Here is a 113570-nt window from a genome sequence, read left to right on the forward strand (position 1 = left end):
AACTCACCACCTAACTCTCACTCACCCTATCACTCTAACTCAACCCTCACTCTCACTCACCCTATCACTCTCACTCACCCCCTCACTCTAACTCACCCCTCACTCTAACTCACCCCTCACTCTAACTCACCCCCTCACTCTCACTCACCCCCTCACTCTTAATCACCCCCACACTCACTCACCCCCACACTCTAACTCACCCCCTCACTCTAACTCACCCCCTCACTCTCACTCACCCCCTCACTCTAACTCACCCCCTCACTCTCACTCACCCCCACACTCTAACTCACCCCCTCACTCTAACTCACCCCCACACTCTAACTCACCCCCTCACTCTAACTCACCCCCTCACTCTAACTCACCCCCCACTCTAACTCACCCCCTCACTCTAACTCACCCCCTCACTCTCACTCACCCCCTCACTCTAACTCACCCCCTCACTCTCACTCACCCCCTCACTCTAACTCACCCCCTCACTCTCACTCACCCCCTCACTCTAACTCACCCCCTCACTCTAACTCACCCCCTCACTCTAACTCACCCCCTCACTCTCACTCACCCCCTCACTCTCACTCACCCCCTCACTCTTACTCACCCCCTCACTCTCACTCACCCCCACACTCTAACTCACCCCCTCACTCTAACTCACCCCTCACTCTAACTCACCCCCTCACTCTAACTCACCCCTCACTCTAACTCACCCCCACACTCTAACTCACCCCTCACTCTAACTCACCCCTCACTCTAACTCACCCCCACACTCTAACTCACCCCCTCACTCTAACTCACCCCTCACTCTAACTCACCCCCACACTCTAACTCACCCCCACACTCTAACTCACCCCCACACTCTAACTCACCCCCACACTCTCACTCACCCCCTCACTCTAACTCACCCCCACACTCTCACTCACCCCCTCACTCTAACTCACCCCCCACACTCTAACTCACCCCTCACTCTAACTCACCCCCACACTCTAACTCACCCCTCACTCTAACTCACCCCCACACTCTAACTCACCCCCTCACTCTCACTCACCCCTCACTCTAACTCACCCCACACTCTCACTCACCCCCTCACTCTAACGCACCCCCTCACTCTAACTCACCCCTCACTCTAACTCACCCCCACACTCTAACTCACCCCCTCACTCTCACTCAACCCCTCACTCTAACTCACCCCCACACTCTAACTCACCCCCTCACTCTTACTCACCCCCTCACTCTAACTCACCCCCTCACTCTAACTCACCCCCACACTCTCACTCACCCCCTCTAACTCACCCCCTCACTCTAACTCACCCCCTCACTCTAACTCACCCCCTCACTCTAACTCACCCCCACACTCTAACTCACCCCCTCACTCACTCTTACTCACCCCTCACTCTCACTCACCCTATCACTCTCACTCACCCTCTCACTCTAACTCACCCCCACACTCTAACTCACCCCCACACTCTAACTCACCCCCACACTCTAACTCACCCCCTCACTCTAACTCACCCCTCACTCTAACTCACCCCCACACTCTAACTCACCCCTCACTCTAACTCACCCCCACACTCTAACTCACCCCTCACTCTAACTCACCCCCACACTCTAACTCACCCCCTCACTCTCACTCACCCTATCACTCTCACTCACCCCCTCACTCTAACTCACCCCTCACTCTTACTCACCCCCACACTCTAACTCACCCCTCACTCTAACTCACCCACACACTCTAACTCACCCCCTCACTCTAACTCACCCCCTCACTCTAACTTACCCCCACACTCTAACTCACCCCTCACTCTAACTCACCCCCACACTCTAACTCACCCCTCACTCTAAACTCACCCCCTCACTCTAACCACCACCCCCTCATCATAGACTCACCCGGCCACTCACTCTAACTCACCCCCTCACTTAACTCACCGGCCCCTCACTCTAACTCATCCCCTCACTCTAAATCTCCCCCTCACTCAAACTCACCCCCACCCTCGAACTCACCCCCACACTATTACTCACCCCCACACTCTCACTCACCCCCTCACTCTAACTCACCCCACACTCTCACTCACCCCCTCACTCTAACGCACCCCTCACTCTAACTCACCCCTCACTCTAACTCACCCCCTCACTCTAACTCACCCCCTCACTCTCACTCACCCCCTCACTCTAACTCACCCCCACACTCTAACTCACCCCCTCACTCTAACTCACCCCCTCACTCTAACTCACCCCCTCACTCTCACTCACCCCCTCACTCTAACTCACCCCCACACTCTAACTCACCCCCTCACTCTTACTCACCCCCTCACTCTAACTCACCACCTCACTCTCAGTCACCCCCACACTCTAACTCACCCCTCACTCTCACCCACCCTCACTCTCACTCACCCCCTCACTGTAACTCACCCCCTCACTCTAACTCACCCCCTCACTCTAACTCACCCCTCACTCTAACTTACCCCACACTCTAACTCACCCCTCACTCTAACTCACCCCCAACACTCTAACTCGCCCCTCACTCGAACTCACCCCTCACTCTAACTCACCCCCACACTCTAACTCACCCCTCACTCTAACTCACCCCCTCACTCTAACTCAATCCCTCACTCTAATTCACCCCCTCACTCTAACTCACCCCCTCACTCTAACTCACCCCCACACTCACTCACCCCCTCGCTCTCACTCACCCCCTCACTCTTACTCAACCCCTCACTCTCACTCACCCCCACACTCTCACTCACCCCTCACTCTAACTCACCCCCACACTCTGAACTCATCCCTCACTCTAACTCACCCCCACACTCTAACTCACCCTCACTCTAACTCACCCCCTCACTCTAACTCACCCCCTCACTCTCACTCACCCCCTCACTCTAACTCACCCCCTCACTCTCACTCACCCCCTTACTCTCACTCACTCCCCACACTCTAACTCACCCCCTCACTCTTACTCACCCCCTCACTCTCACTCACCCCCTCACTCTCACTCACCCCCTCACTCTAACTCACCCCCTCACTCTAACTCACCCCCTCACTCTAACTCACCCCCTCACTCTCACTCACCCCCACACTCTAACTCACCCCTCACTCTAAATCACCCCCACACTCTAACTCACCCCCTCACTCTCACTCACCCCCTCACTCTCACTCACCCCCTCACTCTAACTCACCCCCACACTCTCACTCACCCCCTTTAACTCACCCCCACACTCTAACTCACCCCCTCACCTCTAACTCACCCCTCACTCTCACTCACCCCCTCACTCTAACTCACCCCCTCACTCTAACTCACCCCCTTACTCTAACTCACCCCACACTCTAACTCACCCCCTCACTCTAACTCACCCCCTCACTCTAACTCACCCCCACACTCTAACTCACTCCTCACTCTAACGCACCCCCTCACTCTAACTCACCCCCACACTCTAACTCACCCTCTCACTCACCCCACACTCTAACTCACCCCCACACTCTCACTCACCCCCTCACTCTAAATCACCCCCTCACTCTAACTCACCCCCACACACTAACTCACCCCTCACTCTTACTCTCCCCCTCACTCTCACTCACCCCCTCTAACTCACCCCCACACTCTAACTCACCCCCACACAATCCTCACTCACCCCCTCACTCTAACTCACCCCCTCACTCTAACTCTCCCCCTCACTCTCACTCACCCCCCTCTAACTCACCACCTCACTCTAACTCACCCTCACTCTAACTGACCCCAATACACTCTAACTCACCCCCTCACTCTAACTCACCCCCTCACTCTAACTCACCCCCACACTCTCACTCACCCCCTTTAACTCACCCCCACACTCTACTCACCCCCTCACTCTAACTCACCCCTCACTCTCACTCACCCCCTCACTCTAAACTCACCCCCTCACTCTAACTCACCCCCTTACTCTAACTCACCCCCACACTCTAACTCACTCCCTCACTCTAACTCACCCCCTCACTCTAACTCACCCCCACACTCTAACTTACCCTCTCACTCACCCCACACTCTAACTCACCCCCACACTCTCACTCACCCCTCACTCTCACTCACCCCACACTCTAACTCACCCCCACACTCTCACTCACCCCACACTCTAACTCACCCCCTCACTCTCACTCACCCCACACTCTAACTCACCCCTCACTCTCACTCCCCTCACTCTACTCACCCCCTCACTCTAACTCAACCCCACACTCTAACTCACCCCCTCACTCTGACTCTCCCCTCACTCCTCACTCACCCCCTCTAACTCACCCCCTCACTCTCACTCACCCCACACTCTAACTCACCCCCACACAATCTCACTCACCCCCTCACTCTAACTCACCCCCTCACTCTAACTCTCCCCTCACCTCCACTCTACTCCCCCTCTAAACTCACCCCCTCACTCTAACTCACCCCCTCACTCTAACTCACCCCCTCACTCTAACTCACCCCCTCACTCTAACTCACCCCCTCACTCTAACTCACCCCCTCACACTCACTCACCCCCTCACTCTAACTCACCCCCACACTCTACTCACCCCCTCACTCTAACTCACCCCCACACTCTCACTCACCCCCACACTCTAACTCACCCCCTCACTCTAACTCACCCCTCACTCTCACTCACCCCCACACTCTAACTCACCCCCTCACTCTAACTCACCCCTCACTCTAACTCCACCCCCTCACTCTAACCTCACCCTCACTCTAACTCACCCCCTCACTCTAACTCACCCCCTCACTCTAACTCACCCCCACACTCTAACTCACCCCCACACTCTAACTCACCCCACACTCTAACTCACCCCCTCACTCTAACTCACCCCTCACTCTAACTCACCCCCTCACTCTAACTCACCCCCTCACTCTAACTCACCCCCTCACTCTCACTCACCCCCTCACTCTAACTCACCCCCACACTCTAACTCACCCCCTCACTCTAACTCACCCCCACACTCTCACTCACCCCCACACTCTAACTCACCCCCTCACTCTAACTCACCCCTCACTCTAACTCACCCCCTCACTCTAACTCACCCCCTCACTCTAACTCACCCCCACACTCTAACTCACCCCCACACTCTAACTCACCCCACACTCTAACTCACCCCCTCACTCTAACTCACCCCCTCACTCTAACTCACCCCCTCACTCTAACTCACCCCCTCACTCTAACTCACCCCCTCACTCTAACTCTCCCCTCACTCTCACTCACCCCCTCTAACTCCCCCCTCACCTCTAACTCACCCCCTCACTCTAACTCACCCCACACTCTCACTCACCCCCTCACTCTAACTCACCCCCTCACTCTAACTCACCCCCTCACTCTAACTCACCCCCTCACTCTCACTCACCCCTCACTCTAACTCACCCCCTCACTCTTACTCACCCCCTCACTCACCCCTCACTCTAACTTCACCCCCTCACTCTAACTCACCCCCACACTCTAACTCACCTTCTCACTCTAACTCTCCCCCTCACTCTCACTCACCCCCTCTAACTCCCCCCCACACTCTAACTCACCCCCTCACTCTCACTCACCCCCTCTAACTCACCCCCTCACTCTAACTCACCCCCTTACTCTACCTCACCCCCTCACTCTAACTCACCCCCCTCACTCTAACTCACCCCCTCACTCTAACTCACCCCTCACTCTAACTCACCCCTCACTCTAACTCACCCCCTCACTCTAACTCACCCCCTCACTCTCACTCACCCCCTCACTCTAACTCACCCCCTCACTCTAACTCACCCCCTCACTCTAACTCACCCCCTCACTCTCACTAACCCCCTCACTCTAACTCACCCCCACACTCTCACTCACCCCCACACTCTCACTCACCCCCTCACTCTAACTCACTCTAACTCACCCCTAACTCTAACTCACCCCCTTACTCTACCTCACCCCCTCACTCTAACTCACCCCCTCACTCTAACTCACCCCCTCACTCTAACTCACCCCTCACTCTAACTCACCCCTCACTCTAACTCACCCCCTTACTCTACCTCACTCCCTCACTCTAACTCACCCCCTCACTCTAACTCACCCCCACACTCTAACTCACCCCCTCACTCTAACTCACCCCCACACTCTAACTCACCCCCTCACTCTAACTCACCCCCTCACTCTAACTCACCCCCTCACTCTAACTCACCCCCTCACTCTAACTCACCCCCTCACTCTAACTCACCCCCTCACTCTAACTCACCCCCACACTCTAACTCACCCCCTCACTCTAACTCACCCCCTCACTCTAACTCACCCCCTCACTCTAACTCACCCCCACACTCTAACTCACCCCCACACTCTCACTCACTCACCCCCTCACTATCTCTCTCACTCACCCGAAATCACCCACAACTCACCCCCTCATCTGCACAGAATGGGATGTAGGCTGGCGTTATAATCTTAGGGTTACGGCTTGGGTTCGGGATTAACCCCGGAGGAACAGGTGGTACTGCTATGATGAGGGCTGTTGGCATGGCCATTGTTCGAGTTAGGGCTATCGCTACGGTTAGTGCGAGAAATGTGGCTAAGGTGAGTCTGAGGTTAGCTCCCGGGGTGGGTTAGAAATCGGGGTGTAGGCTCGGATTATGGCTAGGATTATGCTGAACTAGGGTTAGGATGAATAAGGTTAGGGCTATCGTTATGGATACGGCTCGAATTAGAGGTAGGATTAGGTTGGGGCTATGGTTAGGGCTAGGGTTATGTATAGGATTAGGTGAACAAGGTTGAGATTGGTCGAGCTAGTATTAGGAATATGGGTTGGACCACGGCTAGGCATTTATTTCGTGGCACCAAAGCGACCTTTTACGACTACGTAAACGATTCCACGAAATCGTTTAGTAACTTAAAATGTCAAACACAACCCACAAACAAAACCACAACCATATCCAGACAACGCGCGGATCTCTCCCCATGCACTCCCGTCTCGTCTTGAGACCCCGGGTGTCTGACGCGGCTGCGTGGAGAGAAAGAGAGGCGGGGGGGGGGTGAAAGGAGAGAGTGAGGGAGCAGAGGGGGGGGGAGAGGGAGACGGGAACAGGAGAGAGGGGAAAGGAGAGTGGCAATGAGAATGAGGGACGGGGGAGCAGGAGGGAGAGATAGAGAGGGAAGAGAGGGGGGGGAAGGAGTGAGGAAGAGCGAGAGAGAGCGGGTGAAGGAAGGGTGGGGGATAAAAAAGGGGTGGGGTGGTGTTGGGGGGTTGACGCGGGGTTTAAATTGGAACCAGGATCGCGTGCGGATCAAATCCCACAATCTCTGGCCCGGGTCGGCGACCTCACCACAGGCAGTGTGTTCAGGCAAAGCGCTGTTAGCGAGCGCCTATTAAGGCGAGCACGCCAACACGTGTCGGGTTTGTAGCCGCCATGGCCGCCTTTGTTCCCGCAGGGCTGACGTTCATGGCCACAATCGCTGCCATTTTCCTCACCGCACGTGGCACCCATTTTATGCTGAGGTGACCGAAGGGGCCGTCCATAAATGACGTCACGCACCTAGGGGGGGGGTTAAGAAATGTGACGTCACATCAAAATGCGCAACTTTAAATAAATATAGACAACACGTTCTACTTAATGAAATAGACTTTTTTAATAAATGTTTTCTCCTACAACATCAGAGTGCAGCGCCACATTAAATACGCACTACAATGACAATAGTTTAAAGCGATTTGAAGCATGTTTTATATATTTTGGGGGGGGGGGGCAGAGCTTTGTGACGTCATATTTGAGGTGGGGGGTCTGACTTTTTGTGACTCCGTGTGACGAGGGGGAGGGGTCAAAAATCGTCCAAAATCGCGTGACGTCATTTATGGACGGCCCCTAAGGGAGCTAAAATGCGGGCTCGTGATAGCGGTTGCTGTTTTTGGTCGCGTGTTGTGGACAAGAATCGAACTTGGGGAACCTAGCTAGAGATACGCACTCCTGTGTGGAGGCACTCATTTGAATTTAGAATCTCCATTCGGGTTAATCCCGGGACCGGTTCAGGCACGGTTTTCCAGCCGTGCCAGGGAATCGAACTCGGATGACCGGCTTCGTAGCGCACACCTATGCGGGACACGCCTGTGATCCGGTGCTTTGTAAACGGAGGGTTGGGTGGATCAGGCGGAAGTGTGTCAAACTCCCAACCGCTCTCCGCTGTGCGGTGTCCGTGAGATGACAACACAGCTTGTGGGTTCGTGAACTCGTTTTTTTTATATATCCGAGAGGCTCTTCTTGAGTGTCATGGACCTCGCACGCGTCGAAGCGTTTTCTCCAGGTGCTCTGTTCTCCTCCCAGACACTCGTTAATGGAATTGGCCAAACATCCCAATGTAACAAAGACCCCTCCTTGTAAAAGTAGGCTTGAGACTCAGTCAACCTCTCCTGGGGTACTACTAAATAGCAGTATTTTCCTTTATATACAGATTTTTGTAAAAAGTAATTGGCCAAACGTGCCAATGTTACAGGATCCTCCTGCATGAGAGGAGTCCGTGAGACTCGGTGAGACTTTGCTCCCGACCGCTGGGCCGGGAGGAGCCGAGGAAAGAGTGCGGGGGTTCGGGGGGCGGAGTGGATGGTGACTGAAGGAGTGAACGTCGACGTTGCTGAAGTTGGCAAGGGGGATTACTGAGGGAGGTGGAGGGGTGTGGGGAGATTAGAGAGGGAGAGGGCTGTATGACGGAGGAGGAGGAGGAGGAGACGAGGGGGGTGGGCGAGGTGAGGCTTTGAAGAGCCCCCCCCCCCTCCTAATTGTGATGTTAAATGGCCTAGAGCCGCCCAAGCGCTCTTAACAAAGGGCCCGCAACACATGACAACATCCAACATGACCTGGAACACTCTGACCCTCCCAGCGCATTACAGCTCAGCGCAGCCACGCACCAACGCAGGCCCCGTTACAGTGGGGATCTTTCTTTCAACGCGATTGTGCTCGTATGGACGTCGTAAATCAGTGCTTCTTAACCTTTATTGCAGCCTTTGGCTCTCAATCGTAAAAAAAAAGTATATAATGTTAATAAATATAGAGGGTTTGATGAAACAAAGTAGTTGTACTTACGTGCCCGAGCTTAATTTGTGTTTCGATTATTTACTTTCAGAGAGGGCACCTCGCACTTTCAGGGGGGTGCGTGCACCCCAGGTTGAGAAGAGTCACATTTCACGCGCACGTGCTTGGATGCGTTTCAACCGGATCCTGTGGACATCGTTATCATCAACATTCTAACCATCCTTGAACCATCGTCTGCATAATGATCATCGTCTCCTCCACGATCCCTTACTCCTAAACAATCCTCTTTGTCGTAATTATAATTTTCATTCTCATTCTCTTTTACATCGTCAGCAGCATGATCATCCGAATTATCTTTAAAATTCCTCGCCCTGACCCTGCTTGCGGACAGTCGCTATTCGCCCTTAAACGTGTTTCCATTTGCAATGGCCATTGTTACGGCGTGAAACCTGGCACGGACCACACAGCTTTAGTCACCCCAGGGTGTGATGGGTTCGAGCCTGAGGCTCCATGGCCATTAAACAAGGCTCCCGGTAGGTACCATACTCCTCCTCCGTCTCCTCTTCCTTATCATCATCATCAGCAGCATACTTTTCACTTAAAACTTTCGTGACTGCAGGAATTCACAATTCTTGCTTCTTTCGGTAAATTCACGTAGATAGAATATATATAAATATATATATATCCGCTTGATGAAGACCGCTTGTGTTGCGATCGTTACGTCGTGGGTTTTTTGCTTTTATTTTCAATTAATTGTAATTTAATTTATATTTTTTTTGTATCTTCTACCTACGTGACTTTACCGAAAGAACCAAGAGTATACCTCCGTATTCGGGGACCGAGACCTGGAACCTGGGGCCAGATGGGGGCGAGGGCAGGGGTCCGGGGCATCTCGCCGCCGCTAAATGAACATGTGTTTCGCGTCTCACAGGAAACCATCCCGGGCCGCGATGCTGATGACCGAGAAGTGAGACGGGGCCCCGAGGGCTGCGAGGTGATTTGTTGGGGTGGGTGGGTGGGGGCGGAGGGGGGGAGAGTAATGGGGTCTGGGGGGGGGGACTGGAGTCTTAACATTGCCTCTGAGAGTATAACCAAAACAAATATCTGTTGATTTTTTTTTGGTCCAAGTTACATTACGATTGGGCTATCGGTGTTATGTCATGTTAGCGGACGCAGCCGTGCCCTTTTGGAGCGAACTCTCGCAGCGAGCAGTGCACCATCTAGTGCCGGACTACGATCCCGTGACGTGACCTCGTAGCCATTGCTTCTAAAGTCGCAATCTCAACGTGCCCTGCGAACCCACACGAGGGGCGCCCTCCAAACAGCGGTCGTTGCGTTTAAATCGAAGTTATTTTTTTTTCTAACTCTCAGAGGTGGAATTCACCCAAAGGGAAGTGACAAATCACATGCCATATCACCCGAGGAATTTGAAATATCGCAAACATAATTCCTCTCCGTACCGCAAATCGGATCGGTCAGATGGCCCGATGACTATATCACTAATGTACAGTAATTTGTAGGAGGCGGAGGAGACAAAAGATGATGATGACGATGGAGTCATCACTAGCCCCGACCACTTTGTTTATGACCCTTGGGCTACACTCAGTTTAAAACTTTAAAACAGTCTGTCTCAACAGCTTTCCCCCTCTGTTTTCCTCCTGATGACGATCGCTTGTGTTGTGATCGAAACGTCGTAGTTTTCTTGTTGTTATTTTTTTTGTTATTTTCTTTCAACCTATCTACGTGACTTTACCGAGAGACCCAAAGAATTATGAATTCCTGCAGTCACGAAAGCTTTAAGTCAAGATGATGGAGTCATCTTGATCCTGGCAGCGTGAGTAATTCCGTAACCCCCACATGTCCACCCGTCACCGACCTCAATAGGTGATCTCGCTCACAGCACGTTGGCCTCTCCGCGTATTCCCTACACGTGTCAGCACCCCCCCCCCTCTCTTCCCCCCCCACCGCTCGCCCCGAACCCCCAACCAACTATTGCGCGATTCCCCTGCGACCCGAGCCCATTACGCACGCACGCGGCACAGCCTCCCCCCCCACCTCCCACTGCCTGGGTTGGCACCCGAGGTAGGGAGCGGTGGTGGGGGTGAGGGGGTAAGGTGGGGGGTGGAAAGGGGGAATAGTGGTGGTGGGGGGGGGGGGTGATGGTGGGGGGGAGCTAGATACCCCGTTGCTTTACGGCCTGGCAACCGTCTCTGCGCTGTGATCCCGTTTCGGTCAATCTGGGATCACTGCGGGTGGGGGGGAGGGGATGGGGTTTGGGTGAGGGGGTAGAGGTGAGGAGGCGAGGGGAGGTGGGAATGGTGTGGGGGCGGGGGGCACGTGTTGTGAATTCTAATAGAGAGAAAATGAAATATGGTGGTGACCCAGGAACGCGCTGTGGTGAGTGTAGATTCGGGTGAATCTGCGTGTGTGGTTTTGATCACGGTGAGTGTGGAATGGGTGATCATGGTGAGTGTGGAATGGGTGATCATGGTGAGTGTGATTTGGGTCAAGGTTTGTGGTGAGTTGAATGGGTAAGCATCAATGAGTGATGATGATGTGTGGGAATGAGTAACTGTGGGGGGTGAATGGTCTTTTTTTCAGTTTATTTATTTTGGTATAGCCCTGTGAGCCATTCGGCTCTTGAATCGGGTGCAACCACAACAAACAAACAAAATTAAAATACGAAGAAGAAAACATCTTAAAGTGACTATGTGACTGTGCAAATAGAAAATCCATGAAAAAAACAGCAAAATATTCCTGAAAAAAGCACCGTACACCAACGTTGTTTGTGTGCAAACAACAACAACCACAAGAAAACTTAGATTAAGGCCGTCAGTCTAACTCCGTACTACAACAAAACAAACATGTCCAAACCAAAAAAACTTTTCGAAATCACCAAAAAATAAATCCATAATTGAATGAATGGGCAGATTCACCTGGTCAGTCACTGTCAGATCCCTCCGTCTTCAATCCTCTGCCCCAGTTCCTCCCTTGCAGTTGAGCTATACAAGACACAGATCCCCCGTATAGCCTTAACAGACTTTTGGGGAAAGTGCTATTAGGGAGCACACGAAGGGGTGGGTAGCCAGCACCACGTCCCGCAGCATTTGCCTCCCTCGTGGCGATATTTACACACCCTGCACCAGGTACTCATTTGAGGCTGAGTCGACCTAGGGGAGGTCCATGACGGATTCAGAAAATCGTCACAGGTGTTGGCCGCGAGCGGAAATCGAACTCGGCTCCCCGGGTTCGTAGCGAGTGCAGCTTACTAACCGCTACACCACCGCTCCCCACAAAGACAAAGGTCCCCCGTATAGCCTTAACAAACTGTTCGGGCAAGTGCTGTTATGGAGCACCTATGAAGGCCGGCACGGAACATGAGGGGTTGGGTGGCCAGCACCACGCCCGGCCGCCTTTATCTCCCCAGTGGCGATATTTTTTACACACCGCACCAGGTACTCATTTGAGGCTGAGTCGACCTTGAGGAGGCACTGGGACTGGTTCAGATAATCGTCACTTGTGTTGGCACGCGCGCGCACCACTTTCCATAGCCGCTTGGCAGGAGACGCCGGCGGGCAGACACGCGATCCCTGTGCCCCGTTCTTCACTTGTGCGTGTTTTTCTTGTTCGCTTATTCGGGATAAGCTCTTATTTGTTTTTCTGTTCAAATCGAGCGGAGATCAATCACGTTACGTGCTCGGGCCGAGTGGGATAAGGAAGGAGAGAAGAGAAGACATTTGCAGTAGGCGCGGGGGGGAGGGTATGATTGCTTTGCTGTGTGTAATCCCAATTGAGTTCATTAAATAAAGTGTTGAAGAGTTTATGCATTTAACAATATACCTGCACGGACACGACCCGCACCCGAGGCTCCACCTGCCCAACTCATTACCCCCCCCCTCCCTCCACCCCCTCCCACCCCCCAACAGTGGTTTGACCCCCCCTCTACCTGCCCCCCCCACCCCCCAAGAGTGGTTTGCCCCCCTCCACCTGCCCCCCACCCCCCAACAGTGGTTTGACCCCCGTCTACCCCTCCCCCCACCCCCCGTTGGTGTTGACAATCAAAAGTCGTCAGGCCCGGTGTGCCCGTGCGATAAGGAATGGAAGCGACGCTGCGAGACGCGGTTCTGTCGCTTTGTTTTTGGTTAGGATGCAGCAATACACGAGAAGGTAAATAACACAAGTTGATCATGCTCTATTCGTATGGACACACACATCTGCAAAAAAAAACACTCTGTACAAATAGCGAAGCATTGCCACGCATCACAGCAATGCGTGGGTAAATCAAAGGTAGCGTCGAATCTCGTTCTTCTCGCGTCCTGTCATCAGGACGCCACTGGATCTTGGGAATCCACTGGGGCTATGCACTTTTTAATCTAGATCTAAAATTCGTTTTGTTAGAACAGTTTTTTTTGTTTCGATTTAAATTTCGATTTAAAGCTTTCGTGACTGCAGGGATTCATCTTCTTGGTGCTTTCGGTAAAGTCACGTAGAATGGTGATAAAACAATAATAATAAAAATAAAAAATAAAAATTCTCACGACGTTTCGGAGGCAACACAAGCTTCCGTCTTCAGGTGGGACAGTCACAGCAAGATCGCTGATCAAGCTTCTCCACGAGTCGACAGATCAAGAGATGCGTTGCACCACCTGTGTTGCTCACCACAATCCCATGTGTCAGCCGCACACAGCCGACCAGATTTTGCTCGGTCAGGGAGGGCTCTCGACTGTACACGACAGCTGCCCCCCTACGACAGCCCTTTGCATCAGGCTTGAGAGTCGGCGGCTTCCAGGAGAGGCCCTCGTGGCTATAGAGCACGTGGCCCGCTGCCAGCAGACGCACAACCACGACACTGGCACCCGTCATCCGCTGGGCCACTTCAGCACTCCTGGGTTTTTTTGGCCGATGGCTCGCTGCTTCAAATTAAATGCACAAAACATTTTTTGAATTTTGTCCACTGGCCAATCTGGAGGCTGAAGCAGCAGCAGCACTCTTTGCTTTGTGCCAAAGCGGCGAAGCTGCCAAAGTTATTTGCCACGAGGACGCGACCTGCGAACGGCGTCTCCGCCCCGCGCGCGAGCTGCCCTCTGTGCTGACCTCTTTCCGGCATGAGCTGCGGGAGTTCCATTTGCCGAGATGTACTCGCGGGCACGCTGCTTCATTCCTCCGGCTCTCCGTCTGACGCCTCCCACGTTTTTAGCGTTGTTCAACGGCGACCGGTAGGTTAAGCGGTAACCGTTTTCAGTCGTGAACCGGTGACCTTTTCCGGTGGAATTTCGGTCACGATTGCACTGATTGGAACGCGCAAAAACGTATAAACCGCACGGCGGCCCTGAGTGTGGCGGGTTGTGCATCGTTGTGAGATGCAGATCGTATGAACGACGCTGTGGTATATGAACCTTATGGAAGTACCCCCGGGTACAATAGTACCCGGCTCTCGCATAATGTCCGTGATGCAGTCATGTTTAGTCTGTTGATGGTCGGCGATGCGGCAATCGACTCATCTCGACGAGCTGTACTCACGATGCACTAACTATGGTGCATACGCGAGCGTTCAGGGTTTCAGCGCAATCGTCCTCGCTGCGTTTCGACATCGCGGAGTGTGGCACTGATTTAGGATTGATTCGTACCCCAGTCGCTGAGTTAAGTTACACCCCTGGGAAGAAAAAAAAAGTGTCCCAGAAATAAAATATTTAATTGCCCGCCCAGTTTGTATTATTTGGTAACCCCTAGGTGCCGCCATAAGGATCATATATATAATTAAACCTTGGATTAATTATTATAAGCGCAGCGATCTCTATCTCGTCATTGAGAACAATGCACACATCTTCTTTCGTACGGCTGCTGATGTAGACGTAGAGCAACAACTTCAATGTCACGTTCAGGTGGTCAAGCCAGACAGCCGCGTGTGGAGTAGCGGAGTGTATCGCTGTGACGTCTCATTCGTATTTGCGGATCGGGCATTGCGTCGTTCTACCGTGTTATGGTCTGTTTTAGATGACCACAGTCGCACACTGGAGAGTTTTTAATCGTCTATTTGTGCATCAGGTGTGTCCGCATTTGCCATGATTCGTGCGGATGTGATTTAGGGTGGACCGTGAGCTTTCGTGGAAGATCAAACCCAGGGATCTTCTGTTGGGTCTTTCACACACACACGCACGCATGATCTACATACGCTGACACTTAATGACCAACCCTTCCCAAGGTTTTCACGCATAGTCGTCGTTCAATTCATTATTCAAGGCCAAGAAACAACGGTTAGCCAGAGACTGGACACGCGCACTTGCGAGCCCTCGTGACTTGGCATTCGAAGCCCGCTCTCGACCCCGATAACATTTTGCCACACTGGATATATTTGATGTAATTGCTTGAATACTGTAGACCGAAGCTTTGCGCAGGAGATAAAAAATAATACATTTCAAAATCCCAAGCCTCATGACTGACTCATAAAAAAAATACTTTCTCTCGATCACACGCACTTTTGATTTGGCCATTGCCCGAAACGTCGCCTATTTTATTATTATTATTATATCATATAATGGGGGAGGATTTCCCCCTTTTTACCGAAGAGTGTGTTGATAGAATTTTTCGTTCACTTTTATTTTGGTACGACTTTGCGAACTGTCATGCTCATCACAAGCTAAACTGTACCGATGTCCTCCGGCAGTATCGCTCGTGTCGGCTCGCAGTGATAATTACTCTCCTTGAACGATTTAGCAGTGTTTTGGAAAACTGTTTATCACGTGTATACAACGGAGACACAGGATGCCACTCTTTGTATACGTCTCAACTTTCCTGTGTTTGGCAGAAGTGTGACCACAGAGAAGTGTGATGCCCCCCCCCCCCCATATCTCCCCACCCTCCACCCCGCCCCTCCACCCCGCCACCCCCAGCCCTGCTACAATGCCGAGACCAGCGCTGCCGACCGAATCCAGGCGTCCTTAGTAAACACCGATCACACGCAACGCGACCCCCAAGCCCCATTCCAAAGGAGCCCTGCAAGAACTCTACAGGCGGCAGCCCAGCTATGTCGCTATGTCGGGTGGGTGACCTCTACCTGTAGCGAGACGGCTTCTCATTCCCACCTCCAGCTCATCCAGTGAGGAAGGGGCATGGGCAGAGTTTAACTTCTATATTGGGGGGGGGGGCAGGTTTTGGCTTTGTCCCTCACATTAGGAATCGCGGGTGCATATAATTATTTGTTTAATCTTAATTGTAAACTACTGAAAATAAATTAATAAAGGTGTCCAGTTTGGGGGGGGGGGGGCTGCTTTCCGTGCCCCCCCCCCCCGCAAACTCCGCCCATGGCCAGGGGCATCAACCCCCTCTTGTCCCCTTACGCCCAGGAGCTTCATGAAATCCTTTATTCACTGCTCTTTTATTTTATGTCCCTGGCAGTGAAGGACTTGGACAAAAAAATAAGGCGCCTTACAAACTTTGATTATTTCTGCTTTGTTGGAACACGTGTCTCCACCTTCCCTTTGCAAATACTATATATTTGTGTTTCTCGGTGGTTTATTTTCCAAGTTAAAGGAAAACATTTGGATGGGTCATCCATCTCTACTAACTTTTGTATTTTCATACGTGCCATAACACCATTGGCCCGTGGTCAATCACAGCAGACAGCAGCTCGATGCAGTCTTTCAATGTTTTTGCTGAATCAATTGTGTGCTTTCTTTTCATTAAACAATGATAAGAGTGGTAGTAGCGGCCTCCAGTGGCTGCAACGGAAGCCTTGTCCCATTGCAACTCGTGAAAGGATCGATACTTACACCCGTATTATATGGTCCCGTGAGTTTGAGAAGCGATATTCATCGACGCATGATTCTATCACGGCCAGGATCACACGCAAATTATGATGGCGGAGCAGCGGGGTTGTGATTCCTTAACAACACTCGCTCCGGTGTATCCTCACCACCCTTGTAAACCTCACCCCTGTCTCACCACCCCCTGTCTCACCACCACCACCACCACCTTCAGCCGTCACATCCCAGTGAGCGCCATGCACACCTCGCCGCCGCTCTGTGATCCGTCCCTCTCACCTCCACCGCCACACGCGCTCTCCCTCCCTCTCTGCCTCCCTGCCTCCCTGCTCTGCCTTAATAAACTTAACAGATGTTGTATTTGAAACAAAAGGAAAGTTAAACAAACGCGAGTCTTAAATCTCTGGCATCGAGTTCCCGGCGTCTTTAATTTAGCGTGAGCCGCCACCGTGAGTGCGGGAGCATGTGCGTTTGTGCGTGTCTGTGTGGATTATCCCCTGTGCGCATGTGTGTGCGTGTGGATTCACGTGTGTGTGTGTGTGCGTGCGTGTGGATTCACGTGTGTGTGTGTGCGTGCTTGGGGAGCGGTGGCGTAGCGCGCTGCGCTACGGTTCCCCAGGCACGCACACACACACACACACGTGACGATTGTCTGAACCGGTCCTGGGCCTCCCCGAGGTCGACTCAGTCTCAAATAAGTACTTGGTACGGTGTATAAAGATCGCCACTAGGGAGACAAAGGTGGCCGGGCGTGGTCCTGGCCAACCACCCCCTCGTGTGCCGAACCGGACCTTATAGGTGCTCGCTAACAGCACTTGCTCCTATAGTCTATTAAGGATATACGGGTTTTTTTTGTTTTTGTGTGAGGAGCGGTGGCGCGGTGGTTAACGTGCTGCGCTACGAACCGCCTGCCCGGGTTCAATTCTCACAACCGATAACAGTGGCGAGTACATGGTGTGGTGTGTAAACATAGCCACTGGAGAGACAAAGGCGGCAGACGCAGGTAAAGCTTCGTGGCCACGAGTCAGACCCATTGCCTGTTTGCCTTGGGGTCCGACCAAGATCTCCTGTGTCCCCTACACATTTAACAAATTCCCTTGCCGTGGGCGTCAAACGGTTCCATACCCCGGCTTTCCATGAGAGGGTGATACGGTAATTGTGGGCTCCACCTGTTGCATCTGCATGGGATTGAGTTTTTCCCCCTCCCACGTGTAGATTTTCTCCACTTATTCCGCTTTCCTCCCAGATGTAGACACCCATTAATTGGCCGATAACACCTGAATATACAGAGGACCTCAGAGCTTGGGGGTGAACGTGGCGCCAGCTGGCTGCCTTTCTCGCTTGTCTGTGGTTCCTCCTCGCACCTCTGGGTAGTTCTCTCTCTTATTATTATTATTAATACTACTACTACATATGGAACAGCTATAACGAGAGGCTGATCGATGCCCGGGTGAGGTCCAGGGATGGTTCCCAATTGATCAACCGTAATTATGTATGCTGATGATCGGATAAATACTGCTCACTTTGAGAAGGCGTTAGAGAGTCTGCTGCTGAACCTGGATCTTAATAATAAATGTGGGACCCTTTTATCATCCTCGCCAAAGCAAAGCACCTGCCTGGGTACTTTGTGTGAGCAATCACTGCACACCCTCAATTCTCTCCATGGGTAAGGGGCCATCCATTTAGTAGGTACGCAAAAAGCTGTCAAAACGTGACCCCCCCCCCTCCCTGTACGCACGCGGACTTTTCACACCCCCCCCCACCTGCGTATGTTCGCTTGACGCACCCCCCCCCCCGAATCCTATAGAACGGCCGATATTTAATCCACGCAGAAACGATCAAGGATTAATAATATTATTAACGTGTTTAAGCAAACAGATGGTCCACCGCCGGCTGCATTAAAATAATTAAGTTGGGTACCTTGGCCACTTATTTTGCTGAGCTGCGTGATAGCTCGCAGTCAGGGGCACGGTGGCACACAAAGAGTGACACCTCTCCCACAGTCCCACCTCTCCCGGTAGTACTTGTCTGACAGCTGAAGACACTGAACTGTGGCTCATTTGAAGGTCAATGTAGACAAATTATTATCGAGGCTTCACCCCGCCCCCCCCCCCCGTTTCCTATGCGTACATTGTCAGTAGACCCCCCATACGCAAGCGTACGCATTTGGTTGACCCCCCCCCCTCCCCCCTCCATGCGTACGTACTAAATGGATGGCCCCTAAGAGGGTGGTTGTAGAAAGCGTGGAAGAATGGTTACACGCGGGCAGAACGCTCATGGGCAGCCCTGGTTTGGCAGCGGAGGTCTCACTCAGAATGAATTGAGCAACATTAACTTTTCATCTGCTAAATAACTGTGTGCAAGTTGCCTGGCCTGTCACCCCACACAAAGCCCGGGTTCTTCGTGACCACAGTCATGTCCTCTCTTCTCCACGCTTGGGAAACATTTATGTATTTGTAGGAACACTTGCTGGCGCAGCAAGGGTTGCAGAGGAGATGTCGCTGATGCGGCACATGAGAATGTGGAGGAGCTGATTGGACTTTCCGATGAGTGGTACCAGCGGTGTCAAGATCGGCTTCTGTGGAGGAGGCTCGTGAAGGACGCTGCTGCTACTGTGCAGACGAAAGCAGCTGCTCGGCGAAAACCAAGGAGGGTGCAAGTGCAACAGCTCACAACAACGGCTCGAGTGCCGGGCGGCTACAGCACCGCGATCTGGCACAGTGGGGGAGCACAGGTGGTGCACCTGCCAGTCATCTCAGTCGTTTAACCAAGAACACCTGGGCATGTTTCGTCACCTCCTGCCAGCGGCGAACCCCTTTGACACTTGTCTGGAAAAGAATCCGTGGCGATACCACCGCCACTTAGTGGCGAATAGCGGTCGTTGTTTGTGTTGGTGGAGGTGGTTGGACGTGTATATCTTTCTGCACGTTGTGTGGGTGTAGGCATCTGTGTGTGTGTATGTGTTGCAGGTGCGCGTGCCAGCCCGGGTTTCTGGGAAGGTTTGGGCTGGGTGCAGAGCACTGGCATAGTGGCTGCATGAGCCCACAGTCATAAACCTCCCCCAATTCCCATCAGCATCTGAATGAGTGAGATAAGATTCCTGCCACAAATGCTGACAATTATAAGATTCTCACCCGCAACTATCAATAACAGCTCCAAAGATGGTGTGTGGGTTCATTAGTCATGGAAATGTTTGTTGGTCGTTACAGCGAGGGAAAAACGTATTTGATCCCCTGCTGATTTTGTACGTGTGCCCACTGACAAATAAATAATCAGTCTATAATTTTAATGGTAGGTTTATTTGAACAGTGAGAGACAGAATAACAACAACAAAATCCAGAAAAAACGCATGTCAAAAATGTTATAAATTGATTTGCATTTTAATGAGGGAAATAAGTATTTGACCCCTCTGCAAAACATGACTTAGTACTTGGTGGCAAAACCCTTGTTGGCAATCACAGAGGTCAGACGTCTCTTGTAGTTGGCCACCAGGTTTGCACACATCTCAGGAGGGATTTTGTCCCACTCCTCTTTGCAGATCTTCTCCAAGTCATTAAGGTTTCGAGGCTGACGTTTGGCAACTCGAACCTTCAGCTCCCTCCACAGATTTTCTATGGGATTAAGGTCTGGAGACTGGCTAGGCCACTCCAGGACCTTAATGTGCTTCTTCTTGAGCCACTCCTTTGTTGCCTTGGCCTTGTGTTTTGGGTCATTGTCATGCTGGAATACCCATCCACGACCCATTTTCAGTGCCCTGGCTGAGGGAAGGAGGTTCTCACCCAAGATTTGACGGTACATGGCCCCGTCCAACGTCCCTTTGATGCGGTGAAGCTGTCCTGTCCCCTTAGCAGAAAAACACCCCCAAAGCATAATGTTTCCACCTCCACGTTTGACGGTGGGATGGTGTTCTTGGGGTCATAGGCAGCATTCCTCCTCCTCCAAACACGGCGAGTTGAGTTGATGCCAAAGAGCTCCATTTTGATCTCATCTGACCACAACACTTTCACCCAATTGTCCTCTGAATCATTCAGATGTTCAATGGCAAACTTCAGGCGGGCATGTATATATGCTTTCTTGAGCAGGGGGGCCTTGCGGGCGCTGCAGGATTTCAGTCCTTCACGATGTAGTGTGTTACCAATTGTTTTCTTGGTGACTATGGTACCAGCTGCCTTGAGATCATTGACAAGATCCTCCCGTATAGTTCTGGGCTGATTCCTCACCGTTCTCATGACCATTGCAACTCCACGAGGTGAGATCTTGCATGGAGCCCCAGGCCGAGGGAGATTGACAGTTTTTTGTGTTTCTTCCATTTGCGAATAATCGCACCAACTATTGTCACCTTTTCACCAAGCTGCTTGGTAATGGTCTTGCAGCCCACTCCAGCCTTGTGTAGGTCTACAATCTTGTCCCTGACATCCTTGGAGAGCTCTTTGGTCTTGGCCATGGTGGAGAGTTTGGAATCTGATTGATTGATTGCTTCTGTGGCCAGGTGCCTTTCATACAGGTAGCAAGCTGAGATTAGGAGCCCTCCCTTTAAGAGTGTGCTCCTAATCTCAGATTGTTACCTGTATAAAAGACACCTGGGAGCCAGACATCTTTCTGATTGAGAGGGGGTCAGATACTTATTTCCCTCATTAAAATGCAAATCAATTTATAACATTTTTGACATGCGTTTTTCTGGATTTTCTTGTTGTTATTCTGTCTCTCACTGTTCAAATAAACCTACCATTAAAATTATAGACTGATCATTTCTTTGTCAGTGGGCAAACGTACAAAATCAGCAGGGGATCAAATACTTTTTTCCCTCACTGTACAAGTGTAGTGGGTTCACGGAACACGGAGACGGTAGAGTAGAGGCAGCACTATTTATTTAACGTAACAAGGGTTACACTGGAAGGGGTAACGGCCCCTTCACCCGTATACACGCTGGGACACCCTGTAGGCTATCTAGCCTAACTCCTGTGCTCCCAGTTCCTCCAGCTACAGGCGCTAGAGGAGGCTATCTGATCTGGCCCTGGTCAAGCACAGATCACGGCACCCCACCAACCAGACCGGCCCTTAAAAGGGCTCCGGCTCTGAGGCTCTGGGGCCGCACCACTGGCTCACCCTGCCGGCCCTCAAAAGGACAGCGGTCAGGGAAGTCCCAGGGTCTATCTAGCCGGCCTTCCTTCTTCACTGGTTTTTCATTCTTGGCCCCAACACACTTCCCCGAGCTCTCTGGCTCCCCGCCTTTTATACCCATACACCACTGATACCGGGACTATAGCGGACGTGGTTTTAGCCACCAAGTTGTGGCTGTGTGTTACCTTTCCACACTGTGTTTCCTTCCCACAACACCCCTACACAAGTTTATAGACTGTACAAAAATCAAACAGCCTCCTGCCGTTATTGCTGAGCTAATCTGGTTCATGCCTTCAAAGTGCTCGTGTCCACGTATCAGCATCGTGACCGACTTGGACACCGACTTAGATGACTCTATCCCATGGGCCAATTGAGCCAATGTCTGGCATAGGAGGCGATATAAACAAGTGTCCCTCTGGATATTAATCTTCAATGCGGGCAGGGCTAATTACCACCATCACAATTCCTCGTCTCCTGTTGACGCGGACGCGAGTCCACACCAGACCGGAACTCACGGCCCTCCACACCTCGCCGTCTCCTCTCGGGGGGTCGGGTCCCCTCGCTGGGACCCCAGAGTAGTCCTGCGAGCAAATGGAACTCTCAAAAAGGAGTGAAATAACGTTTTCCACTCTTGTGCGAGGATGTTTGAGGGCTTCAAAAAACGATAAACTATCGTTTATTTGACCAGGTAAGGCCCAATGAGCTAGATAGCTTAACGAAGTGGCTTATCATGTGGGAATGTATAGCAGCCAAACACTCTAAACCAGTGATTTTTTACCTTGGGTGCACGCACCCACTGTGGGTGCGATATGCCCTTTCTGGGGGTGCGAGACATGGCCAATTGTTTTAGAAGGTAAACGATCGAACACACAAATTAAGCACGGGTACTACTTTGTTTCATCAAACGTATTTATAAACATTATGAATGTTTATCGATTGAGAACCAAAGGGATGCAAGGCTGCAGTCAAGGTTAAGAACCACTGCTCTAAACGCACGGTTTTACATGTAGAGGGAAAAACCGGAGAACCCGGAGAAAAGTCCACGCTACCACGGGGAGAACATGTAAACTCCAAATATACAGGCATCGTCAAGGTCGGGATCGAACCCACGACTTTCTGTATACCAGGCGAGATAGTTAAAATCTCGCCACCGATTAACTCGCAACGTCATCGGCAGCAGCAGCGGCAGCGGCGGTGGCAATAACATCAGTGATGTAATGATTTGGTGGCAGCATTATAATGTCGTCATCATCATCATAAGTAGCATCGGGCATTATCAACAGCAGTTGCAGCAATACCAACAGTGACATCATCGGTGTGATTAGCATCATCTGCGGTTCACCGTAATCACCGCCATCATCGGCGCGCACACGCGCACACATCTGGGCGAGAGAATGCGATGTGAGTGTGGGGTGGTGGTGGTGGAGAGAGAATGTGGAGGTGTGGGGGAGGAAGGTGGACGGTGGGGGGGGGGGGGGTGAGGAATGAGTAGGGGATGTGGAAGGAGAGGAGTCAGATCTCGGAGACCACACGAAATGAGCGATTCGACGATTAAACCACGGGACATGGCGAGCATTTTCCAGCAACCCCTGCACCCCCTAAACAGTATTTGCATTTTAACACGTAGGCTTTCGCGACCAATATTATTCATAATAAAGGTTTTTTTTGGGTTAGATCGTGATCTAACCCAAAACAACTTTATTGAGTAGTTATATTCTCAGCGAATTACTATTCAGCGTGGAAACAATTGTTAAGTTTGGAGAATGGTGGCCGGTTAGCTATTGTCCCCGAGATTACAGAATAAACCTGGCCCATCCACCATCATCAATTATTATCAATCATGCCCGTGGTCACCAAACGAAGTATCACTTGGTCAACCTAGACCACTGGGTGTTGGGAAGGTCGAAGAGAGTTGCTGCTCCGTGTAGCAGGGGCTGTAAAGAGGTGAGGAGGTGAGCAGGTGGATGGGGTGCGTGGATTGTTCGGGCTGACGTGACGGTCCCTCGCTAACACGTGGTCGCAGGAGCGAGCGGCGTAATAAGTGCTCGCAAAACATACATGCACTATCCCTCGCCTCCGCGTGCGCTCGCATTCCTGCTGCTCGTGTTCTCGTACGCAACGGGGGTGGGGGGGGGGACACCAAAGGGGCAATCGAGCAAGACACGTTAGGGGGTCTTCTTGAAAACAAATTCGGACATAAAAAAATCGTCAAAAATGTATCTCAGCTGTTTAAATCTAATCTGCGAACAAGGTCGGCTGGTCACGAGATGACAGTACAGCAATGGATTCTTGAATCTGTCTGTGCGGAGCTTTGAGTGTTAAACCCTTTGCATGGGGAGGATTCTCCGGGTGCTATGTTTTCACAACAAAAATTTATATGGTTGGATATTCCAGGCCATCGTTTCTAACCAAAACCCACGCTAGCGGCATAGATATTCGAGTGGTGTGTTCAGGCGGTGCAACTGCACCAAACCTCATGGACCGGGTCAGGCCTGGCTGGTACACGCACAGCAGGGCCCATACAATGCCACGGTGTGCCATTGAGCGCTTCCAGGGCCCAAATCACGGATGTCGTCATCGTTACTAACAATGAGGCAATGTTGCGATATAAAAGTGATGAATCCCTGAAATCAGTCCTGTGGTATAAATTCCACATTTCTGATAATGGTGCTCAGTATTCTCGTATGAAAACCAGGTTGGCTTCTCAGAAAGTGGTAGCCTGCTCCCTTTTACCAGTCACTGAGGAATGCATGTTTACAATATTACCACTAAATGATAATCGTACTTATAATGGCTGTATTTAAGAAGAAAAGCCTTCCTGAGTCTCAATACTATATTTGTTGGCCAAGTCCATTATTAATGCGCCGTCGTGGGGCTTTGTCCATGGAGCAAACTTATGAATTAGTAGAAAACCCACCACGCATAGGAGGGGATTGACTCTCAACATCACGAGCTTCTGGCCACTTCACGGCGCCAAGCCTCTCAACACGTGACAGGCCCTGGAGATGGTCACCCATGCAAGTGCTTAACTAAGCCCAACTCTGCTGAGCTTTCTGAGATCCCACGAGGCAGTGCGCATTCAAGGTTATTTGGTCGTAGTCCTCAACGCGCCAAGGCCACTCGTGTTCCAACGCGACTCCTTCACTCAAACGTTCTCCCGGTTGCGTCAAATTCTTTTGCTTCCCCCCCCTCCCCCACTCCTTCTGCCCCCGCCACCCTAAACCCCTTCTCTCTTCTCGAGCAGAAAAAAATTCCCACTCTCACTTGAAAAATAATCCCAAATTGCGGCCACGTGCACTGAGGGTGCAACGACTTTGGGCGCCCTGGGGTGACCCTAGATTCCACATCAAGAAAATGAATAAAACGAATTTTATCGAGCAATTATCACAAAATCGAGTCATTCTCATAAGTTCGAAAATGTTTTTTTAATCAATGTCACCGATTATGGTGGCGTATTCCTGTGATCCAGCGCTTTGCAGACAAGGGAAGGGTGGATCTCATATGCTACGTGAGGGTGGATCTCGCCACTACATGGGTCATTTTCAGAAGTGACCTCGCCACAAATGATAGCCCAATGAAGTGGTTTATCATGTGGAGATGCATCGCAGCCAAATACTCTAAACGCACGTAACAAACTGTTGGGGGGGGGGGGGAGAAACCCGGAGGACTCGAATACAAATCCACGCGACAACGGGAAGAGAGAACATGCAAACTCCAAATATACAGGCATTGTCAGGGTCGAGATCGAACCCACGACCTCCTTCCTGTATACAAGACGAGGAAGTTAACATCTCATAGCCACCGCTGCGCTCCTATGACTGTCACGGAGCTTTGAATTTGGGCCCAAATTAATTGCGAACCGAATTAAAGACCATTGTCGTGGCCTTTACTCGCTGTACAAACATCACGTCCATATCCACTTCCCTTGACACGCGCCGCCGTGTGGAGGAGACCTCATTCGCCCTCCGAGTTAATTTGTTCCATAGCCCCCCCCCCCCCCGTGTTTCCTGTATTTAGGCAGGTGGGAAACCATCGCGATTCGCCATCTCTTATTTCTCAATTACAAGTCCTTATCTGCCCTCTCTGACCCAATTACAGCAACAACCGCCTTTACTTGACCACTTTTGGGGTCCCATTTAGGCGATCATCATTGCCGGATCATCAAGCGTGGGTAATGATCGCGTGTTGTGCTGGGTGAGGGGAGCGGTGGCGCTACCGTTGACGCACCGCGCCCTGAAACCGCCGGGCTTCCGAGTTCAATTCCCGGCCACGGCTCACGTCGTCACTGTCGAGTGCCATCTGCGGCGGTCGTGGGCTCCGCCGTTTCCACCAACCCACACCCGTGACCGACACGATGTGGGTAGGCCTTCATACAGAGGAAGGTGTATTGACAAAGGCAGTAATTATGATGATGATTATTATTAAACGGGTGGTATCGCTATGTTTTTCCTCTGAAATTAGTTGAGAATCGACCCGTGACATCAAGACCAACTTGCTCAAGCATCCACGAACTCGTATGAGATTTTTGAAAGGAAAAAAAAACAAATCTGGGATCTCGTGAGACACCTGGACGATGCAGGGTCAACTGCAGACCGCTGGCGAACGCTACCGTAGAGTTTTGCTGCCAAGGTTCTGAACAAAAGCCTCATCAAAGGTCCCACCGCCGCTCCGCGTGGCTATGTTCTGCCAAGACACTAACTGTGGCGGCTCCACTCATCAATCACCAACCGCTTCGCCACGGCGATCGCTTCCTGTTGCTGCTGGGCGCCCCTTACGTATGTTGAACTTTTTGCGCACCGTACGTAGCCAATCGTGCTAATCACACGTGGGACGTTAAAGATGACCCCCCCCCCCCCCCTCCACACACACGCACACGCAGCTCAAGGGCCGCGGGCCACACAATGGTGCACATCGCGCGAACAACTTCATCGCTCTACTGGGCCAGCAGTCGTGCGACTAACAGCTTCGCACTCCTTCTCGAAGCTACAGCATCCCCACGTGGCTCACCGACTTCAACCCGGACGTGTACTGTGATTGCTTACCGTACACGAGAAGAAGAAGTTGAGAATACTGTGATGTTTTGAGTTTGGGATTTGGTAATTGCGGTGCTCAGCGTCTTCCCCGTCGCATCACAACGCGCGAGCTACTCGGTTTTCTCCGGATACTCCAATTTCCTCCCACATCTGGCCCATTCACTCATTAGGGAGGCTTTTCTTGGATAAACACGGGGGAATTGTTTTTGTTATAACGGTCAACTTCATACCGGAGCAGGTGCGCTGGTAGTGATGCCACGAATACATTGTAACTGACGTGTGCCCACGTGTGCGTGCGTACCTGCGTGCTGTGTACGTGGGGGAGCGGTGCGCAGTGGTTAGCGCGGCTGCGACACAAACCCCGGCCACCCGGGTTCGATTCCCGTGCCCAGGGCCACCAACACCGAACCGGGTCCCGGGCCTCCCCTAGGTCGACGCTAGCCTCGAATGAGTGCCCGGTGCGGTGTGTAGTGAACGTCGCCACTGCGGAGACAAAGGCGGTCGGGCGTGGTGCTGGCCACCCACCCCCTCGTGTGCCGTGCAGGTCTTCATAGGTGCTCGCTAACAGCACTTGCCCCAACAGTGTGTTAAGGCTATAGGGAGGTCTTTGTATTTGTGTACGTGTGGTGAGCCGTGTGGTGTAGTGGTTAGCGCAACTGCGCTACGACCCACCGAGAAGTTTGATTTCCCAGCCTCGACAAACGTCAGATTCCTATGTATCGAGTTTGGGTGTCACCTCGGTCAACTCGGCCTTAAATGAGCACTGTCGCCAGTGCGGTGTGAGAACATCAGCACGGGGGAGAAGGGAAATGTATCCGGGTGTTGAGTGGGTCACTCCACCCGCTCGGGAGTTGGTTTTTTACCTTAAAAGGTGCTCACTCAGAGCAGTCTTTAATCGGCTATACGGGGAACCTTTGTCTGTATGTGCGCGCGTGCATGAGTCTGTGTGTGTTTTTGCAGCGGGGAGCGGCAGCGTAGCGGTTAGCGCATCACGCTACGAACCCAGCGTACCGACATCAGTGACAAATATTTGAACCCCCTAGGTCGACTCGGCCTAAAATGGGTACCTGGTGCGCTGCCTAAACATCAGCATTGGGGAGACAAAGGCGGGCGGGCATAGCGCTAGCCACCCTCGTGTGCCGTGCCGTAACAGCACTTGCCTCTACAGTGAGTTAAAGGCTACGTGAGGCGCCTTTGTCTTTGTATGTGCGCGTATGTGCGTGCGACCCATCCGACATTGTATGAATTCTTTCCCCCGTGAACACCTCATACCTGTGCGGGCCACAGCTGTCTCCTCTGGGCTCACTCAGCCTCAAATCAGTACCTTGTGTGTTGTCCCACTCGCTTCACATTTCCATTCCCGGCGCGGTGGTTGAAAGAATTTGGAGACGGGTGAACCTTCTGGCCTCCGTCCATGCAGCCGTGTAACGCGTGGGCAACTCGTATCCTCTTCCAAGACGTCACGCCATCGTGGAAGAGTAGGCCAAAAATATATATATACCTGGTACTGTAGGTGAGTTCTCGAGAGCTCCCTGCATTGGAGGCCCTTCCGTCAGCACTGGCGTGAGAACGAAATTGCGGGGCTGCGCCTTTACCCACCACATCATTGTCATAGTTTATTCTGAGTCAACCTAGTCGAGGCCCACGCCAGTTACATGAGCATAACGTGAATGATGCCGAGAGTTCACCACAAGGAGACCTTGGACGACGTCTTCCCTGGTTCAACATCATCCACCCAGCTCCCATATACCCCTCCCCCAACTACCCCCTCCACCCCCCATCAATTAGCAATTAACAAATCGATTCTTACGCTCACGACACACGCATCGGCTTGCGTGTGAGAACCGATATTTGTCAAGGGATCTGTGCAAACATCTCGCTCGCGATTCGCCTCGTGTGGCAGTGACTTTCCTGTTGGTGGCAGCGACACGTCCAGGAGCCGCATGCCAATGCCAGGGTCTGCTGGCCACGACGATCGGGCTTCAGGGGGGATAGTCCGTTTGACTAAACTAACTAAACGAAACTTTTTTTTTATTTTACCAGGTAAATCCCACTGAGCTATTATCTCTTTTTCAGAAGCGACCTGGCCACAAATGTTTAGCGGCCAAGTAATCTCAACACACGTTTCTAAATGTGGAGGTAAAAAACCGGAGGACCCGAAGAAAAATCCACGCGACCACGGGGAGATAGACACGCAAACTCCAAATATACAGCAGGCGTCAGGGTCGGGATCGAACCCACAACCTCCTGCACACCAGGCGAGGGAGATAACATCTGCCCGACGCGGCGCCACTGAACAAAGCGAAAAACAACAACAACAATTGAGACAGCAGAACGAGAGAGACGTAGAAAAAACCGAAACACGTTTAAATAATGGAATCGCGAGTGTAAATCGTGACACTGTTTGGCGTCGCAGTGGTAACGATTTATGACTGCGGCTGTAATTATAATTACCGCAGCAATAACTCCACCACACGGGCACCTGCTGCACAGTGTGCTTTACAGATCCTCCCCCCCCTTCGCCCTGACGTCATTCGCAAGAGTAGGCCATTGTCCCCGCGTCGGGGTTCCAAATTCGCCCAATTCGAAAATTGCACCACGAATGACTCAATTGGGATTACAGACACACACACACAGCGGCAATCATCGCGCTCTGCTGGCAGCGGACTAATGGCCCAGGTCAAGCTTGCACATGAAACTCGTCCTTGGTCGCTTAAGCTCTCACCGGGCACGACTCCCGGCACGGGCGCATTTAGGCGTGGGGGTTTGTGTGTTCTCCCCCGCCATCCGTGTTCTCTGTGGGGTTCTCTCGGTTTGTTTTCCCTAGATACAAAAAAAATCCGTACAATGTCAAAGTCAACTTTGCAACATATTTTGTGTTTGCCACAAATGACTCACGTTGCAACCTTCACGCCTTACTGGCAGGCTAACAACCCCTTGCCGAGCCAGGTCTATAATCACCACCTTGTGCCGCGCAGGGACAGCTGCCAAGAGGGCGATCTGCGCTCTGAGCCGTTTCGTTCCGTGATGGAGCGCAGTTTATACCAAGTGCACGTTCATTCATTCAGTCATTCGCTCACGCTTCGTCTCCCCGTTAGCCCGCGTCCTGGCTGCACGAACTTTAACGCCGTCGCAGTGAGTCCGCCGCCGTCCTTTTAAAACGACATTCAATCCCAGTTTCCATGGGACAGCCAACTTGAGCCAAGTCGAGTTGCCGGTCGAGTCAACTCGAACTGCCATGGGTTTTATTCCAGAACTCGAGATCGAGGGCAACGCGGGTCGACACGAATGTGACAACCTGGAGTTCATCTTCAAGGCGTGTGGCTCGTGTGTCACGTAGGGGCGTCGCGGTCGCGAGATGTTGCCTACCTCACCTGGTATACAGGAGGTCGTGGGTTCCATCGCGATCCTGACGCCTGTATATTTGGAGTTTGCATGCTCTCCCCGTGGTCGCGTGGATTTCTCTCCGAGGCTTTCCCTCCACATTTAGAAGCGTGCGTTTAGACTATTTGGCTGCTATACATTTCCACGCGATAAGCCACTTCGTTGAGCTATAATTTGTCGCGAGGTCGCTTCTGACAAAAGAGCTATATAGCTCAGTGGGCCTTACCTGGTAAAATAAAGAATTGTAACAGTAAATATTTTAAGGGCATGTCGACTACATGAGAGCAGCCTGTGACGCCAAGACAGTCTCGCGAGATGCAAGAAAGTCATCGTTAGCTCATGGAACCCCAGAGTAGAATTCAGGCGCCTCTCTGTGAGCCGGCAGTGACTGAATGTGACCAGCAGAGGTGGCAGAGGCTGCGTTGCTCATGAGACGTTGCTGACTAATACTGGTAGGAACCTCCTGGTTACACCAGCCCACAGGGGATTATTGTGTCCGTCCGTCGTGCATCCAAAAATGGGAGGGGTGGGGCTGGGTGTAGAGGGGAGGGTGGGGAGGGGCTGGGTGGGGAGGGAGGGGCTGGGTGGGGAGGGGAGGGTGGGGAGGGGCTGGGTGGGGAGCGTTGAGCTGGGTGGGGGGTGGGAGGGGTGGGGCTGGGTGGGGGGGGGCTAGTCACCCTGTGGTGCCCTTATAAAACTCAACGTTTAACCTTCTCACGCCGGCTTGTGCCCGCCCTCACAGTCGGGCATATTTTCAGAATACACCACGTGCCGCCGATGACCCTGGCCATTGACCGAGCAACCCAACGTTCCTACCAGCTCCCTCCGCAGGAATGTGTTATTGATCGCGAAAGCCGACGTGTTAAACTGACTTATATTGTAGTTTACAGTTCCATGCTGTGGCGTCGCCCCCATTCGTTAACTAATGATGTGATTCATGTATTCAGTAAAGCCTCGCTGATCCTAATGGCTCTTTGTCAGCATGGTCCTGCATCGGGGTGTCTGGACAATGCTTTTTCTTTTTAAAGATTGTTTTTAAGATGGGAGGAGATCGGAGTACATGGAGAAATCCCAACCCACGTTAAGCCGGGGTTATCGATCTAAAGATTGGTAACAGATGTAATTAAGAGCCCAATATCTGTACTGTCATCTTCGGGTTTTCTCGCTGGCCATTTGGATTGTGACTTTCACATGCGTCTATCTGTGTGATCTACCAACCCTTTGTCTCCCACACAGGCGGGAATCACCTGGCCCTGACGTAAATACAGACACATAGAGAAACTGACATAGAGAGACGAACGGAAACACATTGAGAACAAAGGACACGTGCGTACATACATATTTACGCGCAGATACAGAGACGCAGAGATATGGAGACACACATAGGCCAACAAACAGACACAGAGAACCCCGGTAACGTCTCTGTCAGTGATTCTTCTGAACCTGGAGGGCACGCAACTCCTGGGGGTGCGACATGCCAGATTTCTTTTAAAGGTAAATAATCGAAACACAAATTAAGCACGGGCACGTCAGTACAACTACTTCGTTTCATCAAACCCTCTGTGTATTTATTAAGATTGTAATTTGTTTTACAATTGAGAAGCAAATGGGTGCAAGGCTGAAGTAAAGGTTAAGAACCACTGGTCTAGATAAAAGCTGTAGGGGCAAGTTCTTTTAGCGAGCACACAAGGCAAATATAAATATCCCCCGTCTAGCCATCAACCAAACTGTTTGGGAAAGTGTTGTTTGGAAGCGCAGGAGGGGTTGGGTGGCGAGCACCACTCCTGGCCGTATTTGTCTTCCAAGTGGCAATGTTTATACACCGTGCCGGGTACTCGTCTGAGGCTGAGTCGACCTAGGTGAGGCCCAGGGACCGGTTGAGATAATCGTCGCTGGTGTTGGCCGTGAGTCGGAATCGAACTCAGGTCGCCGGGTTCGTAGCGCGGCGCGCTAACCGCTACACCACCGCTCCCCGCAGAGGCACACTCGCCCACGGAGAAACGCAGAGGGACACGCAGAAAGGGACACACGGGCACACAGAGACACGCAGAGGGACACGCAGAGGGACACTCGCCCACGGAGAAACGCAAAGGGACACGCAGAGGGACACACAGAAAGGGACACACACGCACACAGAGACACGCAGAGGGACACGCAGAAAGGGACACACGCGCGCAAAGAGACACGCAGAGGGACACGCAGAGGGACACACAGAAAGGGACACACACGCACACAGAGACACGCAGAGGGACACAGAAGGATGCCACACACGCACACAGAGACACGCAGAGGGACACGCAGAGGGACACTCGCCCACGGAGAAACGCAGAGGGACACGCAGAGGGACACACAGAAAGGGATACACACGCACACAAAGATACACAGAAGGACACGCAGAGGGACACAGAAGGATGCCACACAGACGGGTACGCGCGGAAAGTGAATGCAGGGGTCCCACAGACAACGTGGCCGTTACGATGGCGTGGACGTGCACGCGGCCTTGTAGGGTGAAAGCACGCGGGCGCCGGTCTCGGGCCTCGTAATCACTGAGACTGAGAGGTGACACAGCTGGAATGCGCCAGGTTCACCCCTGGTTACAGGGAAGTTTTCCTTCCCGAAGTAAGTCATCGCGTTTTGACTCATAGATGGAGGTGGAGGGGAGGGGGCTTTATTTGGCACTGGACGTTTTACCTAAAAGGCTGAGTGAAAGTGTGTGCTGGACCCCGAGTTCCATCTCTTGTACTCGAGGCACCGTGCAGGACTTCTGACTCAGTGAGGATCGCCAGGGATGGAGGTGGGCGGGAGGGATGAAAGGACAGAGGGAAGGATGAAGGGAAGGAGCGAGGGGGAGAATGAAGGATGGGAATAGGAATGGATGGACAGGGGAGAGGAAGGGGTTCCCGTGGCAGAGTGTGTAGCGCAGTAGGATCCCGTAGTCACGTCGTGGTTTTACTGCTGTGACTTTGTCGTGCGCTTAGGGGCCGTCCATAAATGACGTCACGCACCTAGGGGGTGGGGGGTCAGACGATGTGTGACGAGGGGGGGGGGGTTTGATAAATGTGACGTCACATCAAAATGCGCAACTTTGAATAAATATAGACAACACGTTCTACTTAATGAAATAGACTTTTTTAGTAAATGTTTTCTCCTACAACATCAGAGTGCAGCGCCACATTAAATACGCACTACAGTGACAATAGTTTAAAGCGATTTGAAGTATGTTTTATATTTTTTGGGGGGAAGCAGAGCTTTGTGACGTCATATTTGAGGGGGGGGGTCTGACTTGTTGTGACGCCGTGTGACGAGGGGGGTGGGGGTCAAAAATCGTCAAAAATCGCGTGACGTAATTTATGGACGGCCTCTTAGCTTCCGACCTGAGTTCGATTCCCGACCACGATTAACATCAGTGGGGAATGTCTGAACCACTCCCGGGCCTCCCTTAGGTGGACTCAACCATAACTGATTGCCTGTGGGTCCGGCTTGGAAAACGTCGGCGCTGGGGAGACAAAGGCGATCGGGCGCTGTTCTGGCCGCACCGTCCCCGTCGGTCGCCGATCCGTCATCTAAAAGTGCTCGCTGACGGCACTTGCCCCAACAGCCATAATGTCTATACGGGGGAACTTTGTCTTTATCATGCGGGTTGTGTGTGAACACGTATAGCGTAAATCGACGTGATGCAGTTGATTTTGCTGTTGGTGACGTGTTGGGTGGATGATGATGGTGGAAGAGAATGTGGGATGGTGCTGATGGTGGACGATGCTGATGGTGATAGTGGATGATGATGGTGGAAGAGGATGGCGATGATGGTGGATAATTCTGATGGTTGACGATGACAATGGTGGATGACGATGGTGATGGTGGTTGTGGATGTTGGTGATGTTGATGGTGGTGTGTATGTGTGTAATTCAGTCTGTTTTGGGGCGGGTGGTGGTTGAGTTAAGGTGACAGCACGTGCAGGGGAGGAGTGGGAGTGCCCCTCGCCTCTCCCAATAAACGAGGATTCGCTGAATGTGTCGAGACAGAGGGAACTCATAACATGGAGGCTTTTCAAACCCATGCTGCGCCCAATACAGAATCAGAATATGTATACTGGAGAAATCCGATGAGCTTTAAAGCTTTTTGTTCACATATATCTAGTCGGGGCGGATTCGAACGTTCAATAAACCTCCCCCCCTCGCACCCCCATCCTGTCATTTGCTGACCTCTATTAAAGTGACCTCCGAAGTAGTTCTGTAATGTCTTCTTCCAGGGCCGCGGGTGCACACTGCATGCTGCGAGTTCCGAGTATACGACTGCTCGCATTTGGACGGAACGCCGATGGAACAATTGGAATATAATTAGAAGAAAACATAAAACTGTCTGAAATCCAAACTGCGGCTCTCAGATACTCGTGACCCCGAGGGTTGGATGAGGCCAGCAACCGAATCATTCCGAATGCGCCATATCTCGCCAGATGTCGGAAACTCAGCGAGGTTTGAGCATGTTCAGCGCTTGCGTTGGAGACGTTGCGGGATTACCGGGTGCTGTACGTTTGGGCTGGCTGTGTGTGGTGTGGCAATGCGATTTTTAATCTTATCTGTGAGGAGATTTGAGCGTCATATGTAGGGGGGGGGGGGGTGAGGTTGTTCTACAATGAAGCCAAACACTCGTCTATAGACTTGGCGAAAGACCACAGTGCAATCTTGAGACTGTTTCCTTGGTTAACGGGCAATACGATCATCAGTTATGTTGTCGATTTCGCGAATGCAGGGCTTGGTAAATTGAGAGAGAGTTGGATACAACTATTCACCCCTCCTTGCGATTCGCGCCCCGCTCTCCCCGTGTTCCTGTGTCTGCCCATTCGACCTGTTCGCTCTTGTCCCCGTGTCTCTCGTCCCTCTGTGTCCCAATGTCCTCATGCCCCCGTGTCCCAATGTCGTCATGTCCCCGTGTTCCAGTGTCGTCATGTCCCCGTGTTCCAGTGTCGTCATATTTCCTCGTCTCACTGTTCGCGTGTTCCCGTGTCGCACCATTCCATCAGCGCCCCGGCTCCCTCTCGCCGCGTCCTGGCCCACTGACTCGTGGTCATTGTCCCTCCTCCACCACCACCACCACCCGCTAACCCCCCGCGCCCATGGCCCCCGCCCCCGCTGTGTGTGGGAACAGCGTGCATTTGTGTTCGAGGTCGCGCCACCCCTCCTCATCACAGCCCCTCCCCCGGACCTTTCGAGACTCTCAGCACTTTTGCGGACTCTCGCAATTTAAACTCGCGGGCATCATCCCTTCCACTCACCACCGAACACTACTCCCCCCTCTCGCCATAGGAATGTGGAATAAGTCCACCGTCTTCCGAGGGCCGCGAACGAGCACTCCCAGAGCAAAGTCGCCTCGTGAACCTCTTCCCAGATGAATTCCAACTGCGCCATCGGCATCGTGCCAATGAGAGGAAGGCATGCCCATTGAGGACTCTCGCAGCGAGCAGTGCACCTCGATGTGACGGGAGATGAAGGTCCCTTCGGTAACCTCTCATGCACACCGTCTCACGCGCCGTGCGGTAAATAGAGTCGCGTCTTGCGCGACGACAGTCAAACCGAAACATGTTCACTCGCCAAAGATAGAATTTAGCAAAAAAAAATTGGCAAAGAAACTTGACGGGGGGTCTGATGTTGTTGTAATTGCGGATATTGGTAACCGGGCTGAGGTCATCCACTCGCTACACTTGACAACCCGGTTTAAGTACGGGCGGCTAAAACCCCCGATTCAACAAACCCAACAAACCCATGCCAGTAGGGGACTTCAGCGTCTCTGACATTGGCCATTATTAATCCGCTGAGAGACACTCGGACCCCGTCGTCAACTCTCTCTAAACTTTAGAACACCGGTTTAACCACGGACGGATGGAACCAGGATTCGAACCCAGGTAACCCTCGGTGATGTCCGACTGTGGCTGCCTCGGTGTTTCTCGCACTGCCACCGTGGTAATCCCAGTCGAGTCATCCCCAAACGTTGACTCGCAAGGGTAGAGGCAGGCGCAGGTTGCCTTTTAAACGCCACGGCTCCTGCCTTTTGAGACGCGCAGAGAATTCGAAACCGGTCCAGAGGACCTCTTGCGGTGACAGAAGTTACCGAGGCGTGTGTCGATTTGTGTGCGTGTGTGTGTGTGACCCGGCCACAGGTATTGACGCTGCTATTTGGTGCCGAGTAAGAATTACATTCCCTTCTGATGCAAGTTGTTCACGGATCGGTTCACGTGATGCCTTCAGCCACCACATGCTACATTCATGAACGTAATTTTTTTTAAAAGTCCCGCTTCTTGAACAAGTCTTACGTAACATTTGCGCCCTTTGAATTAAACGAATTGTCACGATTGCGATTGTAGTCTAGGAATAGTCTTGATGAAGAATGTGTGCGTACGTTGGACTTCTTTCGCACCGTACGTAGCCGACCGTGGTAATCGGAGTTGCTCCAACAACATCGTCCGGAAAATATTGGGTCCAGAAGGCTCATGGTTTTTATCTGGCGGAAGCAACATTTGATTAATTGTGTGTGTGTGTGTGGAGAGAAACTGTAGTCGATTTGATTGTTGCGGGGGCGAGCGACGTTGCCTCTGGCCTCATTCTCACTACCGCGCCCGTGTCCCCCAGTCGGAGTTTGTGATGAATTGGTTTACAATCCCCACCCTCTCTCGCTCCGACTCTCTCCCCTCGGCCTGTTCGAACATGCGTTGTTTCGCACGCTGCGGTGTTAGCTGAATGTACTTTGTTTTGCGACTCGCAAATGGCAGTGAGGCGATGGTTTTGCGGCCGAGGTGTTGGTTTTATTCGTTGTCACGGAGCTATTCTTGCTCCTCAGGTCGGGCCACGTCCTCTGAAAATCGAATTCGCATTTTTGTTATTTTGCGCGCGCATACATTTAGTCTATCGCTCAACCTCGTGCTACCCGAATGACGATGCCGGTGCAAGTACTGTGTAATGATCGGTGCTGACGCTGGTGCAGTAGGTGACCGTGTATGGCAACGATTCCCCGCACGATCGCCACGTGACGGAGCGGTCAGCAGACACGAGTCGCCCTCTCCCCTCGTCGGCAGTCGGATTAGAGCGATGCTGCTCGTCAGAGGCGGCTTAATGCAATCCCCTTAATTGTCCCCGCCAACCACGCGAGCAGTTTGACTGCACCCGCGATTATTTCCCAACATTTGCCAAGCAAACCCCCTCCTCCACCCCCTCCTCCACCCCATCCTTCTCCTCCCCCTCCTCCACCCCCCCTCCTCCCCCTCCTCACCCCCCCTCCTCCCCCTCCTCCCCCCCTCCTCCCCCTCCTCCACCCCCTCATCCTCCTCTTCCCCCTCCTCCCCCCTCCTCCACCCCCTCCCCCTCCTCCTCCCCCTCCTCCCCCCTCCTCCTCCCCCTCCTCCACCCCCTCCCCCTCCTCCTCCCCCTCCTCCCCCTCCTCCTCCTCCCCCTCCTCCCCCTTCTCTCCTCCTCACCCTCCTCCCCCTCCTCCTCCCCCTCCTCCTCCCCCTCCTCCCCCTCCTCCTCCTCACCCTCCTCCCCCTCCTCCCCCTCCTCCTCCTCCCCCTCCTCCTCCTCCCCCTCCTCCTCCTCCCCCTCCTCCTCCTCACCCTCCTCTCCCTCCTCCCCCTCCTCCTCCTCCCCCTCCTCCTCCCCCTCCTCCTCCTCCCCCCTCCCCCTCCTCCTCCTCACCCTTCTTCCACCGCCCCCGGACTGCCCTTGCCCTCCGAGCGGGGCGCCTCTCTCGGACAGGGGCTTCCGTAGCGGATGGCGGGGGTCCCACAGCGATTAATAGACCTGGACCCCCAACTCCAACCGTGACCTCTCGCTCTTTAATTCTCGACATCAAACGGAGGAGGTGCGGGTTGGTGGGTGGGTGGCTGTCTCACGGTAATTGCTGCTAACGAGAGCGGGAGAGTGGCGGGGGGTGAAAGGGAGTGAGAGAGCACGCGAGATTTGGGCAGCCAAGCGGGAGAAAGAGTACGAAAGAGTGGTCGTGGCGGAAAGGAGGGGAGAAAGACAGATCAAGTGTCGTAGATAATCGGAGAGTAGGAGTCGGTTAGTCGCAGAGCCGTAGGCGAGTGTGAGAAAGTGTGCGAGAGGGAGTGTGAGGGAGTTTCAGGCGTGGTGCTCGGATGGGCTAACACAAGATCACTGAACGTAATGGCTTCTTAAGCCTCAATTACATGACGTGGTTGGGCACGCAACGTTCACGCGCCGCTAAGTTCGCTCGGTTGAACTCCACGTGTCGGTACGGATTAACCCGAGAAACGTGGCACCGTTGTAGCCAACGGTGAATAAGATGATGCTTGTCGTGATCAGTGCCAGGACTGAACGATTAATCGATTTAAAATGGAAATCGCTATTTGAAACAATGCGATTAGCAAATGGAAAAGGCTGAGATTTTTTGCGACTTGAAAAGTCCTGTTACTTTCTTATTGGAATAGTTTTTTTTAATTATAACTTTATTTATTTAACTTAACAATTGTTCTATGTTTGATTGTTCTATTTCAATTAAAACATTTTAATTAATAAATGTTGGAAGCAATTCATATCTTTTAAGTTCTCATCCTTGCATTAGAATTTATAGAGCAGTTCATATTTGATGATATCATGTGGTCATGCTCCATCGCATGTTTTAAATCCAATACACAGCGAATATTAAAGTCGAAGATCGACTTAAGAAAATGTAATCGCAAATCAAATCGCAATCGCAATATCTGTCAGAAAAATCGCAATTGGATATTTTTGTTCCCCAAACCGTTCAGCCCTAATCAGTACAAAGCAGCAGATTCCGGACTCGTCGTTCGCAACGCAGAGTTTGAGCCGTTGTCCCCCGCGGCGAGCGGAAGGTTTCTAAGCGCGATCGAGAGCCTCTCCCTGCCGTGAGCTGAATCACCTCCAGCGAACAAATCGGCCAAGCGTCCCGCAGCAGGACCCATCCTGACAAAACAGCCTCGAGACTCCGCGATTCTGTCGTAGGGCACACAGAGAGCGAGCGAGCGAGCGAAAGCTCCAGTCGACAAACTCCCAAAATAACAAACCGCGTCACATCGCACTCCTCGGATTAAGAGCGGTTTTTTTATGCGCAACAATAACAACAACATGTATATTGTGCTACTTTATTGTCACGGGGTATGTCGGTGACTGTGAGAGGACGGAGAGAGACTGAGTCGGACATAGGCAGGAGACGCGGAGAGAGACAGAGAGCGAGAGGAGGCGTTGGAGTCAGGGAGTAGGGTGAGAAGATGAGGAGGCGCGTGGACGTCTCGTTGTGTCTGTGTTTGTTGAACTTCTTTCGCACCGTACGAAGCCGACCGTGCTAATCGGAGGTGCGCGGAAGGACAATGAACTTCTTCTTACTCGAGGCGGACGCATTGAGATTCACCGTGTGGATGTTTCACGATGTTTAGGGGGGTGCGGGGGGGGTATTGGAAATGAGGACCAAAACAGTCCTCTGCGCGATGCACGAATACGCTCGGAAAGGAAACACGAAGGAAGGAGAGAGAGGTGGAGGAGAAGGAGAGACAGAGAGGGACGGAAGAGTGAGAGACGCAGACAGCCGGAGGTGAGGTAATGTGCGAGGGATAGGGCGAGGGAGTTAAAGGTGAATGAGTGAGAGAGTGAGAGAGAGAGCAGGAGAGGAGAGATGGATGAGAGAGAGGTAAAGACAGGAAAGAGAGAGAGGGGTGGCGGATCGGTGGGTGACGGGTTGGGGGGGGGGGCTTAGAGAGAAAACAGACTCCGAATAACAACAAGAGCCGGAACAGCAGCGATTGTAATAATTTAGAAACTATGTGTTTGTGGAACAAGTAGTGACAGCCGCGAGCGGGAGGGGACCCGCCTGCAACGCTCAACGCCTTGCCTGCCCAGGGAACAAAACCGAGCACGACCGAGTTCGTTATCGAACCACTCGCGAGCACGTGGCGCAGCGTTGCGCATTGCCAAGCGCTCCGAGCCTTGGGGTAACCATGCAAAACCGCCAGTTCCAGAAGAACTGGCTATCAGTGCCGGATTAACCTAGTAGCAAAAGTAGCTACGGATGTAGCTACGGGCCCCGCACTTTCAAGGGCACCGCGCTCAATGCTTTCAAGCTATCAATTCCGGATCAGTGATTCTGAACTTGCTCTATTACTATAGTACTATACTGCCTTCAACTTTTATGAACGACTGGGTGTATTTATGTGGGTTTTTTTTTAATTTAGGGCCCCTTTCTAACATATATTACAGGCCCCGCACTAGCTTAATCCGGGACTGCTGGCCATCGGTCACTTTGTTTCAGAACCATCAACGAATTGAGAAAGAGGTGGCCAAACCGAAGTTGTTGCTGCTGCTGTTGTTGTTGTTGTTGCTGTGAGATGTGTCTTTGTATTCCGGGTCCCGCACAAACAAGTCGCTCATCACCCGCAGGGGGTGCCTCGGTATTTATTTATTTATTCCACATTGAAATACTAATTTCTTTAGATCTGCTTTTTGTGTTTAGTTTGTTGTCCTTCCCCCGCACCTCCGATTAGCACGGTTGGCGACGTACGGTGCGAAAGAAGTTCAACATGCGTGCATACATACATAACGATTCATCCACAACTATTGATTATCAAGCTCGCTATTAATGCATAGACTTATGTAAAACACATCAATGTGTGTGTTTTTTTTTAATTTCTCCTTACGTTATTGTGTATGAAATTATATCGCCGCTACATTTACCATATCGACGTTTCGGACGGCATGCCTTTCATCGACGCCATTTACTTTAACCGATTGTGGGCCCACGTGGCCAATTCCAGTAATTACAGCGCTTCCTCGAAACGCATGAACATGTTTATGAACAACGTGTCCCACAGTGGTAAGGAATGTGCCATCTAATAAAGAAAGACGCAAGAGAAAATAATGTAATAATTGTAATGTTCTTATTTACCCAGGAGAACCGCACTTCGTCGTCAGAGTCTTTTTGAGGGTCCTGCGTTGGGTTCTTATTTTAAGAAGTTTTCAGCCAATTAATTGATGAGCGTTAATTATATTTCGCACCTCCGATTAGCACGGTTGGCTACGTGTGGTGCGACAGAAGTTCAACGTACATATATACATACATACAAAAATCCATTCCCCGTACAGATGGAAACTGATGGCAATTAGTCTATCTGCTGTACTGCCCTCTGCTGGCGAGCCAGGGGAATAGCACCGCATCTATGTGGCGATTCACGAACCTTCGCTGCTCCACTCACAGTGCTGGGATACAGACCAATACTAACACCGTACCCACCAATTCGCTAAGTCACCACAGCGCCTGTGCCAGGCCAGGTGCACTTTGAGGCCACGGGACAGACCGACATGCCATGGGTTGACTGACTGAGATGACTGGCAGATGCACCAAGCTGTGGCCCCAACTCTGCCAACTTGCTGCATTTTAGCAGCCCGGCGCTGCGCTCGTTGTTGTGAGCGTCGCTCCTCTGCCCTCCGTCGTTGATGGAGGGCGACCACCTACAACTGCCCAGTAGCAGCGTCCTACAAGACACGATTATATGTGTACGGTATATATACTGCGAACCGTGGCGCGGTAGTAGTGCGTCGGCGTTATCATTTCGGCAACCTGAGTTCGAATCCTGGTAACGGCTAACATCAGTGGCCAATCCTGGCTACCCCTCACCCTTAAACCCGCATTGACCCACGCGTGGCAGTACGGTGACAATATAGCCAAAGCAGACTGTTGGGACAAGTGCTGTTCGCGGCACGGCACACGAAGGGGTGTGTGACCAGCCACCAGGTGGCTGAGTAGACCTAGGGGAGGCCCAGGACCGGTTCAGATAATCATCACTGGTGTTGACCGTGAGCGGGAATCGAACTCGGGTCGCTGGGTTCGTAGCGCAGCGCACTAACCGTTGCACGACTGCTCCTTACAACACGTAGCACACACACACACACGTGTATGATGGCTTTCATTTGCTGAACGGATATCTGTAATTGGTCTTAATCCGCGCGATCATCCCTTGAGATCAATCACGTGTGTTGCAACGCAGACCTGAGCTGTTCAATCGGAGCTGTATGCTGGGTCAGCAGGAGTGCCACATTCAGTCGCTAGTCAAAACAAAATCATGTTTGAAATTTATGAAATTACACGGCCTCTCTGTTAGGGAATAGCCCATGCTGCAGTACTTACTGGTCTTCTGGTCGTCCTTACGGATAGACCGGCTACCGCCATGGGAACGTGGAGTTTCGACGACTGTCCCACGGCCACCCAGAGTAATGAGCGGCCTTGAGCAACTGAAAACTTTGAAACTTTCGCTGAATACACTCTCTCAATAATACTGATTCCCAGCCACTGGCGGTGACCATTATGAAAGCCAAGGACGGATCGAGTCCCCGCCTTCACCCCTTGTGCTCCCCCCCGCCCCCACTTTCACAAACACTCCCCAACTCTCACCCCCCGTGATTGATTGAGTTAATTAGGGATTAGACACGTCTCGCCGTGGTTACAATCACATGACCCTAACGGCACGGGAAGGGGGGGAACCTCACCCCGCCCCTCTCCTCCCCCCAATCTCACCGTCCCCCCAACTTCGTAAACGAATAGAGATCCTATCACGGTCCCCGAATGATCGTTCACAACAACTACGTGCATACACGCTCAGTAAAGTCGTTCATTTGACCCAGGAATGCCTCAAAGAGTCCCAAGACTCTTTTTTTTGCCAGGAGGGTCCTGCTTTGGGGATTTTTGTCCATTTCCGTTCACGATGAATGTTTTTGGCTCACTGTGGGAGGGAAACTCGGAGAACCCGGAGAAAACCAACTACGTACGATGGGGTGGGGGGTGGGGGGGGTAACACTTAAAGGGCCAGAATACAGACCAACCCACTTGCTGTACCGTTATCTCCCGGCCACCGATCTCGCATCCTAGCAGGATTTGCGAGTTTCGCGGATCTCTACGTGACCCACCGACCCTTGCCTCCGCAGTGCTGACTCGCGCGGCGATGTTCCCGGGGTCACTTCGCCGTGCTATGACCTCCCCCCCCCCCCACCACCACCACCGTAATTGCACTCACAAAGCGTGCTCATTGTGCCATCATCCCTCCTAGCGTAGCCCCAAAAAGTGCCTCCTTATTCCGACTGAAAACTCCCGCTTACTAAAAGGGAGTTGGGTAACAAAATATTTTTTTAAATAAAGTTTTGTTTCCCTTTTGCTGCTCCACGTTTCTGCAACAACCCCTTGTCGCTCGTCTATGGCTTGGTTCGATCCCTTCGCTCCCCATCGTTACTGCCCTATTAGACCAGAACACAAAGCTCACGTGCACCTGCACGTGACTTGTTTCCCTGGCGCCTCTTGTTCTCACATTATATTTGCACCGTGGTTTTGTTGTTGTTGTTTTTAAATACGCGAGCGTTACGTTTACGACCTTTAAATACCTCGTTTATTAGTTGTGCAGTATTCCCAAAGGACCGTTGTCTGCAATATTGACGTCTTTGTATTTTGTTGCTGCTGCTGCTGCTGCTGTACTCACGCACCACGGATATTTCTTGTAACGTAGCCGGGAAACTCGCCAAAAAATATATATAAAATAAACCTAAATCTCCGTAAGAGAAAAAAAACACAAACCCACGACGCGTTGTTCGCCTCTACAATCTACGGCTGCCCTCTCCTCGGCCCTGGGGCTCGCAAAACTCGACCCCGCGTTCGTTTGCCTTTCGTCACTGTTCCGTTCAGTCTCATTCGGTGACTTTTCGGTGAGAGCAACGCTCGGCCACAGGCTGCGCTCTTGGCAAGGGAGGACCCGTGGAGAACAGCCTACCTTGCAAGAGTTGTTACATCGCTAGCATACGGAGCAACACGCAATTAACAATACAGAACAATAACAGGAATTTTAAAGAATTATTTCAACTCAGGGTAGGCGCTTCGACAACTATCCAAAGGTGTACAATAAAGGGGAAGACTTTATTGCAGGACACGAGTAACTACAACAACATGGATTGTTGTTGTTGTTGTTATTGTTGTTAAAACAGTAAGTCATGGAAGTAGAATTCACGACGTCTGGACGGAACAGCAAGACACGTGGCCACGTCTCCTGGGCGATCTCGCGCTGTTGTTCCGAGCGGAGGCGCTGATCGACGATGGACACGCGGGCACGAAATCCGCGAATAATCCACCGCACGGAGCGAGACATTCGTCAGCATCGCGTGAAGCAAATCCGCCGCGCAAGGAATTAAATGAGGGCTCCCCTGTCCAGAAATTAAATGCCCCCCCCCCATTTTAGTAGCGTGGAACCTAGAGCACTTCCAGCCCGTAGGTGTCAGCGCAATTGCAACGCCTGCACGCTCGATAGCTGAAGTCGCTGTTCACACTCAAGCGAGCGTTGAGCGGTCCCAGTGATTAATTCCTCAAACCTGCGGCGAGGCACCGGATTATCTTGAAACAAGCAAGCGTTGTTATATGTTTTACGGATTTTAGCCTACACCCCCCCCCCCCCCCCCGCAGATGGACGATGATGGGCTCATGCGACCTTGGTCACGAATTCAAGTCGCGGACCGAGGAGGATTGAGTTAAAGGGACGATGCTGTTCTTTGGAGAATACGCCGTTTGATTGAACACACACCCCACGAATGAAGCATTCTCAATCCACTGCTGGATGACGGTTGTCCTACCCATCTCGCCCAGCTCGCCTCGGGACCCGTTCCCACTCGCGTGTATTTTTCACGCGGTTACCAATAACAAGAGCCGATAACAGCAATCTCTCTTTCTCTCTTGTTTTTGGCAGCGATGTTTAACACAACAACAATAATTTGGTAGAACTTGTGTGACGTCATTCGCAAATATTCTGGCAGTCAAGGCATCGCCTTCATCTGATTCCCACGGCGGCTCACACCCCCCCCCCTCATCCCAGCGGCTTTCTCCCCCCCCCATCTACCCCCCCCCCCCATCTACCCCCCCCTGTCTCCTCCCCTCATCCTTCCATTCACGCCGCTGTGTGATGCGATGGGCCTGATATTTTTGGGGTCTTTCGGTAAAGTCACGTAGATAGGTTCGAAGAAAATAGCAAAAAAACGACGAAGTTTCGATCGCAACACAAGCGATCGTCATCAGGAGCAAAAGAGCAAATGACGATCGCTTGTGTTGCCAATGAAACGTCGTAGTTTTTGTCGTTGTTATTTTCTTTGAACCTATCTACGTGACTTTACTGAAAGACCCAAAGAATATGAATCCCTGCAGTCGCGAACGCTTCAAGTGAAGCTATGGGCCGAGTTGGGTGGCAGTGTGGCCGCTAATGTCGGCACCTGTGCGCGGTGCCAGCTCGTTGCAGACGAGCGCTGGGCTTAAGAGTTAAAGAAAACAGTATCGCTTCACGTATTTTTAGTCAGAATAGTAATCAATTAATTATGCCATTATCACGATCCACTCCACCACGTACACGTTTATTCGACGCGAATATTGAGGACGTGCTGAACGCTTGGTGAGGTGGAGCGGTGGCGCAAGCGACGGAGAACATCTGTGGCGATTGATATTTGAAACCGGTCCTGGCACCGATGATGGTTATAATGATGATGATGGCGATGTTGATAGTGCCTTATAAGGAACAGCTACAGTGAGGGAAAAAGTATTTGATCCCCTGCTGATTTTGTACGTTTGCCCACTGACACAGAAATGATCAGTCTATAATTTTAATGGTAGGTTCATTTGAACAGTGAGAGACAGAATAACAACAAGAAAATCCAGAAAAAACGCATGTCAAAAATGATATCAATTGATTTGCATTTTAATGAGGGAAATAAGTATTTGACCCCCTTTCAATCAGAAAGATTTCTGGCTCCCAGGTGTCTTTTATACAGGTAACGAGCTGAGATTAGGAGCACACTCTTAAAGGGAGTGCTCCTAATCTCAGCTTGTTACCTGTATAAAAGACATCTGTCCACAGAAGCAATCAATCAATCAGATTCCAAACTCTCCACCATGGCCAAGACCAAAGAGCTCTCCAAGGATGTCAGGGACAAGATTGTAGACCTACACAAGGCTAGAATGGGCTACAAGACTATTGCTAAGCAGCTTGGTGAGAAGGTGACAACAGTTGGTGCGATTATTCGCAAATGGAAGAAACACAAAAGAACTGTCAATCTCCCTCGGCCTGGGGCTCCATGCAAGATCTCACCTCGTGGAGTTGCAATGGTCATGAGAACGGTTAGGAATCAGCCCAGAACTACACGGGAGGCTCTTGTCAATGATCTCAAGGCACCAAGAAAACAATTGGTAACACACTACGCCGTGAAGGCCTAAAATCCTGCAGCGCCCGCAAGGTCCCCCTGCTCAAGAAAGCACATATACATGCCCGGCTGAAGTTTGCCAATGAACATCTGAATGATTCAGAGGACAACTGGGTGAAAGTGTTGTGGCCAGATGAGACCAAAATGGAGCTCTTTGGCATCAACTCAACTCGCCGTGTTTGGAGGAGGAGGAATGCTGCCTATGACCCCAAGAACACCATCCCCACCGTCAAACATGGAGGTGGAAACATTATGCTTTGGGGGTGTTTTTCTGCTAAGGGAACAGTACAACTTCACCGCATCAAAGGGACGATGGACGGAACCATGTACCGTCAAATCTTGGTTGAGAACCTCCTTCCCTCAGCCAGGGCATTGAAAATGGGTCGTGGATGGGTATTCCAGCATGACAATGGCCCAAAACACACGGCCAAGGCAACAAAGGAGTGGCTCAAGAACAAGCACATTAAGGTCCTGGAGTGGCTTAGCCAGTCTCCAGACCTTAGTCCCATAGAAAATCTGTGGAGGGAGCTGAAGGTTCGAGTTGCCAAACGTCAGCCTTGAAACCTTAATGACTTGGAGAAGATCTGCAAAGAGGAGTGGGACAAAATCCCTCCTGAGATGTGTGCAAACCTGGTGGCCAACTACAAGAAACGTCTGACCTCTGTGATTGCCAACAAGGGTTTTGTCACCAAGTACTAAGTCATGTTTTGCAGAGGGGTCAAATACTTATTTCCCTCATTAAAATGCAAATCAATTTATAACATTTTTGAAATGCGTTTTTCTAGATTTTGTTGTTGTTATTCTGTCTCTCACTGTTTAAATAAACCTACCATTAAAATTATAGACTGATCATTTCTTTGTCAGTGGGTAAACGTACAAAATCAGCAGGGGATCAAATACTTTGTTCCCTCACTGTAGATGCTAACGGCGTGCTGCGCGGAGCATGATCTTGATCGGAACATGATCTTGATCGGAACATGATCTTGATCGCGATTAACGTGGTGCTGATGTTAATAAGAGTAGTGGTGAACACGATGATGATGATGATGATATCAACGCGTTATTAATTATAATCCATTAACAGTGATAGCGACGGTGAAGATGAACAGTTGTTGACAAGAGTGATCGCGGCCACGTGACAATAACAATAATATTCTTGGTTCTTTCTGTAAAGTCACGTATATTTTTTAATAATGTATTGTTTCCCTTCTACGTGACTTTACCGAAAGAACCAAGAATATGAATCCCTGCAGTCACGAATGCTTTAAATCAAAATAATAATATTAATATTCGGGATGGTGATGATCGTGTGCCTTCGCACGCACGCACAGATCTCTCCACACCTCCCTCCTCCACCGCACTCCACTCTCGACCCCTCCTCTCCCACGCCCACCGCAACACCCCCCGCCGACACCCCCCAACTCGCCATCGCCCATATGGCCACCGAAACTCGCTCGTTCACTTCACTTTCTCGCGACCGTTCGCGCAGAGCGGACACCGAGCTCATCTTCGCCCCAAGCCGTGCTCGTCACCTGGCCCGCGTCTGCCCAACAAACACCCTGAGCCGCGAGCAGAGAGCAAGCGAGGACGCGTCCGTTCTCCGTCGCAGCCGCAGGCTCGAACAGCTTTCGCGCTGCACCGGTTCCGACACTCGAGGTATCGCGCGGCGTGGCTTCTCGCTCGAGTGGTCTTCCACTTGGAAGTATACAACATCGTGATCGTCGTCGTCGTTATGAGCCATGGGTTGTCCACTGCTGGACGGAGGGCTCTGCCTGATCAACAGTCGCCATCGTTGCCAGAAGTTACCGTTGATCTCGGCACGTGCTAAGTGGAAATCGCCATCCGTCATCGGTTGTCGAGGTGCTGCTACTTTAGAGTGAACTTGTGCAGTGATCAGGGCAGTCGGCCAAATCGTGGAATTTTCTGCTCCAATGGCAGTAAACAACTCTGTAATGAAAATAAATAGATTTATATAACTCGTTAGAATTATCACGATCGTGAGACGTGGTCTATCCACCCTTGGATGAAAATCTCTCCTTCCTGCTGATCATCACCATTATTGTGACCACGAGAGCCACCGCTATCATTCAGCACTCACGTCGTGTGTTCATTCGATCGAGAGGAACGAAATAATGTAAAAAGATGTAAATATTCGGGTGGTGAGTGGGATTTTAATTGAGTATAGTTGTTCACAGAATGGGATTTCAAATAGCAAATACAATTTTCCCTCGTTTGATGAGGGTTCGGTTAGTGCGATTCCGCGTATATGCAGCTAACACATTATCAACCCATAATTCAATATACGCCGTTTGCATTCACTCATATTACGGATATGCGGGAGGACGTGGGACAACGTTGTGTGTGTGTATTGTGTGCGCTAATCGGCAGGCAGCTGTCTCCTCGTGCGGTTTCGTTTCCGTGCACCCTTTTCACGGAACGCATCTACTACCGCATAAAGCGAGGGAACCCTCGACGAGAATACAATACACTAGTAGGCGGCAACAACAACAACAACAAATGCAACCGTGGTCTCTTCGGGTGGCGCTTCGGCGTCGTGGTGGCTGCTCAGCTGGCGCACCGCGCTCTAGACTCGGCCCCCCTCGGTTAGATTCCTGGCCACGGCTACCAAGAGCGGCGAGTAACATCTGATCCGTTGCTTGCCGCTCCACCCCCACCCAGGCGACATCGTGCCGTGACAACCACCAGCGACTGAGTCAATACACGGCCTTTTTCTCGTGCCGTAAGAATGTGAATTTTTTTTTTGGGCTGTATGAAACGGCAGGCGGGCTGCAGGTTAACAAACGCTCCCACCCCCCCACCCCCCCCCCCCCAACGAACGATGCATGAGAATTGGATTTATTAACACGGGGTTGATATTCAAGTCCACTCACTCTGGCGCCTCTGCGTGCTGTGAAGAAGGGCCATTGCCCGAAACGTCCCCTATTTTAGACAAATTTGCGTAAGAAGGGCGCGCCATTGTCATGCACGGAGCCGCCACGAGTAAAAGCAGCGCTGTAGCCCAAATTGCCCTCTAGACCACCTGGGAATGCGGGCCGTAGACGTCCCCCGCCCCCTCCCCCCCCCCGTGTTCACGCGACTCGCCCAACGCCACGTGGTTAACACTGCGGCGGGCGTGTTCACCAAAGCGTGCTTCGCCGTGAACGTTAAAGATCCCGTGGCGTCGTCTCACGCTCTACGAAGAAGGCCAATTTCCCGAAACGTCGGCTATTGTAGTTATTTGTTTTGTGTGTTCCTTTCAAGGCCACGGCGTTGTTGACGAAGGCGTGATGCTGTTTAGTTAATTGTGCCCGTGCGTCACGACTAACGCATCAGCCCTGGCCACATTGTTGGTGTAATCTCGTTCATTTTCGGTTGTTCACAGGGTGCGTGATTTTCTTGAGCTATCATCTGTGACCAGCGCTTCTTCACAAAGCAATATAGCTCAGTGGGCCTTACCTGGTGAAATATAAAATAATTTCGTTTTTAATACGGTGGGCAGCAGAAGGGCAGTGCAGCCGAATCCGTGGTTGTGCTGTACGCCTATGCTCCCCGCCGTTAACCAACCGTCACTGACCGGCGTGGTGAAGTATGGTCGAATAACCCCCACGAGCGGCGTGGCGAGGATACTCCCTGATCCAGCGGTGGATTAATGTGTCAGGCAGGATTGGCTGCCGAAACATCCGGCTATGATCTTGCTCCGATTATATACCGCTTCTTGAAAGGCAATGTTAATGAAGCATGTGAGTTGTTGTATTATATATATACGTGCCTCAGGTTGTATTTACAGTCCAAATGTTATGGATGGATGTTGAAATTCTTTCGCGCCGTACTCTCTACTGACGAGCATTAGAAAAATGGAAACGGGTCCAGAGTTCACTTTCTCTTAATGAAAAAAAAATGCTGCTGAATAATGGTCGATGGATTAAAGCAAATTCTGCGTGGAAACGCAAGCACCGTCAAAGTGCGTTGTGGACTCCCCATCCACCCACCCATACCCACCTACACCGCGTGGCGACGGTGGTGGTAGTGGTGGTGGTAGTGGTGGTGGTAGTGGTGGTAGTAGTGGTGGTGGTGGTAGTGGTGGTGGTAGTGGTGGTAGTGGTAGTGGTGCTGGTAGTGGTGGTAGTGGTGGTAGTGGTGGTAGTGGTAGTGGTGGTAGTGATGGTAGTGGTGGTGGTGGTAGTGGTGGTAGTGGTGGTGGAGGTAGTGGTGGTGGTAGTGGTGGAGGCGCGTGTGTGATGGGCGGAATAGTTCTCACCAGGGGGCGCGGAGGTGCGGGCCCTGCCACTGAGTTCTGCCGCGCAATTGAGACACTGATACCCCCCCTCCCCCCCAACTATGTGAGTAGGTGCGGTCTGGGGGGGGGGGACTGGTATACTCTCCAGTTGAGGTGTTCGAGGGGGGGGTGCATGATTAGAGACATTGAGGTGTTGCCATATTCGGGCGACCGCGCGCTGCCCCCCATCCACCCGTGTCTCAAATCGCGCGCGGAATGTGCATGGAGCATGTGCGCCACGTGAGAACGGGGGAGCGGTGGTGCAGCGGTTAGCGCAGCGCTTGCAGGACCGAGTTTATTAATCGCGCGCTTCCGATATCCGCATTTTTTTAATCCGGAGCCTGGGCGGCGATGCCGGCTCCGGCGGCTCTGAGCAACCTCGATCGCGCGCAGAGGGATCGAGACTCGCGGTGAGCGTTGCGACGTCGTCGTTATTGACGTGGGAGCGTTACACGGAGGGGTGGTGCTCCCCCTCTACCTACCGATCGCTCTCCATCATCTTCCCTCCCTTATACTTCTATCCCTCCCTCCTGCGCTCTCTCTCCCATTCTTCATTCTCCCCCCCACCGCACACCGCCGCACCCTTACTCTCCTTCCCGCATCTCTTCTCCTCCCTCTCGCCATCCTACTCCCTCCCAGGAATTTGCTGCGCTGCCCTCTGCTGTTCCACCCACGCTAGCCCCCCCTGCCCGCCGCAGTGTCCCGTAACGCGCCCTGTGCCCTCTTGCACAGCGGTGGTCGCTCATACAAAGCGGCGCCAAGCCAGGCGCGGAGCGGCTTCGCTCGCCGAGGTGTCGTGACACCTGGTTGCGCAATCCAGCTGGGTGAATCTGGAGCGCGTGCAATTGGAACGATAGATTCGTGACACGGACGTTCTCGGCCGAGGGCGTCGTCTGACTGCAACGGTCATTGGATCTGGCAGAAGGAAGGAGGCGATGGTGAGACGGCGGGAGGCGTGGAGGGCATGGTTCGCCATGCCCTTTGAAGCGCTCACCCCGCCTCTTCCCCGCTGCATCGTTCCGCTGTCGCTGTTGTTTTGGTCGCGGGTAGCGGTTTTATTTTTTTGGAGCGATTCGCGCGTGGATGCCGAATGTTGATTCTTTCCGTCAGATTTTTGTTGTCGTTGAGCGAAACTTCGCTGACGCCTCCATCGTCGGTGAGAGCAGCAACAGCAGCAGCAACAGCAGCAGCAACAGCTGTACAAACCAGCCTCGGCAGCAGCGGCGAAATTCGCCCAGGAGGAATTTCGGTGAGGGGGGCAGGGTGAGGGAGGGCGAGGAGGAGAGAGGTAGGCGAGATGATGTAGGAGAGGTGAGGGTGAGAGTGGGGGAGGTGAGGGAGGGAGATGATGAGACGGTGGGAGGAAGTCGCGTGTCTTTATCTCTTGCGCGTGTCTGGGCAGGTGGCTCGTGATTCCCGCCTTGGGCCACGCGGCCTTGTTGTCGAGGTCGACAGCGGAAGGGGGGGTGGGGGAGTCGAACCTGAACTTCCAGTCCTCCGGGGGGTCGTGTTCTGCTGCCTGTCGCGTGTGCCGCGTTGGAAGCGGCGCTTGATGAGTTTGTGCTGACGCGCGACCCAGGGGAGGCCAGGGCTAAGGTCGGATGCGAACTTTTGGACAGCGAGTCATGAATTCATCTGTATATATTTATTTTGTTATCCGATCCGTATGCGCAGTGGGTTTTCTGTTGGCACTCCTGATTTATTCCCACACGTGAAACACTTAGGAAGCCACTGGAGCGATGCACTTTTAAATCTAGATTGATTTTAAATCAAAATTTTGCGCGTGTTTAGTTTGTTGTCCTTCCCCCGCACCTCCAATTAGCACAGTTGGATACGTACGGTGCGAAATAAGTTCAACATACATACATACATCACTGAAAATGGCCAAACATCCCAATGAAGGACGTTCCTGAGTTTTGAAACTCGGCTCGGCGTTGTTGATTATAATGATGATGATGGTGCTAATGTATTCGTGCTCCGAGTATTGTTAATGATGATGTGCTGTTGCGAGTATTAATACAGATGATAGACCGATGCTGGTAGTCGTGGTGATGATGAGGATGACACTGGTGGCGCTGGCTTTGATGGTGGTGCTGGCTGGGTCTTAAACTCGCACTCGATAAGTTCTGTAATAATTTCACTTAACAAAAATGATGGGCGCTTGCTAAAAAAAAAACATTGAGTTCAGACGAAGCCTCCGTCGATGGTCTTCTCTCGCACCGCTGCGGAGGAAACTCTCCGCTTGGGACGACGTCTGCGGTGCGTGAGCAGTGTGCACGGCGAGTAAGTGCGCGTCTCGACAAACGGAGACCTGGGGTGAAGTTACGAGCAGAACGCTTGGTGCAACGGGCAAGCCATCCATAACATCCCCTCCCCACACACACCACAACCCACCTCCCCCCCCCCAAAAATAAAAAAATACAATGGAATTGTATTTCTTGCCAGACGTATATTTAGTTTTTGCCCCCCCCCCATCTCTTTTTCCACCATCTCGATGGCTTTGTCAGGAAATCCTGAAATTACTCGATTCTGCTCGCCGGGCCGTTGCAGCCTCCAGCAGCGGCAGCAGCAGCAGCAGCGCCTATTGAGCTGTCTCCGTGAGCGATGCGGTGCAGAGGTCGCGAATCGAATCAGCGGTGGAAGATTAAAAAAACACACAAAGACGAAGACCGCCACCCTCGTGTAGTCTACACAAAGACAAAGATCCCCCATATAGCCTCAACAAACTGTAGGGGCAAGTGCTGTTAGCGAGCACCTGTGAAGGCCGACACGGCGTACGGGGTGTGTTGGGGGTCGGTGTCTGGAGATGTGCGGGAGGAGTGGTGTGGTCACTCCCAGTGCGTGGCGGTGGTGGCGGTGGTGGCGGTGGTGGCGGTGGTGGCGGTGGTGGCGGTGGTAGCGGTGGTGGTGGCGGTGGTGGTGGCGGTGGTGGTGGCAGTGGTGGTGGTGGCGGTGGTGGTGGTGGTGACGGTGGTGGAGGTGGTGGTGGTGGTGGTGGTGACGGTGGTGGTGGTGACGGTGGTGGTGGTGGTGGTGGTGATGCTGGTGGTGGTGATGATGCTGGTGGTGGTGGTGACGGTGGTGATGCTGGTGGTGGTGGTGATGCTGGTGGTGGTGGTGGTGACGGTGGTGGTGGTGGTGGTGGGGTTCCTCCGGGGTACTCGGCTCCGGTGTCCTTCCGCGCGAAGGTGAAACGCTTGTCAATGCCATTGGTCAGACATCCCAATGGACCCACCTCGTCACTGAATGGACCCACTTCGTCATTGAATGGACCCACGTCGTCACTGAATGAACCCACCTCGTCACTGAATGGACCCACCTCGTCACTGAATGGACCCACTTCGTCATTGAATGGACCCACCTCGTCACTGAATGAACCCACCTCGTCACTGAATGGACTCACCTCGTCACTGAATGGACTCACCTCGTCACTGAATGGACTCACCTAATCATTGAATGGACCCACCTCGTCACAGAATGGACCCACCTCGTCACTGAATTGACCCACCTCGTTACTGTATGGACCCACCTCGTCATTGAGTGAAACCACCTCGTCACTGAATGGACCGACCTCGTCACTGAATGGACCCATCTCGTCAATAAATGAACTCACCTCGTCAATGCTCCCTCCTGTTCACGCATTTGCCTGTCTCGACCACGCATCTAAGAAAAATCACTCCGCTGTGTTCCTAGAGACGAGAATTCTCGTGAAATTGTTCGTTTTTTTTACGTTAAAAACATTCAAGCGATGCCTGGGATGAGCGCGTGTCCTGCGAGTGATGTTGAAGTGCACCTAGCCTGACACAAGCGCCGTGGTGACGTAAGCGCAACTTGGTAATGAACGGCGGCTGTGTGTTTTGTATTTAAACGGTGCACGGATACAGCTCGACCCGTGGAGTAGCCGTCGTGGTCACTGTCGTCATCGTTGTTTGTGGTCGATATCTAAATCGTTATCATAATCATCATCATCCACGGCAGCCGCACCATCGGTAACCACGAGGAGCAACAGCGCCAATCGTTATTTAATGCGCAACATATTCAGCAAAATCAACAGCAGCAGCAGCGAGATGTCATCTCTCTCGCCTGGTATGCAGGAGGTCGTGGGTTAGATCCCGACTCTGACGCACGCTGTGTATTTGGAGTTTGCGTATTTTTCCCCCGCGGTCGCATGGATTTTTGCTCCGGGTCCCCCCGGGTTTTCCCTTCACATTTTAGAAAGGTGCGTTTTCGACTTTCTGGCTGCGTTAAATTTCCAGACGATCAACCACTTCGCCGAGCAACAATTGTTGGCTCGGTCTCTTCTGACAAAAGACCCAATTAGCTCAGTGGGCCTTACCTGGTCAAATAAATACGTTCACAATGAAATCGAAGTAGATTCGTCCGGGTACCGTAGGAGAAGGCACCACGTGGCGAAGCTGCCCGACTATCTGGGACGTTCGATAGCAGTTTTCCGATGGACATACGGGGGAGGGGGTGCTTCGGTCTAGCAACGTGGAATAGCAACCACTGGCTCTGGGAGAGCCAGTTGAGATGATGGACTTTTGTCTCGTTGGTTAGAAATGTTTGCATGAATAAAAAAAAAACTCTGGTAAAAAGTGAAACCTGCAAACAGACGGATGTGATGTCATTGGGATGCCGTGTGGTCCCTTTGTTTGTAACAGCACAGGAACGTTCACACCGCTGCGCTTGTCATAACCGTACAACAATCCAGAACAATAAATAAAGCCTTGACTTAATAATCGTCCCCATAAATCTTGTAATTTATTTTTATACTGCGTTTGGAAGCAAAAGTAGAAACCCGTAACTCAAGGAGATGTTCCTATACCACCGGCCAAACAAACAAAGTTGCTGGTGTGACACACTATCGCAATACCACCCACCAGCCATGGTCAATCCACTGCTGGATGAATGCCTCTCCAATCCGTAGCCATCTCTCGCGGTGCAATCAGTACTATGTCGGTGAATGGGTATATCTGAACCGCTCCTGCACTCTGCCCCCCCCCCTCCCCCCACTTCACACCACCTCCCTGCACTGAACAACGTGGCTGAACTATGGTCAAACAACCCTCCTCAGGACCGACACGGCGCAGGGGAGAGGCCTTCATTCAGCAGTGGATTGGCACAGGGTTGTACATTATTATTATTGTTGTTGTTGTTACAGGCAGAGGTGAGAGGGACGTCACGCCCCACCACCACCACCACCCTCCACTCCAGCTGTGCGTCCCACGCAAATCCGCGGGCAGTGCTTGCGTTTTTATAAACTGTGAGAGTGGCAGGGTGGCAGTGAGCGCGCCGCGCTATGATCCCGGCGACCCGAGTTCGATTCCAGGTCACGGCCAACGCCAGAGACGATTATCTGAAACGGTGATGGGCTTCGCCCCTAGGTCGACTCAGCCTCCAGTGAGTAGCTGGTGCGGTGTGGAGTAAACATCGCCACGAGGGAGACAAAGGCGGCCGGGCGTGGTGTTGGCCACCCACCTTCTCGTGTGCCGTGCCGGCCTTCATAGGTGCTCGCTAAAAGCACTTTCCCCAACAGCCTCTTCAGGCAATACCGGGGAACTTTATCATTGTGTTATACTGTATATGAAGTATACTTAGCAATCGTTTTCTCAAAGTGAACAGTTGTATAAATAGTACATTTTTACGAACCAAAAACAAATGTGCGAGCGACAGTCCATTCAAGTGCTTATGGAAAAATGAACCTGATCATCATCATCATCATCACGATCCATGGGAGAGACACCCCGTAGGTGTCCAATGCACGTTTCGTCTTAATTTGGGGATAAAATCAACAAACAAAACTCTCCCAAGAAGGGGCGATACCAGCCAAGGGCGTGTTGCCTTGCCGTGATTACAAGCGGGCCGCGAACACCGGAGGACGCTCGCAAAGAATATGGAACAAACCAAAAACTGACGAGTGCACAAGGAAGAGGCATGGAGAGCTCGGTGCATGCTGGGAATTACAATGAGAAACCGACCAAAAAGGGAACAAAACAAATGTAAAAGCGGACTAGGGCAGGACAATTGCTAAGAAGGGAATCGTGGCTGGTGGACATCACGCAGTGTAGACCGGTGACAGCAGCAGCCACATGATGAAGGGAACGTGCCCGAAACGACGACCATCGTGGAGATGGCGCGGAGAGACGACGTGCAGTGGTGAGATTGTGACATGGGAAGGTCACGAGGCATGGTGAAGATGTTGCGGCCTTCATCCAACAGTGGATAGACCAAAACTGCTGCTGCTGATGATGATTGTCAATCCATTGCAGTGGATGAAGATCATGTTGGTCATGGGGGCTGTTTAAGGACACCTCCACCGTTCTGGCCAATGAAGGTTTGTCAAATCGGGAGGAGGGGACATCGACCTGTTCAGATCTCACTCTTCGCTGATGTTTAGCTGTGGACGGAAATCAACCTCGCGTTGGTGGGATTGTACCACAGTGCTCTAACCACTGCGCCACCGCTCCCTCTTACTCGTAAGGCCACTCGTTGGTGGGCCCGAGGCGGGGCGAGCCGTCCGCGTGGTTCTCCGATGCGAGCTTGACCCCGACTGACCCGCGCGCATTCGCAATAGGAAGTCGCAAAGACAATACGAGAATCCTGTCTCCTATTGCCGCCGTAGCCTCGCGTTGTTTATCGCCGCCTCTCCCCGCAGTCGCTCGCATAAGAGAGCGTGGTGGGTGGCACAGACGCGCGAGGTCCCCACGCGGTGGACAGAATTGATCGGCAAGCATCACCGCCGCTGCCGCGATGCCCAGCGTCAAGGGACTGGTGATTGGGTGGCGCACGTGTGCGGGGGGGGGGGGGGGTTACCCAGGACGGGCATTGAACTGGCACTCGGAAGGTCGGCGACCAAGGGGAAGTCCTAATACGCACGGTGGTAGTGATAATGTGGAAGAGGTCCTTGAAGAATGCATAAATCGAGTAACCGGAGGTAGACTTAATGACGTCATGAGACTGCACGAGCAGCCTTCGTGGGTCAGGTGTCAACTTTGCAACGGCTGAAGGGATCTAGCAGAAGGAAGGAATCGATGGCGAGCTGTGGTGGCATCGACGGGATTGGCCGTGGTGGCAGACAGGGCCGGTCGCGACCACCAAAATAATGCCGAGGTAATTACCCACGAAAGCCTCGCCGAGCCTCGGGGCTCATCTTCAGCATGGCCCCGCGTTGGCGTGTGCGAGAAATTGTATTCCTGGGCGTTTGGCTTCGTGTCGGCGGAAATCAGAGTCCATGGAAAAGAAAAAAAGAACCACATCAAGCGTTCGAGGGGCGTGGTGCTCCAGAGGGGTACACTTACTAAATCCACGCCAACAACACCCGGTAGGGCCCGGTAGTTACCCGCCCAAGTACCAACCAGGCTCAACTCTAATTAGGCTTCAGGGCGATTCGGCCATAAGCAGCAGAGTTTTTCGCCCGTCCCAGCGAGCGAGTCTGTGCACGGACATTGTAATTATTATTATTATTCAGAGCGTTTTCTTTTTACATCTACTTGGCAGGCGAGACCGACCCAGACGCTGACATCTCCGCTTGGCTGCGCTCTGCATTTCGTCTCGTCCCCGAACAAGTGGTGGCTTTTAAAGCTGAAGTGTAATGATGAGTGCTAATATGTCATTTAGTCAACAGGCCAGCCACCCAACTAGCTAGCCAGCCACACAGCCACGCAGCAACCCAGATAGTCATATAGCCAATCACCCACTTAGCCAACCACATATCCAGTCACTCGGCCAGCTAGTCACTCTCCACCAGTCACTCCATCTTGTCAGGCATCTGCCCAGTCATCCAGCTCGCAAAATAACCCAGCCACCAAAGCCAGCCGCTCGGTTGAGCCAGCCATCTAACCAGATAGTCAAGTCACCCAGCCAGTCACCTCTCCTCCCGCCCACTCAACCACCCACCCCACCCACCTAGCAGTCCAGAATATTACCCAGCCAGCCAGAAACTTACTCAGCCAGCCTCTCTTCAAAATGTCTTGGCTAACTCCCATTCCTCTACCCCCCACCTCCACTGACTCCGCCCGTCTGCATCTCTTGGTGTAATTTCCTGTGTGACTGGGCTGGGCTTAATACTTTACTGGGCTGCGCTCGGTTTTCGAGAGAGAGTGGGAGAGAGCGCGGCTGGGGTGGTTGAGTACCCGCAGTGAACGCCAGGGAATATTTGAGTCGCTCCGAGTTGAGTCCGCGGCATAAGAGGAACGGCGAGAAGGGCCGAGTTCGCGCTCACGGGTCCACGACAGCTTCGCCTCCAACTTGGCCCGTCTCGCCTTGGCGTCCCCGTCACCTCGCGAGGTACTGCCGCTTGCTCATCCTCGCTGCGCTCCGCTCAGCTGCGTTGTGACCGTGGGGAGCGTGTGGTGGTGGTGGTGGGGGGGGGGGGGGGGGGCATCGGCCACTCGCGGTAGCGGTCAGCGCGACACTGCGCACGGCGATCTGAAAAACCCGGCCGCCCGAAATCGACGACGGTAGCGGCGGCGAGTGATATCTGAACCGGCACTGCCGGCCCAACGCCCCGACCCTCTTTTCTCTCCCAGCTTTACTCACTCGCACTGCCCAGCGTGGTGAAGTATGGTCAAACGACCGGCACGGCGCGGGGGGGGGGGCCTTCATCAAGCAGCGGATTGACAGTGAGGCTATACATTAGGTGATTCATATTGACAGTCATATTCGGTTTCGTATTCTTTCGAGGTTTCAAATAGATTTGCTGCGGATGATTTGTTGCTCACGAGCGCCTGCCGCGCCTTTGATGTTGTGCGGGACGCCGCACGTGTGCTGTGTGTCATCTGAAGGTGGACTCGGAGTGAACGTCGAGCGCATGGCAGCACGTGGGTGCGCTTGCGAGTACGGGGTGATCGGTTTAAGCATCATTTAGAACCTTTCATCAATCCACCGCTGGGTAAAGGCCTCTTCCCTCTACCTTGTTGGTGATGAGGGTTGGTTCGCCATACTTCACCACGCTGGTCAATGCGTGTTGGTGCGAGGCGGTGGGGGGTTGTGAGGGCAGCACTGGTGAAGATAGCCCCCGCCCCTGACGATAGACGTGGCCGGGAGTCGAACTGGGTTTGCCGGTATTCCTTTGTGCGCATGCGTTTGAACGTGTCTCTGTGTGTGTGTTTCTGTGTGAACGTATCTGTGTGTGTCTCTGTGTGAACGTGTCTCTGTGTGTGTGTGTCTCTGTGTGTGTGTCTCTTTTCCGGCCTTCATAGGTGCTCGCTAACAGCACTTGCCCCTACAGTCTGTTAAGGCTATACGGGGGATCTTTGTCTTTGTCTTGTGTCTCTGTGTTGTGGGGAGCGATAGTGCAGCGGTTAGCGCGCTGCGCTATGAACCTGGCGACCCGGGTTCGATTCCCGCTCACGGCCAACACCAGTGACGATTATCTGAACCGGTCCAGGGCCTCCCCTAGGTCGACTCAGCCTCAATGAGTACCTGGTGCGGTGTGTAAACATTGCCACTAGGGAGACAAAGGCGGTCGGGCGTGGTGCTGGCCACCCACCCACCCCCTCGTGTACCGTTCCGGCCTTCATAGGTGCTCGCTAGCAGCACTTGCCCCTACAGTATGTTAAGGCTATATGGGGGATCTTAATCTTTGTGTCTTGTGAACGTGTTACTGTATGTGTGTGTCACTGTGTGTGTGTACCGCTTATGTAATGCACAGAGATGATAGAGATTGTAATTCTCTGTTATGGAAGGTTCCGAAATGAATTTGGAACACAATGCAGTCGAGCACGGAGCTCATGATCAGAAGGGGGGAATATTATATTTCCTTTTCTCATTTGGATCACAAATTACATCTGGGATATTTGATCATTGGGACAGGGCCAGCTTAAAGGTGTTTTTTTGTTCTCAATATAAATCTGGAAGCGTTCATCGGCGATTAGAGAGGGCTGATTCCTGGTCAGCTGTGAGTTAAGAAATTCGCCTCCCGTTGAAGTGCGTCGCTGAAGCCCGATCGAGAAATGGAACGGAGTACGCTCCTACACACTGCCACTGCGATGCAATGGTGCCCGGTGCCGCTGTGGGCAGCATGGGTTCATGCCAAGCGACGGTGGAAACGTTACCGAATTTTTCAATCCCGGTCATTGTTCAACTCGGCTCGTCATCATCATAATCATATCTCCGCGGTCGATAAACAAACAAACAAACGAACGACATGTCCGTAGCACATTGTCAAGAGGGCATCAGTCGCCGTGTTGTGTGGATAGACTGACCCCGTCATGGGAAAGTGAAAGTTCTCACTCGCGCAGGTTTGGGTCTGCGTCGCCGCCCACATTACTCGTTCGAGCAGGGGGAGATGCTTGGGGTTGGGAGTGGTGGGGGGGGGGGGTGATTGAGATGTGGGGAGAGTGCTCGTGCCTGGACACGATAGCGACGGAGCCCTTGCGCTCCACGCGGCGGGCTCGTCACTGCTCCGCCTGCATTCGACTCGCGTAGCCAGGGTGTGGTGCCACGCGCCTACGGTTAAAGCGGTTTGGAGGGAATGGTTGGTGGTCAGGAGATGGCAGTACAGCAAGCCGGCTTCGCGAGGTTCCCACCTGCGTCGCGGGACCACGAGCGATTCCCTCCACGTACGCGTGGTGAGGTTTTTTTTCCCCCCTCCGGTTTCACCGTTGTCGTCCCGCACGAAGCGGGATGGACATTATGATTATTATTCATTAAACAAAGGATATGGCCAACGATCCGATTGCAGGACTCTAGAGAAGAATACTTTTCAACACTCGGGGAGTTTGGCTTTCAGGAAAATACAGGTTTCATTGTTCGTGTTGCGCGAGTGTATTGCACGTGTGTGGTTTAGGTCGACTCAGCCTCAAATGAGTACCTGGTGCGGTGTGTAAACATCGCCACTCAGGAGACAAAGGCGGCCGGGCGTGGTTGCTGGCCACTCACCCCATCGTGTGCCGTGTCGGCCTTCATAGGTGCCCGCTAACAGCACGTGTTCCTACACTCTGCTGATGATTTCACACCACAACCGGTTCAGATAATCGTCACTGGTATTGGCCGTGAGCAGGAATCGAACTCGCCTGCTGAGACACGCAAGTCAATTGGTCCATCCAGCCATCGCTATGTCTGTCCGTGTATATCATTCTGTCTGTCTGCCTCTCCGTCCCTTCGTCCATGTGTCTGTTCGTCTACCCGCTGTACTCTCTATCCTTTGGGATGATTGGTCATCTGTCGATGTCAATAGTTAACGTCGGAATGTAATCACATTGTCACCACAGCGGCAGATGAATACACTTTGTTTTGTTAACCCCTCTGTCTATCCATCCGTCTATCTGCCCACGAGCCTTCCTGTCTCCCTGCCTGCCTCCGAGGTTTCTCTGTCTGTCCGTCTTTCATTGTGCAAACGAGGATACGAATACAAGTCACCCCAAGTTTGAAAGACTCCAAGCGTTTCTGGGAGCCCTGCCACTAGAATGTGGAATCGCTGTAGGAGACCACGCTCCTCGATTATGATGATGATGATTTACCGCTCACAGGCAGAGAAGCATTCATTCGTCCGCTCGGTGGAGTGCGCCCAATTGATTCTATCTGCTGGGAGACGGTAGCCGGCGGCTAGGAAACCGGGTGCCACCTGGTCTTACCACGGCAATGTGGGATTTCCATCATCCACGTTAAAGCACCCACCGATTTTGGACACGTTCATTTATTATTTGGTTCTTTCGGTAAAGTCACGTAGAAAGAAAATAAATTAAATATTTTCTTTTTACGTGACTTTACCGAAAGAACCAACGAGTAATTCCTGCAGTCACGAAAGCTTCAAATCATGTTCATTTATGTTTGTTGCAATTTTTAACTTCGGAATCAGTGGTGTGGTGTTGGGGGAGCGGTGGGGCGGCTTGCTTTCTGCGCAAAAAACTCTGCGAACCTGAGTTCGCTTGCCGGCCACGGCCAACATTGGTGGCGGGGGATATCTGAACCTGCCCTCGACAACCCTGCCTTCCAAGAGGTCATCATCCTTCATCTAGCAGTGGATTGCCCAGGTGGCCTCTAGATAAACTTCTGAATCGGCATCGTTCCATCGTGGCTCCCCTCCCATCCCGCTACCCCTTCCCCCAGCCCACCCCCCCCCCCCCCAACATACGAAACATTCCTGGCAGCGTCGTGACCGCGCAGCTCTCCGTGTTCACCAATCATCATGCGCGTGCGATGTGTGCAGGCGATTTGATTAACATGGCAGTGGAAAGATTGGCAGAGACGGAGCAGCGGGCCGCGCGAAGGGTCACTGAAATATTGGAAGGCCCAGATTTTAGGGAATGTCGGGCAGGGCAGGTGTGAAAACTAAAAACTCTTTCCATTCTCGCCCTACCCTCCCATGCCCTCCACCCCCCATCCACGCCCCCCCCCCCCACCTATCCCTCCGTGCATTATTGACGGTCAGAATCACATGTTGTAGAAAAAGGGGAACACATGGGCATAGTTACGTATATTGCCGAATTATTGTTGTTGTCACTTATTTGCACGAGAAAACCTCGCTGGCTCTCAATTTTTTTCAGGAGGCTCCTGCTGTGTTTCGCAGTAGGGCGGCGATGTTGCTACGTATTCCCCCCCCCCCCCCCAATTGAGTAATTTGAGGGCAACTTTAGCAAATTTGGAAAACATCCAATCCACCTGGGCGCCAGTTGCCGCGGCGTTGGTAATTGAGACGTCTGCACGCCAAACATCTGACACAAACGAGTTAACGTTCGTTCAAATGCGTGCCGGATCCGTTCCCTCCACGGGCTATCGCCTTGTTTTAAACAAAGAAGATAGTCTCTCTGCTTGAATTGTATCTGAAGCGGCTATCGCCTTGTTTTAAACAAAGGAGGTAGTCTCTCTGCTTGAATTATATCTGGAGCGGTGACGCAGTGGTGAGTGTCATGCATCCGACGGCCGGCCTAAATTATATTCCTGGCCACGGCTAACATCCGTGGCTTGAAAATATTTGAACGAATCCTGCACCCCCCCCTCCACCCCAGCCATCATCAAGCCGTACCGACCAACGTGGTGAAGTATAGTCAAGTAACCCCCCATGAGAGAAACTACTTTTATTTTACCAGGTAAGGCCCACTGACCTATGAAGCTCTTTGTCACAAGCGATCTGACCATACGCCATGGAGAGGCTTTCATGCCGCAGTGGATTTGATATATTTATTATTACAAATAATTATATCATACTTGACCTATAATTAGTCAGTCTCACTGGGTTTCCGCGAACACATCGTGAACACTAACTCCGCTTATTTGTATTGAAACGGTGCCTGGTGGCCATCATTCCCCAAGTGCTGTGACTAACAGGCTGCCTCAGACGGACAAAAGGAATTCCTTGTGACGTGGATCTTCCTGTTAGTGCACCCCATGCATCGCGGTGATTATCCCTACCGCTCTTGTTAAATCGACTAAGGTCAAGAAATCATCACAGCCAATGCCGTTAAATGCCACCACGCCTCGCCATCGCTTCCTTCCTTCTGCCAGATTCCTTAAGTTTCTGTAAAGTCAACGCCCCGCCCTGACAAGGGCCACTGTCTGGCTTTCTGCCCTCCCCTTTAATCGCCCAACTCTGGGTACTCGTCCCGTGGTTCACGTCTCGGCAAGCCACCCGCCCCAACCTCCATCCTAGACACCCGTCGTACTCCACCTCCTCCTACTACCACACGTTTTTTCCACGTTCTAGTCCGAAGCGACTCGTAGCTTGCCCATACTCCTCTACCCCGTAACACGCATGCCCCACACCCATTACATCCAAGTTTTCTGTATTTCCCCGCCACGGTCCATGACTCATGTCCACGTTTGCTTGCCCTTCCACTCCATTAATATCGTTGCGCATCCACTCGCATTGAAATGGCATCGAGTTCATTTTATCGATGCTTTGTTCAGGTCCAATCCACGGGGGGGGGGGGGGGGTCCTTGTTGCCAACAATACCCGGGTCCTGGCCTCTCCTTCCCCGAATCTCCCCAACCGCTCCAGCCTCCTTCCCCTCGCTGGTACTGCGATGTAGTGGTTTAAACAAACATATACACAACTAAATCTTGTTATTACTCTCAGTCTGGTCTTTGTGCTAGCTTCGCGAAGTCTCTGTCCGTGTTTTTTTTTACAATAACAATAATAACAAGAAAGACCAATCTCTGATAAACCAAAAGCAGTAAACAATTCTACGGAATAAAAACAGCTGTTGCTTTTGTTCGGACGCCGGTACAAAGCAGCTGCATTGTGCGAGGAGCGACCTGTGCGAAGAGAAAATATATTTTTTCAAAGTGTGAATTTTTATAAGTGTGAATTTCCTTTCACGTGACGTCCACACACACGCGCGCACACGCGTGCACACCTCGGCATACACGCGCATAAACACCAGAACACACACAATCACAGACACCAGGGTAGCAGACACGTATACACATGCACATACAAATTCATGCACACACGCACCCCACAAGACGTAATTTAGCACACACATGCACTTGCGTGCGTACACGGAGACAAAGACAAATTTCCCCCGTATAGCCTTTAATCGACTGTTTGGGCAACTGCTTTCAGCGAGCAACCAATGAAAGCTGGCACGGCACACAAGGAGGGGGGGGGGCAACACCACGCCCGGCCGTCTTTGTGTCCCTAGTGGCGATGTTAACACACTGCACCAAGTCATCATTTGAGGCTGAGTCGGCCTGGGGGGAGGCCCAGAACCGGTCCAGATATTCGTCGCTGATGTTGGCTGTGAGCGGAAATCGAACTCGGGTCGCCGCTTTCCTGGGGGGCAAACACCGAGATCGTCGGAGGTTGTCGTCGTGTTTTTTGGGTCACGTCCTCACGGAAGCGCCCATAACCAACGCGCTGGTGTCAGGCGGTTGGTGGCTCTGCACGTGGCCTGTAACCCATCACTGTGGAGGCAGAGAGGGTTGGTGGATCGGACAAAATGTTGCGAGACTCCCTTCCCGTGGGTATCGAGGTGCTATAACCGTGGCTCGCCAGGGGAATGCGATAGAGCAAAGCGGTGGGACCGATATCATCCGTCCCTTCTGTATGGGATAGAGCGTTGTCCCCTCGCATTGCGTCGGGTATCTCCGGGTGCCTCGGTTTCATCCCACATGTATAACCAATCAGAAATTGGCTGAAAACATCTTAATATATAGAGAACTGCAGAGCAATTATCGGCATTGGTTCACCACTTAGCAGTCTTCCAGCTTGTATGTGGTTTATCAGCGATTGTGAAATTAAATTTGCATGAACAGCGCTGTGTAAAAAAAGTAATTAGGGTTTTTTGTTGTTGTTGCTGCGTGTATGGTCTTGCAGTATTAAATATAACTAGCCCTTTGTCCGTCCAAGGACGGGTGTATTGCAGTAAATCTGAAACTTGCAAGCGAAAATCAGACCGCGACGTGATATTAATTGCATTCATGCGTGTACAAAATGTAAGGTCGCAGTGACACAGACTTATTTTATTTTAAGGTTATAATCCCTTGTTCATCATGACGTCCTTTTTACTTTGATGTCTCAACAACAGCGTTACAGAGACCACGTGACGTGAGGGTTCTGCCTTTGTAGTGAGGGCTGTGAGTTGACGCTGAGGAGGGGGGAGGAGGCGCCCCCCCCCCCCATGTGGAGTGACGTCACCCGCTCATGAGTATGTATGGGGTGGCGGGTGTCCATTTAGAGGACATCACCTGTCAAAGATTATTAATGAGGGGGGCTGTTCGATGTGGAGTGACGTCACCTGCTCATGATTTTTAACAAGGAGGGGGGTCCATGTGGAGGACATAACCTGTTCATAATTATTGAGGGGGGCTGGTCGACGTGGAGTGACGTCACGAGCTTTGCACACAGACATTCTTGGGTAAATATAGTAGGTGGTAATAATAATGGGGGGGAGGGGGGGGTGTCCGTATGGAGGACGTCACCCGCTCATGAATATTAATGAGGGGGCTGATCGATGTGGAGTGACGTCACGAGCGTTCAGGACAGACATTCCTGAGTGATTATAGTAGGTATTAGCAAATGATCGGGGCGTCCGGGAACCATACCTTAGTAAATGCTTTGATATGCCAACTGGCAGGTGAAGCATTTAAACAGACACGGGGTTGTGTCTCTTCTCGACGTCATGGATTGTTTTTTTTTATCCCATAAGTCTCTTGAGCAATGTTTTCCAGCAGCAGCGGTAGAATTTCTTTGAATAACCAAACCCTGCACCGGTTTCCACTTCCTATCTTGAGTCTCATTAGTAGGACGTGTCAAATAAATGCTGGTGGTGATGGCCGCGGTTATTTGTTATTCGTGGGGAGCGGTCGTGTAGAGGTTAGCGTGCTTGCGCTACGAACCCTCCGGCCCGAGTTCGATTCCCGCTCACGCCCAACATCGGTGACGGATATCTGAACCGGTCCGTGCCCCCCCCCCCCGCCCCCCTAGGTCGACTCGCCTCAAATGAGTACATGGTGCTTTCTAACAACACTTGCCCCAACAGTCTGTCAAGGCTACACGGGGAAATCTTTCTTTCTGATTGTAATTTGTTCCCCCCCCCCCTAACCCCTCTTCTCCGTCCTGCCCCTCCCTCCCCATGACTCCCGCCGATCTCGTCGTGACCTCACGGCACCCGCAGATTTCTAAACGTGAGCCGATCCCAGTTTGTAACACCCCCCCCCCCCCCGGTGTGTTAATTAACTGCATAATAAACTGAATATCGTGTCGTGGTCGAGCACGGCCTTGGGATGTCGCGGCGGTCACAGCGAGCGGGGTCGACACGCGCGCTCACGGCTTCTCTTGTGTGCGTGTCTTCGGGCGTGGGGCGTGAGGGGGTGTGAAATTCGTACCGTTGCGCTAAGATGCTCGTGGGCATCAATTTCAGCAACGACGCTCGTGGTGGAACACGTGGGGACATTCCACACGCACGTGGTGAGGCTGAGTTGTCGTCAGTTGGACGACCGACGGCGTGCAGGCGCGACGAGATTCGTTCACGCGATTTCGTTGCCAGTGACGTGCACAGTTTCGTCGAAGCCACCCAGCCAACCTTGGCATCAGTGGGAGGAAGGTCACTCATTCTCCTCTGCTGCTCCCAAGGTCTTGGAACTCTCTTCTCCCCAAGCCGCCCGTGCTTGCTTTCCCCTCCCCTCGACATCTGACTGAATGCCTCTCTTTTTTTATAAAATGAATGTGCCCGGTTTCTATAAAGCATCTTGAGGTGCCGTCACATTTAGAACTTGTATATTAATACGTGAATCGGCATTGCATTGCGTTTACAAAAAAAAAACCGTAATGCTCGATGCGTAATTTAAAGTTGACAAATAAACAGCTGGTCATGATGTCAGCTGGTGTCTCTCTTGCGCATCTGTTTTAAGCAAATGTGTGGACTCTCCTCCATCTGCCTCAGCGATCACTCCTCTCCCTGCCTCCCTCTCGCTCCCCTTTCGTCCGTCCCTCTCTCCCTCTCCACTCCCTCCTGTCATCACTGTCTTCCTGCATGGCTGCACTTTCATCCCTCCACCCCTCCATCTCTGTCCATCCCCGCTCCTCCCCACCTCTCTCCATTCCGCTGTAATTCCTCTGCACCACTCATACACGCGCGCACGCACACACAGATCCATACGTAATTACGCATACTCACGCACACACTTTAATATTTACACACACAAAGATAAATATCCCCCCGTGTAGCCTTCACAGCCTGTTGGGGCAAGTGCTATTATCGAGCACCGAATGAAGGCCGGCACGGCACACGAGAGGGTGGGTGGCCATCATCACACCGGCCGCCTTTCTCTTCCTAATAAAGATGTTCACACATCGAACCAGGTCGTCATTTGAGACTGAGTCGGCCTGGGGGTGACTCAGGACCGGTTCAGATATTCTTCAATGGTGTTGGCCGTGACCAGGAATATAATTCGGGTCGCCGAGTTCATAGCGCAGCGCGCTAACCACTACACCACTGCTCCCGACACACACACAAAGACAAAGATCCCCCGTATAGCCTTAACAGACTGTAGGAGCAAGTGCTTTTAGCGAGCACCTATAAAGGCCGGTACGGCACACGAGGGGGTGGGTGGCCAATACCACGCCCGGCCGCCTTTTTCTCCCTAGTGGCGATGTTTACACACCGCACCAGGTACTCATTTGAGGCTGAGTTGACCTAGGAGAGTCCCAGGAGCGGTTCAGATGATCGTCACTGGGTGTTGGCCCTGATCGGGAATCAAAGCCGGGTCGCCAGGTTTGTAGCGCAGCGCGCTAACCGCTCCACCACCGCTCCCCACTACACACACGCACGCACACACGCGCGCACACATACACACACGCACATCCACGTGTTTGGGATCTGCCGCTCCCCGAGCGCGCGTCTGGTCGTCCGATGTCTCCTCAAGTAGGAAATTCCGCTGTCGTTTTCGATTAGAACTTCACAGACATTTGAGGCCAGGGTCCGGTGGAGGAGGAGAGGGGAGTTCGGGAGGGCCCGAGGGGAGGGATGCCCCCTCCCCCTCCAGCTGCTGTCATCACGCTGCTGCTCGCGATAGAAGAGACATTTTATCGTTGAAACTCGACCACCATCTGTTGACAATTTGTCAGTGTTTCTGGCGTCTCGGTAATTTGTTATTTTTGATTACGTTTCTGTCTCCGTAATGTCACGGTGATGTAATGGCGCTTCGAATAGTGCGCTACGGCATCTCGTCGTATCGTCGTTTGGGTTGAGCAACCTGAGTTCGATTCCTCCTCCCCCCCCAACCTTCACCGACCAGCGTGAAGAAGTATGCTCACGCTACCCCCGTAACCGGCACGGCGAGGGCCTTCATTCCACGGTAGACTGACTCAAGGCTGTAATCTATTGTGGAGTATTATCTCCGATTCGCACGGTTGGCTACGCACGGTGCACACGAAGTTCAACATACATCGGCAATGTCTATCTATATCTGTTGCTGCTTCTCTGTCGGTCGCTCCAACATAATCGTGTAAATTATATTTCTAATTAATTCGAGAAAAGACATTAGCGTAAATAAATACATATCGTGCGCTATTTCTCCCCAATAGCGCACTGAACAGGGCCCCCATCGTAAAGTGGTTCCCGTGCCAGTAACATCTGGCAACGCAGCAGCATTCGTACGTAGCGCCTGACTTGATGAGACCCAGAATGCTGTTCAATAACGTTTGTCTGCGAACACAGCGGGGGCTCATCTACTAAACATTTTTACATTTCGTTTTTTTATGTAGATGTGGATCGAATACCCATTTATGTATGTATGCATTTATTTATTTTGCCCCATGATAATCCGCATAAGAGCTTTATGACTATATGTAAGTTGTGTGGTGCGGAGGAGATGCGGGAGTAAGCAACGGGATTTGCACGACGAGGAATTGGATGATAGAATGCTGAGCTGGCAAAGGGCGCTTCTCTCGTTTCCTCTCTCTCTCTCTTTGCGTATCCGTCTGTCTGTTTCTCTGTCGCCCGTGTCTCCGTTTTTATATCTCTGCCTGTGTGTGTGTGTCTTTATCTAAAATGTTTACACGTGGCAAAAAAAGGCTGTATTCCTGTCTGGCTGTCATCCAATGTGCTGTCAATATGCCTTGGGAATGATCTGTATCTCTCTTATTGTCGGTCTGTCTGTTCTTACGTCTGTCTCATGACTTGTTATCTAACTTTTTTTGTTTTATCTTGCAAACTGATTAATTGTCTGCCACGTTGTCCCTCTCTCTCTCTCTCCCCTTTGCAATCTTCCAGTTACTCTGGCACACTTTCCCTCTGCCTGTTTGTCCTGCACTTGGCATGTTTCTATTTCTATCTCCTATCTCAAAGCTGTCCCGTCTGCCAGTCCTACAGTCTGCCCGCCCGTCTGCCCGCTCACCCACTTGACAGTCGCTCTGTGTAGTCACTGAGCACTGGGGTTTAACGCAACTGCCTTTGTCTTTCTAAACAACAACTCCGCCTCGTTGCCGCAGCTTCTCTGACCGACCTCGCTCAGCTCTTTTTTTTACTTCCAAATGTCATCGCGCGGATTATGGCTGTGGAGACACGACCGCCTCTATAAACACGTTGGGCCAGATTCACGTCTTGACGCCACGGCCAAATGAAGCCACAAAGCCTGGGAGACCCCCTCCCCCATCCCCTCCTCCCCCATCCCCTCCTCCCCTTGTTGGTGGAAATGCGAGCCGGTGGCACTTGCCACATGGTGATGAGCATTAATAATTACCAATCCTCACAATCAATCGTAATTACTTATTACACATAATTTAGCTCCATAATCATCATCGAAAATAATCAAGAATCTCTCACTGATCACGATTTATTCATCCATCTATATAATTATCATTACCAAGTAATCGTCATGGTGCTCGCCATCCCTTCATATGAACCTTATGGCGGGACCCCGGGGTCCCGAATAAACGGAAGTCAAAATCGTAATTAACCAAGCACCCGGGTCGTTGCCAAAATTGCCGTAGTCATAAACAAAACTTTGATTAGCGAGATCGTGTAGAGCTCGTCGAGAGAAAAAGATTGCCGTATCGTTCGCCTTCAACAGGCATACAATGACGTCGCAACGCAGTTTATGCGAGAGCCGGGGGCTTATGGGAACCCGGGGTCCCGCCATAAGGTTAATTTGAGTGGCACCATTTCTCCTACTTGTCAATGGAGACCAAGTGATCGCGTATTTACCTCCAGTACTCTGGTGTGCTTGTGGGGAGCGGACGTGCAGTGATTGGCGCGCTGTTCACGGCCAACACCGATGATGATTATTCAACCGATATCTTGGGCCCTTCCTAGGTCGACTTAGCCTCAAATGAGTACCTGGTACGGCATGTACATATTGCGATTTGGGATACACGCGGTCAGGCGTCGTGCTCGGCCAACCCCCACCCCCTCGCGTGTCGTGTCGGCCTTCAGAGGTGCTAACAGCACTTTCTCCAACATCATTTTCAGGCTATACGGGGGGGGGGGGGGGGGGTGGCGATCTTTGTCTTTGCAGTACTGCGCTGCAAGTCGGGATGGGAGGCCGCGGATCTTTCTCGCTGTGCCCGCTCGTCCCCGTTTAAAGCACCGCTCGCGTTCGTACGGAATCCTACAAATCCCATAAACTATTCTGTGCGAGATTTATAGTACGGCTCACCAACACCGGTGCCCGGATCTGCACAGTTTTTTTTGGGAGGGGGGGGGGGTGGCAAGATTGGTGATGAAATACTTTCAAAAGAAACTTTTTTTGCGAAAACAAAAACAAATATCAATGCAATGTTACGTAACGGCGCGGTTACCGCGTGCGTTCTTACTGCGTGGATGGTCTACATATCCATGGGATTCTATGAAGTATGTGCCTCTGTGTATACGTCTTTGGCCTCTCTGCACGTGTGTAGATCTCGTGTGTAGATCTTTAATGTAGGTATACGGCTCACTTATGTGTATGGGACTGTCTAAGCCTGTGTATCTTTACGCGAGTTCATTGATGTTTATGTAAGTATATGGGGTCTCTGTACGTTTATGCATGTTTGTGAATCTATGGGTTTTTGTGCGAGACTATGGATCTATTTTGGGCGATATATGGGTCTATGGGCAAGTCTGTCGCTATCTGTGTTAGCCTGAGTGTCAGTCTATGGATCTACGCGAGTCTCCGTGCACACATTTTACCTTTTGCATTCGAATCATTTAACAATGGTAGGCTCCGTTATTGGAGTAGAATTTCCAGCTTATCATCTTGTGTAAAACACGTGCCCCAACTCGCACTGCACGTGCTTCAGGGAGTCGTGTGCTTACCATCAGTAGGGGAGTAGGTGGGGAGGGGGACCGTGAAGGTGAAAGTTGATGGATGAAGGGAACACGGGGTCAAAGTTCACCACGTGTTTGTATTATTTAAGCCAAAGTTCATGCTCTCTTGGTGTACACTGATATATTTTTTTGCTCAAATGAGTCATGGTTTATGCAAACATCGTTTGGAAATTCGATGACCCTCCTCGATTGGGCAGTGATGTGGCCTCTGGATGGCAGTACAACACGGGATCATTGAATCTATCTGTGTGTGGCTTTGAGTGCATGTCTCCCCCACGTGTTCACAGGTGGGTGTTTTTGTTCTAGATATTCCGGGTTATTTCAAGAGGAACCAAACACCATTAATGTAATTGGCCAAGCATCTAAATGCATACCCCTTTTTGAAAAGTCTCGAGAGTCGGTCATACTCTGCTGCTGTAATATATACTTACCATGATGATAATAACAAAAAAATATATAAACAAGTTCTTGGTTCTTTCGTAAAGTCACGTAGAAGGGAAACAACAAGGAACCAATAATATGAATCCCTGCAGTCACGAAAGCTTTAAATCAATATATAAACATATGAGCCACGCTGATCACTGCGGGTTAGTGACTTGTGGTCAAACAACCCCATGACCGACACGGCGTGTGGAAGAGGCCTTCATCCAGCAGTGTACTGGCAAAGGGCTTTTTTTTGCTGCTTGCGAAAGGAAACCGGAATACCCATACGAGGGGACAAAGCCCAAGGCTCCGCCATACCTACGCGTGCACGGGACCCACTTGCTATACTGTCATCTCCCGGTCACCTCGCAGCTTAGCGGGTTTGAGAAATGTCTAAATCTCTGCTTGTTCTATCAACACTTGCCTCTCCCAAACACGATAATCGCATGGGCGAGCCGCCGCACCCACCCCTGAACAATTTAGCAATTTGGCGTCCCGGGACACGTGACCCCCCCTGCGCGTGCCCGGTACGCGCGACACGTGGCCGCTTTAAAAAAAAGAAATGTACAGCCAAAATGTTGGCCTCCGTCCAAACTCTCCAGATTGCGCCAGATCTCTCGTGTGTTTCAGTTTGTTGTCCTTCCCCGCACCGCCGACTGGTACGGTCGGCTACTACGTACGGTGGGAAAGAAGTTCTGCATACATACCCGGTAATGCCGCACCAGGCATTGTAAGCTGTGGCTGCGAGGTGGCCCATGAGATGATTGTACAGCGATGGATTATTTGATCAGTCCGCGCAGCCTTTCGAGTGTTAATCCTTGCATGGGCGGTGTAGTTGTATCCGGATCCTCCGGTTTCCTAACACATATTAAGCCAAAAGCGCGTTGATGGAATTGACCGTAAATGGCGGCCCCTCCTGCAAATCTTGAGAATCAATGAAGCTTTCTCGGGTAAATCGTTTGGTGTTATTATTGGTATCGTAACAATCGCGCTATTGCGCTCGGATCGGGGATGAGTTCCCATTCGGATACCACGTGACTCTGATGTAACCCCCCCCCCCAACACTCCCACACCGCCTTGACACTTTATTCAGTGTCGTGGTGTGCTCTGGGAGATTCGAGAGTAGGATCAGGGACGGGGGTGCGAGTATCCCCCTTTGTGGGATGTGTCAGTCGCGTAGCTTCATCCAGTGCCAGTTTAAGCTAGTGCAGGACCTGTAGCATATGTTAGAAAGGGGCCCAAACATTTGTTAACATTTTTTTTTACTTGCATAGTAAAGTAATTGTTTTTTTCATTTGCTATACAGCCAGATAATACGACAAATCGCTAACCTTAAACACCCAGTCGTTCATAAAAGTTGAAGGCAGTATAGTACTACAGTAATGGAGCAAGTGCAGAATCACTGAACCGAAATTGATAGCTTGAAAGCATTTAGCGCAGGGCCCTTGAGAGTGCGGGGACCGTAGCTACTACATATGTAGCTACTTTTGCTACTAGGATAATCCGGCACTGCCCTGTTCACCTTCCCCCAACTTTGCGTTGCCCGGCTCCTGGACCCCTCCAGCCCGTCGTTCTCCAGGTGCAGTCGCACCGCCTGCACACTCGATAGTTGCGCAACTGGGGGGGTGGCACTGGACAGAAGAAGCTCAAGTGAAGGGGGGCAGGATTGGGGTTGTGTGTGGGGGGGGGGTGGAGATCGTTCCACAATGTGGTTACGCTTGCGTGTGCCTCGGCTATGGCTGTCTTCATGCCAAGTGCCCGCATCGCCTTGCGTCCACACGCCTTGCGTCTTCGTGGATGCTTGCCTCCTGCCTGTCTTGTGCCCGTCTCTCTGCCCACCTGCCTCTCGATCGCCTCGTACCGAGAACCTGTCTGTCGCGTGCGGAGTTTCCTCTACTGTACGCACCGAATCACCGTCGTCATTGGTCGTCATCAGCCATGGTGTATCCACTGCTGGACGAAGGCCTCCCCAAGACGCCGCCTGCCCTCATGATCCCGCGGTGCGAACAATCCACCGGGGCGCGCGTGCACCCGAGCCCGATTTGATCGCTCCATCTCCGCGGGGCACGTCCCACTCCTTGGTGCGTTCCCCTCCCTACCCACTTCCTCGTGGCTGACCGGTACGCGGCACCTCGTGCCCCAGCCAGTACTCGCCTTGTGCCTGGCGCCCGCGAGTACCCGGTGTCCGGGTGCCTGCCGTGATAACGCGGCTGACAGGCGGGGGAGTGGGAGGCGATCGGGAGGCGAGTCGCTTGTGGGGAAGGCGGCATCGCCATTCACCCCCCCCACCACCACTCACTAATCATTCACAGATGCGCGCCCCTCTACCCCCCACTCTCACTCTCTCTCTCTGCCTTCATCTCCTCTGCTTCCTCCCTCCCCTTCCCCGCGACGCAGTGGGACGCTCACTCATTCACTCCTACACTTACACATTGACTCCTTCACTCACGGACTCGATTGACCACTCACGCGTTGACTCATTCACTCACTGACTCAATAAACCACTCACCCAGTGACTCATTCACTCACTGACTCAATAAACCACTCACCCAGTGACTCCTTCACTCACTGACTCAATAAACCACTCACCCATTGACTCCTTCAGTCACTGACTCAATAAACCACTCACCTATTGACTCATTCACCCACTGATTAAATATTCCACTCACCCAGTGACTCCTTCACTCACTGACTCATTGTACCACTCACCCAGTGACTCCTTCACTCACTGACTCAATAAACCACTCACCCAGTGACTCATTCACTCACTGAATCAATAAACCACTCACCCAGTGACTCCTTCACTCACTGACTCAATAAACCACTCACCAGTGACTCATTCACTCACTGACTCAATAAACCACTCAACCAGTGACTCCTTCTCTCACTGACTCATTATACCACTCACCCAGTGACTCCTTCACTCACTGACTCAATAAACCACTCACCCAGTGACTCATTCACTCACTGACTCAATAAACTACTCACCCATTGACTCATTCACTCACTGACTCAATAAACCACTCACCCAGTGACTCCTTCACTCACTGACTCAATAAACCACTCACCCATTGACTCATTCACTCACTGATTCAATATACCACTCACGCAGTGACTCCTTCACTCACTGACTCAATAAACCACTCACCCAGTGACTCATTCACTCACTGACTCAATAAACCACTCACCCAGTGACTTATTCACTCACTGACTCAATAAATCACTCACCCAGTGACTCATTCACTCACTGACTCAATAAACCACTCAACCAGTGACTCCTTCACTCACTGACTCATTATACCACTCACCCAGTGACTCCTTCACTCACTGACTCAATAAACCACTCACCCAGTGACTCCTTCACTCACTGACTCAATATACCACTCACCCATTGACTCATTCACTCACTGACTCAATAAACTACTCACCCATTGACTCATTCACTCACTGACTCAATAAACAACTCAGTGACTCTTTCACTCACTGACTCAAACCACTCACCCATTGACTCATTCACTCACTGATTCAATATACCACTCACCCAGTGACTCCTTCACTCACTGACTCAATATACCACTCACCCAGTGACTCCTTCACTCACTGACTCAATATACCACTCACCCATTGACTCATTCACTCACTGACTCAAAATACCACTCACCCATTGACTCCTACTGTATATATATTATCCGTATAGATTTTTTGGGAGAAAAAAACCAGCACGCTATTCCAACAGAGGGCGATGCAAATTGTAATTCTCACTCCGATTAAAATAATCTACAACTCGAGTTTCCTGGTTGGTTGTTGACTGGGCTCCTGCGAGCTGTTGCCACCGAAACTATTTTGATAACTGGCTACACGGATTTTTCCGTGTAACGAATGGACATTGAATTGAATTGAAAGGGCGGAAGACGCAATAATAATAATAAACAGTGACGCGGTTCGTTTAACATTCCCGGAACTTTTCAATTTGCGCCGCTGTTCATGTCACCCTTTCGCCAACTCGCTCTCTTTAAATCCGCGAACACAACGGGGGCTTGCCTCCTGCCCGTAGCAGTAAACGATGGATAGTGGCAACTCGTGTCGCTGCGCGATCAACAGAGTCGGACGTGCATTGCCGAGACGTTGCGAGCCCATTGGCGGTCAGTCATTGCTGCTCGTGTGCCGCTCAAGCGAACGTCAAACTTTCACCTTGACGTCAACTGTCGCATTGCCTCGGCGAACCCAAGTGAAATTAAACGTAGATATATATATTTTTTAAAACGCAACCATGTTGCCGCTCCCAGTTGGACTCCATTCCGCGGTCGGGTGCGCACTTTTTTAATCGGAATAAATGACCGTGTATATCTAAATCAGCTCAAGCCTCTTGTCGACCACGTGAATTGTGTGTGCCGCCCGCTGTCGAGGCCCTGATGTAGCTTCTTCCTATCATTTTCTCGACCCTGTGCTCCCGTCGTTCCATTCCCTTCCCCCCTTATCGTCTCTCTCTGCTTTTAATTTTTTTTTGCCGTGTATTACATCCTCGACTCCATTCCGCCTGGCCGCGGTGTGCCACGGGGTGCAAAGTGGTTGCCCGTTCCATGAAACGAGGTTGGGAAAGTCATTTTAATGCACGTCGATCAACACAATAACTTTTGTTATACTGCTCATCAGGCGTGTGACCTGAGTCCATTGGCGAACGTGGACGGAGGTTGATCCACCTTGAAATACTGCGTTTGACTGAACGCTCTCCACGTCACGGGAACAAAGAGAAAGATTCCCCCAGACAGCCTTAACAGATCGTTTGGATAAAGTGCTTTTACCGAGCGCCTGTTAAGGCCGCAATGGCGAGGCAGCGCATTGCCGCGTGGTGAGGATCACACGCGGCCGTCTTTGTCTCCCCTGCACCGATGCCTACGCACCACACCAGGTACTTAATTCTAGCCGAGTCGACCAGTGCAGATGATCGCCACCGATGTTGGCTGTCAACTTGAATCGAACTATATGTTCGCCGGGTTCGTAGCGCAGTGCACTGACCCCGCTATATTACGGCTCCCCAGCGCGTATACCTGGACACACGCGCAACACGCGTGCACACACCTGCAGCATGCGCAACGATTGCGTCGATTAATATCGATAGCTTAAGGTCGCGACACACACGCGTGTACATGTTATACGGAATGGGTTCACGTTACTTTTTCAGCCGCCACATTGCCTGCTGGATGAAGGCCTCCCCAAGCGAGGAGGTGCCGTGGTGGCGAGATGTTAACTACTTCGCCTGGTATACAGGGGGAGGCCTTCGAAACGGAGTTCCGTTTCAGTCTGCGGGGCACCGATGCCGCTCGCGGATTTGTTATCGCGCAGTGGGACAGCGAGGGATGGGTGAGGGAAAGGGGATGCCTTCATCCAGCAGTGGATTGATCACGGCTGATGATGATGATGACGGGGGCAGGGGCTATTGTATACGCATTTTGAACGTCTTTCGCACCGTACGTAGCCCAACCGCGCTAATCGGACGATAGCGGTGGTTAGCTCGCGTGTGTTCATCCCGCCGCTGCCCCTGCTGCCCCTGCTGCTGCTCGACGCTCGTGTGCAGCCGTGAAGGCGATGTCACTCCAGACGGGCCGAGGAGGGGGGTGGTGATCGGGGCAGATGCGCTGTCGTGGCTGCGCGCATCTGCCCTAGGCTTGCGTCGAGTTTCCGTGCATTGTGAGCGACGTCTGTGTGTGTCGATCCACTGCCGTGTTTAGTGATGGGGGGGGGTGTTTGACCATACTTCACCACGATGGTTTTTGGTGCAATTTGAGTGGATTTGGTGTGGTGGTTGTTGGTGGTTGGTGGTGGTGGTGGAGGAGGGACTACGACTTGGTTAAGATGTCACTCGCCACTGATGTTAGTCGTGTCCGGGAATGGAACCGAGGTCGCCTGGTTCGTAGTGCATTGTATGCATGTGTGTCGGGAGGATGTGAGTGTGTGCGTTTGTGTTACTGTGTGTGATGCGTAAATATCGCCATTGGGGAGACAAAGGCGGCCGGGCGTGGTTTTGGCCACCCACCCCCTCGTGTGCCGTGCCGGCATTCATAGGTGCTCGCTAACAACACTTGCCCCTACAGTCTGTTAAGGCTACACGGGGGATCTATGCTTCGTTGTTGTAGTTTGCAATGTGCCTGTCACTGTTGTGTGCATGGGGAGTGGCAGGATTCGTTCGGTCGCTTTTTAAGTTTATCTCGTTGTGATAATGGCGGCGGCGATGACGACATCGATGATGTCTGTGACGTCACAGGAGTGCACGTCGTTTTAAAGTCTCCCTCTCCCCACCACCAACCACCACCACCCCCACTTCAGCTATTTCCCGGGACGGCTTTTTATTGTTTGAGTTTCTCGCCGTGTTATTTGTTTTTTGGGGGGATTTTTTGTGTCCAAGAGGAAATTACTGAATGCGAAGGGGGAAACGGGCGCGACGATTCGCAGAGCCGAGCGAGCGAGGGGGCTGAATGGCGGGGGGGGGGGGGGGGGTGCGGGAGGGGGTTGCGGTGGAGTCTGGGGGAGGGGGGAATCGATGATTGCCACCTCTGAGGCTTAAACATATCCGGGACACTCCAAGGGACGTGTATATATATTTCACTCCCGGAAACGGGAAACCCCCACGTGACCGCATTGTCTTGAGTGGTGCATTATTGGGCAACTGACAAGGAACCGGGACTTGCGACGTCCCGGAAAAGGTTACAGTTTTCCCAGGGCAGCAGCTGCCTCAACGCGATGACAATCCTGGGAAAACCGGGACAGGTGGCAACCCTGGGGGTGGGTGTGAGGGAGGGGAGCAGCGTTGAGAGAAGGCCTAGGGTGGGTGGGTGGGGGGATAGAGATCAGAGATTGAGGTGACGATGGGAAGGAGAGCGACAAGAGAGACAGCAGAGACGAATCGAAATAGGGGAGAGCTCGGATAAGTCCGTCGGAGAGATCTTCTTACGCACGGCGAAAGTGACGTGAGCGACAGTATGCGTAGGCTGGGGTTGTGAAGACATTTAATAGCCTATGTGGAGGCTTGGTGAGATGATAACGAGATATCCAAGGAGGGAGATGGAACACCCAGAGAGAGAGAGCGAGAGACGAGAGAGAGAGAGAGAGAGCAGGGATGGAGGGAAGGCGCAGAGCGAGGGTCGAGAAGAGAAGTGCAGGCGGGAGGGAACCGGGGGAGTGCGAAGTGAGACTGAGAGAGTTGATGGAAGGAAATGCGATCATCTGTGGGGAGAGGCAAGAGGTGAGTGGACGATGAGAGAGCGAAGTGAGAGAACGTGAAGGAGATCGCTAAACAATTACAACCACGACCGGTGGCATCCTCTCCCGGTCTCATGCCGATTCGTGTTGCGGGGGGCGGTGATTATTTTGGGAAGTGCGTGGCCGAAGCGCCTCTTCCTTTTTGCCCGACTGGAGAGTGACGTCCGGGTGAGACCTCTCTGCACATGTGGGGATGGTGGTGGTGGTGGGGGGGGGGTTACGTCACAAAGACGTCATAACGAGGGTGCTGCAGTGACGTGTTCGCTCGGACCAAGGTTTTCTCGACGAGTTTGTGTGGCACAGCCCGGGGACACGCGCGCAAGCCTGGGTCTTGCTTCGAGATAAGAGCTGCGAATTGTTGTGAGTCATGTGTTTCTTTAATTAAGACAAGCAGCACACACGTCCTTGGACGAAACCGTCTGTCCCTCCCTGCCTCCCTCCGGCCAGCCAGCAACACTTTCTTTTTTTAAACATAGCATGACATGAACGAGTCGTAATGACAATGGCCCACTACTTAGGAAAAAAAACTATCACCGTCATTATTATCGTTGATCACCATGGTTTTTAAAAATGTTTTAAACCGAGAGAAGATATTTTTTTATTTGCTCAATTCGGTTCCTAAAGAAGCTCCCTGCATGTGGAGCGAAACGTCGGACATCGTCGAACAACACGCAGCGCAACCTGAAAACAACATCTGAACAACGTAGTACAATCTCAACAACGTAGTAGAATCTGAATAACGTAGTATAAGCTGAACATAGTACAATCTGAACAACATAGTAGAATCTGAACAACGTAGTACAAGCTGAACAACGTAGCAGAATCTGAACAACGTAGTAAAATCTGAACAACGTCGTACAATTTGAACAACGTAGTACAATCTGAACAACGTAGTACAATCTCAACAACGTCGTAGAATCTGAACAACGTAGTACATATCTGAACAACGTAGTACAATCTCAACAACGTAGTACAATCTGAACAACGTAGTACAATCTCAACAACGTAGTGGGATCTGAACGACGTAGTACAAGCCGAACAACGTAGTACAATCTGAACAACGTAGTATAATCTCAACAACGTAGTGGAATCTGAACGACGTAGTACAATCTCAACAACGTAGTGGAATCTGAACGACGTAGTACAAGCCGAACAATAGCTAACGACGAGAAATAAACAAACGGCGTCAACACGAACGGCACCACCACTGCTGCCGGCGCGGAGGGATGAGGAGGATGGATGAGGAGGGCGGAGGTGTTGATGAGTATGAAACCACGGCGATTCTCGCTGTGGTTCCTGGCAAGAGGAAGGAATCGGTCATGGGAACGGAGTTGCGCACCCAACGTGAGACCCCCGGCTCCTTGCACAGGAGGCCGGGGGGCGCGGGGGGGGGGAGGCAGCCCCCATTGTTGTCCCCGGGTCCCACTTCTCGCTTCGCTCCCAAGCGCCCCCCACCCCCACCTCTCAGCATCCTCCTCGCGACCTTTAAGGCGACGTGCACGTCATTGTTATCCCTGCCGCCGCTGCTGCCGCTGCTGCTGCTCCATTGTCAGCACGGTGGCTGACTGCTATTGTTGTCGTCCTACACATTTGGACGCAGGACAGCAAAACATGCGTGAGAGAATTTAAATGCGCGTGTTTGCGCGCAGAGGTGATGGCCCTGCGACTCCGCAAGGGGGGGGGGGGGGGGTTGGGGGGAAGTGACTCACAAACAAATACAAAGACCCCCCCACCCCCCCATGTAGCCTTCGCAGGCTCGTTGGGCAAAGTGATGTGAAGCGAGCATTTACGAAGGTCCACAGTGGCCGTGTGCACAGACAACCGAGCCGCCGCCGCCACCACTGAGATCCACAGTTCGAACCTCGATGTTAGTCAGTTGATGGTCTCAGCCTAGTCTTTATCATCACTTCATTATATAAAATTGTGTATATGGGTTGATTACAGAGACGCCAGTGCCGGATTAAGCTAGTGCGGGGCCCTAAATAAAAAAAATAAAAAAAATATTCGAACACATTATTTTTTTATTTGCATAATAAAGTTATTGTATTTTTTAATTTGCTATACAGCCAGATAATACGACAAATCGCTAACCTTAAACACCCAGTCGTTCATAAAAGTTGAAGGCAGTATAGTACTATAGTAATAGAGGAAGTTCAGAATCGCTGAACCGGAATTGATAGCTTGAAAGCATTTAGCGCAGGGCCCTTGAAAGTGCGGGACCCGTAGCTACTACATATGTAGTAGCTACTACATATGTAGTGGTATACAGGAGGTCGTGGATTCAATCCCGACTCTGATGCCTGCTGTATATTTGAAGTTTGCATGTCTCTCTCTCTCATCATCAATGTGGCTAGGAGATATTGACTACCTCGCCTGGTATACATGAGGTCGTGGGTTCAATCCCGACTGATGCCTGCTGTATATTTGAAGTTTGCATGTCTCTCTCTCATCAATGTGGCTAGGAGATGTTGACTACCTCGCCTGGTATACAGGAGGTCGTGGGTTCAATCCCGACTCTGATGCCTGCTGTATATTTGAAGTTTGCATGTCTCTCTCTCATCATTACTGTGGCTAGGATATGTTGACTACCTCGCCTGGTATACAGGAGGTCGTGGGTTCAATCCCGACTCTGATGCCTGCTGTATATTTGGAATTTGCACGTCCTCCCAGTGGTCGCGTGGATTTTTCTCCCGGTCCTCCGGTGTTTCCCTCCCTATTTAGAATTGACATGCGTTTAGCGTATTTAGCTCCAATAAAATTCCACATGCTAAATCACTAAGTTCAGCTATCATTTGTCGCTTCTGAAAAAGAGCTACTGTATATAACTCAGTGGGCATTACCTTGTAAAATAAAAAAAATATATATTGTTGAATAGCTTTTAGTTTACATTTTTGTTGAGGATGACAATGTTTGGTTTCATTGGCACGCGAGAGTGCCTCGATGGCCGTGCACGTAAGAAGCTACAGCGCCACCTCGTGTGGTTGCGAGGCAATTGATGAGACCTCAGAAGTAGTTCCCGAAAGTCATCTTCCCCGAGGCCGTTCTCGGACACGGTGCGATGCCACTGCTTTCTGCGATAGATCCGCACGTGGATGTTATAGCCTCCTTGCCTAACAAGACGCCGCCCATAGAACAATTAGAAGATCGTTAATGAAATGGAATAAGCGCGTGTTTTAAAAGACGCCGCCCATAAAAACTTAGAAGATCGTTAATGAAAAGGAATAAGCGCGTGTTTTAAACAGGCACTTGTCGGCGCGGTAAATAGTGTGATAGTGTGATTGAGTGGTTTTACGTCTAATTCGGATAGCGCAGCGGTTAGCACACCTGTGCTATAAATCGGAGTTCTATTCCTGGCGAGCGTGGTGAAGTATGGGTCAAACAACTCCCATGCCCGACAGCGTGGGGGGAGGTTTTCATCCAGCAGTGGATTACTGACAAAGGACTGTAAAATGTATTTGAATCACAATCATCGCGCAATTTACACTCGGATGTCGTCCTTTTTATTTATTGCTGTGAATAGAAACATTTTCGTGATGGCGTTTTGATTGTTTTTGTAATTCCATATCACGCAGCGAGTGTTGCCTCGCGGCAGCTTGGCCCACGCGACGACGAGACTGATTTTTTTGTTTTTTAAATAATCGCGTCGCATCGCACGGCGGAGCCCGCAAGCATTCGCCTCCCACCTGACTGAGAAGTGCCTCCGTCTCCTTCTTTACCGAGGATTTTGTTTTTAAACACGTGTCGCCCGGAGCGCGATACTGGAACGCACGGCCGCTACCTTCGAGTCTTTATTTGTCATGAGCGACGCTCCATGGTGCAAACCACGGGTGTGTGGGACAGCCCCGTGTGCGCACCAACAAGATGAGTAGCTGCTTGTTAGTTGACGTTGAAACTCCGTGGCTGCAATGGATTTGCTAACAAACTAACAGAAAACCTCTTATCCGTTGGGCCCGCTCCCAGTGCCGCCAAACACGGCACCCTGTTCGGGATCGCTAATTATTGTGGTGACTTTGTTCCCAATGCTTGGAACACTGCGATCCGCGGTGCCAATAACAGCAACAGACGGAAGGGGGCGGAGGGGGGGGGGGGACTCGGGGGGAGCCGGTGGCTCGGGGACGCCGGGGGGCGATGGGTGAGTTGGAAGAGCTGGGAGCTCGTGTTCAAGACCTGATTGTGGGTGGCTCTTTGGATGTCTCGCGATAGTGTAGCGGTTAGCACGCTGCGCTATGAACCCGGCGATACGGGTTCCATTCCCGCTCACGGCCAACACCAGTGAAGATTATCTGAACCGGTCACCGGCCTCCCCTAGATCGACTCAGCCTCAAATGAGTACCTGGTGTGGTGTGTAAACATAGCCACTAGGGAGACAAATGCGGTCGGGCGTGGTGCTGGCAACTCATCGCCTCGTGTGCTGTGCCGGCCTCAAAAGCTGCTCGCTAACAGCACTTGCCCCCACTGCACGTTAAAGCTTTACGGGGGATCTTCGTCTTGTTTTTGTGTGTGTGTACGATTCAATCTTTGCTCCCTGCCCACGGGGAGATGCTACAAGTGGCGGCCCCTTGCCAAGACACGTGCCGCGTGCCACTGGGAGCTCAGAAGGGGGCATGGCGGGGGGGGGGGAAGGGGGCACCCCGGGGAGGAGGGGGCAGGGGGCAGGGGGGAGGGAGCAGGGGGCAGGGGGATCGAGGTCAGAGGGGACGGGCCAGGGGAGAAGGGCGTGAAGGGAGTTGGGGCGACTTCGGACTCCACGACCAAAATGTTGTCTTTGCCTCCCGCGCACCTCCGTTTAGTACGGTCGGCTACGTACGGCGCGAAAGAAGTCCAACGTACATGCGCGTCCGCTGCTGTTATTATTCGCGAGGCGGGAATCGAACACGCGTGGCCAAGGTCACAGCGCTCTGCGCTGACCGCTGGATCAGCCCTCCTGGGTCAAAGGAGGGGGGCGCAGCAGTGGCGAGATGTTAACTCCCTCGCCTGGTATGCAGGAGATCGTGGGTTCGATCCCGACGCTGACGCCTGCTTTCGTGTTCCTCTCTCCGCGTGGTCGTGTGGATTTTTCTCCGGGTCCTCCGTTTTTTCCCCAAAACACTTGTAAACATGCATTTTAGATTGATTCTTTGGCTACGATGCATATCCACTTGGTTGAGCTATCGTTTGTGGCCAAGTCGCTTCTGAAAAATAGCGATATAACTGAGCGGACCTTACCTGGTCAAATAAAATAAAATAGTTAGTGAAGATACCCCGATTGCATTAACAGACTGTCGGGGCAAGTGCTGTTAGCGAGCACCTATGAAGGCTGGAACGGTACACGAGGGGGTGGGTGGCCAGCACCACGTCCGACCGCCTTTGTCTCCCCAGTGGCGATGTTTACATACTGCACCAGATACTCATTTGAGGCTGAGTCGACCTCGGGGAGGCCCAGATAATCGTCACTGGTGTTGGCCGTGAGCGGGAATCGAACCCGGGTCGCCAGGTTCGTAGCGCAGTGCACTAACCACTACACCACCGCTCCCCACAGACACACAAGCACATACACGCATAGCACATACACACACGTAACAAATGCAAGCACTTATTCGCAGACTCACAGACGAGTATATAGAACAGCCACCCAAAGACTAACAGAGCGCACGTGTGCAAATAACATTTGCAGACCCCTTGTACTCGTAAATATTTATTTTTTGTTGCATTATATTTTTTAAACCGGGGCTGGGATACATGAGTGGTAGAGGGGATGAGTGGGTGCAGGTGATGGCGGGGTGAGAAGGTGAGTGTGAGAGGGTGAGTAGTTAAGTGTTTGGGATGTGACGGAGTAAGTGGGTGAGGGTAATATGGAATGAGTGTTTGAGCGTTGTTAGTGCGTGTGTATATGAGTGGGTGAGTGTATGTGTGTGCAAAATGAGTGTGGGTGAGTGTGTGTTTGTGCCAATGACTGGTACCAGATCGGCCTCTGTGGAGGAGGCTCGTGAAGGACGCTACTGGGCAGATAGAGGCAGTCGCCCTCCAACAACAACGGAGGGCGGAGGAGCGACGCTAACAACAACGAGCGGAGCGCCGGGTGGCTAAAGCACAGCAAGTTGACACAGTAGGGGGCACAGGTGGTGCATCAGCCAGTCATCTCAGTCGTCTCAGTCAGTCGACCCGTAGCACCGGGGACTGCCCCGTGACCCCCTGTCAGCGGGCGTTCGACACTTCACGTGGCCTCAACATGCACATCGCCCTGCACAAGCGTTGTGGTGACGTCACCGCCAATTAGTGGCGAATGGCGGTTGTTGTTTGTGTGAGTGGGTTGATGGGTGAGCGGGGTGCGATCGTGTAGTGATTAGCGCACTGCGCGAACGAATTGTGTCATCTGAGTTCGATTTAATTTCACAGCCATCATCAGTGGCACATGACTTAACGGATCCTGGATCTCCTCTAGGTCCACTTGGCCTAAAATTTGTACCTCGTATTCTGTGTAAACATAAGCCAGTACCGTTGAATGCCCACTTCTGCTTCAAGACCGCCATCGAAGCCAGCCACCGCACAACGGCCGCGAAGAATCCGGCCCCGTGTCGTCCGATATCGAAAGATAATCGGGATTGTTGTTCACAGGTTAGCACTTGGATGGGAGACCGTCTGGCAACGCCACGTGTTGCAGACTGGGAATACGGTCGTCAGAAGATGGGCAGATCAGATCAACGGATTCTGTAAACGGATCCGTGCGGAATGTTGAGTTGTTGCGTGCTGAGGTTTCTCCCGGTTTTCTGCGGTTTCCTCCCAGAGGGAACCAAAAGCGACACGTGATTGCAACTGGCCAAACACCCCTAATTGCATGACTCTCCTGAAAGGAAGAAAGAAAGAAAGAGAGAAAAAAGAGAGTCCTGATATTCGGTGCGAATTTCTTCTGGGTAACGAGCGGCCACGATTCGTTGTCTTCACGCGAGTTTTTTTTTTATTATTAAACGAGACGTGACGCAGCGCAGAAACGGCTCGGCAGTCGCCTGCGGACTTTGCAAAACAACAATAACCAGCAGCAGCAGCAAAAAAAACCCAGTAGCGATGGCGCGCTGCGGTGGCACCAAAAGCATTAGCCTCAGTGACCTCTTAACCTTGCGGAGCGACGCAATCGTTCATCTGACACCATCGAGACCTCGTGTGGCCTCGGGGACGTCACCGGGGTAATGCCGGTGCCACGCGCCGGCTCGCACATACCCGACGATCATGTCGGATATAACCATAACATTCGCGGATTGCTATAAATTCCTGTTGAAATGTATATAATGAACCCCCCTTCGCCCTTAACAAAGTCCCTCCTCTAGCGGATGTAGCCGGTGGACGGCACGCGTGCGAGCTGATAAATTAGGTGTTGTTGTTAAATAGAGCTGACAACCGCGGTCGGTGACGCGGGCGATTAGTCTCGCAAATTTCACAGGGATTACAAACAATGTCCAGTTGTAATAACGGGACCTTCAAAACACATGTCCATGAAAGTCCATTCACCTTGCCCTCCCTCCCCCTATCCTCCCACCACCACTCCCCCCCGAATGTCAACTTTGCTCTTTATAAAGGCATCGCCAGCGCGCGACGTGCTCTGTAAAAGGCCGGGTTCAAGGCGGTTGTCCCGACCTGTGTGTGTGTGGCATGAAGACAAATTGCGTCCGGCGCGCGCGTGCCTGTGTAGAGGGAACGCGTGGACGGCACGCGTGTCGGGGTGCGTGTGCGCGAACACGTGTGTGTGTGTGTACACGTGTGTGTGTGTGTACATGTGTGTGTGCGTACACGTGCGTGTGCGCGTACACGTGTGAGTGTGCGTACACCTGGGTGCGTTGGGGGGAGTGGTAGCCTAGTGGCTAGTGCGCTGGGCTACGATTATCTGAACCGGTCCTGGGCCTCCTCTAGGTCTACTCGGCCTCAAATGGAGTATCTGGTGTGGTATTTGAACATCAACACTGGGGAGACAAAGGCGGCCGGGCGTGGTGTTGGCCACCCACCCGGTCGTGTGCCGTGCCGGCCTTCATAGGTGTTCGCTAAAAGCACTTGCCCTCACAGTCTGTTAAAGGCTACATGGGGACCTTTGTGTGTTGGGGTAGTGTTACTGTAGTGGTTAGCGAGCTGCGCTACGACACCGGCGATCCGAATTATATTCTCGCTCGCGCCCAACATCGACGATGAATATCAGGGCAGCTCCTGTCCCTCTTCCCGAGGTCGACTCAAGATGAAATGACTCGATGCTGCGGCGTGTAATACATCAGCATTGGGGGAAACAAAGGCGGCCGGGTATGGTGCTAGTCACACGCCACGAACCTTACGGCGGCCCTGCCGGCTTGCGAACAGCACTTGGCCCAGCAGTCGGTTTGATTCTTATACGGTGGTTTTCTCTCTGTTTTGCATTGAATTTGTGTGCGTGTGGAACGAAGTTACGCTCTCTGATGACATTGGCGCACATCCCAACTCTGTAACCAACAACAACATTTGTGGGTTTCTAAATTGAAGACCCCCCCCCCCGGGATGTATTTTATTTTTAAGTTAAAAGGGGCTGTTGTCACTTTACAAAATCGGCCTTTTAATGAAGTCTGATGATGTTACACCCTCATTAGTCCTTCCTTTGCGCGATGCCAAAATCATTTCCTACTCTTGTTTGTCTCGCGTCTGAGCGATGTCTCCCGAGATATTTGCTTGTCTTGCCGCCGATAGCTGAACCGAAGCGCTCGAATCGCGCTTTGGTCGGCCTTCATCACGGTCCGGAATGGTCCGGAACGTCGTTCCGGGAACTGTGCTGGCGCCCAGTCACTTCCGTCTCCCCGGTTTCTTTTTTTTTGTCCTCACGATGGGCGTCGTTTATCCCTCGTTGAAATTATTCGAAGCTAATTATTGTTTTTGAGAATGCTACTGCATTTGGCAGTGGTGCACACACGCACACATAGCAACAACAAGAACGCTTGGTTTTAAGTGCTATGTAGGGCACAGCCGCTCACGTCTCTCACTGTGTGGGCCCCCCAACGCCTTGAAACTAAACCGGCAGCATTGCATCTGACACCGTGGCGTCCAAGCGAGCCCCCCCCCCCCAAGCACGGGGCCCGGGGCGGTCGCCCCGACTCGCCGTACCCGAGGGACGGCTCTGATGAAGGGCCATTGCTCGAAACGTCGCCTATAATGTGCGTCTCCTTTTAAGGCCACGGTGTTATTGATGAATGTTGAGTATTTGTGCAATATTGGGTTGAAATGGATAGGCGTATGTATTATGTTGAACTTCTTATTGATGGATGTATTGCTTCATTGATTGGTACATTGATCGATTAATTGATTGGCGGATTAATTCCGTTATACTTTGCATTGATGCATTGACTGGTGATGCACTCAATGATGGATTAATTGTTTTATTAATATATTGATGATTTATCATAGGGTTTTTCCCCTTTTTCTGGCAACAAAACTGAGACCTTTTTACAAGGATTCATGTTACTGCAATACCTGCAGTCAAAATGCAAACAAAAAACATACTATGATAATATATGACGCATTGTCCTTGAAACTGATTGGTCCACACCAAGGGACGGCTTTCTTTTGAGCCTCGACCCAATTGGTGCTCGACCAGAGGACGCCAAAAGGCGTGATGATTTGATGGATCGATCCAGTGATTGATTAATGAGTTAAACAGCTGACTGACAATCACATTACACATCTCTCTCCTCGCTCCCTCCCTCCCTCCCTCTGCACAGTGCCGCGTGAAACAGCGCCACAATGAGCTGGGGCTTCCTAACGCGTCTCCTTGACGAGATCAGCAACCACTCGACCTACGTGGGCAAGATTTGGTTCACCGCCTTCCTCATGTTTCGCATCATCCTCACGTGCGTGGGCGGCGAGACCATCTACTACGACGAGCAGAGCGCCTTCGTGTGCAACACGCAGCAGCCGGGCTGCGAGAACGTCTGCTACGATAGGTTCGCGCCCCTGTCGCACGTCCGCTTCTGGGTCTTCCAGACCATCGTCGTCGCCGTGCCGTCCGTCGTCTACCTCGGCTACGCCATGCACCGCCTGAGCCGGGCGGAAGAAGCCCGGGGGAGCGTCGCGCCAAGGAGCAAGAGCCGACCGGCGACGGCCACCCATCGGGCTCAGCACCGCCACGTCGAGGAGACGGAGGGCGACCACGAGGAGGACCCCATGATCGTCGAGGTGGCCGACGAGGACGCGCCCAAGGCCTCCGCCAAGGGGGGCAAGGAGGAGTCGCCGCCGCCCTCGAGGCACGATGGGCGCAGGAGGATCCACCGGGAGGGGCTGATGAAGATGTACGTGGTGCAGCTGCTCATGCGCACCGTCTTCGAAGTGGCATTCCTCTTCGGGCAGTACGTCATGTACGGCTTCGCGGTCACGGCGCGCTTCGAGTGCACGCGCTACCCCTGCCCGCACCGCGTCGACTGCTACGTGTCGCGCCCCACCGAGAAGACCACCTTCCTGCTCATCATGTACTCCTCCGTCAGCTTCTGCCTCCTGCTCAACTTCTGGGAGATACTGCACCTGGGCCTCGGCTCCATCCGAGACATCCTGCGCGGCAAGAAGGAGCATCAGCAGGAGGAGGAAGAGCGCCAGCAGTTGGCCCTGCGGCAGCAGCAGCAGTCCTTCTACCAGCAGCAGCAGCAGCAGCACCAGCAGAAGCACCAGCCGCCACCGCAGCAACAGCAACAACAGCAGCAACAGCAGCAGCAACAGCAGCAGGAGCAGCCGTTCCCCCTGAGCCCAGCGCCTTGCTACAACCAGCACTACCCGCGGCAGGCGCCGCACGCTCCGCCCGTCTACGACTCCCTGCACGCGGCGGCGGCGGCGCAGTTCCCCTCCAAGGTGCCCGACGGCAGTCGCTCGATCGTGGCCAGCGTGCCGCAGGGCGTCTTCCCCGTGAGCATGGAGAGGCAGCGGGCGGCGGCCACGGACGACGCGAGTTGCGGCCCGGCGCGCACGACGACGCCCGCCGGAGACGTCGGTCCGGCGGCGGCGGCCGCAACGGCGTTGCCACCTTCGTCGCCGGCCGCACCGCCCCCGTGTCCGGGAGAGGCGGCAGGACGGGGGGGGTTCCACCCGTCGGCAAACTCCTCCTCCTCCCGGCCCAGTTCCCCCGCGGGGTCAAACAACAGCGCGGCTGCGGCGGCGCAGAACCGGGTCAACATGGCCTACGAGCAGCAGCAGGCGCAGCAGGCCGCTGCAGCAGCAGCAGCCGCCACCGCAGGAGGAGGAGGAGGAGGCGCCGTGGCGGCCAACGGCTGCGTCAAGACGGCAGCCGGGGGGGACAAGCAGGGCTCGGTGTGGATTTAAGTCGAGGGGGGGGGGGGGTTGCTGCGCTTGAGGGTGACGGGTGGTGGAGGGGACCGGTGTAACCATCTCTCTCCCCCCACCCCTAACCCCTCCACTGCTCTCGACATCTCTCCCTCCCCAGCCTCTCCTCTCCGACTATCGCCTGCCCCCCACCCACCCCACCTTCCCCAAACACACGCAGCACCCTGGATGAGTCTGAGTCTTGCCTTCTACTTAATGCTGAGGATTTTAGAAGGGGTGGTGGTGGGGGGGGTGCGGCGGGGTTCGGAGCTGATTAAGAAGTTGGTTTCGGTATAAATGTAGATTTGTTTTCACCCGTCCACCGCAAGCCGGTGGCCTCTCAACGCCTCCACCCCCTCCTCCCCCAACACCCCCATCACCACGTCCCCCCCCCCCCCCCCGACTGAGGAATGAGCTTCCGATGTGCTCCTCCCTCTCTAGGGTCGTGGTGATGGTATTGTTGTTGGCTATGGTGTTTCCAAGTTTCGTGGTGGCGAAAATGATTTTGGTGGTGGTGCTGATGTGGTGATGGTAGTACCGGTACTGTCGTGATGCTTGTGGGGTGTAAGTGGTGATGATGCTGATTGTGTGGATATTGGTAACTGATGGCAGTAGTAGTGGTGGTGATAGTGGTGGTGATAGTGGTGGTGTTGGTGACGTTGGTGGTCGTGAGAAGTCGCCCTTGAACAACAACGGATGGCAGAGGAGCCACGATCAAAACAACGAGCGGAGCAGTCAACCCATAACACCCGGGTCTGTCCCGTGACCTGCCAGCAACGAGTCTTCCACACTTAACGTGGCCTCTACGTGCACCTAGCCTGGCACAGGAGCCGTGGTGATGTCACGGCCGCTTCGTGGCGACTGTTGTTGGTGGCTGTTTAGTGGTGGTGCTGCTGCTGATATTGGTTGTGTTGGTGGTGGTGGTGGTGATGAGAGCGCGACCGCTAAACTCATCAAAGCTGTCACTCGCAGCTCTGGATATAGAACGTTCCCAGGACATTCGTACTTGGGCCAGCCTCGCCAGGGTTCGTCACGCTGGAGTTGGACGGAGCCGAGGTTAGGCGCAGGAGGGGAAGGGTGGCGGGATGGAGGCAGCCTGTGAGGGCGGGAGACGGCCACTGAGTCATCCAGTGCCTTGCCAGCTTCTCTGATCTTCCTCCCCCCTTTATTGTCATCGTCACCACTACCACAACCATCGCGTGCGGCAGATCCTTACTTGACATTCCAGAGAAAGTCGTGCGATGTTTGAGTGGCGTTCTTTATCAATACGCAGCAGCAGCAGCGAACGAAGGTGGTTTGTGGATAAGCTCGTATCTATTACATCTTTAATAGTGCTTTTGTTGCTGGTCGCTTGGCGTTTTGTGCTTTTTTTTTGGACTGCGCTCAGCAACCGCGATAGAGTAAATAGTCGGCCTGCGTAGGAAGACGCAATTGCATTCGGCGCGCGGAGACGCGCACGGTTTTAGCCTTCGCAAGCTTCCTCCTTTTTTTTGTTGGGATACTCACTCTGTCCTCAGCCGAGTCGGTTTCATGATTCGCCTGCGTGCTGTTCGTTCGGCAAATACACATTGTTGTGTGCGCGCGCACGCACGTGCAGCCTGCCCTGAGTGGAACGAACGTTCCGTAGCGAGCTGGCGAGTTCTGTTCCGCTCACCCTCAAACACGTTCGCCGCATCTCGCCATTCAACGAATCGTCGGCATTCGCTTCGACGACTTGTTAGACGTTCGACGCGTCCCTAGCTTGAGCTGAAGAAGCGATGGTGGTCGATACATCGATGATTGTTGCACCCCCGCTTTTGAAGCTTAGATCGCGCGCTGGCCCCCCCGAATGAAAACATTCCCTGCCCATGTCATCAGCCCCACTGTAATCTGTACCCCCACGCTCGCACCACGCTCGCCTCCGTTCACAACCGTGAGGCCGGTGGTGGAAACTCCACATGAGTATGGCGGAGGCCAGTCACTCCACGTCCCGGTGTGAAATCCAGCATGACGATGTCGCGCTCCGGCACGCGAGGGTGACGCTCAGCACCCCCCCCCCACCCCGACGCCGCGCTACTCGCTCCCTGTCTCGCGAGGCGCGCCCGCTCCCGTGGCTGCCACTCCGTGTCCCCATGCTCATCCTGCACATCGTGCCATGGTCGTCCCTCCATGGCACACGAGCAGGTGGCCTTCCCAAAACCCTCATTGACCTCGACTGCTAGAATTTTTATTTTTTAGCAGGTAAGCCTCCCCGAGCTATGCAGCTCTTTTTCTGAAGCGACCTGCAAAAAAAAACAAATGATAGCTCAGCGAAGCGGCTTATCACGTGGAAATTTATAGCGGCCAAATACTCAAAACGTGGAGGGAAACCCCGGAGGACCCGGAGAAAATCCACGCAACCGCCGGGAGATTAACATGCAAACTTCTAATTATACAGGCGTCAGGGTTGGGATGAAACCCACGACCTCCTGCATACCAGGCGAGGGAGTTAACATCTCTCAGAGTCCATGCGATTGCTGCTCTGCGTCACGTGGCCCTCTTCCTGTCTCTTATTTCCCAGCATTCCAACCCCGCCATGCTTCTGTGCGCACTTCTCACCCTTGGTCCCATTTACTTTGTCAACGTGTCCATGTTTCAGATCCGCATGGCGTCGCAGGCAACATGCGTGCAATTGTACGCAAGTGATCGTGATCACCAAACGTGACTCGAAGGGCATATGTTATGTATGTTGAACTTCTTTCGCACCGCACGTAGCCTACCGCACTAATCGGACATGATGGATGCTGAATAGGAGCTGGGTGAGCTCGTAACGGAGTGCTGTTGTGGAAAGTGGGACATCGCGATGGGTCTCGCTACTCCACATTCGCGGCACAGGGGGTACAGGGTCCTTACAGCGGAGGGGTCCCGCGTTACTTGGAGTGAGGTTGTGGGCCCCCAGGCCGCCCCCCCTCCCTTGGAGGGTGCGGGGGGGGTCCGACCCTAACCCCAGACAATTGCCGAGTCCTTGGCGAGTCGAGGGCAGCGGCGCGCCTGTCTCGGGATGCAAACTTGAGCGAGCAGAAGTCGCTCGGCGACACGAAGCGAAAGAAGATTCTTGAAAGTTCTCCCAAGAGAAGAGAGAACTCGAACCAAAGGGCCCCGCAATAACCCCGGCTCTCCCCCCGCCGTCTTACCCCACGCGTCGCGTGACAAAATGCTTACACTTTCTGAAAGGAAGACTCAGACGACAAACAGCTCTGGTAGATGCACACTTTAGGCTGCGTGTCAAACACCGTTGACGTTGCGTTTTAATGACGGAAGACCCAAAAAAAAAAGCGATGTTCAAGTTAGGGTCTTGCGTCACGTCGCTCGACGGACGTGTTCAAGCGCACGTGGGTAACGTTGTGGTGTCATCAGGACCATGACTTTGAACGGCCGCATTTTTCCAGATTATGAGACGCTCCGCTAAAGTTAAGAAGCGCCACAAAACGACTGCTCGGTGTCAATGAACCAACTCTGGTTCCCGCACGCACACCGGATTTGAAGATGCACCCCAACGTTGCTTTGAAATACGTGCGTCTTATCGTCTGGAAAAGTCGGTAATAGGGAGCTGTCTTAGCAGCGCTATCTCGACGCATCCATCCCACATCCATTGTCTGAGAGCTGTTTGTTATGGGCCGCGGCTTCTTTAATTACACTTTTTGTCCACTTATTTGTCACACGTCTTTAAATATTTCATATCATCTTTAGTTATAGTATTTGGGTTTTTTTTTGTTTCAATAGTATTATTTTTTATTTCCCACAAATGTAACGGAAGAAACAAACGGCACGCGGCGTTTTGCCGAGCCACACTACAAAAGCAGCGTGAGCTTTACTTTCGGCGTTACTCCGAAGCGCCGCAGCGTCGAGTTTCACTCCCCAAAGCATTTCAATCAAAGTGCACGTGCTCGCATTGTGACCCGTTTCCGTGCGTCACGTGCCCGCGTGCTTTGCGCACCACGTGCTCGCGTTTCCGGTGGTCGGTCGTCACGTGCCACGTGTCCGCGTGTCGAGCTGCGCGCGCGCACGCAATTCTCGGTTGTTATTGTTGTCTTACAAAGTGCCTTTAAGAGTCGAGATACTTGAATTTATATGCGTTTAGCTTTGTCGGTGCACATTGATAAGTTTAGACACCCAACTCGCTTCGGGTGAGTGGCGATTCTGAAAGGACAATACCCCCCCCCCCCAAACTGATCCACACCACCCCCCACTCCCAGGCCATACTCGTGTGCCCCCACCTCTTAACCCCATATGCCCTCCATTCAGGGGCAGCTCCTCAGGGTGGCTGGGCAGGCACCCAAGTTAAAGTTCAAATTGTTCATCGTGGACAATGCCGGCACACCTGGCCATCGCTTTCTTCCTTCTGCCAGTTTGCTCGTCAGTCTCACGGTCAAGGTGCCCGGGCACCTGCCCTTGCAGTCTCGCCCAACTCCCGCAAGGAGCTTCGCCGCCAGCTTGTGGGGCATTAGGCGTGTAACGATGATTCCCTTCCTGGCAGGTTCGATACATTCACCACAATTAAGACGACGATTCAACAATCACTTGCTTGTCACTGCGGCACACGCATTTATCCCTCGCGGCTGTCCGGGGTGATTCGAAGGTCGTCGTTTCTGACACGCGTGGCTATGCGCACACGTCGTGAGCCGTAACAATCGATTTTAAATCGACGAATCGATTGACCGTTACGTGCCTGGTGGGTATTGGATGCTCCCCCCCACCCCCCGCCGTTTGTTTTAGAATCGCCACCGCCACGGCTGAGCGAGATGGGGTTAGAGGTAGGGCTTTTTAGTCGGCACTCGCGCCTGTTGGCTGATGGTGGAGGGCAGCCCGTGCCCTCGCAAGGAGGTCGTGTGGGCCCTAGATGGGTCGGGGGTGGTGGGAGGGGGGGCACAGCGACACTCGGATCTTTGCGAAGTGGGTGAGCAGAGGGATTCGCGGTGAGTGGGGACGGAGTCACGGGAGTCGGACCGCTCATTGAGGTTCATTGTCCAAATCCAGAGTCCTTAATGGAGAGATTCCTTCATTGGCAAGGGAAACTCCCACGGAGATCATTCTGAACAGAGAGCGCTCTTGGTAGCGTTTCCACAGCAGAGATTCCTTGATGGAGAAATGTATGTTCTTCGATGTTGAACTCGGCCTGAATAGAGAGATATTCCTTGATAGTGAGATATCTGTTTACAGAGAAACCGTCCATCGTGGAGCCAGGAAGAGAGGTATCTCACTTGATGGAGATATACATTGGTTATGTAGATATTTCATAGATAAGTACCACTTAATAGAGACATACTTTCTCTTACAAAGATATAGATTATTTCATTCAGAACAAAGATATCTCTTCACAGTGAGATATCCATTGATATAAATCCCTTTATATTAAGATATGTTAATAGACACACGTGTTGGTTACAGAGAGTATGCAATAGAGGGATCATTCTTGATAAAAATTCATTGATAGAGATCCTTCATGACAGTCATCCCTTCGTAGAGATATCGTCCTTCAAAGGCATTCTCGAACAGCGTTGGTTTCTTCACTGACAAACATCTTCCTTTTGAAGAAAGATCCATTGATAGTTAAAATATCTTCATAAGTGAAATTCAGTTACATAAATGCCCCTTCATATACAATTAATTATGATTTTTCTTCTTAAATATGATAACAATGCTTTTTATTTACCCTGGGAAACTAGTAAGTCTCGAGACTGTTTTTCAGCAGGAGGGTCCTACATTGGGGATATTTGGATAATTCCACTTCTGGGAGTTTGGCACCGTGTGGGATGAAACTAGAGAACTCGGGAGAAAGTCCACCACGCACGGTATTCCCAGGCATGAGTCTTCCATCCATAACTCGCCGTCATCATCATCATCAACTTAATTTCCTGTATTTCTTACCAGCTGAGAGAGATTTAAAATAAAAAAAAGTCTCTCTTTTCAGAGCACACCTGGGTGTGAAACAAGAGCTACCCAGAAATATGGTCACGTGTTCTTCTCGTTGCTAATCTGCCACATTTAAAAACCCACGTTTTCCGAACATCGGTCATTGCAAAACTTATAACCCTAGCTATTAACCCTTCCTAGAATGCTGGTTGATCACCGACGGGATGAAAAGCGAGAACGTGTGTCCGCATCATTCATTGTTTTTCACGTGCTCTGATTAAAAATCAAACGAACTTACTTTTTTATATCGAATAATCGACACCAAAGCCGCATTGCTGTGCCCTTACGCTGCTGTTCTGAGCAGCCGCTTGCGAGGCGTGGGAGCTGCCCAAAGAATTTCGTCGCGAGCCACGACCGAGCGATGTTTGTTTCTGCGCCGAAATACAGAACGAAACAAATAAACTTCATCAATCGATGTTGTTGGAAGATTCCGAGTCCACATGTGTTTTTTTTGTCTGCTTGCGATTGCTCTCGGTTGCTCTCGGTTGCGTGTGTGTGAGAGATTCTGCCCCCCCCCCCTTCCCTTCCAGATCACCCACCCCCATTCCCTCTCCCCCTGGCGATTCAATGCACGATCGAGCGATGGTGGATGTACAGGTGGCCTGGAATCCAGCACTGTGGAGGCAGCGAGGGTTAGTCGATGGGCCACAATTTTGCAAGACTCCCTTCCCGCGGGAAATGCGGTACAGCAAAGCGTGGACTGATAGCATGCGTCCCCTCGCATTGCGCGGAATTTCCCCGGTCGCCCCGGATTCCTCCCACACGGACAAACACGCAACAATTGTTTGAAAACATCTCAACATGCAGAGAACTGCAAAGCAATTGTTGGCGCCGGCTCACCGCTGGACAGCCTTACGGCTTCTCGCCTGTGGTTCCTCGCGTGATCGTGAGATGACATTTGCATAAAACTAATCGTTAGATTATAAGCAAAAATTAGATAGCGATTCACTTCCAAATTAGTTCAACACGTCGGCTTTCGCGAGCAATATCATCCATAATATTGTTTTTTTGGGTTCCATCGCGTAAATATATAATTGTGTCGTTGACCCCGCCACCACCCGACAAAGCCAACTAGTAAATTGTAAATGTTGTGGCTTGGCTCTCCAACACACCGGCGTGCTGTACTAGTGACGAATTGTCCACGTTATGTTGACGTGACAACCCTGACTAGTTGGCTGTGTCAAGTGGTGGCTGGTCTTACCCAAAACACCTCTCGTGTTCCAAATTAGTACAGTATTACCTTTTGCGTGAACACCGTAGGGTCAATTGCATCAGCTCGGCAGATACACGAGCGGCTGGAGGAGCCGCGTTGACGCATTGCATTCACCCAGGCGCAGCTTCACGCGTCGACAAACGTCGACTGCGACGCCAGAGGTGCAATGCGTGTGCTGTGAAGCGAGTTGAATGGATAACTCCTATGCCGGAGCAAAGGGCAATCGCCTACGAACATGTGCCCTCCTCGAACGGTGACAAGAGTGACGTGTAAAAGGAGCGCAGCCTCTGCAATTGCTCGCTCACACCGCTACTGAGGGTTAGGGCCTCCATTAGAGGGGGCTCAAGAGAGCCCCCACCACCCCCCCGTCCAGTATGGTATTACCCAGGAAGGTCTCGCTGGGTCTCAATACTGTTTTCAAGAGGATCCTGCATTGAGATGTTTGGCCAATTCATTTCGGGTTTTGTTCTTCCTCTTACTCCTCCAGCTGATATTTCGTCACCGTGGTGTCATTGCGCCACAGGTCGACAAACGAAACAACAATAAGAGACATCATTGTTGTTCGAAATCCGTAAACAAATATTTCAAGAGCCGCAATACGAGACGGTGGTTCTTGATAAAAAGAAGTGGTTCCTTCAAGAGCCGCAGGTTGCCAACCCCTGCCCAAGATAAACGGAATATCCATGGTAAACTGGATATTCATGGTAAACTGGATTTCCGTGGTAAACTGGATATCCATGGTAAACTGGATTTCCATGGTAAACTGGATTTCCATGGTAAACTGGTAAATTGGATTTCCATGGTAAACTGGATATCCATGGTAAACTGGATATTCATGGTAAGCTGGATTTCCGTGGTAAACTGGATATCCATGGTAAACTGCATATTCATGGAAAACTGGATTTCCATGGTAAACTGAATTTCCATGATAAACTGGATATCCATGGTAAACTGGATTTCCGTGGTAAACTGGATATCCACGGTAAACTGCATATTCATGGTAAACTGGATTTCCATGGTAAACTGGATTTCCATGGTAAACTGGATTTCCATGGTAAACTGGTAAATTGGATTTCCATGGTAAATTGGATTTCCATGGTAAACTGGATATCCATGGTAAACTAGATTTCCATGGTAAACTGGATTTCCATGGTAAACTGGATATCCATGGTAAACTGGTAAATTGGATTTCCATGGTAAACTGGATATCCATGGTAAACTGGATATTCATGGTAAGCTGGATTTCCGTGGTAAACTGGATATCCATGGTAAACTGCATATTCATGGTAAACTTGAATTCCATGGTAAACTGGATTTCCATGATAAACTGGATTTCCATGGTAAACTGGATATCCATGGTAAACTGGTAAATTGGATTTCCATGGTAAACTGGATATCCATGGTAAACTGGATTTCCATGGTAAACTGGATATTCATGGTAAACTGGTAAACTGGATTTCCATGGTAAACTGGATATCCATGGTAAACTGGATATTCATGGTAAACTGGATTGCCATGGTAAACTGGATTTCCATGGTAAACTGGATATCCATGGTAAACTGGTAAATTGGATTTCCATGGTAAACTGGATATCCATGGTAAACTGGATTTCCATGGTAAACTGGATATTCACGGTAAACTGGTAAACTGGATTTCCATGGTAAACTGGATATCCATGGTAAACTCATAAACTGGATATCCATGGTAAACTGGACTCCCATGATCCAGGAGGTCGGCAACCAAAATAACAAGTCGACTTTTTTAACGTTTAACACGTAGGCTTTCGCGACCAATATTAACGTTGATAACACAAACCCTCTACATTTCACGAGCCGCGATGCCCGTTAACACGAGACGGTGGTTCTTAATAAACAACGGTCACGAAACAGCCGTCCTTAAAGAGCGGCACGTGGCTCCGGAGCCGCAGGTAGACGCATGAGATTTCCCACTTTGAACTCTCATCGCAGCGGATAGTGCACCACCTTGTGTTCCCAGGTTGTCACTGCGGGTGTAATAACCGCGGTACAGTAATACTAACTTCTCGCCGTCCGCTTCAACAGTGCACGTTAAAGATCCCCTGGCTTCATTCGTAAGACCAGGCGACTGTCTGCCGAGGTCAGAGTCCAGATTATTTTGCCAAATTCGAGAATGTCCCACGTGTTACTCAATTGGGATGACACACACACAGAGCAGTAGCAGCAACCATCGCCCCCTACTGACAGACTCTTGACCCTTGCAATCGAGACCCATCCTCGTCTCTTTTTGAGTTCTCAACTGGGCAACCAAAATTAACTTAATTTTAATTTAACTGTAGAATGGCCTCTGTAAAATTAAGTCAGAACTACGTCTGATTGTCCCTTTCACGATCTCGTATCTACACGAGATGGCGCCACCTTCTAGCATGCCCTGGCATACGAGAGAGGTATGTCCATCGCGTGTCTGCAGTCGGATATATATTAAAAAAAAACTTTTATTTTACCATGGAAGGCCCACTGAATTACACAGTTATATTTCCTTTTCTAGAAGCGACCTGGCTACAAACCATAGCCCAACGAAGTGGCTTCTCATTCTGCGGAAATATATCCAAGCCAATTAATCGAAACGCAGGATTCTAGATGTGGAGGGGACGAACCGGAGGACCCGGATAAAAATCCACGTTACCACGGGGAGAGAGAGCACGCAAACTCCGATATACAGCAGGCGTCGGGATCGGACCCACGACCATACTAGGCGAGGTAGTTAACATCTTACCACCGCGGTGCTGATGTTTAACATCCCCAGAGCTGTAATTTGGCCAAGTACATCGCGAAACAAAAGTGACCGTGACGTGAGGCGGGGGGGGGTGAGGACATCGTGGACTCGCTCCGCTTGGGAAGCCGCTTTAAGTCACGGGCGGCTGAAACCTGGGGACTCAAACGCAAGGAGCTCAGCGGTGCCGGCTCAGTGCGCGTTTGCCTGCAACTCGCCTGCAACTCGCCTGCAACTCGCCTGCAACTCGCCTGCAACTCGCCTGCAACTCGCCTGCAACTCGCCTGCAACTCGCCTGCAACTCGCCTGCAACTCGCCTGCAACTCGCCTGCAACTCGCCTGCAACTCGCCTGCAACTCGCCTGCAACTCGCCTGCAACTCGCCTGCAACTCGCCTGCAACTCGCCTGCAACTCGCCTGCAACTCGCCTGCAACTCGCCTGCAACTCGCCTGCAACTCGCCTGCAACTCGCCTGCAACTCGCCTGCAACTCGCCTGCAACTCGCCTGCAACTCGCCTGCAACTCGCCTGCAACTCGCCTGCAACTCGCCTGCAACTCGCCTGCAACTCGCCTGCAACTCGCCTGCAACTCGCCTGCAACTCGCCTGCAACTCGCCTGCAACTCGCCTGCAACTCGCCTGCAACTCGCCTGCAACTCGCCTGCAACTCGCCTGCAACTCGCCTGCAACTCGCCTGCAACTCGCCTGCAACTCGCCTGCAACTCGCCTGCAACTCGCCTGCAACTCGCCTGCAACTCGCCTGCAACTCGCCTGCAACTCGCCTGCAACTCGCCTGCAACTCGCCTGCAACTCGCCTGCAACTCGACGACGGGATCAGGCGGCTTAATTGTCGACGGAACACTGCTGCCAGGTGCAGTTGCGTGTCCAATGCGCGACGCGTGAATGCGTCAATCGCATGGTACGATGCTGACGATGATGGGTGGTGCTGCTGCTGATGTTGCTGCTGCTGCTGGTACTCGAGGTTTTGATCGAAGAGGTGGTGACGGTGATTATGCATATGACGAAGCAGCCGCTGATACTGCTGGTGGTGACGGTAATAACAAGGATCGTAGAGATGCGATGTCGACACTGCAACTTGCTGACGATGACCGCGGACTTGGTCTGGGTGGTGAGCGCCGCCTGTCGCTCCCAGCTGCGCCAACACTCGGACCCACGTGCACGCGAGGCAGCGGGCGAGGTTGTCACAAACTGGGCAGTAGAGCAAGTAGGTCGCATGAGCTCGCTGTGAGCAATTACATTTTTTTGCATCGAGTTATCTCCTCGTACGAGAGAGGTTTTGCTCCGGGCACGACTCTTAACATGAATCGGTCAAAACGTTCCAATGCAGGACCCTCCTGAATGAGACGTCTGTTGACTCGGTTTGAGGGTTTTTTTTGTTCCCTGGGTGATTAAATTACTTTAATGTACACCACACCTACAGCCCGTTTGTCCACCCACTGCTGGATGAGGGACTCCTCACGTTGTGCGGGTCCTGGGGGTTATTTGACCATGCCACGATGGTAAGTGCCGATTGACGAGGGGGAATGTCAATCCTTGTCGGGTTGTTTTGTCAACATGCGGCTCCCAATGCTCTTTGTACAAAACACAAAAAACTCACCGCATTGGTCATTAACACTTCCTTGATATTAAACACACCAATTTTGCAGACAGACGTTCCGCGCAATGCTCCTTCTGCAGAGCACAGAGGGGATATAGACCAGCAGATGACCGCAGACCGTGTCTGGAAAACAGCAGCGCCCCGTCGTGGTCGCCCTTGGCTATACAATTGGCGCGAATACCAAATGTAGTGAACTTATGACATAATTATTATTATCATTGCTCGACCTGAAATTAGAAAATCGTAACGTTGCTCGTGTGATTAATAATCGTCAATTATTGAAAACATTTGTTGTCGTTTACTTATTTAGCCAATTATTTCTGCGTGACATAGGGGAGACGTGAACGTGCCAAATAAGTCCAAAGATCAAAACAATTAAACCAATCAATGAGTGAATCAATTTAATGGGATGATGAGCTCACGCATCCAGTACCTGCCCAGCCTGTTTGTCAGAATTAGAAAGCCACGTGAGAAGGCCACGGACTTTCAGACAAATGCCTCTTTCGCTCCCTCGTGAAAGACCAAACGCAAAAGATCCCTGGGTTTGATCTTCCACGAGGCTCACGGTCCACCCTAAACCGCATCCACTGCACAAACCGTGCATGGCAGGCAGATGCAGACACCTGATGCAGACACCTGATGCAGACACCTGATGCACAAATGGAACATTAAAAACTGTCCAGTGTGCGACTGTGGTCATCCAGAACGGACCATAACAACATATAACGACCCAATGCCCGATCCACAAATGCGAAGTAGACATCACGGAGATAAACTCCGCTGCTGCTGCTGACGCGGCTATCTGGCTTGACCACCTGAACGCGACTTTGAAGTTGTTACTGTGCGTCTACATCAGCAGCCGTACGGAAGAAGAAGAAGACGAAGCTCCCATGCTCGCGTGCGTGAGACAGATGCGAGCCGCACAGGTGGCCATTCCACACTTCTCGGGCGGGAGCCAGTTTAAACGAATGTTTGACTCCCCCCCCCCCCTCCCCACAAAGTGGTATTCACGGTACCTGTTGTATCGGCCCGTGAGAAACGACGGTGGGATGAGTCGGAGTGTGCCGCAGTGCCACGCACGCGATTGTCCTTTAAACTCGACCACCGGGGCCTCGCCGAACCGCCCAAGCACAATTAATTGTAATAATCTAACATGGCAAATTGTCATCATTGCGGTGAATATAGCGGCCTCGAGCGGCTGCAGGAATCACGTGAACCCGACGAAGAAAGCTCACGCGAATCGTGAGCTTATCCGTCGATAATTAACCGATAGATCGATGCATCATCCTTCGTATCAATCACCTATAGCCGACACGAGAAGCATCAGGCTGAGCGGCTCGAAGCTCAGTACCCATCATCATAATCATCACCATGCCTCCCGGATGGGTTAAATGAGTTTCAATTCGTGGGAATTCAACTACGGGAATCCTCCTCCCCCCCCCACCCACCCGCCATAAGAATGTGGAATGTTGGTTTTTTTTCTTAACCAAAGTCTCACAGAGACGAGAGCGCGACGCTTTTGTTCGGGGAGCGGAGAGCGACGTTTAGAGCCCTTCGCTTGCGTCGCTGCTAACGGACATCGGCAGGTGGAGAAACGATGCGGTTCGGGAACAAAGACCCCGACCGTTGCAGCCTGTCGGAGGTGCTGGGTGGGTGGGTGAGGGGTGCGGCGCTGGCAGCGAGCACCTGTCAAGGCAGGTAGGGCGTACGGGAGGGTCGATGGGGGGAGGCGCCCAGGTGTTGACGATTGGAGGCTGCGTCGAACTTGGGGAAGACTCAGAAGAGTTTCTTGTCATCCTTGCCCGGGAGCTCGAAGCGCAGTGCGCTAACCCTGCTACGCTACCGCTCCCCACACTTTTACACGACGATAAAGGTCCCCCCGCGTAGCCTTAAAAAGACTTCTTCTTGGTGCTTTCGGTAAAGTCACGTAGATAGAAAAATAAAAAAATAAAATTTTATTTTTTATCTTTTAAATTTTATTTTATAAAAAAAATTATATCTACGTGACTTTACCGAAAGAACCAAGAAGATGAATTCCTGCAGTCTCGAAAGTTTTTAAGTCAAAACTTAAACAGACTGTTGGAGCAAGTGCTGTTAGCGAGCACCTATGAAGGCCGGAACGCCACACGAGGGGGTGGATGGCCAACACCACGCCCGGCCGCCTTTGTCTCTCCAGTTGTGATGTTCATAAACCACACGAGGTTACTCATTTAAGGCTGAGTCAACCTAGATGAAGCCCGGGACCGGGTAGAATATTTCGCCACTGTTATTGGTTGTGAGCGGAAATCGAACTCGGGTGGCCGGCCGGGTTCGCAGCGCAGTGCGCTATCTACTACGAGTGTTGGGGCAAGTGCTGTTCGGGTGGTTTAAAACATGTGGACACACACACATAACTACACACACCTGACTCACGTACACACACACACACCTACACACACAGACACACACATGCCTACACACACCTGACTCACGTACGCACACACAGACCCACACACATACGCACACACGTACGCACACACAGACCCACACACGTACGCACACACGTACGCACACACAGACCCACACACAGACCCACACACGTACGCACACACGTACGCACACACAGACCCACACACAGACCCACACACAGACCCACACACAGACCCACACACAGACCCACACACGTACGCACACACGTACGCACACACAGACCCACACACGTACGCACACACGTACGCACACACAGACCCACACACAGACCCACACACAGACCCACACACAGACCCACACACAGACCCACACACAGACCCACACACAGACCCACACACAGACCCACACACAGACCCACACACAGACCCACACACAGACCCACACACAGACCCACACACAGACCCACACACAGACCCACACACAGACCCACACACAGACCCACACACAGACCCACACACAGACCCACACACAGACCCACACACAGACCCACACACAGACCCACACACAGACCCACACACAGACCCACACACAGACCCACACACAGACCCACACACAGACCCACACACAGACCCACACACAGACCCACACACAGACCCACACACAGACCCACACACAGACCCACACACAGACCCACACACAGACCCACACACAGACCCACACACAGACCCACACACAGACCCACACACAGACCCACACACAGACCCACACACAGACCCACACACAGACCCACACACAGACCCACACACAGACCCACACACAGACCCACACACAGACCCACACACAGACCCACACACAGACCCACACACAGACCCACACACAGACCCACACACAGACCCACACACAGACCCACACACAGACCCACACACAGACCCACACACAGACCCACACACAGACCCACACACAGACCCACACACAGACCCACACACAGACCCACACACGTACGCACACACGTACGCACACACAGACCCACACACAGACCCACACACAGACCCACACACAGACCCACACACGTACGCACACACGTACGCACACACAGACCCACACACGTACGCACACACGTACGCACACACAGACCCACACACAGACCCACACACAGACCCACACACAGACCCACACACAGACCCACACACAGACCCACACACAGACCCACACACAGACCCACACACAGACCCACACACAGACCCACACACAGACCCACACACAGACCCACACACAGACCCACACACAGACCCACACACAGACCCACACACAGACCCACACACAGACCCACACACAGACCCACACACAGACCCACACACAGACCCACACACAGACCCACACACAGACCCACACACAGACCCACACACAGACCCACACACAGACCCACACACAGACCCACACACAGACCCACACACAGACCCACACACAGACCCACACACAGACCCACACACAGACCCACACACAGACCCACACACAGACCCACACACAGACCCACACACAGACCCACACACAGACCCACACACAGACCCACACACAGACCCACACACAGACCCACACACAGACCCACACACAGACCCACACACAGACCCACACACAGACCCACACACAGACCCACACACAGACCCACACACAGACCCACACACAGACCCACACACAGACCCACACACAGACCCACACACAGACCCACACACAGACCCACACACAGACCCACACACAGACCCACACACAGACCCACACACAGACCCACACACAGACCCACACACAGACCCACACACAGACCCACACACAGACCCACACACAGACCCACACACAGACCCACACACAGACCCACACACAGACCCACACACAGACCCACACACAGACCCACACACAGACCCACACACAGACCCACACACAGACCCACACACAGACCCACACACAGACCCACACACAGACCCACACACAGACCCACACACAGACCCACACACAGACCCACACACAGACCCACACACAGACCCACACACAGACCCACACACAGACCCACACACAGACCCACACACAGACCCACACACAGACCCACACACAGACCCACACACAGACCCACACACAGACCCACACACAGACCCACACACAGACCCACACACAGACCCACACACAGACCCACACACAGACCCACACACAGACCCACACACAGACCCACACACAGACCCACACACAGACCCACACACAGACCCACACACAGACCCACACACAGACCCACACACAGACCCACACACAGACCCACACACAGACCCACACACAGACCCACACACAGACCCACACACAGACCCACACACAGACCCACACACAGACCCACACACAGACCCACACACAGACCCACACACAGACCCACACACAGACCCACACACAGACCCACACACAGACCCACACACAGACCCACACACAGACCCACACACAGACCCACACACAGACCCACACACAGACCCACACACAGACCCACACACAGACCCACACACAGACCCACACACAGACCCACACACAGACCCACACACAGACCCACACACAGACCCACACACAGACCCACACACAGACCCACACACAGACCCACACACAGACCCACACACAGACCCACACACAGACCCACACACAGACCCACACACAGACCCACACACAGACCCACACACAGACCCACACACAGACCCACACACAGACCCACACACAGACCCACACACAGACCCACACACAGACCCACACACAGACCCACACACAGACCCACACACAGACCCACACACAGACCCACACACAGACCCACACACAGACCCACACACAGACCCACACACAGACCCACACACAGACCCACACACAGACCCACACACAGACCCACACACAGACCCACACACAGACCCACACACAGACCCACACACAGACCCACACACAGACCCACACACAGACCCACACACAGACCCACACACAGACCCACACACAGACCCACACACAGACCCACACACAGACCCACACACAGACCCACACACAGACCCACACACAGACCCACACACAGACCCACACACAGACCCACACACAGACCCACACACAGACCCACACACAGACCCACACACAGACCCACACACAGACCCACACACAGACCCACACACAGACCCACACACAGACCCACACACAGACCCACACACAGACCCACACACAGACCCACACACAGACCCACACACAGACCCACACACAGACCCACACACAGACCCACACACAGACCCACACACAGACCCACACACAGACCCACACACAGACCCACACACAGACCCACACACAGACCCACACACAGACCCACACACAGACCCACACACAGACCCACACACAGACCCACACACAGACCCACACACAGACCCACACACAGACCCACACACAGACCCACACACAGACCCACACACAGACCCACACACAGACCCACACACAGACCCACACACAGACCCACACACAGACCCACACACAGACCCACACACAGACCCACACACAGACCCACACACAGACCCACACACAGACCCACACACAGACCCACACACAGACCCACACACAGACCCACACACAGACCCACACACAGACCCACACACAGACCCACACACAGACCCACACACAGACCCACACACAGACCCACACACAGACCCACACACAGACCCACACACAGACCCACACACAGACCCACACACAGACCCACACACAGACCCACACACAGACCCACACACAGACCCACACACAGACCCACACACAGACCCACACACAGACCCACACACAGACCCACACACAGACCCACACACAGACCCACACACAGACCCACACACAGACCCACACACAGACCCACACACAGACCCACACACAGACCCACACACAGACCCACACACAGACCCACACACAGACCCACACACAGACCCACACACAGACCCACACACAGACCCACACACAGACCCACACACAGACCCACACACAGACCCACACACAGACCCACACACAGACCCACACACAGACCCACACACAGACCCACACACAGACCCACACACAGACCCACACACAGACCCACACACAGACCCACACACAGACCCACACACAGACCCACACACAGACCCACACACAGACCCACACACAGACCCACACACAGACCCACACACAGACCCACACACAGACCCACACACAGACCCACACACAGACCCACACACAGACCCACACACAGACCCACACACAGACCCACACACAGACCCACACACAGACCCACACACAGACCCACACACAGACCCACACACAGACCCACACACAGACCCACACACAGACCCACACACAGACCCACACACAGACCCACACACAGACCCACACACAGACCCACACACAGACCCACACACAGACCCACACACAGACCCACACACAGACCCACACACAGACCCACACACAGACCCACACACAGACCCACACACAGACCCACACACAGACCCACACACAGACCCACACACAGACCCACACACAGACCCACACACAGACCCACACACAGACCCACACACAGACCCACACACAGACCCACACACAGACCCACACACAGACCCACACACAGACCCACACACAGACCCACACACAGACCCACACACAGACCCACACACAGACCCACACACAGACCCACACACAGACCCACACACAGACCCACACACAGACCCACACACAGACCCACACACAGACCCACACACAGACCCACACACAGACCCACACACAGACCCACACACAGACCCACACACAGACCCACACACAGACCCACACACAGACCCACACACAGACCCACACACAGACCCACACACAGACCCACACACAGACCCACACACAGACCCACACACAGACCCACACACAGACCCACACACAGACCCACACACAGACCCACACACAGACCCACACACAGACCCACACACAGACCCACACACAGACCCACACACAGACCCACACACAGACCCACACACAGACCCACACACAGACCCACACACAGACCCACACACAGACCCACACACAGACCCACACACAGACCCACACACAGACCCACACACAGACCCACACACAGACCCACACACAGACCCACACACAGACCCACACACAGACCCACACACAGACCCACACACAGACCCACACACAGACCCACACACAGACCCACACACAGACCCACACACAGACCCACACACAGACCCACACACAGACCCACACACAGACCCACACACAGACCCACACACAGACCCACACACAGACCCACACACAGACCCACACACAGACCCACACACAGACCCACACACAGACCCACACACAGACCCACACACAGACCCACACACAGACCCACACACAGACCCACACACAGACCCACACACAGACCCACACACAGACCCACACACAGACCCACACACAGACCCACACACAGACCCACACACAGACCCACACACAGACCCACACACAGACCCACACACAGACCCACACACAGACCCACACACAGACCCACACACAGACCCACACACAGACCCACACACAGACCCACACACAGACCCACACACAGACCCACACACAGACCCACACACAGACCCACACACAGACCCACACACAGACCCACACACAGACCCACACACAGACCCACACACAGACCCACACACAGACCCACACACAGACCCACACACAGACCCACACACAGACCCACACACAGACCCACACACAGACCCACACACAGACCCACACACAGACCCACACACAGACCCACACACAGACCCACACACAGACCCACACACAGACCCACACACAGACCCACACACAGACCCACACACAGACCCACACACAGACCCACACACAGACCCACACACAGACCCACACACAGACCCACACACAGACCCACACACAGACCCACACACAGACCCACACACAGACCCACACACAGACCCACACACAGACCCACACACAGACCCACACACAGACCCACACACAGACCCACACACAGACCCACACACAGACCCACACACAGACCCACACACAGACCCACACACAGACCCACACACAGACCCACACACAGACCCACACACAGACCCACACACAGACCCACACACAGACCCACACACAGACCCACACACAGACCCACACACAGACCCACACACAGACCCACACACAGACCCACACACAGACCCACACACAGACCCACACACAGACCCACACACAGACCCACACACAGACCCACACACAGACCCACACACAGACCCACACACAGACCCACACACAGACCCACACACAGACCCACACACAGACCCACACACAGACCCACACACAGACCCACACACAGACCCACACACAGACCCACACACAGACCCACACACAGACCCACACACAGACCCACACACAGACCCACACACAGACCCACACACAGACCCACACACAGACCCACACACAGACCCACACACAGACCCACACACAGACCCACACACAGACCCACACACAGACCCACACACAGACCCACACACAGACCCACACACAGACCCACACACAGACCCACACACAGACCCACACACAGACCCACACACAGACCCACACACAGACCCACACACAGACCCACACACAGACCCACACACAGACCCACACACAGACCCACACACAGACCCACACACAGACCCACACACAGACCCACACACAGACCCACACACAGACCCACACACAGACCCACACACAGACCCACACACAGACCCACACACAGACCCACACACAGACCCACACACAGACCCACACACAGACCCACACACAGACCCACACACAGACCCACACACAGACCCACACACAGACCCACACACAGACCCACACACAGACCCACACACAGACCCACACACAGACCCACACACAGACCCACACACAGACCCACACACAGACCCACACACAGACCCACACACAGACCCACACACAGACCCACACACAGACCCACACACAGACCCACACACAGACCCACACACAGACCCACACACAGACCCACACACAGACCCACACACAGACCCACACACAGACCCACACACAGACCCACACACAGACCCACACACAGACCCACACACAGACCCACACACAGACCCACACACAGACCCACACACAGACCCACACACAGACCCACACACAGACCCACACACAGACCCACACACAGACCCACACACAGACCCACACACAGACCCACACACAGACCCACACACAGACCCACACACAGACCCACACACAGACCCACACACAGACCCACACACAGACCCACACACAGACCCACACACAGACCCACACACAGACCCACACACAGACCCACACACAGACCCACACACAGACCCACACACAGACCCACACACAGACCCACACACAGACCCACACACAGACCCACACACAGACCCACACACAGACCCACACACAGACCCACACACAGACCCACACACAGACCCACACACAGACCCACACACAGACCCACACACAGACCCACACACAGACCCACACACAGACCCACACACAGACCCACACACAGACCCACACACAGACCCACACACAGACCCACACACAGACCCACACACAGACCCACACACAGACCCACACACAGACCCACACACAGACCCACACACAGACCCACACACAGACCCACACACAGACCCACACACAGACCCACACACAGACCCACACACAGACCCACACACAGACCCACACACAGACCCACACACAGACCCACACACAGACCCACACACAGACCCACACACAGACCCACACACAGACCCACACACAGACCCACACACAGACCCACACACAGACCCACACACAGACCCACACACAGACCCACACACAGACCCACACACAGACCCACACACAGACCCACACACAGACCCACACACAGACCCACACACAGACCCACACACAGACCCACACACAGACCCACACACAGACCCACACACAGACCCACACACAGACCCACACACAGACCCACACACAGACCCACACACAGACCCACACACAGACCCACACACAGACCCACACACAGACCCACACACAGACCCACACACAGACCCACACACAGACCCACACACAGACCCACACACAGACCCACACACAGACCCACACACAGACCCACACACAGACCCACACACAGACCCACACACAGACCCACACACAGACCCACACACAGACCCACACACAGA

General features: G+C 52.5%; 1 protein-coding gene across 2 annotated transcripts; it reads left to right on the top strand.

Moving 5' to 3' along the window:
* The first annotated feature begins 47272 nt into the window (after nucleotides 1-47272).
* On the top strand, nucleotides 47273-97786 carry LOC116938564 (gap junction gamma-1 protein-like). 2 transcript variants are annotated; one of them, XM_032945854.2, is made up of 2 exons: nucleotides 47273-48151; nucleotides 89845-97786. In XM_032945854.2, exon 2 carries the CDS (start codon nucleotides 89867-89869, stop codon nucleotides 91427-91429), a length of 1563 nt encoding a protein of 520 aa, XP_032801745.1. In that variant the 5' UTR covers nucleotides 47273-48151; nucleotides 89845-89866; the 3' UTR covers nucleotides 91430-97786. The 2 variants fall into 2 exon arrangements, with proteins under 2 accessions (XP_032801745.1, XP_032801746.1); XM_032945855.2 differs by lacking the exon at nucleotides 47273-48151 and adding an exon at nucleotides 53948-59057.
* The last annotated feature ends 15784 nt before the right edge of the window (nucleotides 97787-113570 follow it).

The sequence above is a fragment of the Petromyzon marinus genome, chromosome 4 (assembly GCF_048934315.1).
Source record: "Petromyzon marinus isolate PM22_M1 ecotype Great Lakes invasive population chromosome 4, UKy_Petmar_22M1.pri1.0, whole genome shotgun sequence".
Taxonomy (NCBI): Eukaryota; Metazoa; Chordata; class Hyperoartia; order Petromyzontiformes; family Petromyzontidae; genus Petromyzon; species Petromyzon marinus.

Bases quoted from the DNA above. Each gene is read 5' to 3' on its own strand.
- LOC116938564 (XM_032945854.2), top strand. From the start codon at position 89,867: ATGAGCTGGGGCTTCCTAACGCGTCTCCTTGACGAGATCAGCAACCAC.